This window comes from Dermacentor albipictus, chromosome 4 (genome assembly GCF_038994185.2).
Source record: "Dermacentor albipictus isolate Rhodes 1998 colony chromosome 4, USDA_Dalb.pri_finalv2, whole genome shotgun sequence".
NCBI lineage: Eukaryota > Metazoa > Arthropoda > Arachnida > Ixodida > Ixodidae > Dermacentor > Dermacentor albipictus.
Window position 1 is genome coordinate 30,648,838 of NC_091824.1, and position 144,179 is coordinate 30,793,016.

Here is a 144,179-nt window from a genome sequence, read left to right on the forward strand (position 1 = left end):
CCGTAACAATGTGAAGTAAACATTCATTGCTACTCGTTGAATTGTTGCCGTATCTCCTGCCTGGCCCCCTCGGCACTCATGAGCCGCTGCAAAATGCAGTCAGCGGCACGATCCGACAACCAATGGTAAGCTCCAGACCACCAAGCCCACGCTACTTCCACAGTCTTGGGTTCCCATATTTAATACGGAGCAGCAGCAAAAAAAGAATTGACATCTGTGAATAAGGTATGCGGATGTGGGCTGCTTCCCTTGAACATAGGAGGCAAATGCCTTCAGGAAGTTCAGTTGCACTTTGTTATATGAAAAGGCGTCTCACCAAGATTGGAAGTTGCAAACCGACAAGTGCAGTGCATAGATCACACATTAACAATCCTGTCTCCAAATTATCAAAATGATGCACAGTGGGAAAACAACTGAAATTTTAAACAAAAGCCATCATGGTCTCAACGAAGCCCTGCTTCAGCCAGAGTCAAGGTTACATGCACAAATGTCTCTATGTAAAACGTGCTGCCTGCAATATCACCAACCATGGCACGTGACTTTCGTAAGCCAACCAATGTTAAATGCCATCCCTGAATGTGTGCCCCACAGCAAAAAAGGAAGAGAAGAAAAAAAGGAAAGAAAAGACGGCTCGTCATGCGAGTGTGACGTGAACCCTTGGCTTCGTCATGGGGGAAGATGAAGAAGGAAGATCACTTGGAGGCAAAGGGGTTGAGTGCCGTCACTTTTAGCACTCGCCTCCTGGCAGCGTGAAAATGCAACATTTCAATTTCTTCCATTTCCTTTAATAATGAACTAATTAGAAATATTTGTTTGAGGAAATGCTCCCTTGACGGCATCTTACAACTTCCAATGTACCTATAACTAAAATTTGCCATGGTGCTTAATGAGAGGGGCTTTTCAGCCCAAATTAGATCCTGCAGACTATAGTACTGTATGGAAAATGTGGTGCATGGAACTGTAAAATTTAATTTTCCACAGCAATATCTACCTGTGCAGTTGGAGTTGGCTTTGTCATAGCATAGATATGAAAACCGTGAAACAACCTTTATTCCCTAAAGATCCTGTCCTGTAGTATATTTGAGCATTTACATAAAGGCATGGAGACCCTCAGTGTGTTGCAATCTAAGTGGCAGCATATAGGTGGTGTGTGCTGCCTGTAGAGATGCCACTGTAAGCCATCTGTGTATTGGCGGATTTCTGAATTGTGGATGGGAGAAGGCTCATGGCTGTTCTGCCTTTGCACCAAGCACTGCAGAGCACCTTGCTACAATTTTCTGTTTGTGCAGTTCGAAGAAAATGATTCCTGCAGTGGCAGTGACTACACAGAAAATGCACCCTACGAGAGTGGACAGAGTTCCAATGTGACTGTGGTTTGGAATGGTCCAGCCCCTGTGTATAGAAGCACCGATTTTCCCAGACAAGTGTGACAGTGCCTGGCTTTGAATGCAGTGTGCTGCTTCATAAATATTGCAGTTGCCCAGCACTAAGCTGCCTGGATTATGTGGTTGCCATAATGACTTCTCTGTACCCGTGGGACAAATATTTGCACTCGAAATAGCGATAGCAGCCATGCATTTCCTGCTGACATAGAATTAGGTTCCACAATGTCATCTGATGTATGCACATGCTGTGATGTGGTTGGTGTGGCCATGCTCTTTTTTCCTCCCTTCAAGTATGCTGGTAAACTGCCACTAGTTACAGATGTCTGCAAGGAGTGCACACTGTGTGAGTGCTGCACATGAATTGAAATCACGATCACCACATATAAAGGACACATTGAAAGGTAATCTGACAACACTTATCAAGACTGTCTACAAGTTTTCTGTGAGATATTTCCTCAGGGTTGACAAAAACCATCTTAGGGACCATTTAATGGGGTGTTACCGCCCACATTATGAGATGCAAAAAAAGGAAGCCATTAGGATTTCTCTGGTGGTGCAAGGTGCTCAAATAGATGGCTTTGAATTGCAGTAGACATAAATATTATCATTCTTTCTGTCTGGGCACATAACTTCTTTGCCAACCTCTCTGTCATCTCTGTAGCACATTAATTTAGGATAGTAACTCCACTCTGACGCAGCATGCCAGACATGCTGACCACACTGACTTGGAGAGTGCCACTTTCTTAAATGTGGCAAAAGTCTGTGTTTTGGGCGAAATAAGAGCTCATAGGCAATTTTTATCTGTGATAAACAGAAATATGTGCTGCCAGTGGTCAGACGTCATTGAGGTCGAGCTTCTCAAGCAAGTAGATGCCATCGAGAAGACCAAAGAAGCCAGTGATTAGCCATTGTGCGCAGCAGCTTCAGATGGCAAAGTCCAGCTGGGGTTTCTCTGCACAAGGTCACCAAGTGGCATTCCTAAGTAACAGATATTTTTTACCCTAAACTGCTACCCTAGAGTGACTGGAACATGCACCGTTCGTTCCAAGCATGCAGCTGTTATCAAAGCTTAGTTTAGTCAATTATTGAGGCTTAAGATGGTTTTATTGAATGTACAGTAGGAAACAATTGTAAAAAAATGTAAAAAAAATTTGAACTGTGTTGACTCTTTGGTGGCATACTGTTGCTATTCCTGAAGTTACGTCCTCAAATGACTTATGCTCCAGGTATTTGAGTAAAAACTATGGGTGTGGAAATATCAATTTTTTAATTTCAAAGCTAATTCGAATAATAAAACCTAAGTGCGAAGCGAATATTTTTCGAATATGAATACTATTGGTTTTGCAAAAATCCATTTCTTTTCACCAACCAGAGGTGCAAAATAGTTATACTACATAGACTGCATAGCAAATAATGTACAGGGATATTATGCTTCGTGGTTAACAAAATTCTCTAATACAACACTTTTGTTTGACAATGTCATAATTGTAGTTACTTAATGTCTCACGAAGCAAGGACAACAGCTCAACATGTTCGAAGAGCAGTGACACCTAGTGCATGTTACCATCGATTCAGACATCAAAAAGAGCTGCTTAAGTGTCTGGTATCAGCAGGTCGCTCTTCGCAAGCCGAGCCAACAGTAGGCACCACGCTTACACCATCGCTCAAACGGATCTTCTTTTTGGACCAAAATGTCATCATGCAAATATCTTTGAACCTGCGATTGTGGTAGTGAAAATTTCTGCCACGAGTGAAAATTTCTGCTGGTTGATAAGCTCATCAGAGTCTTTCCGCAGTGCTGATGTGGAAGTGGCCCGTTCAGAAGCTTTTGTTGTTGAATGCATACTTCGGTTCCTTGGTGATGAAATTACCCTTCCTTTCTCTAAATCCAAGGGCGAGATCTCGCATTCTGAATGTTTGCTTGCGCTCTCATTATTCGCCTTCACTGTGCTTTCGTCAGCGGTCATCTGCTTGGTGAAGCGGGAGCGCCAATTGAACACTGCCTACTCACTGATGTAGGAGGTGAAGCAAACATTCAGAAAGTTAGAAGCTGGCGCAATTTCATCCCAGGTTGTTAATCCAGTTTGACATTGAAGCATCCTGGTAGTATTAAAGTACTTTAGAATGAGGTTCCAGAAGCATTGCCAAGTTTGCCACTTGGTGAAATTTGTAGTTTCGAACAATTTAGGCTCTTGGCGAGATTAGCAGTGAACACAGAGGTTTTTACATGGCGATTGGTGTTGTCCAAATGCATGAAGAGGTCACAGTATAAGTACTTAAGCTAGTGTCGGGTAACCATAAGCACCCGCAGGGGCCCTGTGACAGTGTCTCCTTTAACTTCAGATATGCTTCACTGCATGATGATAAATATGCTTCGCCGCATAACACGACTCTGCTGCAGCAAAGGTGACTTAAACCGACAACAGCCGAGAAGGTGCAAATAGCACTGCGCTGCCTGGTTCTTGCTGTTGGCCTTATTTTTCTTCTTTTCACAGTGTCCTTACTGTAAGTGCACTCCAGAGTTACAATGCCGGAATATGCATGTGTGCACAAGCTTTCTTTCAAGAGTAACTCACGATCATAAGTTACGTCATCATGGTTTCGTACTATGTTACGGCATCATAAGCGAGACATAATAAAGGGGGCCTCAAAGGCTGCGGGAGAGACTAATCTTTTGTGCGAGATTTTGCTATCCTTGCTGCACGCAGTGCAATATTATGACTCTCATGTCTATGGTGGCATTGTCGATTATGAATGTTTCCTTACTGCGTTAAAAAAATGTGTAGTGCATCTTTCAGATAATAATGGCATTATAGCTTCAGAGTTGTTCCAAGTTTTGGGGACTTGTTCACTAAAAGTACATTATTAGAAAAGCTTTAGAATGTCTAGGTCATAATTGCATTTGAAGAACTGTAAGTCTTCCTACACATAGCAATTAGTAGCTTACTGTGCGATGTTGAAGGTGGTTTTTATTCATAGGCCCTACGCAGAGAGCAGCAACACAATGTCTGGCATGTGTCAAGGGTTCGTAACAGTGTTTGCATTTCCAGTGCTCGTAACTTATTCAAGTTTTAATGCATAAATTTGCTTTATGAATTATTTGTAGACAGAAGGTGCTTGAATATTGGTTGCATGAAATGCTCCAATGCACACTGTATACGTATAGGGTGTCTTTTATTACCTTACAGATTTTCTTGTTTTCAAGTTATGAGCGTGGAAAATGTGGCATTCTTGCAGAGGAATTCCTCTAATGCACTCTCATTTCTTAAAAATCTTGAAAGTTGCACCTAATTCAAGATATTCATCATTGAATTTCACTGGTAAATCGAGGCAATATTGGAACTGAGTGTGCTGGGAGTGCAGAAAAGAAGGTCCCGCTATCTCATCAGATGGGAACATCTTGGCCAGTCATTGTAGCTGCTGATACGACACACTTTGCCTGGCAAGCATGTGCGTCAGTGTGCCATATCAGGCTATCATTTAAGCTTTGTCCCACACTTCTTGACAGGGCACTGCCGCCTGATGTGGAGGAGGATGCACCAAGTTTTGATTGTACTCAATTGAGCGCGGTAATGAATATCTCAAAATAAGTGCAATTTTCGAGATTTAGAAAAAGAAAGGGTGTGCGTTCACATGCGACTGCCTCCAAATATGCCATTTAGAAGGCTGCCGCCAAGTTACTAATAAAAAAGTGACTGAATTTTTCAAAATTAATTTTCTGAAACTCGCATTATTAGCAGCATAGTGTGTCCACCTCACCTAGAAACTCCTTTGCAAAAACGCCGGGCTCTCCGTGCTCAAAACTTTTTGCTAAATATCTGCATGGTTAAAAAAAAAGTAGATATGCACAATTGTTTATGCATGAAAGTCGTACACTATCACTTTTCAAGATTTTTGCCCTTCTATGCAACACCAGAAAAATTGGAAATAGAAGCTTCAGGTGACCTATCTGATTTGTTGCAAGTTGCATGGCCATATTATTTTAATTTTTCGCTATTACCTTTTACTGTGATGTCGCCACTGCAGCAGCTCGATCTCGATGGGTGTGGCTTTTCATTCCAGGTCACAAAGCTGCACCCAGGTAGAGGCAGATTCCAAAAATGCTTGTGTGCTTAAGTATAGCTGCACATTACAGAATCCGAGGCCCTCAACAATCATCCGTAGCCCTCTTGTAGCCCACGAGTTCCTTATATTTTATTGGGATTGAAGAGCAACGTTTGTGCTATATCCCTCTATTTCAGACAAAATAATGTGCATGCAAAATTATATCTTCATTACTTTACACCATAGTACCAATATCTGTCGTGCGTTGATTTTTGATGTCTTTGCATTTGCTATAGCAAGGATTTTTAAACATCAGCCACAAAAGAAAAAAATAAATGGTCAAAGAACGAAGAAATGGTGTGTAGCAGCTCCCTTCTTTTTTTAATTGGCGGCAAGTTTTGCACTCGTTGTGTACTTCAAAAGAAGTGTTACCTTCCTGCTTTGGAACTTCGTGGTTTTGTTCTGCCAGCTGCTTGACCAAAACAAGCAAAATGTACTTCGGATATTCCACAATTCTGTATGCATTTGGTACAATAAAATTTCTTTCAAGAATGGACAAATGCAGTGATGGTAGTATTGAAAACTGCAACATGCCGATTTTAGTTTCACGCTTCATTAATTTTCTCAGAGCCCCAAAGAAAGCATGCGAGGTTTGAAAATATATCATGCGACGAAGTGCTGGCCTGCCATGACATTAGTGCACTCGGTCTAGAGAACTGATTGATGCTGCACATACATTGAACATGGTGGCCATGACCATCCCTCATGAATTGGCATTCCCTACCTAAACCACCTTACCAACACAGCCTGTTAACAGCAAGAAAGCTGACGAGGATTCCAAGAATTTCTATGCACTATTAGTATCGCCCTACTGAAATTACTCCATTTGTTTGCTGACAATTGTCTTGACAAAAGTGGAAGCCGAATCGGTTGTGTTCGATCAGTTTTATTTACATACAACCTATTATAATGTGGAGCTTTCTTCGCCTCTTCAACTGTTCCACAGCTGCTGCTGCCATCTTGCATGCCACATCGAGGAGGGGGGGGGGGGGGGGGGGGCCAATGTACATTGCAGGTGCATGGGAGGATTTTCCAAGGAACTCTGGCAAGCTGTAATCAAATTGCGGGCAAAGTTTAAAAAGTCTTAAATACAAAAAGGGTGAAGAGTATTGTAACCTTGTACATGTTGATCACACCACATGTTTCAGCTGCAGCTGTAAGTGCCTTGTCTCAACCAAGCTACAGTTCTTGCAATGTTCCACTTTGTGATACTCAGTATGAATTGATAAGACTAGCTGCTATTCTAGTGGTTGTGCAGGCCACAAGGGAACAGTGCCTGGCCTTTGTGCTCGTATGTGTAAATTTCTCTCTTTCGGTCTCGCCCAAGCCACACCAAAATGTTATCCACAAGTGTCGTGCCAAAAAGGCCTGGCAACATCTCATATTAAGCCGTTTGACCCATTTTATTGCACTGATGCACATGGTGCAACCAAATGTAGGAAATGACATCGCCTAGGTGATTAGTAAATTACCCTTCTAAAATACCACAAGAGCAACTTTGCTGTGGCAAGAGCCTTAGCAAAAACATGAGACACAAAAATGAAGGAAAAGAGACCCCTTCAAGTTCCCGCACCAACTCACCGTGACAAGCAAAGATTTTGACAGTGTCTGCTTGAGCTTAGTTATTTGGAGATACATGCAGTTGAATGCTTTTACGAGCATTGAGATGCCCCACTATGCTAGCTTGCCTTTTATGGCTATAGAAAGTTGTATACTGCCACAAGTCTGCCTATTCCGATTAGAATCTATATTGAAGCTGCTTTGAGAAACAGGTGGTATTCTATTTCAGCGCTAATGATAGATTGAGAGTAGTGTGCCTGGAAGGAATAGACAAAAGCATTGCAGAAGCTGCAGTACTTTGTGCTTGCTGAATGATCACACGAGAAGGTAAAGATGCCATCAGAAAGCATCTTTCGTATGGAGTCTCTTTAAAAGAAAAACACTACAACTAGACATGGTGACAGTTGTGGGCAAACTAAAAATATAATGATAGTTCAAGGTGTGGTATGGCATGTTTATGCTATTTCTGAAAAAATAAACACAGCAAGTGTGTCCATGCCAACAATTGACACAGGATGTGCAGATGCAAAACTGCAATACAGCACCACGCCGTCAAAACGACAGTATGCAAGTGGTGGTCCAGCATCAAAACTTCAATGTCCCTACACTGCAACACTGGGAGGCCATGCTGCGTGACAGAAGCCTGGGTGGCCAGCAGGCACTGCTCTGTCGGGCACAGGACGTGGCAGCAACTATTTCTCCTAAGGATTCAATAAACGGATTTCTCTACCTCACCTGCCATGCGATGCGCCATGTGAGGGAATGACAGTGCCACTACTCTCACAGGATATGGATGGTGCACAACACCACCTTGAGCACCGGAGCACACGTCTGCCTGTGAGCTCTGTGTACTACAAACACAAGTGGTGCATGCAAGGTAACATTTAACACATCACTGCCAAATGCCATCAACGAACACTAGCAGCAAAGAAAGCTGCTTACATAATTTTCACAGTGTGTCGGAACTGCATATTTTTTTACATCCTGTCTGCATGCCGCATTGTTCATCACTGCTAAAAAGTGCATAGTTGCATGGTACTTTTTTTCGATTTTGTGCACTTTCTTTTGTCTTGAAAAAATAAAGCAGATGTCTCTCAATGAGCCGTAAGTACTAAAGTTGCTCAAAAGGGTAGTTTACTGAATTGATTGCATCTGAGTACTGCAGGCCTAGTTTCTTTCGGTCTTTCTCTTTTAAAGCCTCGGCACAAGTTAGCTGAAACACCGTGTATACTGGACAGCTTGCCTGGCTGCCCGCACCGAGGCGGAGTATCTTAGGTTTTTGTGGTGCACTTGTCGCCGTCTCGTGGCACCGGTCGTCCATCCTTGTCGCGCACACGCCAGCGTCGTCTGGTGTTCCAATTGGCTGCAGCAAAGCGGACAGCTCTGGCGGGCAGGAAAAAAAGTGGTCCGCGAGCGATCGGGCTTGCTGCCTCGTTTAGCGCCTGCTTTTATCCGCCTGGCCAAGAGCTTTGCCCGGTTTAGCCGCTCCGTCTTCAGTGTGAACGTGCCTTTAGAGTAAAAAATCAACAGCTTACGCTTCCACATTTTTTGCTTGGTAGCTACATTCAATTTGCTTGCTCGTCTTTTAGATGTCTAGGCTCCTCACATTTTAACGTGGCTGAATAGTGCACAAATCAGAAACGAGAGTTTCTGTGGCCTAGCCTTCTCACACTTGCAAGGATACCATCCAAAATTGACCTATTTTTCTTATGGGGTGCCCACTGATTATGAGGATGCTGACATCGAAGGATCTCGAGTGGTTCTCTAGCATTTTGGTGACAAACGGAATACAGTAAATGCCGAGCTACAACTGACTTGATATCTGTCAGCACCAATGAACGCAGTAGTTAGTATTCTCACTAAATTGAGAATCCAGCCCAACAGCAGATGGACACCAGTGGTTTGAATACCCCGTGTTGGCAAATTTAACTGGCTGAAATCAAGCATTTAAAAGACACACTCTTAGTTCCATCCCTTCAATCTGTGAGCATAATGAAGATCAAAGGTCAGGTTATGTGGCTGCAGCACCTTCTGTTCATGCAGCATACCTTGTGTGCAAGCCACATCTATTTACAACAGAAACCGCTTTCCACCCGTGAGCTAATGTTTGGAGTTAAAATATGGTAGAATTTTTTATCCAGCCAACGCGTGCACGCTGAAATCTAAGTGGTACAGCCAATATGTGCCTGTTTAATCACTGCAATGCATTGAGACACTTCCGACAACGCACGGCTGTACCAGAAAAGGTTTTAATTTTTTTCACTAATGCCATCTACTTATGAACTTTTATGAATGTACCTGCAGCTTTCGCAGGCTTTCGAGTAGCTCGAGCGTAAAGTGGCCTGTGTGTTATTGCTATTCAGCCGGAGTGCAATAGGAGCCAGTCAAATGAGAAACATGAAGTCAATGTGCACACACAGACTACATGTGCCCTTGCATGACTTCGTGCCACAGGTAGCCAACAGCTTCCAATTCACAGTTCTTGTAATATGCTTGTGGCAGCCATCTACAGTGATCTATTTGATTTAACGGGGATGTGTATGTTGGCTGAAAAAGAGAAAATATGCTAAGAAATATATTAACACCGATGGATGCAATATATCCTTTCCGGTAGAGTTTTGCACAGAAAAGTTAGCAGATTCCATGCATATGTGAAAATCGGTTATAAGTGAAGCCTTTGTAATGTTCAGTAAAATGCAACCACTCGTTCACTTCTATAACTCTGCACACAATGCATGTCCTGGTCTCGTTTAGTTCATTTTTGTCCATACTCGGTTGCTTTCGATGCTGACTTTCCGACTTCTCTGTGGCTGACTTCTTAAATTTCCTGTTGTATACTTAATTTCTTGCCTCTTGTTCTACGTGTCTACCCAGTGGTACATGTTGAGCTGCACTTAACAGGTAATCCAAGTTGCCATTTAGACACATGCCAAGCAGCACATATCCAGTGCCATACACAGTGACCAATATTGGCAGGACTGCAGCAGCCACCACTCACTGAGCAAGGAAGAGGCAAAGAGGGTTTCGTTTTAAGAACCGCTCATTAAAGTTATTCAATCAATCAATCAAAAATATGTAGCAGCTTGCATATGTAGGAATGCGATTTATTCGCGATGCTAATAATTTGATCACCTGTTTTGGTAGCTGTGGGCACGAGAAATTGAGACACCTAACCGCACCAAAATTCAGCTATTATGAAAACGCGGAATTTCGATCAAAAGAGTCCATTTGCCGCTGTGGTGGTTTGAAGGACGGCGACAGAATAAACCAAACATTGTAGAAAGGGAAGTTAACAATCTGCGCAACCGCTCTATCGCGTGTTTGACAAAGAAATTGACGAAAAAATGTGCTTAACGTGATTCAGAAACATGTCTACACAAGAACGTTCACTGGTAGAAATTACACTTCACCGCTACAGAGTAGCGAAGTTGCCCTGAATAGTGGGACCAATATTTTCCGACCGCCCAACAAAGGGTGAAGTGCGCACAGTATGTACGGCAACACTTGCTTTGTTCACCGCAGTAATGCCACCCTGTAATGGAGACAACTACGACAAACGGTCCGCATTTCTTCAGCAGCGAGCAGCGAGAAAAAGTGAAACATTTTTTTACCGAGTCAGAAATAAGCCAAGCGTGTTCCTGACGGTATGCAACGGCATGCCGCTGGAAAAAAGGGGTCCATACCTCGGGGTTCAAATTCCGCAGACATGGCATGCGCTTCAGCGTAGCCGTCAATTTGCGGTTGAACAAGCGACGTTTTTGCATTTTCTGTTCCGCATCAGCATCTTCTAGCCAGCGAGAGAGCACCTTGAAAACCAGCACGACGGGCGCCGTCTCGCTGAACAATCAAGGCCTAAAATTTAAAAGAAAACACAACTATTAGCGCTTATTGTTTCAAATTTTGTGATTTCAGTAGACTTACCTTGATGTTGCTGCATATTTCTTGTAGATCCATGTTGCTTTTACGGTCATTTCCGCCAACATAAAGAACGGCGAAATCGACACGCTCGAAGCGCATCGTGGAGACAGCCCACACCAGCCACACTGAATTGTAGCCAGCAAAACTGAATGTGCAGTCTTTAATAGACTCAATTAGGCGCAGGCGCGACCTATTAAAGAATTTAACCTGACTCGCCGACAATGACGCCGCGCAAGGACGGCATGACTGAACACGATCCAGCGAGGCGTAACAAGACCACGCGAACGAACCTACGTGAGCCGGCAGAAACCACAGGGATTTAGCAGCAGCACCTAGCAGCGTCTTTCCCTAGGCGTACAAGTACCTATCTGGGGGCAGGGAGTACGGCACCCGGTATGTAACGAACCTCTTTTCGAGTTTTTGTTTGCGTATGAATGATTATTATTTGTGGTGGAATTGAACGAATCATAATCATAATTTTGTTGTTTCGCCGAGATGCCCTGAAAATAAATTACTCAATGCTGTTAATGACAAATTATTTCTATCAACAATTGACATGTCAATTCCAGCAGACACTAGCGCCACAACATGACACATGGTGTAGGCATTGCGCCGCGCGCTTTTCAGTAGGTGATCTGAGCCGCGCTGGCTGGGAGACTGGCACCTGAACATCTCAGCGAACACGTAGAGATTTTAATATCCCTTCTTAGATCACCGCGAGCTATGGCAGCCAGCGTTGTTTGCGTTGCCATACTTGAAAATGGCCAAAGGAAAACGTTGACGCTGCAGTCAGGTCTTCAAGATGAGTTGATCGCACAGCTGTCATCAATTACAAGCATCACTGACAGCACGTTGGTAAGTACCTTGGTGTCTGCACTTTAATACTGCTGTGTCGCACAGGCACTTTCGATCGCGATCGATCCCATTCGGGTTCGAGAAATTTGCACTCTACTCGATCGCGGTCGAAAGAAGCTCTTGTAACCCAACGAGGGTTTACACGCTCTTTGTTATTCGCAACATTCACGGCCTATAGGGGGCGCCACCTTAAATCCAACATGGCTGTCCGAGAGATTAAGAACTAGAGCAGTCGGTGCAGTGCTGCGGTCGTCTTGCTCAGTGGCATGTTGTTTCGCGTCGTCATGCTGAAATGCCTCTTCAATTTACACGCCCGCTGTCGTTAGCTTGCGTAATGGCTCATATTACGCGAGCAGAACCCGGGATTCGAAGCCAGCTTCGCTGATCATCTTGTTTGTTGCGGCATAAAAGCGTGCACGTCGACGTCTGTGACTGTTGAAGGCCTTTGCATAAAAACTTCGCGACTTCGAAGCAAGCCACATGAGCTGTGGTTTCAGTTTTACCGCGACGGTGTTATTAAGAGAAGTGACCGTGCTTTTTATTTGCTATTCTATTAATTTGACCTCTTTGAGTGGGTACCATGAACTTTTATACGGTGTGGTGCTCTCTGCAAGTTGTTACTTAGACCGCTTGAATAAGCCGCCGTGTCGAGAAAAAAAAAAACCTTCCTGGTGTCGCGCGACCGAAGTCATTTACATCGACGGCGTGAAAAGCAGCCCTAAAGCAGCGTTTTGCGTGCGAAAATTTTTTGTCTAGTTATCCCTGCCTGTGTTCACAAAGCTGTATGTTGAACGCCAGAAGTAAACAAAAAACCATATCTGACTGCTTTCGCGAGCTAATACGATAACCGTTCACCCTTGCAATTTGGTTATTGCGTTTTATGCGTGCTGTGCAAGCTACAGTCTTACGGTAGTTTTACAGCCTGCGTGAGTCCTACCGCGTTTTGCCTATAGACAGATCAAGCGATACATTGCCGACATTGACTGGTCCGCGCTAATGCTCGCTTCATTCTTCCAGTTATCTTTATAAAATAATATACACGCAGATCAGCTGAGGGTTCGCTACGCAAACACTGCACAGTAGTTTAACGCTTGTTGGACTAGGATTTGTTACTTTACGAGTGCAGTCATGCGCACCTGTGCACACGTTGCAACCGCGCATCGAAGTGGCAGACGAGGTACGAATTCCAGGTCTCTCTACGCCTGCGTCACTTTGCTTCGATGCACAAATGAGAAACTCGTCTCTCTGTTCGAAAATGGTGGAATGTCAAGCCGGCGTTGCACAGCACGAATGTATGAACGAGAACAAGAAATTTTGAAGCAGGTACAAGGCTTCAGGGAGAATGCTTGCGCTCCAACGTAGCCGCAAGGGCATGAGTGGCAAGAACGCAAGCATCAATCATCCTACAACACATATGAGTTAAAATTGCGCGTTATTTCTTTTTCTGCACATAATATAGTGCTATGCCTGCATCTTTATGGACGTGCGGCTATTCGTGATTTCAAGTGCTCGGAATTGTCACTCATCTGTCGTATTCCAAAAAAAAAGTCCTCCGGCATGAAGTGCGCACTGCAAACCTTCATCGCTTCTGTGAAACCTTTGCCGATCCGCAGCTTAATAATCAATTTCTTCTTCATGGACGCAGCCAGTGGGAATGAGTGAAGGCTCACATCACCAACCGCATAGCTACCGCTCGACACCCATTGCGGCACGCAGCAAATACGGTTACTTCTATGTTTGCTCATTCTGAGCATGTTAAGTGTCCTTCAGGATCCCACGGGAGCTTTGAACGCGTTAAAACATCAACAAAAGGGAAGGAAAAGCGTAGACAACACCAATATGCTACACGAACGGGCGGCAGCCAGCGGCGAGTATAATCTTTCGATTATTTCCGGCCGCCGCCGCATGACGGCGCCACCGTACGTGAAAGTTGCAAATAGTTTCGGATTGGATCGCCTAGTAAAGGCTACACGGCACGATAATTCTTACAACTCTTCCCGGCCTTATGAGGGCCTGCTCAAAAATATGAAGGCACTTGCCGACGACGAAATGATTTGTCAGTGCTGACGCTACGCAGTTCTGGACCGTGCCTGAGGCACGGGCGAGAAACACAGCTCGAGAAAGCGAAGCTTCTGCGAAACACAGATAACGAATATCCAACAGATATTAAGCTTCGAGTTTATGAGTGAAACATCAGTGCATTCTACCGCAGATTTTGAGGCTCCTGCCTCGAAACTGCTGTTATACACAATTCTTGCTGCATGGATAAGACTTCATTATTGTTTAGCCTCGAGTCGGAACATGCGCCCCTCATGAATAATTGCTAAGTTAATTAGTGAAACTTTGTTCATTAACTAACGCCGCACAGCGATTTCGCGTATAAATAGTATCCTTATTTCCAAGTAATCGAGCGGATGTGATAGACTTCTGCTGTCAATTATTTTTAATAAGTCTATTTCCACTAATAAAAAACAGCTTCGTGTCTGTACAGCGCATTTTTTTAAATGCAAAATTAATCTCTCTCGTAAGAAGTAGGAAAGGTGTGTGTGCACTACTGTGCTGCAACTTAAATGTGAAGTATTCATTAGCCATTTTTATTGCATACACATCCAATATTGCGTAGTGAGGAATTGATCAAGGCCACGTGCTTGCCAGCACCCCTGTACATTAGTTTTTATATGTCCGTTCTGGAGTAGCTGCCAGCCAGCTGAGGTATTTAGAGGTGAAATGTTTTTTTCTTTGAATAATGTTTATTCAGTCAGTCACTGTGTACTATCGGGAACTTATTTGTTATTTTTCCACTTACAAATGAAATGTGTGGTTTAGCTTCAGATATACGATGACGAGCTAGAAGACTTTGTGGACCTTGAGCCGGGCACGCCTGTTCATAACAAGGCAAAAATCAAGCTCGCAAGGAAGTTGGTTCGAAAAGCAGATGTGAGTGTTTTGTTTCAAACATTATCAGTGCTTTAGACAGTCACATTGCCATTTTTATTACATACGGTTGAGTGCAAAAGATTTAAGGACCAGTGTAGCCCCTAAATTTCTTTCTTCTTCTTCTGGCCTAGGCCTAAAGGCTGAAGTCAAGTATACTGCCCACATACACCTGCTTGACCAGTGCCATGCTTTTATGCAATGTCATGTTTCACGGCTGAGCTAAAAGAAATTATTATTATTGTTATTTTTTTGCATGAGCCATGGTCTCTAGACTTTTGCACTCGACTGCACGTTTACAGAAATGAGTGCTGTGAGCATGGGAATGGTGTATGTATACATGGAGACAAACAATTTTCCAGAAAGATTGTGATGCAAATACCATATTTACTCTATCCTATTGTACACTTTTCATTTTCAGAAAAAGTTATCGAAGTGTGATATGTATGTTAGAATTGATTACAAAGCCAAAATTGTAATAGTTGGTGCCCAAATGCCCTTTGTAGAAACACACATTGCAAAATCAAAGGGTGAGCTTTGCCACGCAGCTAGTGCCGAAGTCTCCTGAGAGCAACTGAAGCTTGTCGTCCTTGGACACAACCTAGCTACAACGTCACTATTTTAAATAACTATTTCTCTCTCTTGCCATGAAAATTGAAATGCAAGTTACCAGCAGATGTTTTATCATCATTTATTTTTCCTTAAGGACCCCTGTCGGCATATTGCACAAGGTGGGGGGGAGGTTACAGAAGATAATAGAAACAAAGATATGGGAACAATTTTTTACAAAACTCAGCCTGTGGATTCGTATGAGAAAGAAAAAAGGCCCCTAGGCACACTGAAGAAAATACAAAAGCAAATCAGCAGAACAGTCACAATGTGAGGTGGCAATCGCAAAAGAATGAAGGCACAGTACGGTCATTATAAGGTGAGGGTTTGAGGTGATAAATGAGCAGCTGCTTGAAGATAATGGGGTTACGGTCATTGACAACTCTATGTGGTAAATGGTTCTATTCTGCAATGGCGCTAAGCAAAAGTGATTTATTAAAGGAAAATGTGGAACCATGCAAGCGCTGGATGCTGCAAGAGTTAAAAAGGCGACAAGATGTACGGGTTGGTGGGATAAGAAGCCTTCCATGCAGTTCAGGCAAGTTATAATAAAGTCGCTGGAAATGGCACAGTTTTGCAATTTTCCGTATTAGGGCAAACGTAAGCGCAAGGGGACAAGGTCTGGCCGCATGACAGTGCCGTAACGGGATGAGCCGAGATGAGCAGAAGGGCAAATGTGAATGGTCTAAAGCCCCTCAATCTCTCAAAGTAGCGCCGTTCACTTCCATCCTCCTCCGCTCGGCGCGGCCTCGACGGTGGCGCCGCCGGTGGTGGGCCTGCCGTAGCAGACGACGGCTAGCACGCTACGGGAGGAAATCCACGGAAAAGTTCGTTCGAGTCCTGCGGAGCAGTTTTTTCAATCTGGATCTTGCTTTGTCAGTCAGTAACTGGCCTTAAGAATGTCGTGTCGGATTTGCGGAAGAAATAGAGAAAAGCACCATTATTCAAGGCGTATTTAAGGCGTAAAGCGCGCGCACGTTGAAAGTTCGTGTTGCTGAAACACGACACAAGCACGCGGTGTGCTCAGACACGCGAGTTATTACCAGAGTTTCAGGTTTTGACAGCGTGAAAGTATGTGCACGTGGTTTCGTAGGTTAATTTACGTACCTGCAGGATGCTTTTGTTCGGCCGGGGCGTGAGAGATTCCGACTGTCTGTGGTCAGCAATGCCTGGCAGCAGGGCCGTTTCTGTTCCGCGCCTTTTACAGATGTACGTAGCTCATGCACAGGTTGTGGTGGCCATGAGCAACGTTTTCACACATAGGCGGTATAGATAATTTGAACGACGTACCAGCATATGAAATCGTTATTTATTTATTACAGTGCAAATGGTTAGAATTTGATAGAAAAAAGAAGGAACTTAATGGGACAACTGGAAAGAGGTTCAGAAAATAATTATCCCCCTCCCCTCATTGGCACCAGCAACACTTTTGTTGAAGTGCTAATTTTATCTCTGTATACTACGTGCGTCTGTATTCTTTTGCGTTGTAAGTTTTCACAAGGAAGCAGTGTTGCGTTTACTGGAACAGTCAAGGCACACAAGACAGAAAAAATATGATTCTTGGGTTTTACATCCCAACACCACGATATCATAAGGCACGCCATAATGGGGGCTCCGGATTAATTTTTTTCCAGCTGGGGTTCTTTAACGTGCCCCCAATGCACTGGACACGGGCCCGTTTTGACACGGGCGTCAAAAGAAGAGGTTGGAGAAGCCGTGGCACTTACTTCAGAAAGCCGCGCGTTCTTTGCCACTTGCTCGAAGTCAGCCCGCCCGATCTTGTGAATCCACACTTTTCTTCGTTTTGCGTTGCGCCCGGCGGATGGTAAAGCAAAAAGCTTTTTGCCGTCACTGGGTCTGTTGTGGCAACGGTAGGCGCAGCAGCACGGCATCGCAATTGGGCACTCGGCCCTAACACATTGTATAAAACTACCACGCTCTTCAAACCGCCTTCCGTACTTTCGTCGCGCAGGCCCAAGAATGGGGGTCGCAGCGCGCTGGAAAGAAAAGATATACAAAAGCGCGGCACCTGCTCCGCGCCGGAAAGAAAAAAATAAACAAAAGCGCGGGGCATGCTTTCACGTGACACAGATTGACCAATGGGGGAGCGGAGGGGCTGGGGCGACAGGAGGAGTGGAGGAGGAAGCGCCTGGGTGAGCGGGGTGGCGGAAAGATCTAAGAATGGCGCTACTTTTGGAAAATTGAGGGGCGTTAGAATGGTCTGCACGGTGCAGCCATCTGGTGGCATGGAGCTCAACCATACGCAGTAGCACCAACGAAGCGTTTTCTTCTTTGCTGCTGGTGCGTATTTCTCGCAGGAGTGTAATCATCAACACGTTGTTTTTATAAATGTTTAAAATGTTTTACACTTGGTTAGAGCAATATTAGCACTTTGTTTGGCTGGTTAAGCGCTGCGCCAACAAGTGTCTGGACCGTGCAGACCGATCAGGCCGCTCACCTACGTCTATGCGCCAAAGTTCCTTCATCAGCTTGAGTTTATGCCTCCAATCGTTTGCCGAAATGACCAGCTTGCCTGTGGTTAACGGAATACCAAACACGTTCGGAGCTACGACAGAATGCTCGCAACGCACGCTGCTTCGATAGCTCTCGCTTAGGGTCGACAGCCAAGCGGCTAGCAGAGAGGTTTCGCGCGGGCGGGGGTGGGCTCCAAACAACCGGAAGTAGACGATGTGACGTCGCATCGTGACGCAGGACCAGTGAAGGCGGAGCTTAGCCGCGCTCGCTCGGCGCACGAGTTGAGAAGGAGAAGCATGGCTGGGGAGGAGGGTAACTTCTAATCGCTTGTAGTTCCATTAATACGTAACGCTTCACTTAAATTGTGGTGCGAATGTTCTACTTAAGTTGTACCCTACGCGTCTACAAAATTTGCCCGAACCGTTTCAGGGGCCCTTTAACTAAAGAGCATAGAGTTGCGAAACATGTCGGCCCCTATGCATTTTACTCTCGTGTCAAGCTCCAATATGTCTGTCTGCTGTGTCATGGCTCCTCTATGAATGCAAAGATGTAATTTGTAGTGAAAGTTTCTTTCATTGATATAAATGCATTTGAGGTCAAATAAGGCATGCACATTAATGTGTGAGGTCACCTGGTCTGACATAGGGTGTCTCTCCTTGTTCAGTTTCCTTCTCTACTCTTTTGGGCAGTTTTAAAATGCTTCAGATCATTTACGGGACATCATGCTTGTTTTCATTAATGTTAGACATATTCATCTGCTCCGTAGTCTCTCTAGACATTCTTTTTTTATTATTAATATTGGTTGCCGATCCGGTTGAAAACTTGTGGCCACCGTGTTACATAAATCAAGTTAAGTGTAGGGAGAATGTTATACCCTCCACAAATGCAAGTTAAGAGAAAGTAAACTACTGTGTTATACCAGTAGATAAATTGTGATGGGTGAGTTCAGATCCATGTACTAGTGTGATATGTAAGTAGTGTAGAAGCTGAGACAAACACATTATTGTTAATTTAGTTGTTTTTTCTTCCTTCTAATGATAGACATTGGTGCCACGATATATTTGGGCCCACACACACAAACACTGTTCAACTCCAACACGCATGCCAAAAAACTAACGCAGTTGTTCAAAAAACTACCTGTAGCATGAATGGAGTGAAATTGCACAACATTCTTGTATGCGGTTTAGCAATGCTTCAGTGTGAGTGGTACTATTGTGCTCTGTATGAGCTACAATGTGAAAGCGCGTGACAAGGCAGTTGTGCATTAGGTGTTGTATGGTGTAGTACCAGGGGAGAGATCCACATTTGGGTGAATTCATGGACATCCTGACATAGTCCTTCTGTGTGGTTGGTGACTTCTAGGAAGGGGAAAATGAAGAGTCTGCTCAAGTCAACGGTGGCTCCCCTGAGAAGGAAAATGAAGTAGAAGTGGGCGAGGACGGCACAGAGAAGAACATCCACGCAGTAACAGACGTCATCAAGGCTGCCAAAGCCGAACAGCGTCTGCAGCAGCTGAAGCATCGAAAGCAGGGGTCGCCTCCGGATGACACCATTGAGAAGGACCTGGACTGCCCTGTCTGCGGCAAGCAATTCACCAAAAACTACTACTTGCAGCGGCACCTCCAAATGACCGCCTGCTCGAGCGAGCCCCCGCCCTCTCAACTCTGCGAATTGTGCGGAAAGGTCTACTCCCGCAAGGTGAGTAGGGCGTGGCACAGCTGAGTGCATGCACTGTTGTCTTGGCCACTGGAGAAATGTTCCACTGGTCAATGCAGGTTTCCTAAGAGGGGGTTGTGACATTGTGGGAGTGTCAGGATGTGGATACTTTGGCTCGTCTTCGATTAACAAGTGACAAGTGTTCTGGAACATGGGTCCTGTTAGGTGTAAATACAGCTTTCTTAAAGTCATGTCTTAGTGGCAAGTCTGTATTCTCTCGTGGTACACTTTGCAATAATGTTTGCTCACATATGACGTAGAAATTGATGAACACGAAACATTTCACTGCAACTGAGTGCACGGTGATCGCAGGACTTATCTTTTTTCCAGACTTGGCAACCTGTCAGTGATGCTGCACGTACAACATAACTCTAGAGCTGGTGCTTGTGTTTCCATAATAAACGCTTACACACAATTATGTAGCAAAGAAGCCACTGTACTGACCGTCGTAAGCTCGGAGAGGGAGCCATTGAGACGGATCACCCGTCATATCTCTGGGGCGTCCTGGCACCCCAAAAAACAAGCCAATCCAAAGCCCTTTACATCCTAGCATTCCCATGCATGCACAGCACCGAAGTGGTACTTTTAGGTAGTTTTTGTAAAGAACACGAAAAAGCGTAGCCTAAAGGCATAGCATTACAAGTTGCTTTGAGGAGTTCCTTTTATGTTGATGCATGTTGATGCTTGTTAGACGCGATGAACGAAGCTTGATTGCAGGTGTGCTTTACATCAGACCAGCTGCGGTGCCTCACTGGCCGTGGTGTTCTGCTGCCATTGCCAGGTTGTGGGTGTGGTCCCTCGCTGCAGCAATGGCATTTTGACGGGGGCAGGATACAAAAGAATGTGTGCTCAATTTAGGTGAACGTTTAAGAGCCTCGGGTGGTCAAAATTCTTGTACTCCTATCAGTGAGACAATTCGCCGACTGAGCTCGTGAGTAGCAATAACATTCTCTTTTTAGGTAAAGGGAGAGCCACTGCTAGACCAAAATTTGTTTTGACTATACTGAAATCGGTTGAGTATTCAACCTGATGCTTATTTAAAACATTTGAAAGTATTTTGTTGAATTTATTTTCCGCCATGTTAATGTCCTGCGAAATTTATTGCAAGCATTTTTGATTTTGTTTTAAGTGCTTTTAGATCCTGCTCTTGCTCTATGTTCTTAAATTGCGTAGTATGCCCGCTTGCATAGTCTTTGTACTGCTGTTTATTTTATGTTGTTAAATTAATGTGGAGTCCTTTCACTATGGCATCTCTAGTAGGCTCAGTGTTGTTTTGGGGAGTAAAACATCACGGGTCACTCAGTGCCTTTCAATTGCTTTTGATTTCCGGTGTCGCACTTCTCAAGTGCATTGACAGGGTAGTCAACCAGCACATTGTGTCATAACAAGTGGCTGTCAGTATAGTTACATTACTTATTTAATATGCATTGCAGGATTCTGGAAGGGACAATAAGTAAAACAAAGCTGTCAAATCAAGTGCAAGCATAAAAATGCTACTTGTGGTAGTACGAAAACAAAAACATAAATATTTCTGCAATAGTAATTCTACAGGTTAAACGAACTTTACGATATAAAAAAGCACATTTTGACGTAATAGTTTTGTGGAAACCCACAAGGGGGAGAGAAGTAATTAATTAAGGGAAAATAAGACATCCACCCAGTCGTAGCTCTTCCTATGAAGGAAACCCATACGGGTTCCTCGAAAGAAAAGCCCCACAGTTTAAGAAAAATTCGTCCTGGTCCAGGACTCGAACGTAGGATCACTGCCTTTCTGGAGTGTATTTTCCTTCAACTGCGAGGCTTTTCTTTTTAAGAACCCGTATGTGTTTCCTTCGTAGCAATTGCTACGACTGGGTGGATCTCTCATTTTCTCTTAAGGAAGCACAGTGTTCACAGCAAACAAAATACATTATACAATGTAAAACAAGGGGAAGGCGGGAGATGGAAATTCAAGACGATGAGCAAACAAGGTGAAAGCAGGAGCCAATATTTCGACAAGTAGACATATGCTTTTCTCGCCGCAGTATATATAGGTGGGGTTCTTCTAAAGGGGAGGGGGCGTAAGGTGGGTGCAAGCGTCAACGAGCGAAGGTGTGTCAACAGTGAGGGTGTAGGATTGAGAATAAGGAAGTGCTGTGCAGAAGGCCAGTGACACGGCCATCTGTCAATCACAAGTCAACGACCGTGTGTCAGCCGGCGTGTCAACGGCGTGCACAGCAGCTCTCTATTACCCTTTTCGCTGGTAGTCATGGGCTATCGTGTCTCTGAAAGAGATAATAGAAGCAGCAGCAGAAATCAGTGCTCGTGAAAAAAATATATATATATAATATACTGAAATGGAATAAATAAATAAAAGGAAAATAAAAACACTGAGCAACCAAACTGAGTGTTCTTGCCTATAGCTTGAAGTTTAGCATAGCGAATAGACTCTAAAGCTCCCTTTGAAATATTTATGCTATTGGTTCCAATGTCTTGAACTTAAGGGTAAGGTATGATTCTCTGCATTTTCTTTCTCGTTCAGAGCAGAAATTTGACTGTAAGATGTAGAGTTTAAGTTCATCAAGGTAATGACCTGGTTGGCAGAGATGCTTGGTGATGGCTTGGGGAAGGTCTTTAGCTGTGTCCGCAATATCTGTGTTTAATCTAACGTTCATTGATTTTCCCGTTTCGCCAATATATTGTTTCTTACAGAAGGAACATTTAAGCATATAAATCACATCTGAACTTGTACAAGTGAAGCTAGATTTGACTTCGTGTGTGTAACTATTTGACGTGCTTTTAATTTTTATGTCACTTTGAAGGTGCCTGCAGGTTTTGAACCTGGGGCGACAACATGGTTTTATTACAGGGAAAGATGTTGACTGGCATTTGCATGCACTAACATGTCTTTAAAGTTCCTGTTGTGGCAATAGGTAACCCTTGGTACATCCTGAAACGCTTTCCTCTGACGTTCGTTACTAGGTCATATTGGGTAGTATTATTGTAGGATGTTGTTTATGTTTGGGAGTGCATTAGAATATTTTGTTATAAAGGCTCACGGTCTATCGGATTCTGGTGTTGGCTGTTTCTTCGCTAATTCCAACTATCTGTCCAACTTTGATGCGACATCGAAAGCTCTATCGAGAGCAACTCGTGGATAGTTTCTTTCTGCTAGCGTTGTGTTAAGGTCATTTAGGTGGTGGATGTAATTGTGGTCTTCGCTGCAGATTCTTCTTATTCATGTCGCTTGTTGAACAAAGAATCCTTGCTTGCACTATCGCAGGTGATGACTGTTGTAGTCTAAATATTGCTGGCTATCCATAGCCTTCCGGTAAAATGTCGTTCTCAGTTTTCCATTTTCTACGTAGACCGTGGTGTCAAGGAAGTTGATCTGACTAGGTGAGTGGTGAGATATAAATTTAATACTCATTAGATAGCAACTGATATGGCTAATTAAGTCGGTTAATGTGCTTGTGCCATGTTCCCATATTGTAAACATGTCGTCAATGCAACGAAGATAGGTGTGGAGTTTTAAAAGGTAGGATTTCAACAGGTCTGCTTCAAGCTGAGACATCCCATGTATGCACAGCACCGCAGTGGTACTTTTAGGAAGCTGAACAACTTAGGCTCTGCATCTTACAGTGAAATTTCCGTTCTGAACGAGAACGGAAATACAGAGAATCATACCTGATCCATAAATTTCAAAGGGAGCTTTAGAGTCTATTCGTTATGCTAAACTTCAAGCTATAGGCAGCAACACTTAGGTAGTTTGGTTGCTTAGTGTTTTCTCCTCCCCCCTTTTTTTCGTTTTTTTCCCCTTTTATTTATTTATTTATTTATTTATTCTATTTCTGTATTTTCTTTTAATGTTTTCCTTACGAGCACTTTTTTTCTGCTGTTCCTTTTATAATCTCTTTCAGAGACATGATAGCCCACGATGACCAGCGAAACAGGTAATAGAGTGCTGCTCTGCACGCCGCTGATACGCCGGCTGACACATGGCCGTCAACACAGGATTGACAGACGGCCGTGTCACTGGCCCGGTCCTCAGCACTCCTTTATTCTCTATTCTAAACCCTCGCCGCTAACACACCTTCGTTCATTGCCGCACCCACCTGCCTTACGCCCTCACCCCTTTAGAAGAACCCCACCTTTACATACTGTGGCTAGGAAAGCATACGTCGCCTTGAAGACAAGTCTTCTTGTCAAAACATTTGCTCCTGCTTTCACCTTGTTCTCGTTTTGCACATCATTATACAATGTAAGGAAAACAAGCGGGAACGAGAAAATATGCTGAAACAATTCATCACAAAATGCTACAGAATCGAATATAGATACGTTAGCGGCAAGGCTGCTCTGTAAGTGCATGACATAGGCCAATGCAAATGGGCTGAATGACTGCCAATCTAGCGAGCACGCCCCTGAAACTTTGACCGAATGTGCATGACAGCACACTGAAAAGCCAGGTTCTACAATAGTGAAAATGCGGCTGGAAATGTGCAATTAAAGCTACTCGTCAATACCTTAGAATGTGTGGAGAGTTAGTCAGGCACCATCTTTTTTGTCCATCTGTCTGACTTGCAGTGATAACAACCCCTAATATTTCTGGTCTGTTCAGGAACAACACCATGCCCAGTTTGCAAACTCGATTGTTAGCCAGGCTTTGTGTGAGTTCCTCCCATCTTTCTTCTTGACGTTATGTGATGCCTCTCTTAATGAACTTTGTTGTCCGGCGTCTAACTCGAGCATTCTTTGCTTTTAACGCTAAATTAGCTGCTGGTATGTTGATTAATGGTCATTGTGAGAAAGCAGTGCGCATAGAGAAATTGCAAGGCTGCGTTTGTTCTTTGTCTTGTCTTCGCACAGTGATAGCAGTTAAGCACGTTTCACATGGTGCAGTTTTGCTTGTTCTTTTGCACATGCAACATTGCTTTTGTGTCACTCTGTGCATGCGACTTTTCAATGTTTTGAAGTGTTGAACTCTGCTGTTTAAATCACTTGTGTGGTGTGATTGGGGAACCAGCAAGAATACAGCTTGTCACACAAATCGTGAGGTTTTACAGGAACTGTTCCCAATTTTTTCTGCCTTGCTTTCAATCAATGTGTACTTAATCATCATCAGCCTATTTTTAAATCCACTCCAGGATGAAGGCCTCTCCCAATAATTTTCAATTACCCCTGTCTCACTCCACCTGATTCTCTGCCACCCTTGGCTGTACTTACTGCTCTTTCCTTGGCACCCATTTTGTAGCTCTAACAGACCACCGGTTATCTGCCCTACTTAATATATCACCTGCCCACATCCATTTTTTCCTCTTAATGTTAGCTAGAGTATCGTCTACCCGTCTTTGCTCTCTAATCTACACTGCTACCGGTCTCTTAACATTATGCCTAACGTTCTTTGTGCCATTGCTTTTTGTGTGGTCTTAACTTCTCAAGCTTTTTGTTAAACTCTTAACTTTCTACCCCATGTCTTGGTAGTGGTAGAATGCAATGTTTGTACACTTTTCTTCTTATGGATAGCGGTAGTTAATATGGCTACAATAATAAAATAGTGTACTGAATAAACCACACAGTGACTCTTCCACTAGGTGCTCGCAAATGTCAAAACCGTAGTTGGTGCAGTTAGTGCATGCGAAGCTCAAAGGTGAAGTCTGCACGTGCCATTGATGTGGCTCTGAAACCGCTGTGCACCCCGCAGGGGCATCTGCGTCAGTAGGCGTTTGGTCTGTTGCGACACCACGCACCTGAGCACACGAGGGTTGGACCCTTCCGCGCTCAGCCGTGCGCAGCTTAGCCATGTTTGGGGAAAGGGGGATACTGAGTGTTGAGGTGATGCTGGGTGTTTGGACCTTTAAGGCCCCCCGGCGGAGGCAACACACCCCTTTGGCCTCTGCTTCACATAGACGGCACCCCCGGACTGACCCACCCGGGGGAAATCGGTAGTTGCCTTTTCCTGTCTCTCTCTCCTTCCAGCCTTCGTCTTTCTCTCACTTTCCACCTTTCCTGTCTTCTCCTGGCTTCTTTTTACTTCCAATTTTCCAGGCAGCAAGGGTTAACCTTGTTTGAATAGCCGACCTAGGTTATTTCATATTTGGTTATGGTGATGACGTACAGCTGGCGTTTACAGAACCTGTACATACAGTACCTGTAGCGTCCCCTTGTAGGGCTCCATGGTGACTGGCTGGCGTTATGGCCGAAATTTAAATTTGTCTATGGCTAGCTCCTTGCCTTGCCTTCCCAAACGCCCTCAGAAAAGAGGGCGTACCGAAGATGTTTTCCAGTTCTTTGGACGCCAAAGCCCGAACATCCCACGGTACCATGTGATTCATTCAGAAAAATCCGATAAATAAGTACGAAACATTTCCCCTTTTCAAGTTTCCAAGTCCTTAACTGATGTCCTTGGTCCAGGCTACAAGGTATCAAGGCTGGCAAGTGGTGATCTCCTATTAGAGCTGCATGATCAGAAACAATATGAAAAGTTGCCCAGTCTAGTATCATTTGGGGATGTTCCGTTAACAGTAACTCCACACTGCCCTCTGAACACCACCCACGGTGTTGTCTCAGATGATGATTTGCTCCAGCTGACAGAGGCTGAGCTCCTGGAGGGCTTCAGTGAGCAGAATGTTGTCAATGTGAGAAGAATTAAGATGAGAATGGAAAGGAAAAGAAATTCAAACGAAGCACTTAATATTCACATTTGGTTCAAGTATTCTGCCCGAGTCTATAGAGGCCGAGTACATCAAGCTCCCTGTCAGACCATATGTGCCGAATTCCCTAAGATGTTTCAAATGCCAGAGTTTCGGCTACAGTTCGCAGAATTGCCAGGGCCGCCAAACATGTGCGAAATGCAGTGCCCTTGAACACGCAAGCTTGTAAGAACTCTCTCCACTGTGTAAACTGTGACGGGGATCACGCTGCATACTCGCGGTCGCACCCCTCCTGGAAGAAGGAAAAAGAAATTGTAACGATAAAAGTAAAAGTGAATATATCGTTCAAAGAGGCATGAAGGCGGGTAGCATACCTGCCAAAGAAAAGCTTTGCCGAAGTGGCGCGTGAGGGGGCAGCGTCACAACGGCCTCCGGCGGCTGTCCGACCCACAAGCATGAGTCGGCAGTTACGCCATCTGCCCCCACGATGGTCGTTGCAAGCGCTGCTCCACCAGCCGAGCGAGCAGAAGGGACGATCAACCCTGAAGGTTGGCGCAGCCGAGACTGCCCCAACCTCCCCGGCCTCTTCCAGCGCTGGCAACAGCCGGCGCAGCCAAATCCCTCAGGGAGCCCCATCGACCTCCGGGCTGGTTGGCGCAGGGGTCTTGCCCTCCAAAACGGGACTCTCTCGGGAAACTTCTCGCTCACAAGAGCACGTGTCCGGCGCCTCACAAGAGACAATGGACACTACACCTATCCTTCAAGCACACCAAGCGCCTAAGGAGCGGCGAGGCTCCCTCGAACGCTTCAAAAAGGGCAAAACCCCAGTTACAGGGCCTCGAAAGAGCTCTGTAATCTAATCTCTGAAATCTCTGTAATTAATACTTCTGTTTCTGTATAAACAGCACCTATTTACTTCCAATATGGATACACAACTAATTCAATGGAACGTCGGAGGTCCTCTTAGGAACCTTGATTAGGAACCTTAGGAACCTTAGGAACCCACATATTACTCTGTAGTAAACGGAACCTTTTCTTCAATAGATCTTAGTATAGTTTCCCCTTCTATACTGCCCGAACTCGAATGGGAAGTTACGAACAATCCTTGTGGGAGCGACCACTTCCCCATACTGATAAGAACATTTAAAGAAAACGAATATCTTCCACAAGCTCCTGGGTGGAAGATAGACACAGCCGACTGGGAGAAATTTCGTACTCTCCCTAGCATCTCATGGGCTGACATGACATGCAAGAGCTTATCCAAAAACACTATCCAAAAGTGCTGTGTTGACAGGAAACACACCCACAACACGCAAACTTTCTCTGTCCGTATGTCAAGTTTCGCAAAGATCGCGATGATGCTGTCGTATCATCAGGCAGTGTTGCCATTTTTATTCATAAAGGTATTTCCTGTCAGTGTTTACAGCTACAAACGCCCCTTGAAGCAGTGGTGGTTCAAGCTGTTCCTCTAAATAAACTCGTCACCATTTGCTCGTTTTACGTACCCCCACACTACAAATTAAACAAACATGAATTTCAGTCATTTATAGACGAATTGCCAGAACCTTATGTTCTTGGCGATTTCATTGTGCACAGCTGCCTGTGGGGCGACTCTCGGATAGACGCGCGAGGCCGTCTTGTTGAACAGTTCCTTTTTTCTTCAGGTGTGTGCTTACTGAATAAGAAGGAACCCACATATTACTCTGTAGTAAACGGAACCTTTTCTTCAGTAGATCTTAGTATAGTTTCCCCGTCTATACTGCCCGAACTCGAATGGGAAGTTACGAACAATCCTTGTGGGAGCGACCACTTCCCCATACTGATAAGAACATTTAAAGAAAACGAATATCTTCCACAAGCTCCTGGGTGGAAGATAGACACAGCCGACTGGGAGAAATTTCGTACTCTCCCTAGCATCTCATGTGCTGACATGTCTTCTTTAGAAATTGATGCTGCTGTGGAGTATCTTACAGCATTCATAATAGATGCCGCATCAAAATGCATATCCGAAGTGAGTGGTTTGGCATGCAAACGACGTGTATCGTGGTGGAACAGCGAATGTAGGATCGCCCGTAAGAATCAGAACAAGGCGTGGGGGTTGCTACGCACATCTCCCATTGCTGAGAATCTTGTCAAGTTTAAAAAAATAAAGTCTCAAGGCAGGCGAACCCGCCGACTGACCAGAAGAGAAAGTTGGCACAAGTATTTATCGAGTAATAACTCGTTTAGAGATGAGGCCAAAGCCTGGAACAGGGTTAATAGGATTAGAGGGCGGCAAACATATTCACTCCCTCTGGTAAACACACAGGGCGATACACTGCATGACCAGGCAGACTCACTTGGGGAGTATTTTGAGAGCGTGTCAAGTTCAACAAATTATTCACAATCCTTTCTCAAATACAAACAAACAGAAGAACGTAAGCCTTTAACAAGAAAAAGTCGAGAGAATGAGCCTTGAACCTTTTTGTATTGCCGAATTGAGAGCTGCCTTGAGTGCATGCAAGAGCTCCGCACCAGGATCTGATAGAATCATGTATGAAATGCTCAAAAACTTACACAATGATATGTAAGTTACACTACTCACACTTTTCAACACCATCTGGGATGCAGGGTACCTTCCAACCGCATGGAAGGAAGCCATTGTGGTCCCTGTTTTGAAACAAGACACTTCCTCTGTGGCAAATTACCGCCCAATAGCCCTCACAAGTTGCATTTGTAAGGTGTTTGAAAAAATGATAAATCGGCAACTCATTCATTTCCTTGAACAGAGCAAAATGCTTGATCCTTATCAGTGCGGCTTCCGAGAAGAGCGCTCCACAACCGATCATCTCGTACTTCTTGAAGGAAATATCCGGGACGCATTTATACATAAACAGTTCTTCCTATCGATATTTCTCGATATGGAAAAGGCGTATGACACAGCGTGGCGATACGCGATCCTGCAAGACTTATCAGAAATGGGCATTCGTGGAGATATGTTGAATATACTATGAAGCTATTTTTGCAAACGTACCTTCCGCGTTAAAATCGGCAATGCATTGTCGCGAGCTTTTATACAAAAAACTGGTGTACCTTAAGGAGGTGTGCTTAGCTGTACGGTCTTTATCTTGAAAATGAACACGCTTCGTGCTTCATTACCACCGGCCATCTTTTACTCTGTCTACGTGGACGACATTCAAATAGCTTTCAAATCTTGTAACCTCGCAGTCTGCGAGAGACAGGTACAGCATGGCATGAACAAAGTGCCAATGTGGGCAGACAAAAATGGATTTAAGATCAATCCTAACAAAAGTTCTTGTGTTCTTTTTTACAAGAAAGAGAGGCCTGATCCCAGATCCTTGCTTAGAACTATGTGGACAACAGATAGCTGTAAACAAAGAACACAAATTTCTAGGTGCTATACTTGACTGTAAACTCAGTTTCGTCCCCCACATTAAACATCTTAAAGAAAAATGTCTGAAAACAATAAACCTAATGAAACTTCTATCCCAGACTACGTGGGGTAGTGATAGGAAGTGCCTAATGAATTTCAGAATTCTCTATAAGAGCCTGATTCGTTCACGATTAGATTATGGTGCCGTGATCTATCTTTCTACCGCCCCGAGTGCGCTAAAGATGCTAGACCCTGTTCACCATCTAGGTATCCGCTTAGCCACAGGGGCTTTCAGGACAAGTCCCGTTGAAAGTTTATGCGCAGAATCGAATGAGTGGTCACTTCATCTCCAGAGAACATACATCAGCCAAACATATTTTCTGAAAGTCCACTCTAATCCTCAGCATCCATGTTATAATACCATTAACGAGATGACATATGCTACACTCTTTCATAATCGTCCCTCCGTAAGACAGCCTTTCTGGCTGTGTGTGAGGGAGCTTAGTAATAAAATGCATGTTCCACTCCTCGAGCTTCGCCTAATGCATCCAGCCAAGCTGCTACCTCCTTGGGAGTGACAGCTGATACAATGCGATATATCTTTCATGCAAGTTACAAAACACGCTCCAGAGATTGAAATCCAAATGCATTTCTGGGAACTCCAGCACAGACACTCCTGTACGGAGTTCTATACAGACACATCGAAGTCACACGACGGGGTGTCCTATGCAGCCGTCGGTCCATCCTTCTCGGAAACCGATGTACTGCATCCGGAAACTAGTATCTTTACGGCTGAGCCCTACGCACTGCTGTCGGCCGTAAAGTATATAAATAAATCAAAACTCCAGAAATCAGTTATATATACGGACTCCCTTAGTGTTGTGAAGGTCTTGATGTCTTTCTGTTACCACAAAATTCCGGTAAATAATGAACTCTACTCCGTACTGTGTAAAGCATATATATCTAACCAACATGTGATTATATGCTGGGTGCCTGGACATAGGGGCATCGAGGGTAACATTCTAGCGGACCAGATGGCCACATCAATTTCATTGCATGCAGTTAATCCTACTGCTTTGGTCCCTGTGACTGACCTGAAGCCTTTCTTAAGAAGGAAACTGCGAAACCACTGGCAACGTATGTGGGATGCAGAAGTAAACAACAAACTGCATGTGATAAAGCCACAGTTAGGTTCTTGGCCCTCCGTAACAAAATCACGGCGAACAGATGTCCTATTCTGTCGCCTCAGAATAGGACATACATTTGGCACGCATAACTTTTTACTCACTGAAAATGATCCTCCAACCTGCGATAGATGCGGGGAGAGGCTGACCATCCTCCACGTCCTCCTGGAGTGTCGGGCAGCCAAATCTGAGAGAAGGAAACATTTTTCCCTAGCATACCGGCAGCACATCCCCCTACATCCCTTTATACTACTCGGCCCAGAAACTTTATTTGACACCAACGCAGTCCTAAGTTTTCTGAAAGATGTTGTCTTGCATGTTGTTAGCCCCACATGTTCGTAGCGGGTCCTCTCTTCAAAGGATGCCGCTGTCATAGCTCTTTCGTATAGCACATGCCTCTAGGCCCTTGTGTTTCAAGGGCTCTGGCGAGGCAGCAGGGCTCCAAGTAGTTTTACCATCTCATATATTTTCTACTTTGCATCATACTTCTACGATGGATTTTAATGTTCATAGTATTCGTCATTAGTTATCACCATAATTTTATAGCACATAGATTTTACGCGCTTTACAGCAACTATTTTTAGGCCCCTTTACAGCCAAGTCACATCTTCTTCACAGAACTCATCATTCCACAGCGAAATCACTAACACTGTCTTGGCGCTCTTTGGCCATATCTGGCCCTTGCGCCACTAAACCACACACATTCATTCTTTCAAGCCGCTGTGCAAGAAAATTGCCGAGCGCGAAACAGACTTGAAACACGCATGCCTTCTCCCAGGACAATCTTCAGGAGCACCTGCGGGCACATGGCGGTGAGGTGACGCGGTGGAAGAAGTACATGTGCGACCACTGCGGCAAACCCTTCTACAGTATCTCGCTGCTCAAGATCCACATCCGCGTGCACACCGGCGAGCGGCCATTCCCCTGTGACTTCTGCAACAAGGGTTTCTCGTCGGTCTCGGCGCTCAACAAGCACCGGCGCATCCACACGGGTGAGAAGCCGTACGCCTGCGCCGAGTGCGGCATGCAGTTTTCACTCAAGGGGATGCTCAACCGCCACATGCGCGTTCACACAGGAATCCGGCCACATAAGTGTCCGCACTGCGGCAAGGAGTTCATTCAGGCTGCGGGACTCAAGGCGCACCTGTTCCATCACACGGGCATGAACGGCTTCAAGTGCACCGTCTGTGACAAGGTGAGGAGCTTTGCCAGTGTGCGTGTTGTTTCACCTTTTGCCGGTGAAGGCATTGGTCTGTGTCTCGTGTACCATAGTCGGTGACAGGTCGTAGGTGCTCCACTGTACCATGGTCCCCATATCCTATGGGAACGTGCACAGTGCGTTTGATGGATGTGTATACCCAGCCGTGGCGTAGCCAAAAATTTCGTTCGCGGGGGGGGGGGGGGGGGGGGGCTCACAGTGCAGCTCGGCCACCACATAAGAAGAAACATTAGGTCGGGTGCTCCTATCTAAATAGATGTAGAAGGAAAATTCGTTTTTCTCGGCAACCACTTCACTGAATTTGATGAGCTTCATTACGTTTGAAAGCAAAACTTAAATTCTAGTGATTGTTTGTTTCGAATTTTCGATTTAGGTCATCAATATTTTATTAAAAAGTGGCAAACGTCAAAAATTTTCAGAAAACGAAACAACGAAGTTTACAACTCTGCAAATCAGCAATGAATATTGATATCAAAATTCTGTAAATTGCACATAATAGTACATCTACAGTGGACAATATTGATGTTACACATGAGTCTCAAAAAATTAAGTAGTATTATGGAAATAAGGCTTTTGCAGAACCCTTGTACATAACATAACCAATTCAAATCGACATATCGAATTTGTCTGCTATGAATGGTGTAATGGATGCCATTTACAGAACTATGATATCTGTTCTTGATGAAGAGCTATTAATTTGTAAACTTCGTGCTTCTATTTTTTGTCGGAGTTTCGAATTTTTCTAGATATTCTAAACAGAGTTCGGGCCCTAAATCGAAATTCTGCTTACAACAGGGACTACAATTTAACTTACTCTCTCAAATGCAACAAATTTCATTAAAACGATTCAGGAGTCATCTCAGAGAAGCGTTTCTGCGTTTTACATGTATCTGAATAGGCCACGTCGGAGTTGGGCCCGAGCTAAAACAATTTGCCTAGGGATCAAATACATGAATAATAACTGTATTGTCATTGCCAGAGATGCTGCAAACGAATTGTTGAACGCTACGCACTGTCAATAAAAGCAAAATGTGTATTTTTTCATAGAATATTATACTCGTATGTGCCAAAAATTGTGCCCAACATAGCTGTTGTCACTGCTTCCATGTTTTTGTCTATTTACTAAGTAAAGAAAATATGACACGAGCTTTAGAACTACATCAGTTCGAAACCAGCACAGCAGCGCATGCCGCTGATATGATAAATGTAAAGGCCATGAAATGAACAAGTTGAAGACAAATATGCTAATGAAACTTTGTCATTCAAGATCATTATTTACATTATTGTACATATGCAACGGCCAGCGAAAAATTTCAATGACGCTGTCATTTGTTCCAATGTATTACGCAGGAGCAGCTGTCACCGGTCATGTATCGTGAGTAAGTGCACCGAAATTATAGTCACAACACAAAGCACCTATAAAAAGCAGGAGTTCTGCAGAATTTACGAGGGCCAGTCAAATTAAAGTGAACCAATGCGAATATACGGGGTACTTTATTTAAAAGTAGCCTCCATGAGCATTTAGACATTTGTCCCATTGACTAACGAGTCGCGTAATTCCCGTCTCATAAAGCTCCTTGGGTTGTTGCTCCAAGACGTCTGCAACTGACTTTCACGTCATCGTCCGAGACGAATCTGGTTCCCTTGAGCTGTTTTTTTGGTTGCCCTAAAATCTGGAAGTCGCAAGGCGACAGGTCTGAGCTGTATGGCGGATGGTGCAGCGTTTCCCGCTTGAACTTTGCCAGTTTTGTTTTAACCACATCAGCGACGTGTGCACGGGCATTGTCGTGAAACAAGATGACCCCATTCGTCAATTTTTCATGTAGTTTGTTCTTGATTGCAACATGCAGCCGATCCAGCGTTTCACAATATCGGAAAAAATTGACAGTCTCTCAAGATATAGCAAATTCTAGCAGTAATGGCCCCTGATGATCGAAAAATGAAAGTCAAGACCACCTTTCCGGCGGAAATGATGACCTTTGCTTTCTTTGGGGGTGGTGAATTCGAATGTTTTCTTTGTAAGCTTTGCCGTCGTGTTTCAGGCTCGTAGTAGTGGCGTGATGGTTCGTCGTCGATCACAATTGCAGACATAAAATCGTCACCCTTATTGTGATACTGGATCAGGTGAGTAAAGGCAGCGCCGAGCTTCTGCATACTCTGGCGGTGGTTCAAAATCTTGGGCATCCATAGCGCACACAAGAGCTGATAACCAAGATCTTCATGAATTATGGCGTGAACAGTGACGGTGAACCGAACCCTGACTGATGGAATATACAAATGGAATAGAATATACAAATGCCAAGATACAGCTTGATAAAGGGCAAAAAAGTGCCACTCGAAACAAAGTTCACTGCATGTATGCAGAAAACCTTGCAACAAGATGTCTAAACGTACGTATAAGTCTCCAATAAATCTACGTATCTAAGAAAAAGTCACGGTATATAATGGGTCAAACAAGGCAAATAAACATGTTGCGCAATCACAGATTCACAGAATCCTAGATCCTGCCCCCATTCCATCCACTCCCCCCGATGTATCACGCGCGACGGAAGGCAGTGCGCTTGCTCCTGTTTTCTCCCTCGCGCACACAAGACTGAGCCACCATCGTCGTCTCACCCATTCCAGCCCCCCATCCCCCTCCCTACGCTTTCACTCACACATACAGCATACGGCGCGCGGTCATGATGTTATCGCCCTTGGACTTTATATTGAACATGAGGGCGACGGCAACGGCAGGAATGCGCCTAGAGTGTCGATATAATTGCTATCACAATAATATAATAAGAGTACCCGGCAGCTGAAGCGGCTCGTGGCCCATTACTTTCCGCACAAGAAGAAGCAACAAATTCACCATGCGGCAATTCGCTGTGCCACAACGATGTCTTTTTTTTTTTTTTCTCCTTTTGTGGGGTGGGGGCACCGACATGCAAAAACGCAAACGAAAGTATCTCCACAATCGAATTCCTACATTGGGCACCTAATTTGGCTACCGAAAGAATATCGAAGCAATCGTGAGACGTTTGGTCCACCGAGAACCATACACATACTGCTCGGTATCCTACACCGGCTAGACAAGACTTTCTGGAGAGGTCGCGCTCAGGCGAACGCTGTGCAATCCATCGAGTCCCCACAGTGATGGCGGCGAGCGACCATTGTTTCTTTTTCTCGTCTTCTAGCTAGAAAGCATCCAAAACTCTGCCAGGCGAAAATGCACTCGGCCAGAGAAAACCGAACGCGCACCGAAGTGCGCCGCGCGGTGGTCAGGGCAACACGAGAAAAACGCATGCGCTCTGGCTGGCTCTGGCAGCCCGCAGATAGGGGAGCGAGAACAAAAAAATTGAAGAGGCTCAATGTGTCCTCGCGGTTAAAAGTCAAAGTAGAAAAAATAAATAGGAACGTAGTTACCTTGGCTGGCTTTAGTGTCTTCACTGGATGCTTTGGCGCAGGTGAAAAAAAAATGTTAGTATTTTTTATGTGACATGACGGCACGAAAGAACCCCCACAGCACTTCGTCTCATTGGGCCTCGCTGCGGGCTTTGTCAACTTGTCTGATAGTGCGTTGATTTGGCTTGTCTCGTTGTATGGCCCGATGTACGACGTTGGAAAAGTTAGTGAACCTTTGGCATCCAATATTTATGGGAACATTAAACTTGCAAAGTTCCGCAATTGAAAATCTAAAGCACATGTTTGGAAATGTCAATGCACCTTCCACACCAAATGTTTATGACAACTTTATGCCCATAAAGTTTCGGAATTGACATCCACGCGCTCCGTAGATTCCATGATAGAATGTAGATACCGCGGCCTCCGCGAGATGCCCCGACGAGCCCCTTCGCCATCAAAACGTCCTTGAAACTTTTTGCTTGAATGGGGCTGCTTGCGTTGTGTGACTCCCAGTGCATGGGCGGTGCCGCGAAATCCAGCCCTAGTTCACAATTTTTGTGGTGAAATGGCTTTTCGACTGTGAAAAATACGTTCTAGACAAAATCCAGAATGATTTCCGGTGCCGGGGCTTGCTTTGGTCGGCGGTGCATGGACAGCACGAAAAATATCTGGGGGGGGGGGGGAAGGGGGGGCTGAATAACCCCCCCCCCCCTGGCTATACCCCTGATACCCAGTTAAAGAGAGTTGTGAGTTCTGGAACAGACAGACTGCCTTGTCTTTGTCGCCCCGTGTAACTATTAGAGTTAAGGACAGTCCCTCTGGTGCTAGCCTGTTGCGCAAGAGTAGGGCCCTTCGGACTGCACGGACGGCAGACTGTATTGTACCAAGACTGAGAGCCACTTCCCTCCGGTAAAAGCACGTTGTTGTATGCATTCTAGGACAGTCTGTTGCCTGGTGCACTACGGCAACCACTACATTTGTGAATATATAGATAAAACTGGTTTTCTATAGATAAAACTGCCCACTTGTGTTCAGTGGTTGCTGGCGCCTTCCTGTGCCACAGTGCATAGACATGTGGTACATTCGGCCGAGCCGCCCTGGCACTGTGCCGGTGCAGCAGAATTTACATCGAACACTGCCCAAGCTTCGCGTTTTACTACCTGCCAGGCCAACACGAGTTTACTACCAGCCACCAAACACGAGTTTGCGACTGTAGCACCCTCTGCGAAAGACGTGTAGAATTCGAAACTCGGCAGACGACAGCTTAGCTGAGGCCAGTCGTCACTTGCACTTGCCCTGATTCTCAGCAACGTGAACAAGGTCAAGTTGTTTATTGATGAGAATTGTTGAGAATGCGTAATGACGAATGATTCTTAAAGTACGGCAATATTTTAGGCTGCAAACTGCGTTGGCAGCACATTGCATGTACTCCGACTTAGCCAAACTGCCTTCAAGACTGAAAAGAAACGACGGAAATACAAAAGTTGCAGTATCAAATGCAGAACCTAGTAGTGCAGCTTCATGCCTCCTCAACTACCATATTTACTCGTATAATGATCGCACTCGCGCAATGATCGCACCCCAAACTTGTCACAGAGATATGTCGTGTGCCAAGTCTAGCTAATGATGATCGCGCTTACCCTCTGTTGAATGCCATGCGAACGACTCTTGAAGACATACCAAGCGGTCTGCTCGCACTGAATATTCTTAAGCAGATGCTCCATTTCATTCCTTTCATCACTTTCCGCACTTCCATGAAATGAAAGCTACAACCAAACTAACCTTGGCTTTATTATTTGTAGGCTTCCTAATGGTTTTAGTCAACAACAAAAAAAAAGGCGCCTTTCAGTTCTTCTCATGTACACTCGTGGGCACGCAACTAATCGCGAGCGACAATGGTAGTGGCGACGTTTACACTGATACGTTAGCAGTGTGCCCTATTCATACATCGTTGCTTGTAACACAGCTAAGATATTCGCCTGCCCTTACCGGAAACGTGCCATATTACAATAGTAGTGAAGACAAGTGGCCACAGTTTTTGCAGCATGCCTGCCATGTGTTTCTATGCCCACCTCTCTTTCTGTCTCCTAAAAGTAGACATGGCTATGTTATTGTTGCAAACTTGCCAATATTTACGATATTATTCATTACTCACACGGAAGAAACTGTTTCAATGCGTGTTGTGTACTCAGCAGAAGAAAAAAAATAGCATTCGTCGTGTTCGACTTGCTCCGCCGGCCGCCATTTTTGTTTTGGTGTCCCGCTCTGTTCAGCGGCAGCCGCGTGCTTGATGACCGGTTGTCATCCCGCAGCAAATGTGGGATGAAAGAATTCTGGTTTTATGTTCGTGGGCAATTTAACCAGAGTAATGATCGTACTCCTAAAGTTGCGTCAATTTTTTTTTTACAAGAACGTGCGATCATTATGCGAGTAAATACGGTACTTAGAATGCCGAAACCTCGGTGACCTTTGACATTTGCTCTCGTCGGTGCTCTAGGGTAGCGGCGATAATCAATTTCATCCTCTTCGTTGACCGATGAGAGAGAGTAAAACATCTTAATAAATGGAAGCTGAAGAGTCTGTCGAATTCAATAAGACGCTCATATACGGATGCGGGAACCTTATAAATCATGAAGGCAAAATTTGGGGGGGGGATTTTCCACTTAGGAGCGACGCAATCGTCGGTTAAAATTGCGCTGTAGCTCCGCCCCCCAACAAGCGTTGCGCGCTGCTGCTGACACTGACGATGCGAGCGGAGACTGGAAACCGCTGCTTAGTGACGTCAACACTGGTGTTCCGCTCCTTCGCAGTCTCGGCGACCATGCCTGACTGGGCTTATTTCTGCGTGCGTGCTGTCCTTATCTGCTTCGCTCGACCCTACATTCCTTTATTTGTGTGTATATAGGAGTGGTAGTTGACGTGCGCAGCATCAATTGAACTTTTAGGCCGATCATGCCGGTGTTCTGTGCAGCCTACGCTTGCACGAACACCAGCGGCCGCGACAATGTTCCGATGTTCCATTAGTTCCTGCAAGACAAGAAGCTTTCAGCTAAGGGGAGGCTGCTGTGAAGCGAAACAACTTCAAGCGCTCAAGAACAACAGTGTTGTGCTCTAACCACTTCCGTGTTGATTACTACCGGAGTTTATCAATAATGCGTGCTTTGGGTGCTCCTAAAAAAAAATATAGTTAGCACGCTGAACGGAAAGTCCATGTTTATCGCCCACCCTTCACGCAGGTTTCATCACCAAGCGCCGCTAATTTCTATTGGCACATGTGTTGTGAAACAGCCTGCATGCAGCTACAATAACGCAGTGCAAGCGTAAAGTTTGCATGTGTTGGAAAGCCTGCTCACGCCAAGATGCTGCGCTCCCCCTTCTCTCGCACACATAAGAAACCGACCATCTCACGTAGCCGACGGAATTCGCCGGTTACGGCGTATTCGTCAAATTGTCGACAGCTTTGGGGCAGCGCACAAATGCTGAAGATCGCATCGCCGCTTACGTTCTACGAGGAGGCATGCAGGAACATAACACTACAGTTGTTTGCCCGGAAACATACTCACTGGAACGGTGAATGCAGCTTAGCAAAAAACATACTCGCCAAAGGACATTTCCAACACAAGGAGATGCTAACACTTCGCCTTCGTTCGCGTGGAAAGCAGTGCTTGCACCAGCATTTTTTGCTTCTTGGAGAGGCCGGCTCTTCGCAATCGGCTCGTACATGTAGTATGTACAAGTACGTACGTACGTGTAGTATGTACAAGTATAAACCCCTTACAAGTGATCTTGCACGCAACAGCGACAGCACTACAAGCGAGGTGATGGCTGTCGCGTCCACTCGTCGTCTGCTAGCCGAACTGCACGCGAGCGACGGCTTTGAGCAACGACTTCCCGGTATGAGGGCAGCAATATACGTGCCGAAGTTAGCGTGATGCATGCTTTATCAATTTAAGTTGATGTATTTTACTGAAGAAGGAACACAAAATATTTCTGAAGGTCTTGCACTAGGTTCTTATTCTTGCACGTGTAAAATTCAATAGTTTGCCCGTTCCGTGCGACAAACAGTAGTATTTGAGTTATGTGCATCCAGTTTTGGCTTCGCACAATTGGCTAGTCGCTCATAGCCTTTCTGGGTGACGAGCAACGAGTTCTAGATTTCTAGAAACGAGCGATCGAGCGACAACGCTGAGCGATTTGTTCAAGCGACGGCCCGTTTTATCGCTCGAAGCCGGCGCCCGTCACCGTCGCGCGCAAGATCGCCCTCATAGAGTTTGGACTTAACGCCGAACTCCTCAGAGAAATGCAAGCTCTCTAAAATTTCCATCACCATCCCAGCAAAAGACCACCAAACTACTTTGCATTGTGCTTCGTGTGTAGTGGCAGCAGTCGGTCCGGACGAACACCATTGTTGACGTCACGAGGCGCCCAACCAATAACAGGCGGAAACGGGGCGCGCGAGCTGGGCGTGTCTGCTGCTGCACTTTTCGTCAAAATAAAATATGTTTCCGCTTTCTTTCGCTCAATTTCGATGCGATATTCGAATTCAGAGGGTTGAAAACCAGGGCGTACTGCTCTTCACTAATTTTTTCTGAAAAAGCTTTCAGCTTCCCTTTAATAATATTTGAATGGCGAGAGCAGTGTGGGAGGAACCCTCAGTCCAGGGTCCCTAAGATGATTCCGACGATGTTTCGAGCCCGTTGTTTCACAGCTCGGAGGACCTCAGGAGGTCCGTCGCAGAGGGCATCTTGACCGATGAGCTACTGGATTCTAGCAGCAAAAGCGCTTTTGTGCAGGACACACAGAGACATGGCTTCCATCTTAGCCGTCTGCTACGAAATGGAGCCTGAACTGAACGACCCCCTCTTCGTCATCTGCAGGCGTGCTCTGCACGACAGGATCATATCGCGCTTAATCACCGATCTCTGCGGTGTTGTGCGAATGCGTGTCGTGCTCGCCCCAGCCGAATGTGCTCCACCGCAGGCGTGGCACCCAGACGAACATGCGGCCCCACACGAGTGCACTGATAATTCACGAGTGTCGTCAACCAAAGGTACCAATAGCTTCAGCTAATACATGCAGCTAGTAAGTTGCTTATTACAGCGTTCTCTCTAAAAGTGTAGCACAATGCACGTGCACCAGGGGATCCTGTCTCTGTCTGCTTCCCAGTCGTACATGCTACGGAACAGTACTTGCAATGACGAAGAGGCGAGCAGTGAGAAGACGACGACGACGATTAGAGGATAGCGCGGGCTGTTGCCTCTTGGCCAAGTGCGGCGCATTCCCTTGTAAATATACTTGTATATAGCTTTTCGTCTGCATCTTCCTACGTAACAATATTCACGTTCCCACTTTCAGCTTTGCCATGTGCATCGTTGCCATGGGACTTCTCGCAACCTCCGAAGGGAGGAGCTTTCTGTTACTTAGCTGCAAGTCATAGTCATGTCTATTAAGGCAATTCAGCCTTTCCTGTTGTTTGATGCCGGTCGTGGCGGGTGCATTTCAATAGAGGCGAAATGCAAAAATGCTCAAGTACTTAAATGTAGGTGCGGGTTAAAGAATTCCAGGTGGTCAAAATAAATTCATTGTCCCCCTATATGGCATGCCTCATAATCATACTTGAAGGAAAGAGCGCTACTTGTCCGTCGTACATGTTCCTCTTTTAGTCTGCGTCTTCGTAGCGCTCTTTTCTTCAACTATGCAAAACCAACTCGCCCATATCAAGCTTCTGCTGCTTCATAATCATATTATGCTTTTAGCATGTTTAACCGCAGAATGTAACTTTTTTTTTTCAGCATTTTTTTTTGGTCTCATAACATAACATAATAACATAACAACACCCCGCATATTGTGGGGTGTTGTTGAGGGGGTACTTTGTGCAAGAGGTCGTCCAAATTCATCTTCTAATCTCCCATTAATACGGCCAGTTCATGCTGTGCACTATCATTGTTTCTTCCCCCACATTTGGTGATTTTGGCTGTGTGTGCAAGGACACTATATTTTAAAGAATGGAGTGAGGGCAGCTAATAATTCTGCTTTCTTGAAAAGGAGCCTTGACTCCCAAACTTGACATGGCTATAAACACCTTAGAAATAAGTTGAATTGGTGTTGCTGTTCGCACTGTTTTAAAGGTGTAAACACCTACCTTGTGAGCTGGTAGGTTTATTCCTATGCCTCTCCCATTACCTACACTCCACCATGGTAGACTGCAAACACCCCACAACGTAAATCACAGGCATTTGCCTCTGAGGTTGTTGCACCTACTGCCATTGCAAAAGCACCCTGCAATGACGATGTCTGGCCTCGTAAAAGACCTTGAAGTTATGCTGTATTTGTCATGTGCGCTTCATTAGTGCAACGAAAAGACCGCATACACACGATGAATGTCGGCTAACTAGCCTGCTTATCTATCTTGCTGCTTAATGCTACATTCCTCTACGTTTGGGTAAAGAAATAAAAAAATTTAGTTTGAAGCTGAAGCAAAATATATTGCCTTGTCGGTAGCAAACTTAACTTCCAGAGACCATGCGGGAAGTACTGCCAACTGTGAGAGCCATCTGCACAACTCCCCTGAGTTAAAGGCAGAATGAATGTGCTGCTTTGGCAGGATTATCATTACAGCATAGACCACTCATAGTGCAAGTCACCAGAGCCTTGAATATCTACACTCTAAGCGGTATCACACTGCAACCACAAGAACATTTTTCAAAAGCTGCACACGTGCGAGACATTGTAGAACAAGCAACTGCACGTATCTGAGAACTCATAATCAAAGCTTGCAACTGGGATATTTGCATCCGTTTAAATTTGCAAAGGCTTAAAGGTTTTTGTCCAAGTATCTGTGGTTTTTGCATGAAGCAGACAAAGTAACACTGGAAGGGGAAAAAAAACAGAAATAGCAGACTAAATTTTCAGCCCTGGTCGACTGCCACATTTACTCGATTCTAATGTGCCCCCCTCGATTGTAACGTGTACCCATTTTCCATGACCAAAAACAAAAAAGTCCTTTACAGTACTGCGCACATCATGCTGTTATACAGAAATATAACTTTCTCTTGTTTCAAAAAACAAACATTACTCCCAGTGCACTAAAGTTGCGATTAATAAAAAAAGTCGCAGTTTCACTCAAAAGGTGCAGCATCGATTGTGATATCAAATTAGTAGACAGCTTTACGAAATAAGGATAGTAGTTTTATTGGCCGTATAAACTTGTAAACATTTGCTTACTTACTAAACTAACTAGCATGGTGTCAGGCACATAAGCAAGCATGAACATGTCTCGCTCGATGACTGCAAAAAACTCACTATCCGGGCGTTGTAGTAAGGCAGTGCGGGAGCGAATGAATTGACCTTGGTGCTGCCTCTTGCTTCAACACGAAGTGACAAGAACACAGCGCACACGAAGCTATCGGCCCTCGGTGTGCCTCGATGCGTAGGCTGTCCCCGTCGTAGATCGCTTTGAAAATAGGGTCCACATGGCTGTGCCATACGCAGCAGCTGCCGGAGTAAGCCTCTCCTTCTGTTTGCACCAGTCTCGCATACAAGTTTCGGGAACTCAACTCCCATGTTGCTGCCCGGTTTCTGTTCGTCTCCACACACATGATGAGCACTTCCTTTTTTAATGTGGCATCATGATCAACTCGGCATGTCTTTGCAATCGGCACTTCCACACTGATGGAGCGAACGCAGAAGACGGGAAGACGTATGGTAGACTAGTCTAAGCACACGTATGGCAGCAGAAGGAGAAAGCTATGGCAGCTAGGCTCAAAGCGCATACGAGGCAGCCGTTTTGAAATGCTGATGACAATATGGTAACGTAGATTTTGGGTCGTACTCGATCCTAACGGCATGCAATTATTGGACCCGTTTTATGGTGGAAAAAGTGCATGTTAGATTCAAGTAAATGCAGTATTTGAAATTCCCCCAGTGTTGCCATCAACTCCACAGAAATAATGTAGGACAGCGACCAAAACTTTAGACGCTCTACAATGTCTTGTTCGACTTCTCAGACTGAACCACGAGCGCTTGATGTAAAAAATATGGCAACCACAGACTTGCTGGAGGTTGCTCCACCCAAGCACCGTCTGTCAGCTTAGCTCAAGAAACATAAGATACTGTACTAATTCAGTAAATCATCATTCACAAACAAAGCACAAGACGGTATAATGCATAATAATGGCATAAATATGCCATTTAATTTCCGCTCAGATATAGTGGGCTCTTTTGAGAGTATGTTTAGAACATTAAATTCTGTACGTGTTAATTTTAGATATAGCAGTTTTCAAGTGGTAGTTTCAAGTACAGTCAAACCCGGCTATATCGAACTCGCTAAAAGTGCCTATCAGTTCGATATAGACCATAATTCGATATAAGCCTGTTAAAGAATCGCATGTCGTAAAAGCAGATACCATTTATAAAATCACTTTACTGATGAAACTAGCTTAGCTTCCCATGGTATAGTCCTGTATTTTCTTCTGCTTGGGCAATTTAGCTGCCTGAAACACATGCACTTCTTCACATTGTCTAAGGAGTCGGAGCAACTGAGACCACAACCACCTTCCGCTTTTGCGCAGAAGCACCGGACTAGTGTGAGAGCACCAGTCACTTCACAGGGCGTGGGCAGAGGATGGTCGTTGCTTTCCTCATTGTGCCCACTTTCACTTGTGCTTGGTACGATGTCGGCAATGTAGTCTTCATTTTCAGGCTCTCCCATGGTCGTGACTTCGTCATCTGCACTCACAAACTCGTCGACTGTTGATTCGTCAACAGCTTCCGGAAATTCTGACAGCTCACTCCAAACTTTGGCAACACCAGCAACGTTGAAACATCGCATATGCGTTCATCAGAATTTACAGTCATCACCGAGCACGCAGAAGCCGGCATGTCTGAAGCAATTTCAGATAAACCATGTGTATCTAGCCGTGCGTACGTGTTGGGCACCAGGGGCACCGGGTCGAAAGTTTAGCCGCTCTAGCCCTAGTCTCTCCCTTATGCTTCAAGATCATGCCAAGAGTGCTCTCCGGAATCTTGCACACTGCAGGGACGTCCGACTTCTCACATCATTCAATCCGATTTATGATTTCATGCTTCCCGGCAAAAGGTGAATTCTGCCGCTTCACAGCAACACTGCCGGAGCAGTGTTGCCACTGGCTGTCTTAGCAAGCACTGCGGGCGAGGCAGGATCATTTTTGGCAGAGGGGTGCCGACGGCTCACCCGAGGCAGCGCAGTCACTCTAGGGAGAGCAGTTGAATGGAGCCGCGCGGCCGGGTTTGGCCGCCACCATGAGGGAAAGCCAACTTTTGGGGGCACTTTTCCGCTGCTTGACATTCACTATATCGGGAGGCGCTGCTATTTTTGTTCAATGTAAGCATAATTTTTGATGTATTTACTCATATATATGTGTTCAAAAATTGTTCGATATATAGAATAATTCGATTAAACAGGTTCGATATAGTTGGGTTCAAATGTATTACCGTTTCCTCTGGTTAGTTGGAGAAACCTAAGCAATGCCGAACTTAAGATGGGGCTTCCAGAAGCGCAGAGAGGTTTAACATTTCTCCAATTCTGACAAATGCAGGTAATTTGGCCAGATTGCTGGCTGAGTTGTAGCCATAAACATGAGTGGTTGGAGTGGTGACTTCACCTGATGGCACAGAGCCCAACCAGACGAACACAGAGGCATTATTGCAGTTGCCAAGTGCATCCTACTTCGCTGCTGGTGAAGTAGAACATATAAAAAATCAACTTGTCCACAATTACACTGGTGATGAAAATTTACACCAGCAGCAAAGTAGAATACACTTGGTGACTGCAATAAGAGTTCTGTGTTTCGCCAATCTCTGAGCCGCCAGGTAGAGTCACCACTCCAGTCACCTTGGGGAGCCTACATGCAAGCTCTGTTTTATGGTGGTGCCAGCCTTTCTAAAGGTAATTGCCACCGCCAGCTATATTGGCGGGTTAAACTTTCCAACAAGCTGTTAGTTGTGGGAGACAAAATGGCGAAGGACCAGCCAACAGGCCGCGTTCTCCGCAACCCTTGGTGACGTGAAACTAATTTTTTTTTACCACATTTTGGCTTCAGCAGCCAGAGACATACAGCTTGTCTGAGTGCAGTACATGGCACATCTACATTTTGGTTAAACAGGCTAGTAAGCACTGTGTTCATTAAAAAACACTTTGAAAAACACCCTTTATGTGTTACGCACAAGTGAAAGGCAACGACTATGCTTAATGCAGCTCATGTTCATGGCGTGAGATAATACTGCCACGAACACGTCACCCTGCTGTATATCTTGTTGCTTTATACGTGTCGCACGACATGCAATAGAAAAAATATGTTTGATGTTTCAAAATAAAAGAAAAAGGCATTTAGTACATTAAAGATGCATGCAGGTCTCGTGTGCGCATAGGTATAAAGCTAAATTAATGAAATATAAAAGATTGCGTGCCAACATGAGTACATCAGAGCATGACAAAAAAGAGCAGAAATGCGCCGCAACTTCTAGTGAAGTTAGGAACCAAAATGGCTACTCACCAAATTCGGCAGTAAATGACGGTCAAAATTTTGGTGTTGTCACCACATGAAAACAGCACTTGCATCTAGGCTCCCTAGGTCGCTCATTTTCGCGCCTCCGCTCACTTGGCAATTCGCCCGAACGGCCTGTGCTTCCAAGAATACCAGACATGCTAAAACTCCCTATTAAGACCCAACAGTCAGCAGTGAAATGTAAATGGTGGATGTGACGTTACGGGAAGACAAGATGGATTATAGAGAAGCAGTGGATCAGAGAGAAATAAGTGTGCTAGTTGGGCAGGTCACATAAAGGGTATAGTGAGGACCAGAGCAGCAGAATAGGCGCCAAGGAAAAGGAAATTCAGTCAAGTTACAAGTACGTATAAAGGCGGGATCCCATAGCTCGCGTAGATGTCGTGAAAAGGGTCCCTATACTAGACAGTTTTATATACAAAGACATTGAGTACGTGAACGAAAGAAAAGTGAATGTTTGCGACCCTATAAAGCAATTGCTTCTTCATTTATTGAGTAATGCAAGCATGAAAGAGTGAAGAAGAAGAAGAAGATTTATTTTATTCACTCAAGAAAATAAAATCACAGTAACAAGATATACGGAAGGAGGTCCCAAAGCGCAAGGCTGTAGGGGGACCTCCTGTTCTAATTAGAAAAATCAAAACAAATTAGGTTACAGCAAACGCAGCAAAGTATTAAAGTTGTCTACAAATAATTACACATGACAGCAAAAGAACCGAAACATAGTACAAAGAATGGCGTTATGAACAAATAAAAGTAACAAAACAATTCAGGTTAATGCAAATACAGCAAAGAGGTAGAATTGTTAACATGTATTAATGCAAGAAAACAAATCAACTGAAAACATGGCGTAACACTGTACAAAATTTCATCATGTACTGAATTAAAAAGAAAACAAAACAAGGGAAGGGAAATGTAGCCTATGAGACAGTGTTCTAACAATAACTGACACAAGGAAACAAGTGGACAGATATGACGAAATGTTGGTGAAATGGTGAAATGTGAAATGTTAAAGAGATATAATGGTTTACCCATTATGAAGCGAACAGAACATGTGAAATTACATTATAGCATTCATAAGTTAAGTAAATATGAGAATAAATGCTTTTTAAAGCTGCCTATACTGGGAGACAGCTTTATGTCCGTTGGAATACAGTTCCAGTAAGACATCGCTGTGAACGAAGAAGTGAATTTGCCAAAATTAGTTCTGATTTTGGGTAATAAGAAGTTGTTCGCTAATGCAAATCGAGTATTATTATGATTAGCAAGTTGTTCAGTGTTAAAGATTATTTGGGGAATGTTTGAGTGAAGGGAATTATAGACAAGGATTGCCATGTTTAATTGAAATAGTTTATGAATTGTGAGAATGCGATGCTCTTGCAAAAGAGCAGATGCACTACATCGAGGTGACTGGAAAGTAATAATGCGGATGGCCTGGTTCTGGACGTATTGTAAAGGAACAAGGTGAGAGCTATATGTGTTGCCCCAAGTCGCAATGCAGTAAGTGAAGTGACTGTGTATAAATGCATGATAAAGAGATAGCAAGGTTGGTAGTCTAAAGTATGGACGTGCTTTTATAAGAATCCGGATACCGTATCCAATTTTTTGCTTTAGATGTGAAATATGGGTAGTGTACTTTAAGTTGGAATCGAGGACAACCCCCAAAAAACGACAATGACTAGAAGGTTTGATGGGGTAACTATCGATAGTTATGGTTGGAATATTTATTATTTTCTTTTGAGTGAGATGAAATAGCATGAAGACTGTTTTACTAGGGTTAATTTCTAAAGAGTTGCAACGACACCAGCGAATAATGTTTTCCAAATCGGTATTCAGCTTAGAAGTTAGGCCATTAATATAGGTGTCAGCAGTTAGAATCGTAGTGTCGTCCGCATAGAGATAAGGTTCACAATGCGAAAGATGGGCAGTTAAGTCATTAATGTAGATAGTGAAGAGCAATGGGCCTAGTATAGACCCCTGAGGAACTCCCCTATCAATTAATTTGAAGTTAGAAAGATGATTAGAAATACTAACAGCCTGTTGTCTATTAGTTAAATAATCGCGAACAAAAGCCAGCGCCGGTCCTACAACGCCAATTGCGTTTAATTTAGTAATTAAAATATTATAGAGAATTGAGTCAAACGCTTTGGTGAGGTCAATAAACACTGCTCCTGCATATTTACCTTCGTCAATGTGGTGCTTAATTCGATCAGTGAAAGAAAGAAGTGCAAGATTAGTAGAGTAACCTGCACGAAAACCAAACTGCGTGGTGCAGAGAATGTCAAATTTTGTTAGATACTTAGTTAGACGCTTTTCAAAACATTTCTCTATAATTTTGCTGAACACGGATAATATAGCAATAGGGCGATAGTTAGAAATCAACCCTCTATCACCTTTTTTAAATACAGGTATTATTTTGGCTTTCTTAAGTTTAGATGGAAATACACCGCATTTAAATAAAAGGTTAATTACATGAGAAAATGGGTCAGCAATAATATCAGCAACATATTTTAGGTGCACTGGCTGTATTTCATCAAGACCGGCACTTGTTAGCTTTAGTTGTTGTATGACATTATATGTTTCTTCCGGAATGGTAGGATATAAAAAAAAAGATTGTGGTTGTCTCTGGGGTGCTGTTATAGGACTGGTAGGAAGGGGTTTATTATTATCGGAAAAGAAATTATTAAATTCATTTGCGATGTCTGATGGATTTCGATACGTGCCACTAGAGCTTGAAATCTCACTTATTTGCGAATCTTTTAAGTTTCTGTTCAAAAAATAGTTTATGAGCTTCCACTGTTTAGCGATACCTTCAGCTTCATTAATTTTAATTTCATAGTACTTCTTTTTGGCACCTTTTAACAATTTGTTCAGGACATTTTTGTAGCAAGCATATCGCTTCTGCAATTTGAAGTTAAATGGGCAACGTTTAATTTTCTTGTACATATTCTCTTTCTTGCGCATGCACTTTAGCAAAGCATCTGTGAGCCATGGGTTGTGAGGTGCTGGATACTTCTTGTTACATCGAACATAAGTGGTTGCGTCATGGACACATTGCTGAATGACAGAAGAAAAGCGTACAAAAACTAGCTCAGCGTTTGATTCAGATTTTATCGTCGACCAGTCAAAAGAAGAGATGGAATCTATGAATTGATCTTTGTTAAACAAGGACTTTTGGAAAGAACGCTCAGCGCGTGGTGAAGCATGAGACAAGCGACAAAAGATGGGATAGTGGTCTGTAATGTCGAGTGTTATTACGCCACACTCATCACATGATATGTAGTTAGATAAAATATGGTCAATAAGCGTGCTTGAGCCACCTGCGATACATCTTGTTGGTACTGTAAGCAGCTGTTCGTAACCAAAGCCCACAAAGCAATTCGAGTATTCAACCGCGTTCTGATTGGATTCATCCAGAAGGTTAATGTTAATATCTCCCATAATAACAACGTTTTTTCTTTCGCAGGATATCTTATCTAGGCTTTCGTATAGCGCAGAGCAGAACTCTGAGACTGACGATGATGGCGAGCGATATATGCATGCTAAGATGGTTTTTTCAGCATCAGTTTGTGTATGTTCGTCATCAATTTCAATCCAAACAGATTCAGTGTTGTCAGTTAGGAGGGAGAGGTCATTCCGACGTTTATATTTTATAGAAGATGATACAAAAATAGCAGAACCACCATGATGGTTTGATTGTCGGTGACAGTACTCTGGTGAGTATTGTGGTAAACCGCATAAGTTTTTATCGTCAGGTGATAGCCACGTCTCAGACACACAGATGAAGGAAAAGTGGTGGCCAAGGGATGCTAGATAAGCATGAATGTCGTCATAATCTTTTCTGAGACTGCGTGCATTAAAGTGGATAGCTGATAAACCCGAGCCTTGAAGAAAACGTTGAAGACGTTTTGTCGAGTAATACATGTTGAAGTGTTATGAAGTTTAGCCCACAATAGTTGACTACCAGAGACCAATTAGGTTGCCTGGCTAAACACGGAAAGGTCTGCGTCCTTTGAGATGCGATATACTCGGCTGTCAGCCGACTTTCTCGTCTTGATATGGCAATTATCCGTCCACAGATACATCCATCCACGTTCTCGCTTTAACTTCAACGCTTTAGCGAACAGCCTTTTATTTTCCAGCGTCAGGTGGTCGTTTACATAAACAGGGCGACTTTGCAATCCACCAAAGCCGAGGTCATTAGTGTTCAGCCTAGCCTTTCGTGCCTTAGCGACGAAATCTTGCTTCTTGGCTCGTGAGCAGAAGCGGGCAATGATATTTTTCTCAGTTGTTCCAACCTTCCCTGGAACTCGATGAACAACATCAATGTCACTATCCGTGATGGGACAATGAATTTTTGCCCCTACAGCTTTCATAATTGACACGCAGTCCTCTCCCTGTGTACACGGGATGTTCTTCAATTCAACGTTGTTTAACCTAGAGTACTGCTCAAGTTCCGACACTTTGATAGTAATTCTGTGATTGTAGAGTTTCATTAACAGTTCTCAAGCGCTCATTCTCTGACTTTACTTTCTCGACAAGAGAATTCAGCATTTGAACACTTGAGACCAGGCTATTGATTTCGGCCTTCATTGCATGAATTTCAGGCTGAGTTGATGAAATCCTCTGTTTTGTTTTTTCAACCAGTTTATCGACTACTTCTTCGAGTTTGCCTTCAGACCAGGCCTCAAGCAGCTGAATTCGCTTACCTAGTTCAGCAACAGTTGGCATTGTAAGATATACGAGGTATCACTCAGACAGGTCAAAACACTGGCAGCAGCAGTTGCAGCAAAAAAAATAAAAAGAAATTAAAAAAAAAAACACCACCAACCTGCAAAGGTAAGGAAACTTGTTTACGCCCGCATTCCACCAGCCGCAAGTGCTGCTGCCAAATGAAACCGGACAGACGCCAGCACCACTTTTTGAAGCCCTGTCCTATCAGCAGATTATCACAAGGCGATGGTCCGCAGGTGACGTTGGCACGCGCAGTAGCCACGGATAGACCAGCTTCGTTGAACAGGTCAGAAACGCGCGCTCCAGCGGTGCAGGCAGGACGGGTACGTGACGCTGCCTGGGTGAATGGTTGGGTGAACGTTGGATGGTCTGCAAAGGTAAGGAAACTCGTTTACGCCCGCATTCCACCAGCCGCAAGTGCTGCTGCCAAATGAAACCGGACAGACGCCAGCACCACTTTTTGAAGCCCTGTCCTATCAGCAGATTATCACAAGGCGATGGTCCGCAGGTGACGTTGGCACGCGCAGTAGCCACGGATAGACCAGCTTCGTTGAACAGGTCAGAAACGCGCGCTCCAGCGGTGCAGGCAGGACGGGTACGTGACGCTGCCTGGGTGAATGGTTGGGTGAACGTTGGATGGTCTGCAAAGGTAAGGAAACTCGTTTACGCCCGCATTCCACCAGCCGCAAGTGCTGCTGCCAAATGAAACCGGACAGACGCCAGCACCACTTTTTGAAGCCCTGGTTAGTTATGTAACCGACAAATTATTGTTGCACTGTTTGGTCTGTCAGTAATGTCTTGCACAACTTTTCTGCATCATATGAAAAGGAAAATGACCCATAATTGGTGTAGGCATTCGGTACAGCTAGAATGTGTTTAATTGCTGTGGTATAGAACATACCATATTTAGTCAAATCTAGGCCGGCCCCGGTTCTAAGCCAACCACCAGATGTCCGAAGCCTGAAAAAATAAAAAAAGCTCACCTCGAATGTAAGCTGAACAAAACAATGAGGACAGCCGAACTCACTCTACGTCGTCATCGCTGCTAGCCTCATTCGCATGCTCGTACGCTTGCAGATGCACGCAAGCTCGCGTCCGCTCACCCACGCATGCGCAGACAGTGCTCGTACGTGTTGAAATGCGGCGCGATCTTGGTCCTTATTGTCCTTATCACTGTCATCTCCTCGTTTGCAGCTTACGCAAAAAGCGTCTCCCGTTGCCCCCTCCAATGATGAATGTGTTTTTCATCAATGGTGAAGTCCCACCTGGCTTGAACGTTTCACGATGCCTCTGCGGCTAGCACAACTTTTCGTTTGAAAGCAACGCTATAGTGGTATCGCCTGTTTGGCGCCATTACGATAATGCCACGGCGCACGCTCATACAACACAGCTCAAAATGGTGGCATCACTCATGTACTTCAGTTGGCTACTGGCACGGCTAGTAGTGGTTATGATGCTAGATGTCTGTTCTAGATGGCGCTAGATATGCACCATATTTATCATTTTCAATTGCAAACTGGCACGTTTGTTAAAATCTTTGAATCTAAGCCTGCCCTAGAGTTTGGCATATGATTATGATTGGCCTAGATACGAATAAGTATTGTGGCTTCCTTGTGATCGTCTACAAAGCGCAATCAATCTTTCCGAAAATTCCTTGTTGGGGTATTTATAAGTGCAATCAGGGATTTCCAGCAGCCTCCACGGAATAGGCAAAGTGGCGCTTCAGACATGTTTGGATTAAGTATGACAGTGACTGTACATAGATGAGCTATCGATAAAACACAGTGCGTATGCTCATGGCCACATTTTCCTACTTTACGCGCAGGTTTTTAACCGCAAGACTCGGCTAGACCTGCACATGAAGTACCTGCACCTAAAGGAAAAGCCGCACGTCTGCGAGGACTGTGGCAAGGGTTTCACGCGGCGCGACGACCTGAACCGTCACTCAGTCCTGCACACGGGTGAGAAGCCGTTCCAGTGCCCGACGTGCCACAAGCGCTTTGCCTTCAAGCCCTCGCTCAAGACCCACATGGTGACCCACACCAAGGAAGAGCCCCAGTCGTGCCATGAGTGCGGCCGCGCCTTCATTCGCAAGGATTGCCTCATGCGACACATGCGCAAGCGCCACCGTGACCTGCTCGACGAGGAGGATGACCGCTTCGCCCCGACTCCCGTCGCCACTCCGGGAGGCACGGCCAACACGGATAGCGGCATCAAGCTGGGCCCCCAGGCAGGCACTGTGGCCCGGATCCTGTCGGAACAGGTACGAGTGTGTGCCCTCGCTTTGATTCGACTTTTTGTCCGTATTTCAATCACTGTTCTGGATTATTCACTTTGCAGAGAGTCGCACACTCACCAGAAGTCTAAGTGACAGTGGCCATAGAAGTCACTAGAAATCCTCATAGAAATTACTATAGTCGCCGACTGATCATTCGGCCAGCCCATGGCACCGCCACTAGCCTCACAGGCATTAAGGATGACCTAAATTTGACACCTTACAGCGCGTTGTGCAATAATTCGGACTCCGACTGCACAACCGTGTGCTAATTTGGCCACCAAGTTGTCAGAATTACCTATATTTTCATTTTGAGATGTCGCCTGCGCGGTTGTCGGCCATGTCACCAATGGCTCTGCGATACCGAAACTTGCAAAGCCTAGTCAATCTTGTAGACCCCAAAGAGAACTCGGTGCATGCATTGACTGCACTTTCATCTGTCTGTAGCGACATCGTGACAATAGCGGAGATATGGGCCTCAGTTTTGTAGTGATGCCTTCCGCTCAATGATATGTCACTCTTATTATCCACAGTTCATGGCTGGCTGATACTGTTGATAATTCGTGTGGGGCGTCCTCTGATCACTGACGAAGTGTGAAAAGCGTAAAAAGAAATAGCGTGAGAGATATTGCTAGAAAATCATTGCCACGGAATGTCTATGCCAAAGGCAAGTGCTTGTCCGCGCAGCTAAATGTTGTCAAATTTAGGCTGTATTCGATGATCACTTTCAAAGATACTTTCATTTTCACGTGACAGGCAGCAGCACTGTGACAACATAGCGTGCTTGGTACTATGTCAGGCTTGGCGTCGTTCACTCATGTCATTGCGTTTTGTGCCAGTCACATGAAAGATAGCATGCGAGCCACTTTGCCAAAAATGCCGTTGCTTGCTGGTGCCAACAGGTTTCACGCTAGTCACATGAAATTAAAAGTATGTCTGAAAGTGGCAATCCAAAAATATGGCTCGCCTTTTTCTGCTCGCTTATGTGTAGGCAAATCTGGTATTTCAGACTCTTGATTATTTAAACTTTCTTGTGCTCCCTGTCGTGTCCAAATTATTGGTCGGCAGCTGTAGAGGGAACGGTGGTCTCTTTACAAGATTATCTCAAGTATACAGTAGGTGACCGATTTTCCGGTCCTCGGGGACCGAAAAGTAATACAAAAAATCGAACAGTCCGAAAAACTCGTTCACTCAAAAAATAAAACTTATTACACTTAGAGCAGCTTAAAAAGATCTTTAATAATGCCCTACTTCATACTGCGCATGGAGGTGATCAGACTTGCTTGGATTTGTGCAGCAGTGATGTCGTCTCCGTATATATTCTGACAAGAGCGTCACTGCGTTGGCAATCTCTATTGCCGGAGACCACCATGGAGGTAGAAGAAACGAGCCACATTTCTTCACACCACTTGGCTCTCGTGAAGACACACAAGGTGGTGCCAATCACACAAGTGCAAAGCTGCTAAACACACACGAAGATGCAATGTCTTCGAGGCGCATCTGCTCTACAGACAGCACATGTAAAAAGAAACTGAAAGATTTTTAAAAAATTTATCCCGCAATAAAAGGACACTAAACGCAAATACTAAGTCGGCGTAAACTGTTTAAATACCATTCCAGAAACCTCGCAATGCTCGTTTTGTGCCAAGAAAAGACTAAGCTTACGAGAAAATTGTATCTGAAAGGTCGGAATACGTTCTTCGAAATTCAAATCTCCCGCCACCCAACCAGGGGAGTGGTGACGTTGCATACGCCACCACCGACCCGGCGCCCGACAGAAGGCGGCACCGAGCCAAGACAGACCGGCGGATTCACCGCTGCAGCTTCTTTTTGGTCAAGTGCCGGAGACCGTTCGGGCGGTCTTATAATCTCATCTTATAATACAATTTGAGGATTTATTTTGCAATGAGTATACTAGCGGCAGAATTTAACTGAGCAGTGCTTTCATCATCGAACAAGTGCTTGAATGTCCCGAGGGAGTTTCAAATCGTTTCCTGCATTTGCCTCGATTTCGCTATTAATTAAGGTCCTATTCGCGATAATATTGACGCCTTGGAGATTCTTGAGCACTAATATATCATTTTAGTTTGACTTACTATTTCCCTTTAGTATCCCTTTAAGTGAGTATGACAATAGTGCTGACCAGAAAAAAAGCGTTTTTGTCAGCCAAAAGGAAGTGGGCACGGCCTCTGATACCGGAGACTGTCGCGTGCTCTCTATTGAGAGCGAGTGCCTTCCAATCTAGGAGGCTATAGAGCGGGCTGCCGGAAGTCAAGCCTGGCCAAGCCAGCCATGAAATCAAGGTGGCAGCTCCCAAGATCAAGTAGCATGGCTCAAAACGAGCGATTTAGTCAGGAAAATCAAACTTTGCGTCCTAAATTTCTAAAAAAAATCGGTTGCTAAGATGCATTAGCTCTATGGGAACCCTGACAGTGTATTTATGAAGTCCCGAATATGCATCAAGTCCCAATTTTTGGAGTCAGGAAAAATCCATCGACGACTGTGCAGTGCAGGATGGCAGTGCAAAGCACAGGGATGGAAGTGCTATGCCAATCCCACCAAATCGTCGAGCTGCCCCAACCAACAGCAAAACACTGATTTCGAAAGAAGTTGCCAAATTTAGTAGGATGTGCATGTCCAGTGGCAACCACACAGTGATACGCATACACACTGGTTAGTACTTAGCCCTGCAATCCAAGCCTAAGCAATTCTTTCTAGCATTTGCATTTTTGGAGTGTGTTTGGTTTCATAATTGTAACTAGGCTACAAGAAAATTAAAACTGTTTTATGCTATACAGTGCATTACAAATATTTTATAAAAGTTTTACGTGTTTGCATATAGTATGCGGACCAGCTAAACGTGAGTTCAGCTGGCACTCATTTCACGGGGGCAGTCGGGAAGGAAAGCCACAGTGAATGAATATGGGTCATACAGTCTGCTCAGTGTGTAGCTCATCAGTTTCGTTGCGCAGTTTTGCACTTGATCTTGCGCCCTATTTGTACACCTGCGTCGAGTAATGGGCAAACAGTGTGACATTGCAAATCTATTTCACACGTGCGCCACATCGGCTTAACGAGTTTATAGTACTCCACGGGGCCGACAAACAACCTACTTGCTTTCATGAAACTTCTTGGTCACAAATATCCAATGGCAGCCGCTATCGTCACTCAATTTGCGCCCAGGCTACACTACATATTTTCTGCCCAGCCCTAGCACACAATATCAGGCTCTTGCCGCTGCAGAAAGCAAGCCAAAGATGTAAAGTTTCATATTTAGTCAACCTTAGCAGCCAAATTGTGGTCATAATTTAACGTTCAGAGAAACTGCAAACCTCCGAAATTGCGTTCGCAGCAACGATGTTTACAATGTGACTTGTGCAGATTGAGTCCAAAAGCTTTTATGCACTATTATTTCGCAAACAAAAGCTCAAGTGCCGTTTTACGCTGGCTTTATGGTGCCTGTGGCGGAACCGCGAATAAGCCTGAAAAAATTGAGCTTATTCAAAATGTGAAACGCCGCTGCACAACGGAAAGCCAGAAACGTTTTCATCCTTTTATTGTTTTGAAAAATATGTTGTAGCTTTTTCTCGGCGAGCGATGTGAAATGCCAACAAGCGTGCAATCACCAGTATGGCACTTCACGTTTGTTCTACTGTATTCTGCCATCTTAACTGTAGGTCATCAAGAATTCAAAATTACCTGAGGTCACTACATGAACGGTGTTCACTCTACCTTGGTGGGCATTTATGGTGACCCGGTGTTCACTCTACCTTGGTGGGCATTATGGTGACCCGAATTCACCTAATCGATAAGATGCCAATGAAAAAGTCGTGGATGACGTTTACAAACAACCGACACTGGCATTTAAAACAACCTAGGATTTGCAAAGAACCCGCTGTGGTGGTGCGTAGTGGCTTTGGTGTTGCGCAGCTAAGCCCGAGTTTGCGGGATCAAGTCCCGGTGGCGGCGGCATTTCGATGGGGGCAAAATGCAAAAAAACCCGTGTACCTTGCATTGAGTGCACATTAAAGAAACCGAGATGGTCAAAATTAAACCGAAGTCCCCCACTATGGCGTGCCTCATAATCGTATCGTTGTTTTGGCCCAGAGTTTAATTTTAATTTCTGAAGACATTTTTGTAACAAGAAAGAAAGCCCCTGAAATAAATTTTTGTAGAAATTAAAATGAAAAAGTAATGCTGTGACCATGACAACTGTTCTGTGCACTGAAGATTGTATCAATCTTTACGCAAACCTCGTCAAATAGGCCCACTGGGAACGAGCAGCTGCATGTTATTCTCACCGCATCAGCAGTTTTTGGCACGCATCCTCGGTCCCTATCACACGTGAAGTAGGGCGATCTTGTAACAGTTTGCTTTCCAATTCGTTGCAAGACCCTGGCAAGGCCGTTGTCCAGGTTTGCACGATCCTAATATACACAATGCATTGATGAAAATGTTTGCCTCTGTGGCCACTTACATCACTGGTGCGGGGACGAGTTGTCACGTTTTCTTTTTCCCCTCTGTTGTTGGAAAAAAGGAACGAACCGTTATATACGCTGTTATCAGTCGTTTCTCAACATTTTCACAACTTATGCATTAGCACCTTGTTGAAAGAATAAGGTAATGAATGTTAGTTCATGGAAAGCCCTCTGTTATTTTCTTCTTGGCTACATTTAGTTGACACATGCAGCACGCAATTTAATGGTGGTTTCTGCGAAATCTGTACGAGTTTCCTTCGTAGCTTCATGCCACAGTCGGGTGGACGACAATTTTTTCCTGTTCTGAATTTTGCTGACCTTGCAGGCCTCTCCAGAACTGATCTGCCGTAACCTAACAGTATTCTGCAAAGTCAAATAAGGAACACTTTTTCATCGTATGCTTTTATCTCAATCACGACATTTCCCAAGCTCCTCCACATGTGGTATGTTGAATTGAAACTGAGTCCAACTTCGTATAGTTCATTTTAGTTGAGCTTCGTAATATGCAATGTTATATTGCCCAAACATCTATGCCTCGATGAAACTATTGGTCCCCGTTGCAGCAACTGCGATTCCGTAGGAGCGGTCAAACACATTCTGCTACACTGTAGAACTTACAGTGAAGGAAAGGCCATGTACAGTCAACAACCAGTTTTTTCAGACACCCAATAATTTGGATGCCTTCGCGATACCGCCACTTACCCTGTAGAACCAATGTATAAGAATGTCTTACGTTTCAGGTGCAAAGACCCTTCCCCGTCCAATTTTCTGTACTTTCTTGCCGGGACTGAAGCCGCCACCACCGCCGCCATTTTTGTTATCTCGCTTCCTCGAACAGGCACTCTCGCACACGGATCTGTTGGTAACCGTAACCACCAGTGCGGCAATGCTAGGCCGAACTGCTTCGACGCTCGCAGCAAAGTGTCTTCCTGTTAGGTGCCGTATTTTCATTGAAAGAATTCGCCACTGTCAGCAATGGAGCTGACTCCGCCTTTGTAATCCTCGCCAATGGCTTCAAAGCTCGTTTCCATAATGCCAATACCCGAACGTCAGCTTTGCTCCAGTATAGCAGTGTTGCGCAGTGATACATACAAAGATTGGGACGCAAGGGACGCGCTCGCGTCCCTTGATCGCCTGCTTTCGAGCTGTTTATCGCCTAGCGCTATCTTTTAGATTATTTGCTCAGCTTTCTTTTTTTTTCGCTAGTTCTTCGCTGCACGCGATGCCGGCAAAGCCCAAGACAGTGCAGATGTTCGGTGCACGGGAGCGCGATATGCGTCTTGTACGAGCATCGAACTTCCTATCTTCCGCAGAGAGTGCCGACTGCGTAGACGCTTTTCAGCGGCGAAACTGTGCTTTCGACTGTCGCCAGTCGAAAATCCGACTAACTGAGCGTGCCTGGAGCTGCAAGAGCTAATTAGAAGCTCCGCAGGAGCTTTCTAATAAGAACACACGTGTGTTCAACTTTAAGGCCTGTTTTCTCGGAATGTATTTTTTCGCTAGTAGTGGTGCTGGGGAAAGCGATATCTCAAGAACCGCTTGTCAGATTTGTATGCCGTTTTTTTTATTCTGTTCCTGAGTGACTTTGCCAGGGGGTAACAGGCTTGTTTTTTTGAAAGTTGGTGCAGTTAATTTATAATAAGCAATTAATTTTTGATGAATGTGGTCATTACTGGCTACATCAAATTCAAAGTTGTCTTAAAATTTTTTGGAGGGGAAATTAAAGAAAAGGGCTCTTTAGCCCCCTGGGATATCTATCAAGGGATCATCTCAGTGAATTTCAGCTTCCTACGATGTCCTGGCATTTCTCCAGGCTTTTCCTCAGGCATATACATGAATCACCTAGTTAAACCTCAATAACTCTGGAACTAATAAACATATCTTCATGAAACTTTGCAGTTCCTCATAGTTTGGTGGTGTGAACATACCCTGAAAGTTTCATCTGGATATCTTAAAAAATAAGAAAGTTCGGTCTCCAGGGTAGCCTCCCCCCTTAAGAGGAAGCTTTAGCTCGGGCCCAACTCCAATGCCACCTATTCAGGTACATGTAAAACGCAGAAACACTTTTCGGACATAACCACTGGGCCCATTTTAATGAAATTTGTTGATCTTGAGTGAGAAATTTAAATTCTAGTGACTGTTGGAAGTGGCATTGCGATTTAGGGCCTGAACTTTTTTTAAATAGAATTTTTACAAATTGGTAAGTTTGAAAAAAAAATGTAAAAGAACGAAGTGTACAAATCCATAGCTCTGCACCAGGAACAAATATCGCAGGTCTGTAAACTGTGGCCATTAGAGCATTCGAAACAGACAAATTTGATATGTCAATTTATATCTTGGGTGAATTTCTTACTATAAGGGCTTTGCAAAGGTTGCACTAGCGTATTAGTAGTTTATCTGAGAGTCATGTATAACATATTTTGTCTGCTTTAGATGTACTATTAGGTGCAATTTACTGAAGTGCAATAACGTTTTTCATTGTCGAGTTGCAGAGTGAACTTCATAGTTTATTTTTCTGATAATTTGTGATTTTCTCCAATTTTTATTAAAAGTTTGACGGCCCAAATAAAATATTTGCAACCAACAGTCACTAGATTTTAACTCATGCTTTTAAATGCTACAACCGTCATCAAATTTGGTGTGCTGGTTGCCGAGAAAAACGATTGCTCCTTTCCCATGTATTTAGATAGGAGCCCCCGAGCTAGAGATTCTTCTTAATTATGTATGTGTGCACCCACTGTCTCTTGTCACCGTACGGGCACCCGTACGAAGTGTAAAGGCAGACCTTCAGAGCTATTTTGGACATGTCTGCGGCTGTTTCAGCTTTTGGGGTCAGTGAAATGCATGTATCCATTTTTTCTGAGGCTTTTGCAGCTTTTAGGGAGTCTGAAAAATTGGATGTTCACAGTACCAGAAGAATATGTCAACACTCTTGTCTAGGCCCTTTGACCCTCAGGTGGCCAAACAAGCGCAGATCAGGTCCTCGGCACTCTCCATCAGTATAACATTCAGCCCTCAATTTCTTGTGTGCTTACTTTGATTCATTTGGCTCCATTTCAAAACTAGCTCTAATTTGGACTCTTTCATTCTACAGGAAGTGTGTAGTGAAATCACGATGTCAAGACAAACTGAAGGTGACAAAAGTGATGGCAGAAGTTCATGACTCCAAATACCAAAAGTGATATTAAAGATATTATGCTGTCAGCTGGCTCCCACTTTTTACAGCAAAGCTATATACCTCTACCCTCCAAGGAAATTTTCGTGTTGTGAGCAAAAAACTCCCCATACGTGGGCCGATCCCGAAGATAGTGCAATGCCAGGCCGACCCACAGCGGAGGTGAAGCAGGCGTTAAGCACTCCCCATACACAGGCCAATCCCAAATATAGTACAATACCAGCCCGACCTGCGGTGGAGGTGAAGCCGGCGTTAACCCTTTGAGGGTCGAATTATTTTGAAGAAAACTTTCCCAGGTGGTCAAATTACTTTATTGCGGATCTTGAATGTACAAGATGTATAAAGTCGGGAATAAATAGTAAAAAAAAAAATTAGGAACAGTATTTTGGTGTCGGCATCACTCAGAACTGCAAAATGTTCAATAGTATTTCAGAGTGTGGTACTCCTTGAAACATGAGTCTCCGCACAGCCGCTGAGAGCGAGAATACCTCAAAAGCGGCGGTGATAAACGAGCTAAGAGCAGTGCCAATCAAGATAGAAATCAACTTCCGCCGCCCCTGCGATAGCGTGCCGACAAAGATAAAAATCACGTTTCGCGCACCTGCGTTGCAGCGGACCCGAAACCGCGAAAGCGCGTTGCCGCTGAGAGCGAGAATACCTCACGAGCAGCGGTTATAAACAAGCTAAGAGCAGGGCCAATCAAGATAGAAATCAACTTTCACCGCATCTGCAAGAGAGTGCCGACAAAGAGAAAAATGACGTTTCGCGCGCCTCCGTTGTGATCACGCGGCGAAACCGAAACCGCAACAGGGGTGTTGCCGCAGTCTGCGCGACAACGTGCTGAAGCTTGAAGTCAGTTATGTTTATCTCCCCAAGAAGGTAGCACAAATTTCAAGCGCTTCTTGTAAGTCCTAAGAGGTGGCAGCACCTCCCAGTGAGCGTGCATCGTGATTATGGCGCGAAATTTCAAACGGAGGGTCGAAACCGTACCCGTACGGTAAAGACCTTGCGGGACAGAAAACCGCCGCCGTACATGTACGGCGAAAACCGTCAAAGGGTTAAGCACTCCCCATACATGGGCCAATCCCGAAGATAGTGCAGTGCCGGGTCGACATGCGGCAGAGGTGAAACAGGCATTAAGCACACCCCATATGTGGGCCGATCCTGAAGATAGTACAATGCCGGGTTGAAGCGCTGCAGAGGTGACACAGGCATTAAGCACTCCCCATATGTGGGCCGATACCGAAGATAGTGCAATGCCGGGTCGACATGCGGCGGAAGTGAAACAGGCATTAAGCACTCCCCATACGTGGGCCGAACCCGAAGATAGTGCAATGCCGGGCCAACCCACGGCAGAGGTGCAGTTCGTCATTAAGGGGCCTGCATACACAGCTTCGCTGGTCATCCTTCTTCACAGAGTGGAAGGGCACACTGAGGGGATTTTTTTGTTGTTCTCTTTATTTCCGTCTTATAGGCTGTCTTTTCCTCCGCCCTTGCAGAGTAACTTGTAGATGAATACTCCCCTTTCTTTTTTAAATATTGATTGCCGTTCTTCGACATCATACAGAGGGAACAGCTTGGCACACACTTACCTAGCACAAATTCAGATTTTGAGAAATAGGAAAGAGGTCAGTGTTCGTGAACTGTCTACTTAAGATTCTTTTAGCGCTCCAGCGGAATACGGTTGCAATTTTTTTGTATCAATGAAGCGAGACATACTTTCTCGACAATAAATGCAAACAGTCCAAGCGGTCGAAGCTAATACTGCTAAACTGGCAAAGCTCTCTGCGTTTGAATAAAGCACTCTCTGTCATTCAATTACACGTGACACGACGAATGCCTGCACCAGGCGCAGTGCGTCTTCTTCTTTGATTCCTCTGTTCCGGTTGGTGACTCTCCGGATCATGCTGAGGACTTGCTCGGATGTGGTCTTGATTTTGTTGACGGCTGCGTGCGCCTTGCCGTACTCCGTACTCCGCCCCGTACCTCCAGCTTGCGAAGGTGAACCGCGAAACGCTGAACACGACGATAAGGAAAGCAGTAAAACTCGCCATGGGCATCCCAGTCTACTCGTCAACGCAGAAGCTGCTGGAAATGGGTGCCCACAACACGGTGGAAGAGCTGGTGGAAGCACACCTATCCCACCAGAGGGTAAGGCTGAGCCGGACAGAGCACGGTCGGGCCGTCCTACGCAAGATAGGATGGCAAATTGAACAGCTACCGACAACGGAGCCGCTCCCCACAACGTGGAGAGACATTATTAAGACCAAGCCCCTCCCCCGGAACATGCAGCCGGGGAGGAACAACGAGAGACGCTCTGCGCGGGCCAAGGCACTGGCTCGACAGCTGGAAGAGGACCCCGAGGTTCTCTACGCGGACGCCTCACTTCCCAAGCACGGAACCAGAGCAACGGCGGTCGTCACCACCATCGATAAACTTGTCACAGGCGCGTCGATACGGACGACGAGTACAGCCGAAGCAGAAGAGGTGGCCGTGGCCCTCGCACTCGTACAACCGGGAGTGAGGACCGTTGTCACAGACTCCCAGACCGCGTACGCAAGCTACCGCAAGGGGAACATCTCTTCCGTGGCACTAGCGATCCTCAACAAATGCAAATCACCGGGGCGGGCCGTTGAGCTCGTGTGGGTCCCGGCTCACTCGCAAGTGGAAGGCAACGCACTCGCCGACCACTATGCCCGAGAACTATCGATCCGGGCCGAGGACGAGCCAGGGCTACCGCACCCCGTGACAAGCTACAAAGACATCACGCAAATGTACAGAAGCGGCAGATGTAGGCTTCCCCGTCCGCATCCGCAACTCAACCGAATTCAGCAAACGATCGTGCGACGCATGCAAGCGGGGTCGCTAGCGAATCCAGTGCTCTTGCATAAGATGTTCCCAACAGAGCATGACACTTCATGCCCTTTTTGCAGACTGTCAAAAGGCACTCTAGCACACATCCTTGCAGAGTGCACTAAGCTCAAGAACCCCCCACCATCCCTACCCCCCACCCTCCCCAGCCCCAACCCCCCCGAGCGATGGGAGACCTTGTTGTCCAGCCCCGACCTACCGACCCAGCTCGCGCTGGCGGCTAGGGGCCAGGAACTGCTGGACACATATGGGACCCGAGAATAAGGTTCCACCCCATCTGGTGCCAGCGCGCACCACCCGTCACTGAGGGCTCAGCACAAAAGTTGATTCTCTCTCTCTCTCATTCAATTACAATGTTCATACAAAATGACAAATCTAGAGAAAGCATAAGGGAAGGTAATGTTTAGGTTTATTTGAAGTCTGTAAATAATAGAGCAAAGGAAAATGAAAGTGTACAAAAAGATCATTTATTCGACAAAACCCACATTGCTGCATTACGCGTGTGGTAGTCTACCTGTTAAGCTACCGCAGCGCTATCACTCCAGCCGCTATCTTGGGCTTTTGTGCACAAGATTGGCCCTGCAAGTGTTAGCCAGCAAACCCTCGTATACTATCTCAAGTCATCAAAACTGCCAAGGAACCGAGAGTTCTCCCATCCTTTTCGCTCGTTTACCATGTGTAGCCCTGCTTATGCTCTTGTTTTATTTTTTTTTCCGCAGGTTCTTTGCGAGAGCATCCGTGAGCTGCTGGGCCTGCTCATTGATGAGCCAACGTTGAAGGGCTTTGGATACCCGGACAAGCCCGTGGACGAACTGCTCGAAGCGGTCATCCGTCGCTGCGGCCACAGCCCGGCTAGTCCCGACAAATACAACTACATGGATCGGCTGCGTGAGAACTCCAAGCTGCTCTTCACAGGGGTCATCAACGACAATGCTGTCAAGACTCTGCTCAATAACCAGACTGTCGACGAGGTCATTCTACACGTGTTGCGTCTCGCAAAGTCCTAGCTTCTCATTGTCATCTTTCCCACCCTCTCGTTTCGATTAACTGAGGGTGCAGAGAAGCAAACAGATTGTTTTCTAATTGTAATAGGATGGCACTCACATGGGTTGTGCGGGCTTAGCTTGTTTGATTTCCACGTGCTGTCATAACAAAAGGGACCACAATATGTTAGTGCTGTGCGACTTTTAACTATTTAGCTAACTCCTACTGCAGACAGTAGCAGTCAGTTAAGTACGCCCTTGCTAGTGAAAGCCCTTGGAACTTGGAAAAGCGTAATGTCAGCGGTCTTGTTACGCATTGTTGCAAACACATTTCATGGTTCCGAAGATTTTTAAGGGACTGCGCACTTGTAGCTAAACAGAACGGCTTTTCCTGCTTTCACATAAATATGCATGACCAGTGCTGTCAGTGCTGCGGACTGCATTCGCTCTAGCCGTAAACACGTATTATGCCTGTTTATTGGCTCAGTAAATGACAATAGTTCTTGAAGCAAGAAAAAAGAAAAAGACAGATAAAAAACAGGAGCAATGCTTGGTAACAGGTTGGGCCTGGCATTAGCTTTTTTTTTTCTGAACTGGAAAGTGGCAGTTTCTGGCTGCTGGCATAACTAACTTGGCGAGTGCCCATAAGGTCATGAAGTCACAAGAAAGCCGTTGGCAGAAGGTAAACATTGATGTCAAGTTGAACAGAAGGCTCATAGCGCACACTACGGTGCCACAAAGCACATTTGCTTCTTTGCACCCTCACTTAACCTCTCCTGTGCTTTGTACACCATGTATTCTTTGTCTTCACTCTGCATCATTCTTTGTTACTGCATTGCACAATGCCCATGCTTAGCTGGGCATGAACAGAGCAGCAGGCAGTTGGAAATGTGCTGGGTTTTGTCGTGAGTCCTGTAGGTGCGTTTGTGTATTCCATGGGGAGGGAGAATCCAGTCTAACAACATGAAGATTATCACGATGATGGGCACGCACAATCTACACCAGCCTGGTAGCCCAAATCGTACGAAAAAACTTAAATGCATTCTCTCCCATTTGATGTTTTTGACTCTTGTGGCACATTCCCACACCTGTAGCAGAAGTTGTAAGGGAGGGTTACTGGCGAAAGCAAGGCGTCTCCAAGTCTGTCGGTTTTCTGGCCACTTTGCAAGAGGAGTGTGAGTTACATGATGCACCCTTTGTGCGTTTTAAGTGTTTGTAGCAGTTTTGTTGTAAGGCAACTTTTGTACAACATTAAGTATGAGAACATCAGCCCACATAGTATGAGGGCTCTATGTGATGGTTTCTTTGTCGGCAGTGTAGGGAAAGCCCGACTTGACAGGTAATGTGATGTGCCAGCCAGTGAGACATAGAATATTACTCCAAGAAGACAGCGCTAGATGTGCCCATGTTAGTGAAATTAAGATGCCCAAACTTGTGCCTTACCGTTACGGTGCTTCAGTGTTTGTCATGTTTTTCCTCATTCAGACTTTTTTTTTTCACATACGGGGTAGTGAAAGTTGTAAAAGGAAGTCATTCATTGTGTTTCCATACCACAATTGTAGTAGAGTGCACTTTAGCATTCCTTCCTTAAGGCAGGAGGGGGGGGGGGGATGCAGTGCATAGCACTTGTCTTTCCTTGAAGTCGTGAGATTAACAGCATCTTTTCCTTTTGGTAATGGCTAACATTGAAACTGAGGTAGGGTCACAGCTAGTAATGGAAGCTAACAAAAATTTGGAGATTTAAGATTGCTGGTAATGTTGTTGACAGCGTTTGTCCTTGATGACTGCAAGCATATCGCTTACCCTTCGCTTTCAGTCTAGCCAAATGTCACGTGCTCAAGGAAAAGCAGCCCTACTTATTTCTGGGGCAAAGCACTGCTTGAAGACTGGAAGCTGAGCATTGCACAGCCATGACTCAGAGCAGCGAACAAGTGAACCTAAGTGAGCCAATTGTCAACTACTACTAGTGCGAAAACATAAAAAAAGCAAAATTTTTGCATTATGTATGCTACCAATTTCTGGTTCAAAATGTAGTTGTTTAATGGAGTCTTACAATAGCTTCAGTAATTTACTGATTTAGCTTTACACAAGGTCTGCTCTTCATATTGGAGGTTAGTGCAACAAGAACATAGAAACCTGCACAGGCCATTATTTGACTGTAAGTAGCTCTAACATTCTTTTTTTCAACTTTGAAGCGGAAAAGTAGCCAGTGCTACGTGTACCACATACATCTGTTGCTGAAATATTCACCTGCAGGTTCTCATGCAAAATTTAAGTTGCTGTGCGCACTTGAATACTAATGAAGTCTTGCACACAAGGGGCAGTGTTTACTCTTATGGGAAGTTCAAGATTAAAGTTACTTGTTAGATTGTATTTAGATATTTTTGCGGCTTTCACTGTTTTATCGCACTCTTATGATTGGTGCAGCATGCAGCCATTATTGCCTTTGCATCTCATGCCTGTCATACAGTATGATCCACTTGTAGTTTAAGAAATGAGCCATGAAAACTGTAATATTTCTGAAATATCTAAAAAAAATGGCTGGTGTGACATTATAAAGTTGTGTGTGTGTAAAAATGTAATGCACAGACCTTCATGTCAGATACCAGCCGTGGTTAGTTGTGCAATATTAACTAGGTGGTCTGCTTAAAGAGCCCCTCACCAGGTCCCATATCAAATCTTGGTTATATGCTGGAAGTTATTACGTGTCCTCTAGGGAGCGACACCCGCCGTGGTTGCTCAGTGGCTATGGTGTTGGGCTGCTGAGCACGAGGTCGCGGGATCGAATCCCGGCCACGGCGGCCGCATTTCGATGGGGGCGAAATGCGAAAACACCCGTGTGCTTAGATTTAGGTGCACGTTAAAGAACCCCAGGTGGTCAAAATTTCCGGAGTCCTCCACTACGGCGTGCCTCATAATCAGAAAGTGGTTTTGGCACGTAAAACCACAAATATTATTATTATTATTAGGGAGCGTCCTGCCAAAAAAATTTTTCACGTCGGCTCATTAATAGCCAAGATAGAAATTTTCAGTGCAGCGAAACCATGATTTCAGCAGGCAGGCTCCACTGCCAAGCAAGACACTCTCTCCGCTCGCCCCGTCTACCCTTCGCTGCATTCCTTCCCTGCGTTCTCCCATACCAGACCTCAAGGATCGCGTCTTCAGGCCCCGCCTTCATTTTTTTCTCCTACGCTTTTCCTGAGCTACGTGTTTCCGCTGAATGCGCCTCGTGCGAGCTGTTGTCTTGTTTCCGCAGCGCACGATTCTGTGCGCTGTGCACAAGGACACATGACTAGCGGTATAATTCAGTGCAACACGCATACTGAGGCAGAAAAAGCAGATCACAGAGCATGATCAAGCACTGGAACACTGTAGAAAATAGTATAGTTTCAGTACCTGCGTACGTAACTACGCGACCGTGGGAACAAGCAGACAAAGCAGAAGTACATCTCAAGCACTCGGAACACATCCATCTGGTTCATTCAAAACGCAATGTTCCAGCTCAATGCTCGGAAACGTTTTAACTTTCGAACTGGAAGTGAAACTGCAATCTTATACTTGGCTCCTCCGAGTGCTCTGGGAGCGGCTAAACACTCGGCTGGGACAGGCTCTCTCTTGCTCCAATCTCAACACGGCTCCGCATTCGCATCCCACTGAGTTGGAGCACGGTAAGGACCACTTGAATGATATTGTAGATCTTTTTCATGGGTGAGCCAAAAGAGATGTGAAGGTGGGACTTGGAGTAGTTGACTGAACTGAAGATATTCGTAAAATTACAAAATTGTGCAGTGGTCAATGTCGTTACCTCTCAGACACCGTGGCCTTGTGCAGCACAGCACCGACTTAGACATCAGTCAACAAAGTGGTATCCTGTCATCATTTGAAAGGTTTAGATAACAGGACGCAAGATGCATACATTAAAGGGACGCTAAAGGCTAATGTTAAGTCAAGCTAAAGTGATAGATTAGTGCTCAGGAATCTCGAAGGGGTCAATATTGTCATGAACAGAGCCTTAATAATCAAGAAATTGAGGTAAATGCAGGACACAATTAGAGACTCCCCCGGGACATTCGAGTACTTGCCCAATGACGAACGCACTCCTCAGTTAAATTTGGCGCTAGTACTCAACTACTCCTTGCAAAAAACATCCTTCTTTGTATTACAAGACGAAATGAAATGCTACTTGCTTAGTTCTATTTCATTTTCAGAAAAAAAAAACTCGTTGAAACTTCCCTTGGCAACGATTTCAGCGGTCGAAAGGTTTCGTTTTTGCTCAGCTCTGCAGCGCCCACGCTTTCACGTTCCAGTAGTTTCATTACTGCATAGTGCTGCGCTGGTTTTGCTGGCTCGCGAAACTAGCACGAACTTCAAGTGGCAGAGAATTCAACTTCCATGTGATATCGTGGGATGCCCAAAGGGTCTACGTCACTTAACCAAAAATACTTGCAGTGGCATATCTTGGCTCGGTACCGCTGCCTTACTGGTACCCTTTTACTCACCGACGACAGCATAGGGTGGTGATGGCGTATGCAACATCATCACTACTCAGGTTTTGTGGCGGGAGATTTGAATTTCAAAAAAAGTATTCGGACCCTTCAGATGCAAATTTCTTGTAAACTTAGTCTTTGCATGAAATAAGCGTTGCGAGGTCTCTGCAATGGTATTTAAACAGTCCACGTCGACTCAGTATTTGCCTTTAGTGTCCCTTTAACATAAAGTTTCAGACAATAAAGTTGTGACCTTTTCGGTGGATAAACGCACACACATTTCATGAGATTACACACGTTGCGTAGCATGAAAGTAAACAAAATTGTATGCACTGCCCCTATATTTCTTTTCAATCGTAATTCATAACCCTAAACCATTGTGAGCAGGTTCACATGGACTACCATGCAGACTTCAGTGCGATTGTGGGTGCTTGAATGCCACTCAGTGCACTATCCCAGTTGCACCTGCCACACTGCTAACAGATTGCAGTTGTACTTTTTCTGTTTCTTCCAGACATGCTTAACACCGAACACGCTAGCGTTTAGTTGCTTATTTATTTGTTTATTTACCAGAGTACCCATGGTGCATTCAATTGTCATTACAGTGAGGTGGGGGGGGGGCTAATCTCACAAAAGAAGAAAAAGATACATAATACAGGCAACATAGGATAAAACGAAACATGTTCATGTCTATAATAATTAATCATTAAGCAAGTATATGAACATATAATTTGAAGTTATTTTCGCAATATCGCTAAGTAACCGATTCCTGTCTCGAGTTGTCTTGGGGAATAAGGACTCTCTAAACACATTAGTTTTACATAAAGTTTGTGCTAAACTCTCATAGGCATGTAGTGAGGAATATGCAAATAGTTCATGTTATCGATACCTGTTCTTGAATAAAAAGCATGGAACAGTTTTAATCTATGAATTAAACATTTTTTCAGCATGTTCCACCCAATTTTTTGTTTAGCCTTTGTTACACTAAAATTTCGTGTGTACTTTTAAAATGCTTTGTGCACAGCCTTTCTCTGTACTCATTCCAGTTTGTCTATGTTCGTTCACATTCAACGTTCCCAAACTGTGCTGGCATATTCAGGTATTGATGAGACACTGGAAAGATACGAGTAGAGCCTTCGCTTTGATTGGAAATTGTCTTGCATTTCTTGGCATAAAACCTAGAACCCAAGATGCTTTAGCAGTAATGTGATCAATGTGATGTGTCCAAGCTAAATCAGTGGTGAAATACACTCCCAAATATTTAAATTCTGACAGTCAACAGTTGTATACCATTAATATTATAATTAGACTTAAGTTGTCCTTTAGAGAAACACATGTGCACTGCCTTTTTTTTTACGTTAAGGTTCATATGCCATGTTGAACACTACTGTGTGATCCTGTCAATGTTGCCTTGCAATGTTGCACAATCATTCAAATTATTAATAACCCTGTACAATACACAATCATCTGCAAACATGCACACGGAAGAGTTAATATTATCAAGAATGCCATTCATATATAATCGGAAAGAGCAGTGGGCAAAGCACTGACCCTTGTGGTACTCCTGACGCCACGTCAGCCTCACCCAATTTCTCCCCTTTCATAACAGCCCTCAAATGTCTACGCTACAGATAATTTTTTATCCAATTCATTACTGTAGTTTGAATACCATACCGTGGCAGCTTTTCTATTAAGAAATCACGCTTAACAACATCAAAAGCTTTCTTAAAATCAAGAAATATACAATCGATCGTTCAGCCTTTATCCAATGCACTTGCCAGGTAACGCTTGAATGCATGAAATTAAATGACCTTTTTTTTTTTGTCGCACGGGCTAGGTAACTAGTCGTTACATGAAGAGAGAGAGAAAGCTTAGTGACACCTGAAGAGGTTAGCCTAGCAAAAAGCCTGGCGTGCTGCTCCAAGTGAGATGGTGAAGGGTAATAGAGAGGGAGTGAGATAAAAGCCAAACACACTAGCAGAAAACGTATTTACAAAGGTCTTGCTGAGGCCTCGAAGGAATACTGTAAGCGCTTTATTGGGGTGGGTGCAGTTGAGAATCCGCACATTTCCACGGTACAAGAACGTGCCGCTGACCCAAGTCACGTGCCGGGTCTGCATGAACGGCACTCGGGCGAGGCCCCGATTGTCCCCAAATTTTGTCCAAGGTTGAGCGCCTGCAGTGTACAGGCAGGGCATATTTTTTTTGGGGGTACCCATCATCACTTGTACGTCTCAAGTTTGGGTGCAGGCACGTGAATACGTCACTGTTGAAGCAAGCATTCGTGGCCCTGTCAGTGTGGTGCAAAACGATGCCATGAGAGTACGTCAGATCGAACGGAACTGTGCAGACATCTTTCACGCTCCCGGCGCGCGTCCACTTGAGGTGTGAATATCTTTGTCATGCGAGGTAGTAAAGTGTGGGGCAAGCAGGGGAATAGCCGGAAATAAGGGCACGATAAACCGCGCCTCTTCAGGAGCGCGAGCGAATTGTTTTTCGCCCATTCGAGCGCGCTTGTAACGCCTTTTGTTCCCGGATTCGTTCTCCGCGTGAGGCCGGCACGAACCTCACACAATCGCTTTTTACGTCCAATTACATCCGAACGGATAGAATTGAACATGCTCTCAGGAACGGAGGAAGCCTAAAAACAGTGAAGAAGAAACTAGGAATCGGCAAGAATCAGATGTATGCGTTAAGAGACAAAACCGGCAATATCATTACCAATATGGATGAGATAGTTCAAGTGGCTGAGGAGTTCTATAGAGATTTATACAGTACCAGTGGCACCCACGACGATAATGGAAGGGAAAATAGTCTAGAGGAATTCGAAATCCCAAAGGTAACGCCGGAAGAAGTAAAGAAAGCCTTGGGAGATATGCAAAGGGGGAAGGCAGCTGGGGAGGATCAGGTAACAGCAGATTTGTTGAAGGATGGTGGACAGATTGTTCTAGAGAAACTGGCCACCCTGTATACGCAATGCCTCATGACTTCGAGCGTACCGGAATCTTGGAAGAACGCTAACATAATCCTAATTCATAAGAAAGGAGATGCCAAAGACTTGAAAAATTATAGACCGATCAGCTTACTGTCCGTTGCCTACAAACTATTTACTAAGGTAATTGCAAATAGAATCAGGAATACCTTAGACTTCTGTCAAGCAAAGGACCAGGCAGGATTCCGTAAAGGCTACTCAACAATAGATCATATTCACACTATCAATCAGGTGATAGAGAAATGTGCGGAATATAACCAACCCTTATATATAGCTTTCATTGATTACGAGAAAGCGTTTGATTCTGTCGAAACCTCAGCAGTCATGGAGGCATTACGGAATCAGGGTGTAGACGAACCATATGTAAAAATACTGGAAGATATCTATAGCGGCTCCACAGCCACCGTAGTCCTCCACAAAGAAAGCAACAAAATCCCTATAAAGAAAGGCGTCAGGCAGGGAGATACGATATCTCCAATGCTATTCACAGCATGTTTACAGGAGGTATTCAGAGGCCTGGAGTGGGAAGAATTGGGGATAAAAGTTAATGGAGAGTACCTTTATAACTTGCGATTCGCTGAGGATGTTGCCTTGCTTAGTAACTCAGGGGACCAATTGCAATGCATGCTCACTGACCTGGAGAGGCAAAGCAGAAGAGTGGGTCTAAAAATTAATCTGCAGAAAACTAAAGTAATGTTTAACAGTCTCGGAAGAGAACAGCAATTTACAATAGGCAGCGAGGCACTGGAAGTCGTAAGGGAATACACCTACTTGGGGCAGGTAGTGACGGCGGATCCGGATCACGAGACGAAAATAATCAGGAGAATAAGAATGGGCTGGGGTGCGTTTGGCAGGCATTCTCAGATCATGAACAGCAGGTTGCCATTATCCCTCAAAAGAAAAGTGTATAATAGCTCTGTCTTACCAGTACTCACCTACGGGGCAGAAACTTGGAGGCTTACGAAAAGAGTTCTACTCAAATTGAGGACGACGCAACGAGCTATGGAAAGAAGAATGATAGGTGTAACGTTAAGGGATAAGAAAAGAGCAGATTGGGTCAGGGAACAAACGCGAGTTAATGACATCTTAGTTGAAATCAAGAAAAAGAAATGGGCATGGGCAGGGCATGTAATGAGGAGGGAAGATAACCGATGGTCATTAAGGGTTACGGACTGGATCCCAAGGGAAGGGAAGCGTAGCAGGGGGCGGCAGAAAGTTAGGTGGGCGGATGAGATTAAGAAGTTTGCAGGGACGGCGTGGCCACAATTAGTACATGACCGGGGTTGTTGGAGAAATATGGGAGAGGCCTTTGCCCTGCAGTGGGCGTAACCAGGCTGATGATGATGATGATGACATCCGAACGTACCAAGAGTTGCAAGGAGCCCAGGGGGGCCATGGCAGAAAGGGACATGATTGGTAAATGTGTCTGCAGAATACCCGTCCCAGCTTTACTCTAAACGGAAAGCAATATCAAAGTATTAGGTTATCGACACGAAGTAGGGTTAGCAGTTTTATCGGCCGTATGTAACAATCTTTCGCTTAATAACTAAACAAGCATGCTGTCACTCGTGCACAGACAAATGTGAACAGGTCTCGCTCGATGATTTCGAGCACTCGCTTTCGCAATGCTGCCGTGATAACAAGGGTGCGAGGAGTGAGCGATTCGTGTTGTCGCTCACTTCAACACTGAGCGCGCGGTGAGACAGCGCACATCGCAACGGCCATCTCGGCTTCGAACCTTGACCTTGAATGACCTTGAACGCCAGGCGCGCGAGCCGCATCCGCGGAGACGGCGATGCGCATCCACGGTCGAGCAGTGCTGTGTGGTCACTGTTAAGTTTTGCACAACATTTAAAAGTCGCCTGTTGCAGACAACACAATTGTAGTCCTTGAACTAGTCTATTCAGAGAGGCGGACATTTCATCCACGCGAAATCGAAACACCGAGTTTGAACTAATTTTTAAAAATCGCAAATTATTTACTTTACGGCACATATGGCAATTTACGAAATGCAGCCGGTGAGCTTGCAAGGCATATCCGCTTGATATTGATTTACAGACTAACACCAGTTTGGAGATAAGCGGTAAGAATGCACTAGTAGAACTCTTGCTTGGGCTAGTTGGTTCATGCTTGAAGTAGTAAAGGCAAAGCGCAGAAGACCAGGACTTAGGAAGAAGAACACAAACGACAAGACCGGCGCCACTCACAACTAAGTTTATTTTCGCAACAAGCCTGCCTTATATAGGTCATTCACGCCGAGTCACGCACTTTTACTTTTACTTCTAAAGTTTTGTGCGTGACTCGGCGTGAATGACCTACACAAGGCAGGCTTGTTGCGAAAATAAACTTAGTTGTGAGTGGCGCCGGTCTTGTCGTTTGTGTTCTTCTTCCTAAGTCCTGGTCTTCTGCGCCTTGCCTTTACTACTTCAAGAATGCACTGTTGTTCCACATGCCTTTTTAGCATACGGATATTTTATACACTGAAGCACAAATGTCCCACATTTTTGGAAAAAATTCAGAACCCCTCCACTATGTGAAGGTGGAAGACCAGCGGAGCTGTAATGCTCAAATGATATATTCAGCTCTATATGGTGTTTGTGCTGCATTCGTTGAATAAGGGCACAAACACATAGCTTTTTCGTCTTTCTCATGGTTTAATTTTATTTTATTTTTGACTTTTTGTTACTTTATATATATACGTTGACGTTTCGGCACGCATCGTCATAATAAAATGAAGGGTGCGTTACAGGTCCCCGAGCCCACAGGGATATGTGCCATTGAGCTTGGACCCTTTCTGCAGGATCGGCCCACACGATTCGTTTTTTTTTTTTTGTTCAAGGTCCAGCCACAGACAGCTTGGCTGTAATAATTTGTCCGGCAGCACATACTCAAGTTGGCGCGAAAGCTGTTTGTTGATGAGCGGCACGTGCAAATTGGCCCCAGAAAGGAGCGCACACATTCAGGGGCGCATGCGCGCGGGAACGCGTCCGTCATTTTAGGCTGCCCCGCCTTCGGGATCGGCCCACGCATTTTGACTGCACTGTCTTCTGGAACGGCACACGAAAGCGGTCGGCAGATGGTCGTTAGAGAAAAAAAGCCGTTAGTTGAAGCATTGTTGAAATTCGCCAAGAATGCTTCGCGTCGAAATTTGACAGTTCGCGCGAAGCCCCGACAGTGGCGGCATATATTTAGTGCATCACTCGAACTTCTCGGACGGTGTTTTAACATCTAAGCCGCACGCGGGTGCGACGTGTTCTCACGGCGAAGCTGCTGCTGCTTGCCAGAAGGAACGGCGCTCCGCCAGCTGTCGGGCTTGTCGCGACATCAGAGCGACACCAGTGCCGTAATTACCAGCGTCGCTGAATCTTGATGACGTACGAGGTGAGCCGGAAGGGAAACGTTCGGCGTTTTAGTCGGCGCAGTGAAATGGGCAACGTTAGCTTGACGCCAACTGCTCAGACCAAGGCGCACACACAGCAGGTATGCTAGAGTGTGATTGTAGTGTGCGCGTGAGTATGCAACGCTCTTGGCAGACCGGAAGGCAGGACGTCGCCATTGCCTCGCCACAGAGTGCATTGAGCGTAGCGCTGGAGAGACGTCCCACTTCGCTTCGTCTTGTCTGCGACCGAACGCGCTTCGCGTCTCTCGTGATCCTCGTTAAAGGGACACAAAAGCGAAACTATAAATCAGTTTAGACAAATGAAGCATTGACAATAACGCAATGACAATAACGTAGTTAAGACAATAAAGCACAAATAAACATGGGTTGGAGAACTCTTCAGGCAGTCATTTCAAAATAATAGTTTGAATATTATACGAGAAAATGAAGGTCAAAGTATCGGTATTTGAATTTCGTGCCGTAACCCTGATGTCACACTATCCAAACTATGTTTTCGCATTTGGGCCGGGTTGGCTGAGTAAAGGTTCCCGAAACTTGCCATGTTTAATGTTTGGTTCCTTTAGAACACAATGTCGTTAACCTGTACCGACATATACTTAACAAGGCCCTAGAAGATGCCTCAAAATCCATGACGTCACAGCGACCAGGTGCGGGAACATCAAGGAGGCGTCGCCACCCGTCTTTCGTTCTTGTGCTTTTTCTCGCTTACCCAGCGTCTTATCGTGGTAAGAGCAGTGTTCTTAATGTTGTTGTAATCTCAGCGCTGACGCCCGTTGTTGCAATCGGACCGCTGGCACGAGTTGTTGCAAATGGGTCGCAAGCCCCAAGGGTAGCGTTGGCCTGGGGCACAACTGGAAGCATCCGAAGGTCCTGGTAAAGCATGAGTCGACTGCTAACAGAACAACTTGTTTATTCTAGCATCGCAAAAGCGGGCGGTCAGGTCGACCGAAGTGGAGCGACGGGAGAGCACGTTACTCGACAGAAGAAATCGGAGCCTCTCTCCTGGCATCCGGGGGCAGCTGCTTTTATACTCTCGGAGTTGAGGGCAAGAAGGAACGTCACGGGACGAGACCACGTGACGGTGGGGCACCGACACGCTGAGAGACATGTTGAGACGAGTGTAGTGACGCATCCGCCGAGCCAGCACCGGTCAGACCTCCTCGCTTCACACTTGGGGAGCTCCTCTCCCCGGCTGCCGCGCTTTGACAAGCGTGGGCACCAACATGCACACACACGCACACTTGAAGACATGTGGCATTGAAACATGCCTGCACGCGCTTGGCGGGGAGGCGTCGGGGCAGCGCTGAATGGGCCAAAATGTCCGCTGCTTTGAACGAAGCCCCGGCGTCCGTTTCATCCGCGCCGGCAATACCGCGCGTCGTAGGCGAAACGTAACAGACCGCCCCGCCGGGGGAAGGAGATCCCGATGGTCAGGGGACTGCATCCGCTGTCCGGAGGGATGTCGCTCGATGATGCTCATAACCAAAGTCGGTCGACCCTCGGCGTTTCTTGAGCGCAGCGCACAGAGAAGGCCTCGTTCTCACGTTCAGGTTCACACAGGACACTGCAAAGTGACTTCGGGAGAGTTGCTATTTTTCTCTCGTTCCCAGCAAGCGTTAGAACTACGCCGAAACTCAACCGCTCCGTCAGCAAGCACGAAACAACCCTCACTAAGCCCTGCCAGGCTCTTTCCCCTTTTATTACTACTGCCTAGTTCCTTACAGTAGTCTAGCATCTAGCAACACTCAGAACGCGTCCACAAATTGGAAAATTGCACTAGAAAGCACGTCATCACTTTGAAACACTAAACAAAACCAATATGGTAAAAATCCTGCCTCAGGAAGAAAAACATCAATAACAAACAACTCTGAGGCTGATTCCCACGTTAGGGGCTTCGACTTAAGCCATCGGCGTTACCGTTGAGACTCCCCTTTTTGTAACGCACCTCAAAGGAATGTTGTTGCAAAGTGAGGCTCCAGCGCAGGAGGCGGCCATTTGTGAAAGAGATGGTCTGCAGCCATTGGAGAGGGCAGTGATCCGTTTCGAAGCATGCGAAGCGGAGATCGCAGCGAGCGACCGTACACCAGCTCAGCTGGCGAAAACCCCGTAGCCGCAGGCGGCGCGGTCCTCAATGCAAACATCACCCCAGGCAGAAACAGCTCCCAGTCAGTTTGTTGTTCAAACCACAATGCTCTCAACACGCGCTTCATGACGGAGTGGAGCTTCTCAAGGGAATTCGACAGTGGGTGGTACACTGAGTTGTGTAACAGCTTTACCCCGCACCTTTCGAGAAAGGCTGTCGTCAAAGCGCTAGTAAACACTGTGCCCTGATCTGATTGGATTTCCGCAGGAAAACCAACTCGCGCAAATATGGGCAGTAGTGCATTGACTATCTCAACTGAGCTGAGTTCTTTAAGCGGCACTGCTTCAGGGAACTTTGTCGCTGGGCAGATCACAGTCAAAATGTGTCTGTACCCCGTGGTTGTTGCCGGCAGAGGTCCCACTGTATCAATAACGAGCCGTCTAAAAGGCTCCGTAGTGATAGGTACCAACTTCAACGGCGCGCTCGCTTTGTCCCCTGATTTGCCCACCCGCTGACAGGTGTCACATGTCCTCACAAAGTGGTCTGCGTCCCGAAAACACCCTGGCCAATAGTAAAGAGACGGTCCTTAGTTTTCTTAACTCCTAGGTGTCCGGACCTCGAACCCCCATGCGACAAGCGCAACAGATCCTGACGGTAGCACTGAGGCACGATCAGCTGATCGAACTCCACTCCCCTGCGGTCTAGATACTTCCGGTACAGGACCCCACCTCTTTCCACAAAACGAGCATTTTTCTTGGCGATACCTTCCTTGACATTGTAGCGGATGTTTTCTAGGCTGCCATCCTTTTTTTGCTCGGCTATCAAAGCCGACCGGCTGACTTTTAGCAACCTATTGAGTCCATCTGACGTAGGCGCGATGAGCAAATCTGCAGATAGCTCTTCTAACTTTCCCGTGTCGGGCATTTCCTCTCCAGTACCTGGTGCCTTCAACGCTACAGGCTGAATTTTATTCAGTTCGGACGTGCTCTGAATATCAGCTTGCTGCGCCTCTGACCCTTGTTACGAACTTGCACCGCTGCACCACGATTACGGCTTTGTGGTCCCGTAGTGCTCGTCACCCGTTTCGTGACAGAGCGTTGGTAGCGAAGACTCCGAGCCTGGCGTCGATGAGAATAACAAAAGGGACTTTATACATTATATACAGGTTATCATACAGGACATGAACGGGTCGGCACTGGGGCCGAGTGCTCACAACAAACGCGACTGTTCTCGCACGACGACGTCCGGCGAAAACGCGTTACACATCTCACCCCAGTCGGGAGCGACACTCTCTCCCGGTGGGGTCGGCAGATCCTGTTTTCGAGCGGCGTGTCGCTGCTTTTATAATCCCCGAGGCCCATTGTCACTCAAACGGCCCAATACAAAGTCAGCACACGACGGTCGTCCGAGGGGTCCAACCAGTGACCGCGCTGGCCACTCGGTTCAAAGTTCGCGCGCGCGGTGACCTCCAGGCAAGGGAGGTGCGGCGCCGGGCCGTCGGGCACACGCGGACACGTCAAAACACGCTGCTCCGCCGAGGCTTCTCCCGCACGAAGGCGCAGCATCTTGACTTGTGAAGGGAGAATTATGGCGCTCGCAGGATAGATTCTGCATCTTGCAGATTCGGGATCCGGGCTTGTGGTAATGGCACAACAGCATCCCCGCCCTCAGATAAGGCGCCGGGAAGACGAGCTGCCTCCACGTGGCTCGGATGCCAGGCGCGCACGTTCGTCAGGCTCGTCCAAGTTCACGTCCAGTGTCGGGACGCCAGGTAACTTCACGTGCCCAGGTCCGACTCGCCAGGACAGGAGCTCTGCTCACCACGTCGTCGCCAAGGCACCTTGACCAGCTCCGCTCGGGTCGTTCCTAAGACCTTGCTTCTCGCCACTGGTCCCGCTTGGTCGTTCTGCAGCTTGCAAAACCGACCGGCAAAAGGCAACACCCAACACGAACAAGTGCCCTCTGTCTCCCGTCAAACACCAGACAAGGCCATAATTCAAATCAACCTAACTAAATTGTTTTCCCCTTTTTTTTTCTCCCGCTGCAACAAGAGGCAGGTGTACGATCTAGCACACAAGGCTCAAACAATCAGTTTTCAAATCAACAACTCAACAAAATAGAAACAATTATTAATCAGCAATAATAATTACAAATAGAATGGTCCCCTTGAAATCACTTGGACCGAAAACATACTTCTGAGGAAGCAAATGAGGTCATTCATTTTTCCCGGCGATATTTTCGCGGAATCCGAAGCTGCTTATATTTGCGACCCTGCTTATCCGTGTAGCGGCGGTACAATAAGCCAGATTCCTTGCCAAATGAAACCTCCTTTTTTTTCACTCCCCGTTTGACGCTCTTCCTCAGATCGGCTAGTGAACAATCTTCCTGTTGTTCGCGAATCCGAGTTTCCCTTTCAACTGCAGCCTGCTCCTGCCAGCTGGCGGAAACCGGAGCGAGTGTGGAGCCCGCGTCGCCTAATTGCGGCGTCGCGTCTCTATCGCGGCTAGCACTGCACGCGTCACTCCCACTCACCTCCAGGACCCGCTCGCCTAGGCCAGCCTCCGAGCTCTGCCTCTCCCGTGACTGCTCGCCACTCAAGTTACCGTGATCGGTCCGTGTGCCGCACCGCCTTTCGCTCACCGACGCTAAGTCAAGTTCCCTCGACAGCGGGCGCGCTTTGGATCGCGTGGGGGCCCTGTACGCCACGTCGGCAAAGAATGATTTGCCGTGATCCCTTAGCAACTGCTCCGAGCTATTTGAGAAGAGGTAGGAAAACTGCTCCGGGAGGGCGGCTGACACAGCGGCTTCGGTGTTAAGTTTCCCAAATTCTCCTTCAATGCTAACCGTTGCGATCGGTAAACAGACACTCTCCTTCTCGGCCACTTGCCGTATCCTAACGCACTCTCCCGTAAAATCACTAGAGGAGACGAAAGACGGGTGAACAACGTCCATAGTTGCTGCAGAGTCCCGCAGTGCTCGGCACTTCTTGCCGTTTACCTTAATTTCCTGCACATAGGGCTCCAATAGACGTATGTTCTTGTGAGTTTCCTGTATCGTTGCAAAAGCAATTCTCTCTGGGCAGCTTGCAGCGATGTGCCCTTGCTTTTTGCAATTGTAGCAGGTTAAACGGTTTTCGCTTTTCAAAAGAACGCGTCGTATCGTTTCGCTGCTTGGGACCATCGTTAGCATTCTGAGATGCATTCTGTCCTTCCCTTACAGTTTCTTTGGTAAGAGACTCATCTTTCCGAAACTCGCGACGCGTGATTTGCTTCCGTTCATCGGACTTCCCGGAAAACACATCTCTTCTATCAGCTTTTTCTACGCGCACCGCCTTGCTGTGCAAGCTGCGGCGGGTGTAATACTCTTCCGCTAACTCTGCTGCCTTGTTTAGCTTAACCTCCTTTAGCCTATCTTGCAGCCAGAGCCGGACATCCTCATCAATGCAACGGTAGAACTGCTCCAACGCGATGCATTCGACAATTTTGTCGCGGTCGTCGTAAACCTCTTCGCCCTTCAGCCATTCCACCAAGTCGGCTTTTAGACGAAACGCGAAGTCAACATTCGACTCCTTACCCTTTTTTGCATACCGGAACCTCTGCCGGAAAGCTTCGGGCGACAATTTGTACTTCCGCAGTAGCGCTTCCTTCACATCACTGTAGCTCTCAAACGCCTCTTTCGATAAGCAAGTTATTACGTCTGATGCCTCCCCAGGAAGCAACGCTAACAGATTCTGTGCCCAGAGGGATCGCTCAATGCTATTCCGTTCGCACACGTGCTCAAATTTCACGAGGTATTTGGCCATATCCTCTCCGACGACAAAGGGTGGAAGTTGATCGCGTATTCTTGGAACGTTAGAAGTGAGACTAGGCGCTGGCGAGCTATTTCGGGTCTCCAACTCTTTCATTTTAAGCTCGTGCTCACGAATCTCTCTCCTTTCCTCCTTTTCCTCCTCGCGACGTTGCTGTTCTCTCCTTTCCTCCTCCTCGCGACGTTGCTGTTCTCTCCTTTCCTCCTCGCGACGTTGCTGTTCTCTCCTTTCCTGCTCGCAACGTTCCTTCTCCTCCCTTTCCCGACGTTCATTGATACCCGCCAAGGCCTCAGCGGCTTCCTCAGCCGTTACGTCCCCAGTCCTCATGACCTCAAGGATCGCATTCTTTCTTTTGGTTGAGCCCAACTCAATGCCCAACTCCTCACAAATTTCGAGAAGTTCCTTCACCTTGTACTTCTCCATCGTTCACACTGTCCTCCTGCTGTTTACCCTTTTTGAATATACCTGCCGTACGCTACTATAACACTACTAGTAAGACATATGCAAGTATATCACACACTGCCCTGTTTACCCCCTCAGCATCCCCTGGTTTTCAAAACACTCTTACTAGGCTTGAAACACACAAGGTTATCACAATGCAACACCAAATCCTTCCCTAAGCTACTATAACCTGTGTCAGAGAAAGTCTGGTGTTTGAGGTAAACTTCAGGCACTCACCGCGCCGAGGTAGCTGATGCCGGTCAATCCCGTAGCTGCCATCCAGTGTTACGAACTTCCAACCGGTGCCACCAGTATTACGAACTTCCAACCGGTGCCACCAGTATTACGACATCCAACCGGTGCCGCCAGTATTACGGACATCCAACCGGTGCCAGCAGTGTTACGAACTTGCACCGCTGCACCACGATTACGGCTTTGTGGTCCCGTAGTGCTCGTCACCCGTTTCGTGACAGAGCGTTGGTAGCGAAGACTCCGAGCCTGGCGTCGATGAGAATAACAAAAGGGACTTTATACATTATATACAGGTTATCATACAGGACATGAACGGGTCGGCACTGGGGCCGAGTGCTCACAACAAACGCGACTGTTCTCGCACGACGACGTCCGGCGAAAACGCGTTACACATCTCACCCCAGTCGGGAGCGACACTCTCTCCCGGTGGGGTCGGCAGATCCTGTTTTCGAGCGGCGTGTCGCTGCTTTTATAATCCCCGAGGCCCATTGTCACTCAAACGGCCCAATACAAAGTCAGCACACGACGGTCGTCCGAGGGGTCCAACCAGCGACCGCGCTGGCCACTCGGTTCAAAGTTCGCGCGCGCGGTGACCTCCAGGCAAGGGAGGTGCGGCGCCGGGCCGTCGGGCACACGCGGACACGTCAAAACACGCTGCTCCGCCGAGGCTTCTCCCGCACGAAGGCGCAGCATCTTGACTTGTGAAGGGAGAATTATGGCGCTCGCAGGATAGATTCTGCATCTTGCAGATTCGGGATCCGGGCTTGTGGTAATGGCACAACACCCTTTCTCATTGTTCGACAACGTCAGGGAAGGCCTGAACGCTAGCCTCACCAAACAAAAGCCCCTTCTCGCGCAGGAGGTGATCGGACCTGTTTGAAAATAGGCACGGATACTGGGGGGGGGGGGGGGGGGCAGCATAGATGACACTGCGGCCTCCGTCTCAAGTGCTCCGAAAGGTCCTTCAATAAGCACTTTTGCTACGGGCAGACACACGCTATGAGCTTCCACGGCTTGCTTGATCCATGCGCACTCGCCCGTGAACATATCGGGTTCTACGTAAGAGGGGTGAACTACATCCATTGTAGCTGCGGAATCACGAAGCACTCGGCACTCTTTCCCGTTCACGAGGAGGTCTCGCATGTAAGGCTCGAGAAGCTTCATGTTCTCGTCAGTGCTGCATAATGACAAAAACAAGACTTTTGTTTTTGTTTCTGGGCACTGCGCCGAAAAGTGACCCGGCTTCTGGCACGTATAACAAATGCGCGCTTGCCTCGTCTCGAACCGCTTTCTGCGTTCGGCTTCGGTTGCCGCCGTCTCCTTACGTTCGGTCGGACTGCTTTCACTCGCATCCGCACTACGTGTGTCCCCCTTTGCTGTCATAGGCGTGAACTTCGGCCTCTCAAACATGGAGCCAAATTCACCCTTTTGACCGTCCTTAGCTCCGTGAGCCCGACGCGTCACAAACTCTTCGGCTAGCTTAGCGGCTCTCGCCACCGTACTAACGTCTGGCATATCCAAGGCCCTTTACCGCACGTTCTCAGGTAACCAACTATAAGACTGTTCTAGCCCGAAACACTGCAGAACTTTCTCGTGGTCACCAAACGCTTTCTCTTCTTTGAGCCACTCCTGCATGTTTGACATAAGCCTGTAGGCAAACTCTGTATATGCCTCACTTCTGACTCATTTTCCCGAAGCTTCCGACGGAACGCCTCCGCTGACAGCCTGTACTTTTTTAGCAGACTCGATTTCACTTTGTCGAAATCCTCTGCCTCCTCTCTCTTCAAGCGAGTGACTACGTCGGCCGCCTCGCCGGGTAACAAAGTGAGCAAGCGCTGTGGCCACGTTTCCCGAGAGAACCCCTGCTTCTCGCACGTTCGCTCAAAGTTAACCAGGAACAAACCAATGTCCTCTCCAAGCTTAAACGGCCGCATCAAGTCAGTCACTTTGAACAATACTCGTTCTCCTGCACCGTGTGCCTGACTTCCATTACGAGCGCGTTCCATCTCTACCTCGAGACGCTTCATTTCCAAAGCGTGGTTACGCTCTTCTTTTTCTTTTTGCTCTTTAAGTTCGCGTTCCTGTTTCTCTTTTTGCTCTTAAAGTTCGCGATCCTGTCTTTTTGCCCTCTCCTCAATGGTCTCAAGGCATTCCGACAGCTCGTCATCCTCAGCTTCTAACTCAAGAATAGCCCCCAGTAGTTCTGGTTTTCTGAGTTTGTCTGAGACATCCAGACCCAACTCTCTTGCAAGCTCCAGCAATTTCGGTTTGCGCAACGACTTCAAATCCATGGCTGCTCTGAATGCTGCTTTCTCTACTCCCTACTATTGTCTTGCCGCAAACTAACCCGGCAGCAACGACAGCTACAATTACCAGCTCTGTTTCTGACACTAACAAAAGCCTGGCAAAACTCAGAAGAAGAAAGTCCCGCGCTCACCAAACCTCGCAGCCAAGAATTCAGCGCAGTCGTTCCGCTGCAGGCAACCAGTCATCACAAAGGGCTCGTTGATCTGCTCCCGGATGGTCGTTGTGCTGCTCAGCGTACAGTCAACCGCATATCTTCGCTGCTGGCCTCCGTTGTCGCGATCTCACCTCCGACAACCAGTTGTAATCTCAGCGCTGACGCCCGTTGTTGCAATCGGACCGCTGGCACGAGTTGTTGCAAATGGGTCGCAAGCCCCAAGGGTAGCGTTGGCCTGGGGCACAACTGGAAGCATCCGAAGGTCCTGGTAAAGCATGAGTCGACTGCTAACAGAACAACTTGTTTATTCTAGCATCGCAAAAGCGGGCGGTCAGGTCGACCGAAGTGGAGAGACGGGAGAGCACGTTACTCGACAGAAGAAATCGGAGCCTCTCTCCTGGCGTCCGGGGGCAGCTGCTTTTATACTCTCGGAGTTGAGGGCAAGAAGGAACGTCACGGGACGAGGCCACGTGACAGCGGGGCACGGACACGCTGAGAGACATGTTGAGACGAGTGTACTGACGCATCCGCCGAGCCGGCGCCGGTCAGACCTCCTCGCTTCACACTTGGGGAGCTCCTCTCCCCGGCTGCCGCGCTTTGACAAGCATGGGCACCAACATGCACACACACACACACACACACGCACACTTGAAGACACGTGGCATCGAAACATGCCTGGACGCGCTTGGCGGGGAGGCGTGGCGGCAGCGCTGAAAGGGCCAAAATGTCCGCCGCTTTGAACGAAGCCCCGGCGTCCGTTGCATCCGCGCCGGCTATACCGCGCGTCGTAGGCGAAACGTAACAATGTCGTAGGAAAGTAATTTACTGATGCAGAAGAAATCATTTTTCTGTTTAGTGTCCATTTAAAGACCACGCGCGCGAGCCGTGCATTCGCCGTCAATGGGCCAGCGCCACAACTGCATGCGGCGAGCGCCGACGGCACGAATGCGCCCCGAGCGTCCGCACAATTTGCCAACGCAATGCGCAATCCGTGCCAGGGCTAACTATAAGCGGTGCTGCGGTTCTTGCGCAGTATTCGCAGTGGAATACATTGCGCAGTATTTTCTCCGACAAATAAATGCATATATATTTGTATTCTGTCTTTTTCTTTGCATTCAATATTTATACAGTTCGTATCTCACTTGTACAGTATTTCACGCGGACATACGTCGACCTTGTCTTCTTTCGCGCTGACTTTGGTTGACATGTCCTTTTTTTGGCCAAGAGGCCAGCTGCGTTGATCCTGGAGATAGCGAAGTCTATAGTGAAATGTGATTAATTTTTGACAATGCTGGCGCTAATTACGCCTGTACGTTAGCTTGACATATTTTGCGAATAATTCTCGCTTCTTGTGGGTGCCTCCGAAGCCGCTTTCCAGACATCATTGTCTCGCGTGAGCCCTGCTTATTCCAAACTAACTCGCTCAATTTCCAAAAATGTGTCGTACGGCGGCTTTGCCTCAACATGTCTTTATATGCGGTGGTGCACGCTTTACAAAAGTAAAGTGCAATGTGGTTATTTTTACGTATTGGCGCTAATTCGGCTCGCACCGTCCACTTTACCTACTCTGCAATGAATTTTCGTTTCTTGTCTCGTTGAGAGCTACATTTCAAAATTTCTTGCGACTCGCTACGACACTCTGGAGGTGCGAAAAGACGTTCTTTTTTATAGAAGTGGTTACAAGATCCCCAAATCGTACATACGCCAAACCCATGTAAAGTAAGCTAAGTCTTCAATAAAGAGGGAGCACTACGTCATGCAGCCAGCCTTAGCGAGCCAACTCTCCGTGAAGTCGTTCCTTTCGCTTTGCCTTGAAAAGTCGGCCAAACACGTGACCTTCGAGACTCCTCAGGGGGTGCTTGCGTATCGATGCCCAGCCTACTTGAGGCGTGCGCACTACAATAAGCACTCTCTCTGCCTCGGTCTTCGTCTGCGTCTCTCTGCGTCTTCCTTCAGGCCGCCGTCGCGGCGTGCCCGGCGGGGCGTTCATGGCGGCCACGCCGACATAACAATGGAGTCGTCGCGGCAAACAAAAAATTGAAATTCATTATGCCAATATTTTCAGGAGTGTAACTCTCTTCGTCGGGGCAGTTAGACGTATATACGGTTGTCACAAGGTTGTAATTCTAAAGTTGATGCACTTATTTAAAAAAAACTGTTTATTGCGTCCACGTTTCGGTCTGAGACCGACCGACCAACCATTCTCAATACTTAGAACAGCTCTGTAACTGTAAACAACTGTAAAAACAGACTCTGAGCACTTTGTTTTCAAACTTGAGAAAGGTGGGCTTCTGGCCGAAACGTCTACACAATAAAAATATTTTTTTAAAAGAAGTGTATCAACGTTTCAATTTTATACATATATATCGTAAGAAGCCAACAAACAGACAACAAGGATAACATAGGGAAAATTACTTGTACTTGCTAATTGAATTAAAGGCATGATAAATTAATGGAAATCAAAGTGGATGAAAAAACTACTTGCCGCAGGCGGGGAATGACCAATTGAGATAACGCGGCGCCGTTTCCGATTAACTTTCTTAGGTATTGATGTTTTCTTACTACAATTAACCCTGGGAGTTTTGGCCATTGCCACCGTTCGCAAACCTTGGCGGTGGATGTGGAACACCCTTTATGTAGCAGGCGTCGCGAGTACGTGATTTGTTTGGATGAAGGCAATTACCTGGTCAATAAACCCACACATCCTATACTTCAAGGCATCAGTGTCGCCGGGTTCGAGACCCTCCCTATGTAACGAACGAGAAGAAAGAGTGTTAACCGAGGGGCCCGATTTTTATTAATCATATAAGAAGCCAGGGACAATATAGGAGAAAACTTTTAGTTCATTAAATTAAAGAAATTATAAATAAATGGAAATGAAAGTGGACGAAGAAACAAGTGGCCGCAGGTGGCCGGGATATAAACCCACGTCTTCGCATTACGCATGCGATGCTCTTAAATTGGTAACCGCTTCGCACGTTCTAGTAGCTTATTTCTAGTGGATAAATGTAAATACCCAAGAGAGTGGATGTGAAAACGGCTCCGTGATAGCTCACTTGGTGAGAGCATCGCACATGTTGCAGAAAGGCGTTATTCATGGCTCTTACAGTCCTTGGGCAGCTATTACTCGGTCAGCATTATGCTGCCTTTTCCACTCCTTTTAAATGGCGGTAGTTATCGGCATCTCTTGTAATGTGAAGGACAGTTTTCTCATAGATTCCGCACCCGTCTGATTAACTCGACATGCGTTCAGTTGTCACCATCTATTCAACCGTCACGCGCATAGCTGTTGCTTCTGTTAGTTCAAACTTCTTCGTTTAGGCTGATCCTGGGACCAGGAAAGGGACGCGGTTGTTACTGAGCTGGTCTGTACTCTCGTGGAACGAGTTGCGGCCGGAGAAAACGCCAATTGCGTTTAACTTTTCCCTTTGCTTCATTATTTCCTTCAGTTTCGGCTCGCCGCGAGGCTGTCAGACGCCCGCAACCATATACACGTGATGTGGGTTAGATAAGGTGGGAAATAAAATAATGTGAAAGTGCGTCCATCATGATACCCTGCAATAACCCTTAAAACCATAAGCAAGATGACTGTCGCCCGTCACCTCGTCTGTTTTTCCCTAATTGTATAATACTTTTCGTGCAAAATTGGCAACTGGAAACAAAAATCGCAAGGAGTTGTTGGAATCCCACCGATGGCACCGGCTGTTGGAATCTCAGTGCTGCCACCAGCTGTTGGAACCTCAGTGCTGACACCCGTTATTGCAATCGGACCGCTGGCGCCCGTTGTTGCAAATGGGTCGCAAGCCCCAAGGGTAGCGTTGGCCTGGCGGCCTGGGGCACCACTGGAAGCATCCGAAGGTCCTGGCAAAGCATGAGTCGACTGCTAACAGAACAACTTGTTTATTCTAGCATCGCAAAAGAGCGGCCGGTCAGGTCGACCGAAGTGGAGAGACGGGAGAGCACGAGCACGTTACTCAACAGAAGAAATCGGAGCCCCTCTCTTGGCGTCCGGGAGCAGCTGCTTTTATACTCTTGGCGTCGCGGGCAAGAAGGAAGGTCACGGGATGACATCACGGGACGGCGGCCACGGACAGACTCAGAGACATGTAGAGACGAGTGTAGTGACGCATCAGCCGGGCCGGCGCCGGTCAGACCTCCTCGCTTCACACTTGGGGAGCTCCTCTCCCCGGCTGCCGCGCTTTGACAAGCGTGGGCACACACACACACACGCACACACAAAGACACGTGGCACTGAACATGCCGGGACGCGCTCGGCGGGGATGCGTCGCGGCCGCTCCGAACGGGCCAAAATGTCCGCCGCTTTGAACGAAGCCTCGGCGTCCGTTGCATCCGCGCCGCTATAGCGCGCGTCGTAGGCGAAACGTAACAGAGTTGAGAAATGAAGCGATCTACTAAAGGAGAGAGCCAAGGCAACAACCAAACTGCAAGGAAAAGCGAATAATAAAAAAAGTTAACTGTTGTTTATGAGAATATTTATGGATCATCTTTTTATTGAAAAAGGAAGTAGAGAAAACGCTGCCGGAAGTGGAGAACAATTACTTGCTTTGAATGACGCTTTTACAGTTATCGGTCGAACCGCCTCACGTAGCCACTTCTCTGCTGTGCTTATGTGGGTGTTTTTCTAACCTTTCGGGGTGAGCGCAGTACATCTAGAATCGCAGAGTCCTGCGCTCTACGCGGTTGTGTGGGACTGGCGACCGCACGGCGTTACGCAATTCGCGGAGCTGTCAAAACTGATCAACAAGGCGAAAATAACTGATATAAAGAATGAAGAAGCCGTAAAAAATGAACGCAGCCTGAAATCAGTAAATAAGAAACCTTGCTTGGGACAAACCATGATGTATACACTAAAGGATAATATCATCAGCAATTTCGAAGATATAGTAAAAGCAGCGGAAAAATTCTAAGCTGACCTGTATAGAGTACTAAGAGGAGCCACGATACCTCACTAAGAAACAGTAATGAACAGGATACAGAAACTCTCCTATAACTAGCGATGAGGTCAGAAGGGCCCTGCAAGAAATGAAACGATGAAGAGCGGGAGGAGAAGGTGGAATAACAGTCGATTTAATCAAAGATAGAGGAGACACAATGCTTGGAAAACTGCCGGCTCTTTATACGAAGTGTCTATGGACTGCAAGGGTCCCAGAAAACTGGAAGAATGCAGACATTATACTAATCCAAAAAAATGAGACGTTAAAGAATTGAAAAATTATAGGACCATTAGCTTGCTCCCAGTATTATGTAAAATATTTACCAAAATAAACTCCAATAGAATAAGGGCTGGATTTGTCAACCAAGGGAACAGGCTGGCTTCAGGAAGAGATACATTACAATGGATCACATCTATATCATCACTCAGGTTATCGCGAAATCCGCAGAGTACAATAAGCCTCTCTACGTGGCTTACATAGATTACGAAAAGGCATTTGATTCAGTAGAGATACCAGCAGTCACAGAGGCACTACGTAATCAAGGAGTACAGAACGCTCACGTAAAAAGCTTGGAAAATATTGCTACATGCGTGTGGTATTTGTTTGTTTTAACGAGGCGCGTGGGCGCCATCACTCCAGAAAAGAGGAGGAAGAACGAACTGGGCTCGCGCTGTGAATCTAACCGGTCAGCGTGCTGCAACCGTTGTTGTAAATATAAACTGTAAGTAGTTTCTCGTCTTACTGACTTTTCCTTCGCGTAAGAATATCTACAGAGGTTTTACAGCTACCTTAATTCTACATAACAAAAACAGGGAGAACCTATAGAGAAAGGGGTCATACATGGAGATACAATTTCTCCAAAGCTGTTCACTGCGCGCTTAGAAGAATTCAAGCTATTAAACTGGCAAGGCTTAGAAGTAAAGATCGACGGCAAATATCTCAGCAACTTTCGGTTTGCCGATGACATTGTTCTATTCAGCAACAGTGCAGACGAGTTACAACAAATGATTGGAGACCTTAACTGAGAGAGTGTCAGAGTGGGGTTGAATATTATTATGCAGAAGATGAAGATGAAGATAATAAATAGCCGGGCAAAGGAACAAGAGATCAGGATGGCCAGTCGGCCACTAGAGGCTGTGAAGGAGTACGTTTACCTAGGTCAATTAATCAGAGGGAACTCTGATCATGAGAAGGAAATTCACAGAAGAATAAAAATAGGTTGGGTCGCATACGGCAGACATTGCCAGCTCCTGACTGGAAGCTTACCATTATTATTGAAAAGTAAGGTGTGCACTCAGTGCATTTTGCCAGTGCTGACATCTGGGGCAGAGACTTGAGATCAAGTTAAGAACCGTGCAAAGAGCGATCGAACGAAGATTGCTAGGCATAAGGTTAAGAGAGAGGAAGAGAGCGGTTTGGATCAGAGAGCGAACGGGTACAGACGATATTCTAATTGACATCAAGAGGAAAAAATGTAGCTGGGCAGGTCATGTAGTGCGCCGGTTAGATAACCGTTGGACCATTAGGGTTACAGAATGGGTACCAAGAGAAGGGAAGCGCAATAGAAGACGGCAGAAAACTATAGATGGTGCGATGAAATTAGGAAATTCGCGGGTGCTAGTTGGAATCGGTTGGCGGCAGGACAGGGGTAATTGGAGATCGCAGGGAGAGGCCTTCGTCCTGCAGTGGACATAAAACATGATGATGATGATGATGATGATGGAGGTGGTGCCCCCCCCCCCCCCCCCGAAAAAAAATCCTGGGTACGTGCCTGTGCCAGGCTCAGAAGCCTATCGTCGCATGTTCATGCTAGCGTTCGCTGCGACGCACAGCATTCGCCCGTCAGATTCGTCACCGGTGTCTTCGTGTGGCTGTGGACCCCGGTTCGGAAAATGGGAGTTTGCCGAAAGCTTCCTTCCAAGTATTCGGGCCCGTTCGTCGTTCTCAAATGCTTGAGTGAAGTGACCTATGCCATCGCTAAACTGGCGGTTGATAACCGCCGTTCACGCGAGACGCAAGTTGTGCACGTCGCACGATTGAAACCGCACCAACAACGCGCACTCTGACTCGCTCGGTGAGCGTCGTCCGCCCCGGAGGAAAAAAGTAACGCCGCAACGGAGGAGCGTAGAAGAGGAAGTTTTGTTAATCGGCTGTTGCGGACAATCCCATGTCGTTTCTACCCTTTTCACTGCAAACAGATCCATTCTACATCCTTAACAATATACGTATATGTTTTTACTCGTCGCACATTACAAATTATTGTTATTATTTTCCTCTGCCAGCGGAACTGATCGAGGCATGGAGTTTCTACTAGAATTATAGACACTGTGGTAGCTTGGGCAAGTTGGTGTAACATTCTTTTTCAACAGCACGAAGGACGAGACGAGTACGCATACACAGCGCTGTGTAAGTGCACTTCGTCTCGTCTTTGTCCTTCGCGCTGTTGAAAAAAGAATGGTAGAATTACTGAGGGAACCCTGGCGTTTCAGTCTTCCAGTTATACAAGGACCGTGCACGGTCCTTCTATTATAAGATGGCATAACCATGGTTATTATAAGATGTATTATAAGATGGCTTAACCATGGTCATTATAAGATGGCATAACCATGGTTATGCCATCTTATAATGACGGGTACGTAGTGCGTGGACCTGAGTTGTGGTCGTTCTTGCGATTTCAGGCATTCTTGCGGCTTCATATTACTAGCTTCACCTGCCGTTATTCGCGTTAATTTTGAATAAATCCTATTTTTCTGTGCACAAAAGGCAATAAAGACGTAGTCGGCGCACGCGCACAACTGTGTAGAATAGTTGCATTTATACCGCAGTGTTTTGATATATATGATCAATCACTGATGTCTACAAAAAAAAGGAGATGAGTGTGATCAATTTATGAATTCGAGAATTGATCATATATGGCAAAATTGACAGGTTCAGACACAAGCGTACAAGAGCGAACATTCTTTAATCAAGCAGTGACATTTTTAGCCATCTGGTATAGTGACTTCACGACAGCGGAAGGCGCAAAGAACATGCATGGTTGCACAAGTCACGATGCATCAAAGTAATTTCGGCTCAACGACACTACCAAAAAAATCATAAGGTCGCTTCAACTTGTGGGGTTCTCCTCCGGTGCTCTTGGGACAAAGGAACGACAACACAGTAGTGCAAACAATCACAAGGGCATTTATCGCACCTTTCATAGACCAATGCCTGCTAGCCGAGTTGCTATCCACAAAACATGCCGATGGGCGCGCGACAAATCAAGAAGTCCGACTCACCGCGACCGGAAGCGAGCGAAAATGTTCGCCCCATGCTGGATCCCAACGCCTGGTCGTTCGCGTGTGTAGTCACGCGAATCGTGGCGCGTTCGAAGGCGGCCACGCGAGATGGTCTCACCGAAGCATCGGTCGGCGCGCAGCACGGCACGTCCGTCCCGCTTGCTTCCCGAACCCAAAGAGAGCAAGCGCCTTCCTTTCGGCGCTCAGGTAACCTCGCCTGTCGGCGGCGTTAGCAGCGCAACACTCGCGCCATCTCTCGCACTGCGCTTCAACCGCATCGACCGCGCGGGCGTCACGCAGGCCACGCGGCGAAGCGGGAGTACAGGAGACGTGCTATGCGGGAAAAACATCTGGGGACGCGCGAGAGTCGCGCATCCCCACATCCCCCCAACCCAGGGGCGTAGCCAGGTGGGGGGGGGGGGGGGGGGCTTATGGGGCTTCAGCCGCCCCCGAAATGTTTTCGCATTGTCCATGCACCGCCGACCAAAGCAACCCCCGGCGCAGAAAATCATTCTGGATTTTGTCTAGAACGTATTTTTCATGCTCGAAAAGCCATCTCACCGCAAAAATTGCGAACTCGGGCTGGATTTCTCGGCAACGCCCATTCACCGGGAGTCACATAACGCAAGCAGCCCCATCCGAACACTAAGTTTCAAGGACGTTTTGATGGCGAACGGGCTCGCCGCGGCATCTCGCGGAGGCTGCGGAATTTACACACTATCATGGAATCTACGGAGCGCGTGGATGTCAATTCCGAAACTTTATGGGTATAAAGTTCTCATAACCTTTTGATCTGAAAGGTGCATTGACATTTCCAAACGTGTGCTTTAGATATTCAATTGCGTAACTTTGTAAGTTTAATGTTCCCATAAATATTTGACGCCAAAGGTGCATTAACTTTTCCAAAGACGCACATCGGGCCATACAACGAAACTAGCCAAATCAACGCACTATCAGACAAGTTGACAAAGCCCGCAGCGAGGCCAGATGAGACGAAGCGTTGTGGTGGTTCAGTCGTGCCGTCATGTCACATAAAAAAAATTCAATTTTTTTTTCACCTACGCCAAAGCATCCAGTGAAGACACTAAAGCCAGCCAAGGTAACTACGTTCTTATTTATTTTTTCTACTATGACTTTTAATCGCGAAGACCACGTTGAGCCTCTTCAATTTTGTTGTTCTCGCTCCCCTACCCGGGGGCTGCCAGAGCCAGCCAGAGCGCACGCGTTTTCCTCGTGTTGCCCCGACCACCGCGCGGCTCACTTCTGTGCGCCTTCGGCTTTCTCTGGCCGAGTGCATTTTCGCCTGGCAGAGTTTTTGGACGCTTTCTAGCCAGCAGACAAGAAAAAGAAACAATGGTCGCTCGCCGACATCAATGTGGGGACTCGACGGATTGCACCGCGTTCGCTTGAGCGCTACCTCTCCAGAAAGTCTTGTCTCGCCAGTGTAGGATACCGAGCAGTATTCACATGGTTCTTGGTGAACCAAGCGTCTCGTGTTTTCTTCGATATTCCTTTAATAGCCACATTAGTTGCCCAAAGTAGGCATTCGATTGTCACATACATACTTTCCTTTGCCTATTTTTTTTCGTTACGGTTCCCCCGCCCCAAAAAAGAAAAAAAAATGTTGCGGCGCAGCGAATTGTCGCATGGTGAAAGTTCTATTTTGTTACTTCTTTTGCGGAAAGTAATGGACCATGGGACGCTTCAGCTGCCGGATGCTCAATATATTATTGCGATAGCAATTATATGGAGACTCTAGGCGCATTCCTGCCGTCGCCGTCGCCCTCATGTTCCGCATAAAGTCTAAGGGCGATAACATCGTGACCGCGCCCCGCATGCTGTATGTGCGAGTGAAAGCGTGTGTGTGTGTGGGGGGGGGGGGGGGAATGGGTGAGCCGATGATGGTGGCTCAGTCTTGTGTGCGCAAAGAAGAAAAGCGGGGAGCAAGCGCGCCGCGCCTTCCGTCGCGCGTGATACATCGGGGGGGGGGGGGGGGGGAGTGGATGGTATTGGGGCGGGATCTAGGATTCTGTGAATCTGTGATTGCGCAACATGTTTATTTTCCCTGTTTGACCCATTATATACCATGACTTTTTCTTAGATACGTAGATTTATTGGAAACTTATACGTATGTTTAGATATCTTGTTGCGAGGTTTTGTGTATACGTGCAATGAACTTTGTTTCCAGTGGCAATTTTTTGCCCTTTATCAAGCTGTACCTTAGCATTTGTATATTCCATTGTATCTTCGCATTTCTAATGTACGAGGGCGAGTCAAATGAAAGTGAGCCTACCCACCCCGCGCAATGGTGGTTCTGTTCATTATCTGCAAGGCCTGCGCGTAGCACGCAGGCATCTCTCATTTCCAAAGGTGGCACGCAGGTGTGAGCGTAAATGTTCTCTAATGCGCTCATAAACGTGGTTGTACATAGTTGCGTAACGTAATGGACGCTCCAGAAGTTGAGCAGCGTGGTGCCGTGAGCTTTTTGACAGCTGAAGGTGTTTCCCGAAAAGAAATTACTCATCGTATGGCTGCCGTGTAGATTGAACATTGCATTTCATTGGCCACTGTGAAGCGTTAGAACAAACGGTTCAAAGAAGGACGTGAAAGTTGCAAAGACGATCGGAGACTGGGACAAAGCCATCGTGCAACCACGCCTAACAAAATTTCAAAGGTTGATGAGCTGATGAGACAAGAACGGAGGATAAGCATCGATGAACTGGCATAGCGTGTGAACATCAGTCACGGTTCGGTTCGCCGTCACTGTTCACGCCATAATTCATGAACATCTCGGTTATCGGCTCTTGTGTGCGCAATGGATGCCCAAGATTTTGAATCTCCGCCAGAATACGGAGAAGTTCGGCGCTGCCTTTACTCATCTGATCCCGTATTACAATAAGGGTGACGATTTCTTGTCCGCAAGTGTGATCGAGGACGAACCATGGTGCCACTACTACGAGCCTGAAACACGACGGCAAAGCTTACAGTAGAAACACTTGAATTCACCACCCCCCAAAGAAAGCAAAGGCCACCATTCGCCGGAAAGGTGTTGTTGACTTTTACTTTTCGATCGTCAGGGGCCATTACTGATAGAATTTACTGAATCTTGAGAGACTATCACTTGTTTACGATATTGTGAAATGCCGGATCGCCTGCGCATCGCATTCAAGAACAAACTACATGAAAAATTGACGAATGGGTTCATCTTGTTCCACGACAATGACATCTCTAAGTCGCTGATGTGGTTAATATAAAACTGGCGAAGTTCAAGTGGGAAATGCTGCAATATCCGCCATACAACTCAGATCTGTCGCCCTGCGACTTCCACATTTTGGGGCAACCGAAAAAACAGCTCATGGGAACCAGATTCGTCTCGGACGATGACGTGAAAGTCAGTTGCAGACGTTTTGAAGCAGCAACCCAAGGAGCTTTATGAGACGGGAATTACGCGACTCGTTAGTCAATGAGAGAAATGTCTAAATGTCTAAATGCTCATGGTGGCTACTTTAAATGATGTACCCCGTTTGTCATATATTTGCATTGGCTCACTTTCATTTGACTCGCCCTCGTATACTCTGCAGAACTCCTGCTTCTGATACGTGCTCACTGCTGCCAGTATAATTTCGGCGCCATTACTCACGATGCACGACCGGTGATAGATGTTTCTGCGTAATACATTGGAACAAATGACAGCGTCATTGAGAATTTTTACTGGCCGTTGCATATGTACAAGGATGTAAACAAGGACCTTGAATGACAAAGTTTCATTTACATATTTCTCCTCAACTTGTTCATTTCATGGCCTTTACATTTTTCATATCAGCGACATGCACTGCTTTGCTGATTTCGAACTGATGTATATATAGTTCTAAAGTTCATGTGATATTTTCTTTAATATTAAATAGACAAAAACATGGAAGCATTGACATCAGTTACGTTGGGCACGATTTTTGGCACATACGAGTATAATATTTTATGAAAAAATACGTATTTTACTTGCATTGACAGTGCGTAGCGTTCAAGAATTCGTTTGCAGCATCTTTGGCAATGGCAATGAGGTTATTATTCATGTATTTGATCCCAAGGCAAATTATTTAAGAGGAAGCTTAGCTTGGGCGCAACTCCGACGCGGCCTATTCAGATGCATGTAAAACGCAGAAACGCTTTTCTGAGATAACTCCTGAATCGCTTTTAATGAAATTTGTTGCATTTGAGAGAGTAAGTTAAATTCTAGTGTATGTTGGAAGCGGAATTTCGATTTAGGGCCGGAACTTTGTTTAAAATATTTTGAAAAATTCGAAACTTCGAAAAAAAAATAGGACGAAGTTTATAAATCAAGAGCTCTGCATCAAGAACAGATATCGCGGTTCTGTACACGGCACCCACTACACCATTCAAAGCGGACAAATAGGATATGTCTACTTGTATCTTACATGAATTGGTTATGTTATGTACAAGGGTTCTGCAAGAGCCGTATTTCCGTAATACTTAATTTTTTTAGACTCATATGTAACATATCAATTTTGTCCGCTGTAGACGTACTATTATGTGCAATTCACGGAATTGTGATATCAATTTTCATTGCTGATTTACAGATTTATAAACTTAATTGTTTCGTTTTCTGAAACTTTTCGATTTGTGCCACTTTTCAATAATATATTGACGACATAAATCGAAAATTCGAAACAAATAGGCACTAGAATTTAAGATTTTCTTTTAAATGCAACAAATATAATCAAATTTGGTGCAGTGGTTGCCGAGACAAACGAATTTTCCTTCTACGTGTATTTAGATAGGAGCATCCGACCTAATTTTTCCTCTTAGGAGGAGGCCGAGCTGCAATGTGAGCCCCCCCCCCCTCCCCCCCCGAACGAAATTTCTGGCTACGCCACTGCCCAAACCTTAAATCACTTCTTATTCCGGCGAAACATGTGACATGGTCTAACATTAACCCGTGTTTCGCGAACAAGGTAGTACATGTAACAGTGGCCGCGCCGAAGAAATGTCCACACGCTGTCCATAGCATGCGAGCCGACATTGTCCCTGGGTGCACCGCTGGCGTCCGCCGGTCACAGCAGCAGCTTTGTAGACTCGACGGCACGATTCCAGGCAAGGACTCCGGAGACGACGACGCAGTAGTCGGTACGAGCAAGCGTCGCTCGCGCCGACGCGCCCTGCTGGCAAGAGCCGCCGTAGCTGTCGGTGACCGCCGGCTCTTTTGTCCGCCGCCGAGGGTTGTGAGCTGGATACAGGAGGCCGCCGAAGTCGCCGCGCCGAACTGGCCACAGCATCACCATCGCCCGGGGTGGCTCGATCGTAGTCCGGGGCAGCAGCGCAGACGATGTGCAGGTGACGGCAAACCAGGGGTGACTCCAATCACGCTGCGTAAACTCAACACACTCGGCAAACACTAAAGTAGTGCAAGGGAGAGGAATTCTGCATGCGCATCGCCCACGTGGTGCGATGTTCAACTCAGCTAGCAAAAGATCGGGCAGCTACTCAGATGCTAAGTTCACGTGAACGAAGCTCGCTTTCTTGAGTCGAACTAGTAATTTCAATTCGTGCGACGCTAACTAGAATGAGGGACGCAAAGTGCAACACCTCAAGCAGTGCCGTAGCAACAGGGGGGGCCGGGGGGCCGTGGGCCCCGGGTGCAAAGGGCCAGCGGGAGGGGGGGGGGGGCGTGTCATACGCCTGAAGACACCCCTTTTTCCGCTGGCTTGACTGGGCGCAAATGGCAAAGAATGCTCCGGTATCCAGTAGCCCGAGCTCATGTACCCGATGCGTTGCGCCGCAGAATTGTCGGCTGCAGCTCTATCAACACCCCATAAAATAATTGCACGAATGTGCGGGCTAAAAAAAATTTAATTACCAAAATGGTCGCTAAACTATTCGCCTTAGCGGAATTTTTCATGTGGGGTGTGCCGTGCGTTCATGCTGGGAGCAGGAGTCGCTAAACAAACGCTCTTGGGTCCCTCTTCCGTTCAGAACGCGCAGCGAAGACGAACAAAGACAGCACTAAGAGGGCGTTCAATCAGCGCGCCCGGCGCTCTCGTTTACAGCGAAGCGTTCGTTGAGAGCGACGTTGCATAAATGCGGCCGTCAAAAGTCGCGAATGGGATTCTCTGGATCGTCTTCAGATTGGGTGCGGCCGAAAAGTTTGGCGGCGTATGACTCGACAGGCTGTATATAGTCGCGGGCGCCGCGATGTTCAGCTCGCTTTTACTTCCCCTCTCCCGCTCGCTCCGAGAAGCTGCTGCGAAACCTGCCGTTATGTTTCACGCTTTCCTTCTTATCCTCGAAAGTTTCAGAAAACTGTTGTTATTGTGTGACTTCATGTCATAAGTACAGTGTCTGTGTCAGCTGCACAGAATTGAAAAAAAAACGTGAATTTTGTATGGATATCTCCGTATATTCTATGAAGTTATGTGACTGTGATTACTAGGAACTCGGTAGCGTGAAAAATATGGCAGGTAAGTAATAACCATATCCTTAATAATCCCCTAATTAGTACTCATAGAGGAAGCACTTCAATTCCAAAATTGAGGATTCAAATTCATATTATTAACTCAACAAAAACTTCTTAAACAAAATCGTTTTGGGTGCTACAACCTACAGTACTTTGGCACTGCGGGCGGCGCCCAGTATGGCAGTAGCGAAAGAAATATGAAATAGTGGACCAGTGAGGTTGATCCCGCAACCCTCTCCATTGCGAGTGCAGACCAACAGGTTTCGCTGGCACGGGCTTCATCGAGGTTCTTTTCTTTTTATGGTGACGCCAAGAGTCGACACGAAGCGTGCTCTATTCTGTTCCCAATCTTTTGGTGGTACCGCAGCTAGGATAATCACGTTCGTCCGTATAGCAGCAAATAAAAACAAGGCTTTATTGATCACAATAAAGAGAAGTCGTAATTGTCATAACATTGGCGCCCGGCAGTAGGGAGGCAGGTGGCGTTTTTCGTTATCCTAATATAGTGGGGAGATCAGCGTCACTGAAACGCAAGTTAATTTTTGTTTTCGTTCAGGGCTGCCCACAGCCAAAATACTGCGGGCCATAGTACCTACGACGATTTTTGTGAAGTTGTTGTTAGGCAAGATATGAATGTCGGCCTTCAATTTTGCAAATGCAATGTTGCCGCTAAAAAATTGGTAATTAAAGCTTTATAATTTTTTTTTAGTTGTGACGTGAGCCGTATTTGCCACGAAGCCGCATTTGTTTTGGTTGCCAAGCCTTACAGTCTGACAGAAGATGTGCACATGCGCTTATCACAAGTTATCAGTGCAGCACACTGTGTTATTTGGCGCAGACAAAAACAGCGTGTATTGGCCTCGATTTCCACCACTGGAAAAGCTGGCGCCACTGTCGACGTGACGTGTTATTAGGGATCACGTACGTGGACATAGCGGCCGCGTCGGCTGCTTCGGGAGCGCCGAAGCGAGCTGAAAAGGAAAGTTTAAGTTCCCTCGTGCGCTGCGGTCCTCATTTATTGACGGGATTTTCCCGCTTCGAGTGTCTCTTTTACAACGATTGAAAGCACTAGAATAGGTAGTGGCTACCTTTGAAGGTGCTACTACCTTCAAAGGTAGCCACTACTGCTCGGTGCCGCAGTGACGGAGGTATGCAACGGAGCCCGGCGTCAGCCTTATTCATACGTAGCCGCAGGACAAAAAGCTGCGTGAAGCTTCGTTCGCGTAACATAAACTGGCAAACAGTCATCGTCTACAACACGGGTATGCAGCAAGCACAGACGCGAGGAAGATTTCTGCTTCGGCGCCGGGTCTGCAATGTTCGAAAAACGAGCACTGAGATGCTCGCCCGAGTCCGCTGCCCGACTAATGTCATGACGGTTTCGTCCATGAACTTGTCGATGCTATAGATACTGGCAACTTCACTGGAGTGGAAAGGGAGCGGTAAGAAGCACATTAAAAAAAAGCATGGCATATGGTCATGTTTGTGCTATGAATTAATGCACTGGATTACGAAAAAAAAGCAGCGGGAAAGCGCACGCTGAGAACACCGATAAACATATAGTGCGACGCAACTCGGGAAATATTATTGAAACGTCCAAGAATTTAGAAAAAAAAAGATTGAATCGTCGCAACGTCCGGCACATCAGTCCCCGTAGGCGTCGAAGTCTCTACAGTGAAATTATTTTTGAACAGCTCTGATAGCGCCCACGCAACATTGCTTGCTTGTATACTGTCAAATGCTCATATTCTGCAGCTTAAAGCTCATGGCACGGTGCGAAAACGCGCACGCGGCGAAAGCGAAACAGTGCGCGGACAAGCATGCCGACACGCAGTCGGTCGCTGCACTGAGGCTTCATTGTAATGCGCTCCATTTAGATATACAAACACTATGAGAACATATTTCACATAGTCTGGCCTCGGCGTTTGCCTACCTTTCACGCAAGAAGCCAGGTCGGGAGACTAAATCGCGGCGACCGCGCACAGTGGCGTCCAATGTACGTATTCGGTAAAGAGATAAACGATTCTGTGCTTTCAGTTTGCCCGAAATTATTATTTAGGCTGTAAAAAACTTCTCTCGTTTCGAAAGTACTTACATAAATTTTTGGGAGAGCACCCGGGTGGTGTTTTCAGTGAGCGCTGACAGCAAAACCTATGAGGAGCGCACCGCGTTATCCCTCATACTACGCCAGTGAGGCACTTCTGATAGATGGCGACTCCGTAACTCCTCGCCGCCAATACCTGCTGCATTCGCGACCTCTGGGAAAGAAAGCGAAGGAGAGGAGACCTGGGGGACGTGCGTGGTGTCCAAGGCGGCTGTACTGGTGCTGAAACCCGGAAATTGTCGATATCCTCGCCTTCCTCGACTACACCCGAGGGGGGGGGGTGACAGAAGACCTATGGGCCCCGGGTGCCAGACGACCTAGCTACGCCACTGACCTCAAGGCCACGGTCCACCGAGTTATGTCTCTCCACGTGCGACAGGCAGCTTCGTAAAGCCTTAGGCCTAAAGCGTCGCGACTCTGACAACAACCGGCATCCAACAAACAACACTCAAAATGGGCGCAAAACAGGCAGACGCGAGGAGACGTCAGCTCTGTGAGGTGGTCCTACTCCGCTCGGTGCACACAGCATCCGAGTTGACGGCGCCCACCGTCCCAGACGGTGTCGGAGCGCCCGGTGACAGGCCGCAATACCAGTCAGCCCGTAGTGGCACCCGTGGCCCGCGGCCACCCGGCTCCCAGAGCCGCGACTTCATCAGAGTCAAAGAGATAGAAGAAGCTATTTACATAAGAAATTCGGACCACCCACGAGGCTTCCGTACTCACTCGCTTCAGGCTTGCCAATATGCTCCACGGGCGATATGCCTCGCTCTCCCAGGATGCAGACCACGTGGCTCTCGTCCCGACGAATGTCATTAAAAAAACACTTGCGAAAAGGCTTAGCATGTTGACATGTTCAAACACACTACAGCCACCGTCACCTCGCTCAAGAAAGCATGCCGCCGACGCTAGCGATCAAAATTCACGCTAGGCCTACGCTTCGGTTCAAACAAAGGTCTCGAACGAAGCAAAACTGTTAAAATTATCGTCCGATGCCCCAAGAGCCCCACATTGAACGCCAGATGTGGGGTTCTTCTCCAGTGCTCTTGGGACAAAGGAACGACAACACAGTAGTGCAAACAATCACAAGGGCATTTATTGCACCTTTCATAGATCAATGCCTGCTAGCCGAGTTGCTATCCACAAAACATGCCGATGGGCGCGCGACAAATCAAGAAGTCCGACTCACCGCGACCGGAAGCGAGCGAATATGTTCGCCCCATGCTGGATCCCAACGCCTGGTCGTTCGCGTGTATAGTCACGCGAATCGTGGCGCGTTCGAAGGCGGCCACGCGACATTAGGGAGTTTTAGAATAGGGGCCCCAATATTTTGGGGCCCCAAACAGCTTTGCGGGTCTTAGCGTTGGGGCACGCAGGAGTGAAGAGTTTTAGAATAGGGCTTTGCGTTTGCGAATAGCGTCTTGCGCTGACAGCGCCACTACGGCGTCTAAGAAAAACGATTAAAAATAATTAAATAAAATATTCCATTTTATTATATGAATAGTAATTTTGACTTGCGTGTATTTGCGTTTAATTACAATTTAGAGGTTATTCTTCAAGCAGCAAACAATTAGTTGTGCTTAGTTTTGGGCAACAAAACCAACTTTACGTGCCTTCACCAGCCAAGCTTAGCCGTGTTAGGCCTACGAGCCATAAAATCCACACTCGAATTCGGAATCAGCGGCGTCTAATGAATCAGTCTTCATACCATACGCTAGTTGAGAGAAAGCGATAACTGCAGTCACTTCTCCTAGCTTGCGAACTTCACGCGTTACCGCGAATCGAACCCAGTTTGGTGCTAAGTCAGAGCCGTCGCTTCGATGGGTGCCGCCATGTTTGTTGACGCAAAGCTTTTGGGAACGCTATTTGAGCTCCCGCTAAATCGGTGAAATAGCGTTCCCAACGCAAAACCCAAACGCAGTTTGCGTCTCGCGCATGCGCAGTGGCTTCGACGCTATTTCTTTGGGGCCCCAAAACGTTTGGGGCCCCTATTCTAAAACTCTCTATTGTCTCACCGAAGCATCGGTCGGCGCGCAGCACGGCACGTCCGTCCCGCTTGCTTCCCGAACCCAAAGAGAGCAAGCGCCTTCCTTTCGGCGCTCAGGTAACCTCGCCTGTCGGCGGCGTTAGCAGCGCAACACTCGCGCCATCTCTCGCACTGCGCTTCAACCGCATCGACCGCGCGGGCGTCACGCAGGCCACGCGGCGAAGCGGGAGTACAGGAGACGTGCTATGCGGGAAAAACATCGGGGGACGCGCGAGAGTCGCGCATCCCCACAAACGCGAAGCCACAAAGACAAAGTTTAGACAAATCCACGTCAATGCAAAATTCATCTACCGTTCTGCGAGAATTTTATTCATCCACTCCCTAGCATAAAACTGCTTTAGTGTTAGAGAAAACGTTTAGCTGGGGTGGACGTGAACTATCGATGTTCGCTCGATTTAAGCCTCACCCATTTGGTATGGATACCAGGCCCCAGGGCACATGGGAGTAACAGTAAACGAGTCAGCAGACGGACTAGCGGCAGCATCTCTTAAAGGCGCCGGTACTGAGGATCCTACGACCTTCAGTGCATATAGCATCACCGGAGCGAGGTTTTTTAAAAAAATGCGGTCATGAGGAGTTTGCCAAATCATGCCTATTGTATAACAACGATTTTCAGCATCTTGGAATCCCTTGGCACAGCAGATGGTGTTTAAGAAGAAAATTTGAAGTTTTATTTACGAGAACGCATTGCCGAATACCGATGCTTAATTTTTATTCCCCCAGGTCTGGTTTGGATCCTTCCACTAAATGTCATAAATTTTAATGAACCGGAAACTACGGACCGTTTCTTTACAGACTGTCGTAGGTTCGACGTGCAAGAAAAACGACTTCTGGAAGGTTCCGTTCTCCAACTTGGATTGGTCATTACGCTTCTTATAGCTGAGCGGGTTTACGGGTGGGGGGGGGGGGGTCCAACGGGCGAGCGGAGACGCCACTGCGCATGCGCGGAACGCTGGGGCGGCCAGTGTTTTTACGCAGCGGGTCGCTCGCTGGTATCTTCGCCCCAGCGGAGCGTGCACAGCGGACCAGCGTTCTTGCGAAACGCTGGTCCGCTACACCACGACATGCCTGTGCTCTACGACAAGTCTTGTTGCACCAATTGCAGTACGTCCCTTAACGTCTGTCATTTACTCTGGCCGTGATCGCAAGCTCACGTAACCTGCGAACCGGACAAGCGCAAGTTTGAAGAAGCAATCCGGAGCGAGGAACTCGCTCCCCAACTCTGGGCCGTCCAGCAGGTCCACGACGCCGCCAGGAAACTCAATCTCCCGGTTCCGTCGCGGGAGACGCCCACTCCATGAGAGCCCCAAAGCTCTCGTGGCCTGCAGGACCTCGAATAAAGTCGATTTCCTTCCTTCCTTCTTGCGAAACAAACATCGCCACCCACCGCACGAACATCTGTCGTCGGCGTCGTGTTCACACGCGGCGCTGGCTCGACCGCAGGCGAGAAAGCATCGGAGGTGTATCACCACTGAAGCTGGCCTCTCTATCCGGCGAGAGGTGTCGGCGACGAGACCGTTTGGCGACAACTTGAAGTGGATGACCGCGACCGAGGACCTGCAGCGAGCCTACAGATCTTTTCACGCTAACTCCCACCGTGTTCGACTGGTGGCGCAGCAAAGCGCTCCGCTCGGCGGAGCGAGGGATCGCTTTTCGTGTGGTGCCCCGCTGTCCGTCTCCGCTCGCCCGCTGGCCCGTAAACCCGCTCAGCTATAACTCTCCTTTATCTCCTGGGGCGTGGCCACTATAGGACGCTGCAACGGAAACGTATGTGGTGACATGTTTAATTTTGTAAAAAAAAACAAAGAGATCGTTATGTTAATTTTTAAGTGTTTATTTTCTTCTCCACAAAAACAAAAAATAGCTTCAATATATTACAGCCTTCCAATCGATATTAACGATTAGTATTCATTTATATCTCATTCTTAATTTACAAATATCCATTTAGGTTTTCTCCCTTTTTTATCCTTTTACCGCCCGATTCATGGTCGAAACCTCGTAGTGGGTTGGGCCATACCCATGGGCTCCAAACCATGCCAAACCGAACAATATACCTCTAATTTCATTCCTCCATACCCTTTATTCGAGCGTAGGCTAAACAGCCGTGCTTATGGCTCCAGTAGGGTGGATGGTTGGATAGATGGATCGATGCCGTGAGCATCCCCTTTGGAACTGGGCGGTGGGTAGCATCACCAAGCTCTTGTTATTGCCTAATTAATGCCCTACCTATGTTAAAAAGGAAAAAAAAAGACCCGAAGTATTCCCATAATCAAACTTTCAGAACCCCTATGTGAAACTGTTTTTTGTACGCCTCCGTTGTTTGTCGTTTGCCTACTTTGCCACCAATCTTGCAGTCGCCTATTACTTATCTCTACTACGGACATGTTTACTTTCCCCCTGCTCTCGCTGAACCCAAGGGCTTCAATGAGGCCAGAGGTGCCTAAATCGACCGCTGAGCAGATATCTTCACATTCTGAAAGAACGATCTCCGTCGTTGCGCTAGCTTTACCACGGCGACCACATGCTTCTTCTTCCTTAGATCTGTAACGACAGAGCTCCCTCTAGCAGAATTCTTAAAAATTGCTCTTGGTTTATATCTCGTATAGTTCAAACATACATTTTCACCGCCAACCTCACCCGACCCGTCAACCAGCGGTGACAATAGTATAGTGGGGCGGATATCTGTGTCAAAATGAATACGCTCGAACAACGATCCTCAATGGGCACGCTCTTGTTCTTGTAGACAAACGGCTCCTACCAACTACGGGGACTTTAAAGGAACGATATCACAGCCAAATTAAACGTTTGAACAGTGTGGGTGAACAGTGTCGGTGAGTGATTAAAATAATGCACAGAGCATGCGCATCCGGCTGTTGAGGCAATCTTCGTCTTCCTCTACTCTGGTGCCGTAAATGCACGAGGTCACAATTCGCTGGTGCCGTTCCCCGCGCGCTCCACGGGCCCTGCTGCCGCAACCCAGCGTCGGCGCAGCTGTACCGTCCAGCGCACGTTAAGCCCACCGGGCAAACCCCTTTGAGTAACACGCACGCTGGCCATGGATCCTCGCACCGTGTTCCGCCGAGAGACCGGCGCGGCGTCGGCGGCTGCAGGACCGCGCCGGGAAACCGTTCCGACACCGCCGATGCAGCCAACGCTCGCCGGAAAACTCAGACGGGGCAAGTCGCCGGAGGTGACCTTCTACGAGGACGAGCTCCTCAGGCGCGCCGGGATGCAACCTGCGCGCAGGGGTGCTGCCGAGAACCAGAAGAAACCGGAGCAGAAGCGTTCGACCGAGCGGGCGCTTCACACGATGACAGGAACTGCCTCCCACACTGGACATTCCAAGCCGAAACAAGCCGGTAACGAAAGAATTGCAGGCGCTCGAGCCGATGCAGTACCACCGTTTGCGAATTATCTAGGGTGGCAGCCTTACCAGATGGAGTGCCCTCATGAAAAAGGTGAGATAGACAGATGTCACAAGGACTACCGCCACATGTTTCACCCTCCACTGTGGCCAACGTATTACAGCGCAGAGGCTTTCAATCCAGTGGCGCTCGAGGCACAGATGTGGGAACCTTCAGACGCCGAGCCATCGGATTCCGACAAGGAAGACTCCCCTCGTAGTCTCCCACGGCGCCACGTCGAATCATCCAGTAAAAGTACCAATGCAAGCTTCGGTGGAAGTGGTGCTGCCGCAGGTAAACCGACGCAGACCATCAAATCAAAGCACTATCGCCACAAGTCTTCCCGTTCATCGGCTAACCACACGGACTCATCAAACGACGACAGCGACAATCCGGAAGACGACGCTCGTTCGCCGCGCCACTCGGTGGCCCACAAAGGCGTCAGAGAAGCTCGTTCCCGTGCTGCTTGTTTGAGGTCTTCGACAACAACGGGGACGAGACATTCGATCAATGAAGAATCTCCCAGCGATGACAGCGAAAGCGCAGACTCTGAACGCCGAGCGAAGCCCCGTAAGAGTACCTCTGCTAAAGCTCGAGGTACATCGCGTCGCACATCTAAGTCATCCGCGGCAACGGGAACTAAGATCTCGGGAGCACGTGGAATGCAAGAGGACCGCTCCCAGACAAGTTTTCCAAATTCCTCAACGCCAAAAACTACCCAAGGCCATGCTAGCTCGTCTGATGAGAAGGCACCCAAAGGCGACCGTGACACTGTCAAACACAGAGAGAAATCTGGTCACGCCACGTTACCCGACGCACGGGGCGCATCGCGCAATGCGCGGAAGACGTCGGTGCGGAAACCTCGCGTCATCCGTAACGACGAGTCAAAGCCGGCGCAGCACCACTCGTCTGAGACGAGCGGCGGCGATCACGAGGAGTCGTCCAAGGAGGACAGCGAAAACGCCGAAGACACAGCGAAATCTGGCCACTGCACCCTCGCTAAGGGACAAGGTTGCTCCCGGGGGCCGTCAAAGGTGACGGCGCGCGAACCTCGCAGCATCAGTAGCAGCGAGTCAAAATCGGAGCTTTCCTCGTCGTCTGAGAATAGCGGCGGCAATAATCACGAGCCTGATGAGCACCACTCCGTCCTCGAAAAACCGGCAGACATCCGTTCTCGAAGGACATCTGCTAGTCGTAACAGTCAAGATGGCTGCCATGAGCCTCGACCTCCTTTAATCAGTGGTGACGAGACGAAAGGTGACCAACGGCCTGCTGAGACGTCCACGGCGCCCGCGGAGCCAGATAACATCAGCGCAGACTTAGTTAATTTTGCACCTTCGAAGCACTCAGCTTCGGAATGTTCGACCTCCATCGGCGGCGCCGGCAGCATGGATTCTCACCCCAAGTCCCGACCACAGTCCGACGCCAAATCTTCAGTAAATATTGCACCGGGGCCGACCGACACTGGAAAGTGGGCGTGCTCTATCAGTTTGCTGACGCTAGTGAACCAACTCAGCGCAGAGTTTGTGGAGTTGGTGGAGAAGGACGCAGAGATGATGCAGTCAGATAATACCTTTTGCGAAAGCCCCAAATACCGGAACGACGAAGCAGTTGGCGATACTCAAGTGCCTCTCGAACGAAGCGCCATAGACATCGTGAACGTTACGCAACAAGACTGCACACCTCACGTTCGCCAGGTTGGCGGTGGCTTGCCCGCGGCGATTCGTCAAGAACTCTGTCTATATCCCCTCTCACTAATCTTGGTCGCTGCCGCGTTTATGGTGGCACTGTTGTACTTCGCACCGAAAACGAAGCCGCGAGCATTTGACGAGAAGATGCCGGAAACATGCAGTTCGCTGAACTGCCTGCGAGACACTGTCTACTTGAACGAGCTGCTCAACTGGAATTTCGACCCGTGCGAGAACTTCTACATGTTCGTCTGCAGCCGCTGGAGGAACCAGTTTCCCGCCGCAGACCTTCGCGTTTCCGCAGACGATGACTATGCCAGCAGCTTGGAGGGCCAGATTCGCTCGCTCTTCGAAGACGAGCCGCTCGGCTCTTACGCTGCCATCGGGCCTCTGCAAGATCTCTATAACAAATGCGTCAACGCCAAGCTTATTGAGGACTCCGGTTGGGACGGCCTTCTAGAATTCATGTCCGAATTGTACCTCGACGGCTTCCCGCTGACGCCGCCCGTTCGAAGCAGCGTTTCCGTCTGGAAGATCGCAGCCAGGCTTCTGAGGAAGACTGGCGCGGCCACGCTGATCGGTGTGGCCGTAGCTTCCTACCCAAACGCCACGACGAAGGATGTGATCGCCGTCGGAACGCCAGAGCTGTTCACCGCGATCGATGGCGTTGATATCAATGACGCCATCCGCCTCTACACGTCGGTCGTCTTTGCAGCCTTCAAGGCGCTGCGCAAAGATTTCATTCCGCCAGTGCACACGCTGAATGTCATCAAGTTCGCGAGCGAAGTCGAGATGCTTTCCTTGCAGTTCAGCGACAGCGACGCCAGAATCGAAGCGCTCGTCAATGCCTCGGCACTCCAGGTGTTCCTGGCCGAGCTGTTCGACGGCGTCTCCGGGGTTGCCTGCACTGCGCCCGGCTGCGAGGTCTTGAGCCGGTCGCCCGAATTCCTGGCGAAGCTCGCGGCACTCGTGCAGGGGACAGATCTTCACACAGTGATGAACTTCCTCGGCGTCCGGCTAATGGTCCAAGTGGCTCCATTCATCCCGCAGTCAGGCCTTGCCGACGCCCACGCTACCCTGCTATACGGAAAGTGGCGGCAAGCCGACCTGCGCTGGAAGCTGTGCTTGCGCGTCGCGGAGAAGGCGATGCCACCGCTCTTTCATCGGGTCTCCCTCGAAAAGCTCACGGCGCAGGTCCCCGCAGAGCAGTTCGCGGGACTCGTGAAGGACATCGTGGCGGAATTCCTGAGCAGCGTGAGTACCGCTCCGTACCTCGACGGTGCTGCGAGAGGGGCCATTCGAAAGATCGTCTCCGCGACTCGCTTCGAGACCCTGGCCCCGGCTTGGATCTGCAACGGGACTCTGGTCGGCGAATACGCGCAGAGGATCCCTCCCATCTCCAGCGAGATGCCCCTGCAGTCGTACGCCGCAGTCCACGAGTACAGCTTTGTATCGTCGTTGACACGCCGCACCGACGAACGCTGGGCCCGCTCCATCTTCACCACAAACTGCTGGTACGAGCGCGGGCCCAGAAGCATCTACATCCCCGCGCTTCTCTTTAACCTGACTCTCCTGTTCGATAACAGCGTCTACAACTTCCAACTGTCACGCGCCGGCGTCCGCATCAGCCACTGCCTGCTGGACATGCTCTTCGCGGAAGTCAATTCGACAGACCCGGAGGAGCATTGGCTCACCCAGGCGACCGTGGCAAAGATCTCCGAGGCGCAGCGCTGCTTCGGCAGGGACCACGGACCGAGGCCGATGCGCGACGCCATGGCACTGGGCTTCGCGTACGGCCATTTTGTGAGGACGCTGACACCTCGAGGAAGGGCCACGAGCTTTCACCTGGGTCCGCGGCAGAACGTCAGCGCCTCGCAAATGTTTTTCGTCTACCTCATGCTCCAGTCCTGCGAGAAAAAGACTTCGAGGGACGAGGCACCGCCAGAGTCCGGTGTTTCCTGGAACGCGGCGCTTCGATACCAGGGCGCATTTCCCGAGGAGTTCCGCTGCCCGTCGGGCAGTTCGATGAACTCCGACAGACGCTGCAATATTTGAGTGCTGGCTCTGTCGCCGCGCTGCACGTGAGCGCTAGTCGCGGGTGACTTGGTGTCTTGCACAGAATATATATCGAAACAATTCACTATATGCTTAAGAGGGCTTAGCATGTCCAATGAAACGTTTCTTACCTGGGCGCGTTCCGGGAGTTGTTCGGCAGTACTATTGATGCGAAAGCGTCAAATGGCCCACTGAGCAAAAAAAAAAAAAAACGGCGTCTGTAGTCTGAAGCAGCGAAACTGCGCCTGCTAAGTTCCATTAACCGCGTTTACATGAATGCGACAGAATGCGACAGTAGCCCATCACGAGTGAAGCGCCAACGTTTCCATGTAGCGCATCAGCCCTGGTGCGATGGTGTCGGCACACGGTGTCGCACATCGAAGGCTGAGCAGCGCATCAGTCAGCTCGGCGAGTGCAGCAGATCCGTAGCAAATATCAATTCACAGAACTCCAAATGCGATGCGAACGCGCTTACATGCATTGCGAATGTGGACTTGCTCGTCTCAATCCACCCCTGTATGGCTCATTAATGTGACGCGTTTTCCTGGCGCATTATCCCCGTTTACATGGGTATACGACGATGCGCTAGAAAGTTTGCGATGCGATGCGTCAGTTGTTTCACGAGCGGGCCAAAGGGAACACCTGCTGTTAGCGCCAGGCATATCGTTTCTCACTGGAAAATCTGGCGCTGCTCCGCTCTTTTATGTAGGGTTACTGAATGCTTCCTCCGGCGGCGGCAAGGGAGAAACCATTCAGGCACCCTAGTTGTATGAATGGGAATGCTGGCATATGGCGACTGCGGATTGGCATCGTTCACGGAGTGCCAGGACACCTTAAATACGCAGGGTTTGGGTACGGGCTAGTTGGCATTCTATTTTTTTTCAAACATCACTTACAGCGCTTGTCTTTGTCGTTCTTTTGGTCCCTGCCTATGTACGCGCTGTAAGTGATGTTTGAAACTTAAAGACGTGCCTGGCTAGCGCCGTTGCATGTGTCACAATGATTAATTTCCTAATAAAACAGTACGTAAAGAGCTGTATTACACAGAAACGTTCATTTTTGTTTATTCAGACTAGTAAATTGATGTACGATTATATGAAACGTAAAAAAACTCAGTGCCCTTCCACTCTGTGGAGAAGGATGACCTGCGAAGAAGCGTCAAAGAAGCCCGCGAATGCATGCAAACGGCCTCGAGCCGCATCTATTGTTAACAGCGAGCCACTATACTGGCGAAGGTTCACGTTGCGCCAATAAATAAGAGGTGTTATTCCTGTCAAGAGTATTTTAGGCCAGGGGTCTCCACAATTAATGCGGCCCGCGTGGGGCCCCTGACTGGCCTGCGGTCGATGGCGGTTCACATGGCGACGACGTTATTTTCAGCAAAGGCTCCCACCTGCGAGCGGAGCTTCTCCACAAGACCTAGCGCTAATTAATGCGCTTGTTCCAGTGAGGCGGCTTCCGTGCAGTTACTAAATTACGCCACGATGCCACCTCATTCTATGCAGCGTCGACGGATAAGTATACACGACCATTGCGCGACGATTGCGGGCGGGCCCAAGCCACCACGTCAGAACGCGCGCCGAAGCCTCCATCAAATTCACGCAGGCGTGCGGAGCCCAGGAAGCATTCGCCAGCTCTTCCCCCGCGCAACTACAGCATGTAAATAGCCGTACGAAATGTAAAGCTCCTTTCTTCAGCGCACATCAAGCGGCAAGCTTCTGTCCGTTGAACGCATGCATGGTACAATACAATGCACGGGAGGGCGTCTTTGAAGGATCGGAAAAGACCGCGTACGTGTACAGTCTGTGGTGGGGCAAACTAAAATCTGCCACAATTGAGTTAAAGAAACAGATTCCTAGCGCATGTAATAAACGCTGCCCAGAGTCGACGTTTTTGCACTACGTGATTACCCAACAGGCCCTCTGGGGGAAATACGCGGGCATGCCCTTTGTTCTGAAACCTGTTGTTTCAGCTGCTAATGTTGCGAAGTCGCATCGGCTCAATCACTACCAGATCCGTACATTTCTAAAGGCGATAGAATCTGAGTTCGAATACGTATTTTATGATCGCGGCTCGCTGTGAAACGAGACGCAAGGACGCACAGAGAGGGCACAGAGACACTGGACAAGCGTAAGCTAACAATATGTACAACCAGTTAGCCCCCAGCCTAAGCTATTATTTCATACACGTACACGCATCGCATGAAAGTTTGATGGCTGAGCTTCGTATCGTTTCTTCGCCTTAGGGAAGAAATAAATAGTTCTTTGCACTGAAGGATCGCTCCAACCTACTGTACTGTGAGTAGCTCTCAAAATTTTTCCTTTTGCGTCCGTTGAACTGACCACATGAATAAGCTCAACGTGAATCTGCAAGGAGAGGCACACCTACTTCATTCGTGATCGATACATGAACAAAGGGACTTCAGGGCAAAAGTGAAGTTTTTCGAGAAGCAGTGGAAAAAGAAAACGAAAGTGTGAGCGCGTCTGCTGCTCTTCAAGGACTAGTGCGGACACGGCATTTCCTTCTCTCTTCGCGACGAAAATCCTCCGCCATCTGCCAAGTATTCTTGTCACAATTTTGCGAGCGATTCTCTGGCCTCGATGCCAGGAAGAAGGAACTACAAATGTTCTAAAGTCCATTTAGCTGCGATGTAGATGAAATGCCAGGTTGTTTTAAATTGGAAGTCACTGAATTGTAGGCAAACATCATCTTCAAATACAAGTACAAGGAAGAAACTCTAATCACGTTCTCTAAATTACTTGCCTCTGAACTGTTCCTGAACTTAAGAAGAGGCTTTAACTCTGGGCCATCTCTAGTTCCGCCTATTCAAATGCATGTAAAACACAGAAGCGCGTTTTTTAAAGGAGCTCTGAACCAATTTGTTGTTACATTTGAGAGATAAAGTTAAATTCTAATGATTGTAGGAAACAAAATTTTGATTGAGGGTCTGCAATTCATTAGATAAATTGCCTAGAATCGGTATATGTTAAAAAACAAACAGTAACACGAAGTTTTCGAATCCATAATTCTTCACCGAAACAGATATATGCATGCACATATCTCACTTCTGTAAGCTGCATCTGTTAGAGCTTCTAAAGTAGACAAACTTGATATGTTAATTTATACCTTACGTGACTTTGTTAAAGTGTCTACAAAGGTGTTGTAAAGTAATTGTGATATGATTTTTTATTCCTTATAATCGGAGAGTTGTAAGCGTGATAGTCACGTCTTGGGAAATTTTTTCAACAATATATTTATTTAAAAAATACATTGGCGCCTTAAATCAAAATTTCGTTTCCTGTAGAAACTAGATTTTAACTTAGTATTTTAAATGCACCAAATTTCATCAAATTTAGTGCAGTGGTTGCCTAGATAGACGATTTCTTCGTTTTTATTTAGAAAGACGCCCCCGAGCTAAAGCTTCCTCTTAAAACGATTTTGCCGCGGGTACTTGTAAATCCTTGGCACTGCCCGTTTTTGTACACAAACGTTCTAAAAGATGAAAAAAAAATGGGCAGTTAACATACATGAATTATTCATCTGACGAACGCCCGAGATCTCTGCTTATTGCAGAGGTCCACCGCTTACACAGCATCAGGTCAGTCGTTCACATTAGCCCGCTTCCTACGTCTTGGCAACGGGACGAAATCCTCACGCCTTCAAATATAATACATTGTGCTTATTGCCCTGTGCGGCATGCATGATGTTGTCGTCACGTTTTTCCATTTGTGCATAAGTTATTATTGCAAATACGTGAATCTTCAAATGCAACGATGTGAATATTTTCTTCCCTCCCGAAATTTCTTGCTAAGAATTTTTATCGCCATATATTTTTGTATTTGCATCCGTTCAGATTGGCGCCATTCTGACAGTGTGTTGTAGTCGGCGGCCGCCATGGTACTTAGGGTAAAATTTAAAGCCTTCGTAATTACGTAAACTTTCTTTCCGACGACGCGCATATTGTGATTCGTGCTTTATTTCGGTGCTATCACGCACTGTCAGAACCGGATGTGCCATTTCCACTGATATCCTCTCCTCTGTAAATACTGTCCGATTCGCAAGCTCTCTAGAAGGCATTTATTATGTTTGATACGTTCTTGATGTTAGAAAACGCTTGTGCATTTTGATTTAGAAAGAGTTGCGGTAGGAAGGTAGACGAAAAGAGCGCTCTTTTCGTCTACCTCGTCTTTTTTCTGTCTTTCTTCTTTCTTAGGCGCCACTCTTCCTAGAGCACAGCCATTGAACAGATCGCCCAGCAAAAAGTTCTTCTAAACACTTAGGTTAAGGGACACGTTAAAGTCAAAATTAATGCGGAGTACGGCACTGGCATGACTCATAATCCGATTGTGGTTTTTGGCACGTACAGCCCCATAATAGAATTAAAGTCTAACACGTCTGCCACGATGCGATGTGCCGCGTGAGGCAATGAACATGCTCGACAGTCTCAGGGGTTGTGAAGTATGGTGCACCATATCGCCCCAAGCAAACCCGTGTACCTGCGTGTTCTGTGTACTATACGCAGACAAACAGCAGTGGTGCACGCAAGCTAACGTTTTGACATCAACTCACCACTCTCGCATTCGACCAAACGCTGAAAAAATGAAACATTCGCCGCCGTCAACATCACCGCTAATTATCGTCGATCAAGGCAAACAAAAAAATAAAATATATATATATATATATATATATATATATATATATATATATATATATAGTAACTTTGAGTGGCTCAGTCGCAGTTAAGTTTTAAACCAAGCTAATCGGTTGAACCGCGTAAAATCCTTTTCTTTGCCTTAGCGTGCCATCCTGATGCTTGTGCGCACCTGGAAGCATATTTTGAAATAACCCCTTTTTTCATGTAATAAGGTATCCGGCACGGCACTAACCACTGATCATAAATAGCATACTGCAATATATAGTGATTAAGGCAGCGTGGTTCACAGAGTACAGAGAAAACGACGGGAAGGCTTTTCATAAGCGTAGTCGCATCACGTTTGCAAGGCTCATTTTTATTAAAAGTAAGCCTGTAATCTAACCTTCACGAGTCGTCTTTTCTGGCAACTCTTAAAACGTAAACATTGTCGAGGATATAGTAGCGCCTCACACAGGACTGAGAGCAAGACGACACGACACGAGCGCCCTCTTTGCTTTGTATTGGGCCATTTTATTCTCCCCAAATTCTACGCCAACTGGCCTATACTCTTGTACACTACTGAAACGCAGAGACTATGCACAAAAGTCAACACGAATTCGTATAAATACCGGAGTTGGGTGTTAGGGTTGGCGTCTGACACCACGTGGCGACAGGAATTTCGCCCGACCTTCTACCAGGATTCGTCGAAATGAGGGTTGACTTCCCCTGCGATGGTTAACGTCAGGCACCTTGCGCACAAAGAGCCTTCTACCAGAATTCATCGAAATGAGGGTTGACTTCCCCTGCGATGGTTAACGTCAGGCACCTTGCGCACAAAGAGCCTTCTACCAGAATTCATCGAAATGAGGGTTGACTTCCCCTGCGATGGTTAACGTCAGGCACCTTGCGCACAAAGAGCCTTCTACCAGAATTCATCGAAATGAGGGTTGACTTCCCCTGCGATGGTTAACGTCAGGCACCTTGCGCACAAAGAGCCTTCTACCAGAATTCATCGAAATGAGGGTTGACTTCCCCTGCGATGGTTAACGTCAGGCACCTTGCGCACAAAGAGCCTTCTACCAGAATTCATCGAAATGAGGGTTGACTTCCCCTGCGATGGTTAACGTCAGGCACCTTGCGCACAAAGAGCCTTCTACCAGAATTCGTCGAAATGAGGGTTGACTTCCCCTGCGATGGTTAACGTCAGGCACCTTGCGCACAAAGAGCCTTCTACCAGAATTCGTCGAAATGAGGGTTGACTTCCCCTGCGATGGTTAACGTCAGGCACCTTGCGCACAAAGAGCCTTCTACCAGAATTCGTCGAAATGAGGGTTGACTTCCCCTGCGATGGTTAACGTCAGGCACCTTGCGCACAAAGAGCCTTCTACCAGAATTCGTCGAAATGAGGGTTGACTTCCCCTGCGATGGTTAACGTCAGGCACCTTGCGCACAAAGAGCCTTCTACCAGAATTCGTCGAAATGAGGGTTGACTTCCCCTGCGATGGTTAACGTCAGGCACCTTGCGCACAAAGAGCCTTCTACCAGAATTCGTCGAAATGAGGGTTGACTTCCCCTGCGATGGTTAACGTCAGGCACCTTGCGCACAAAGAGCCTTCTACCAGAATTCGTCGAAATGAGGGTTGACTTCCCCTGCGATGGTTAACCTCAGGCACCTTGCGCACAAAGAGCCTTCTACCAGGATTCGTCGAAATGAGGGTTGACTTCCCCTGCGATGGTTAACGTCAGGCACCTTGCGCACAAAGAGCCTTCTACCAGGATTCGTCGAAATGAGGGTTGACTTCCCCTGCGATGGTTAACCTCAGGCACCTTGCGCACAAAGAGCCTTCTACCAGGATTCGTCGAAATGAGGGTTGACTTCCCCTGCGATGGTTAACCTCAGGCACCTTGCGCACAAAGAGCCTTCTACCAGGATTCGTCGAAATGAGGGTTGACTTCCCCTGCGATGGTTAACGTCAGGCACCTTGCGCACAAAGAGCCTTCTACCAGAATTCGTCGAAATGAGGGTTGACTTCCCCTGCGATGGTTAACCTCAGGCACCTTGCGCACAAAGAGCCTTCTACCAGGATTCGTCGAAATGAGGGTTGACTTCCCCTGCGATGGTTAACCTCAGGCACCTTGCGCACAAAGAGCCTTCTACCAGGATTCGTCGAAATGAGGGTTGACTTCCCCTGCGATGGTTAACGTCAGGCACCTTGCGCACAAAGAGCCTTCTACCAGAATTCGTCGAAATGAGGGTTGACTTCCCCTGCGATGGTTAACGTCAGGCACCTTGCGCACAAAGAGCCTTCTACCAGAATTCGTCGAAATGAGGGTTGACTTCCCCTGCGATGGTTAACGTCAGGCACCTTGCGCACAAAGAGCCTTCTACCAGAATTCGTCGAAATGAGGGTTGACTTCCCCTGCGATGGTTAACCTCAGGCACCTTGCGCACAAAGAGCCTTCTACCAGGATTCGTCGAAATGAGGGTTGACTTCCCCTGCGATGGTTAACGTCAGGCACCTTGCGCACAAAGAGCCTTCTACCAGAATTCATCGAAATGAGGGTTGACTTCCCCTGCGATGGTTAACCTCAGGCACCTTGCGCACAAAGAGCCTTCTACCAGAATTCGTCGAAATGAGGGTTGACTTCCCCTGCGATGGTTAACCCCAGGCACCTTGCGCACAAAGAGCCTTCTACCAGAATTCGTCGAAATGAGGGTTGACTTCCCCTGCGATGGTTAACGTCAGGCACCTTGCGCACAAAGAGCCTTCTACCAGAATTCGTCGAAATGAGGGTTGACTTCCCCTGCGATGGTTAACCTCAGGCACCTTGCGCACAAAGAGCCTTCTACCAGGATTGGTCGAAATGAGGGTTGACTTCCCCTGCGATGGTTAACGTCAGGCACCTTGCGCACAAAGAGCCTTCTACCAGAATTCGTCGAAATGAGGGTTGACTTCCCCTGCGATGGTTAACCTCAGGCACCTTGCGCACAAAGAGCCTTCTACCAGAATTCGTCGAAATGAGGGTTGACTTCCCCTGCGATGGTTAACCTCAGGCACCTTGCGCACAAAGAGCCTTCTACCAGAATTCGTCGAAATGAGGGTTGACTTCCCCTGCGATGGTTAACGTCAGGCACCTTGCGCACAAAGAGCCTTCTACCAGAATTCGTCGAAATGAGGGTTGACTTCCCCTGCGATGGTTAACGTCAGGCACCTTGCGCACAAAGAGCCTTCTACCAGAATTCCTCGAAATGAGGGTTGACTTCCCCTGCGATGGTTAACGTCAGGCACCTTGCGCACAAAGAGCCTTCTACCAGAATTCGTCGAAATGAGGGTTGACTTCCCCTGCGATGGTTAACGTCAGGCACCATTTGCGTGCGCTAATGACAGCTCAAAAGAGAGACGCCATGTAAAGAAGAATGGCTGCCTTTTACGTGATCTCCCGCATGAAACCAGGCGATAGATTAATTTTAGCCGTTCATTCTGATTTGCCGAATGTAAACCGGAACACTTTATATACGTGGTTTCGAGATTTTAGTGGCAATTATTGACATCCTTTTTTATTGCTGTTTGTTCTATCTGGAACCAAAAGAATATTGAACGCCATTTCAATCTTAGATTCGATTAGATGCCGTGACTGGTATGCTGAAAAATCACGCCTTGCGTTATGTCAGCCCTGATGAACATGCTGTGGTGTTAACCTTCATGATCACGGCATTAAAAATCGCCAGTTCCCGAACTTTCATTGCGCCGATGATAAACCGATATGCTGAATTCTTATTGTAATAATATTGTTACGGTGAAGTGAAGGAAGACGTTGAATTGGACTAGAGAAAGACGAAGTCTGGCGGTTGCCTGAACGCCATATCCATCATTTGTAAATATAAGTTATTTTACACTCGTGGGCCTGCTTTCTTCCCGCAACATTTTGGTGGAGGTGCGGGGTACCACCACGGAACTTCGCAGCGGACGTCATCTACCTGCTGCCACAATGGCAAATCAACCGACACAAGCGACAACGCCTCGGCAGCCCGTGCCCACGGTCATCCTCACTCACCCACGGGACCCGGGAACATTTTGTGGCACGGACAACGTCGACGTCGAGGACTGGCTTACGATGTACGAGCGAGTGTGCGACAACAACAGGTGGGATCCTACAATGATGCTTGCAAACGTAATATTTTATCTGAAGGGAACTGCGAAGCAATGGTATGACACACATGAAGCTGACCTAACGAGCTGGGATGTTTGCAAAGAAAAAATGCGAGACCTGTTCGGCAGACCTGTCGGTCGTCAGCTGGCAGCTAAAAAAGAACTTGCGTGCCGCGCTCAGACGTCCACAGAATCCTATGTCGTGTACATACAGGATGTGCTGGCCCTCTGTCGCAAGGCTGATGACAACATGACCGAGGCAGACAAGATTGGCCATATATTGAAAGGTATTGCAGACGATGCCTTCAATCTCTTGATGTGTAAGGATTGTGCCACTGTGGATGCAATTATTAAGGAGTGCCGGCGCTTCGAACAAGCGAAGGGCCGCCGCGTCACTCAAACTTTCGACCGGTTGCCCAATACCGCCGCGACATCTTCTTGCGAAGACCCGCCGCGGTTCGTTCAGCCCGCAGGACCGGAAGAAATAACGCGCATCGTTCGCCGTGAGCTTGAGGCCATGGCCCCGGCTCCCGTTCGTTCAGACTGTCGGGAAAGCGTACCCGCTATCTCCCTTATACAAGCGGTCGTTCGGGAGGAAATAGCAAGTTTGGGCATTCCATCTCTCTGCTCAGTCCGCCATACCAACACCTACCAAATTTCTCCGACCGCTCGCTCCCGGACGCAAAGCTTTCCACCACTCCGTCGCAACCCAGCTGAATGGCGCACAGCGGATGATAAACCCATCTGTTTTAATTGTTCCGGTATTGGACACATCGCCCGTCATTGCCGCAACCACTGGTCGTCGCCTCCTCGGTGGTCGTCTCCGAGTCACTACAGCCAAGTACCCGACAATCGCACTTTCTCGCCCTATACGCCGACTAGGAACATCAACGCCGACAGTGCTCCACCAAGATCCAGCCGATCCCCGTCTCCGCAAGGTCGTAGGTCCCGTTCGCCTCTCGTTCACCGCTCTTCGTCCCCTTCTGCAACCGGTCGCTTCGCTTCGGGAAACTAGGCGGTGCAGCTCCCGGAGGTGAAGCTGCAACTCCGACCCGGCCCACAAATCCTCTATTGACCCTGCCTACATGTGGAAACCTGCTGGACATTGAAGTCGATGGCGTTCCTGTTAGATCTCTCGTTGATACAGGAGCGCAGCTTTCAGTTATGAGCGCTGCTCTCCGCCACCGGCTCAAAAAGGTTCTGACCCCCGCCGTACCGTGCACCGTGCGAGTCGCCGATGGGAGTACGTCACCTGTCCTTGGAATGTGCACAGCACGTGTGACCATTGGGGGCCATTATACCGTTGTTCTATTTATCGTCCTTGAACACTGCCCACACGACCTAATTCTCGGCCTCGACTTCCTTTCGAAACACTCTGCCCAAATTGACTGCTCCGCAGGTGTTGTACAGTTGGACCTGCCGCTTCCTGCCGAGGCAACCACTTGTGCTCCACACCGCTTATGTGCTGCTGAATTTGCAAGGCTGTCTCCACAGGCTGCTACAAATGTCCTGCTGACGCCCTGTCCTCCCGTACCTGATGGCGAGTACGTCCTGTCGCCGCTTACTGACGTGGTTTTGTCGCGTAATATTGCCCTACCGAGCACCTTAATTCGGATCCGCGAAAACTGCGCTCGCGTGCCCATCCTCAATTTTGGGTTCTCGTCACATGTTTTGCCACACGGTATCGCCATAGCGCATATCACTCCTTTGGAAGAATTTCAGATTTCTTTTTTGACCTCTGGATCCTTCCTCAGTACGAACGGACCTTTGTCATCCACTCCTTCGTACTCGACGCCTGCGGACGATGTTTCTAAGATGATCGCCCCCGACCTTCCTTCCGAGCAAACAACAGCTCTTCGTCATCTCCTGTCATCTTATCGGGACATCTTTGATTTGGACGACCGTCCACTTGGCCAGACATCTGTTGTCACGCATCGCATCAACACCGGTGACGCCGGCCCCATTCATAGGCGGCCATATCGTGTCTCAGCAACAGAAAGGGCCATCATACAGAAAGAAGTAGACAGGATGATGGACAAGGACATCATTGAACCCTCCAGTAGCCCGTGGGCATCACCGGTTGTCTTAGTAAAGAAAAAAGATAACTCGTGGCGCTTCTGCGTTGACTACCGTCACCTCAACCGGATAACAAAGAAGGATGTTTATCCCTTGCCTCGCATTGATGACGCTCTTGACTGCCTTCACGGATCCCAATACTTTTCATCAATTGACCTCCGCTCCGGCTATTGGCAGATTAGCGTCGATGAGATGGACCGCGAGAAAACCGCCTTTGTCACACCGGACGGTCTGTACCAATTTAAAGTCATGCCCTTTGGATTATGCAATGCGCCAGCTACATTCGAGCGCATGATGGACTCTCTCTTGCGCGGCTTGAAGTGGTCTACATGCCTGTGTTACCTCGACGATGTGATTGTGTTTTCGCCGAACTTTGAGAGCCACCTGCGGCGCCTCACAACCATACTCTCCGTGTTTCGCAGGGCTGGCCTTCAGCTAAACTCCTCCAAGTGCCATTTCGGTCGCCGTGAAATTAACATGCTTGGTCATCTCGTCAACGCCGCCGGAATCCAACCTGATCCACAGAAAGTTCACGCCGTGCGAAATTTTCCTGTACCTTGTTCAACGAACGATGTCCGTAGTTTTCTGGGCTTATGCTCTTATTTTCGGCGATTTGTGAAAAATTTTGCGGACATCGCTCACCCTCTCACTGACCTTCTTAAGAAAGACGCCTCTTTCTCTTGGGGACCGCTACAGGAGAAAGCCTTCTCTACCCTGATTGAGCGGCTTACCACTTCCCCGATTCTCTCCCACTTTGACCCTTCTGCGCCCACTGAAGTACGAACTGACGCGAGTGGTCATGGCATCGGCGCTGTCCTCGCTCAGCGTCAACAGGGCCAAGACCGTGTCATCGCTTACGCTAGCCGCCGCCTTTCCACGCCCGAGCGAAATTACTCCATTACTGAGAGAGAATGTCTCGCGCTCGTATGGGCGGTCGCGAAATTTCGCCCGTACCTTTTCGGTCGGAGCTTCTGCGTTGTCACCGACCATCACGCCCTCTGCTGGCTCTCCTCTTTGAAGGACCCAACTGGACGACTTGCGCGTTGGGCATTGCGCCTACAAGAATATACATTTTCTATTATATATAAGTCAGGACGCCTGCATAAAGACGCTGACTGCCTGTCCCGCAATCCCGTGGATCAACCGGACGATACCGATGCAGACTCGGACATCAGTATTCTGTCCCTCTCCGGCTTCCTCCACATTGGCGACGAGCAGCGCAAGGATCCTGTCCTTCGAACACTTATGGAACGCCTAAGCTCCTCGCCCAATGACCCGTCCCTTCGGATGTTCACCTTGCGCGATGGAACTTTATACCGTCGTAGCGTTCGTCCTGACGGCCCGGAGCTCCTCCTAGTCGTCCCCAAGCACCTTCGACTCACCGTGCTCCAGCAACTTCATGACGCTCCTACTGCTGGACATCTGGGCGTCACTCGTACTTACGACCACCTGCGGCGCCGCTTCTTCTGGCCTGGCATTTATCGCTCTGTGCGCCGTTATGTCGCTTCTTGCGACCTGTGTCAGCGCCGGAAGACGCCTGCTATGCCTCCCGCTGGTTTGCTTCAACCCATTGATATACCTACAGAGCCCTTCTTCCGTGTGGGCCTCGACCTCCTTGGTCCGTTTCCAATTTCCATCAAAGGAAACAAATGGATTGCTGTAGCAACCGATTATGCCACTAGATATGCCATCGCACGAGCCCTGCCAACCAGCTGCGCTACAGATGTCGCCGACTTCTTACTAAAAGACGTCATCCTGCACCACGGCGCCCCTCGCCAGTTGCTGACGGATCGCGGCCGCTACTTTCTATCGAAGGTCGTTGATGATCTGCTCCGCTCCTGTTCTACAGAACATCGGATTGCTACCGCGTACCACCCTCAAACGAACGGCCTCACCGAGCGACTCAACCGCACACTCACTGAAATGCTCGCCATGTACGTTTCCAACGATCACCGCGACTGGGACGTCGCTTTACCATACGTCACTTTCGCATACAACTCGTCCCGTCACGACACTGCCGGATTTTCACCATTTTTCCTTTTGTACGGCCGCGACCCCACCTTGCCTTTTGACACGTTGCTACCTTCCGCAGTACAGTCACCCAGCACTGCTTACGCTCGCGATGCTATTGACTTAGCCGCCCAGGCCCGAGATGTCGCCCGTCATCGCCTCACAGTCTCGCAAGCTTCTCAAAAGCGACGCTACGACCTTCGGCACCGAGACCACCATTTTTCACCTGGTTCCCTTGTCCTTCTCTGGACGCCTTCACGTCGTGTCGGCTTGTCGGAAAAATTACTGTCCCGTTTTTCTGGTCCGTACCAGATCTTACGCCAACTGTCCGACGTGACCTACGAGATCGCCCCACTCGGTCAGCCTTCCGTGCCTCCCAACTTAACCAGTGATGTTGTTCACGTCACCAGGCTCAAGCCCTATGTCCCCCCAATAAGTGAGGCTGTTTAACTTGCACCGGGACGGAGCTCCCCCACCGGGAGGGTGATGTTACGGTGAAGTGAAGGAAGACGTTGAATTGGACTAGAGAAAGACGAAGTCTGGCGGTTGCCTGAACGCCATATCCATCATTTGTAAATATAAGTTATTTTACACTCGTGGGCCTGCTTTCTTCCCGCAACAATATTATAGAAAGCGCTTGTTCTATGGCTAGCTTAAGGAAAAGAAAAACATAATTCAGGAATGTATATCTCAAAACAACTAAAAAATCTGCAGGCAACTCCTACTACAATGAGAATACTAAGAATACTGAAAAAGATTAAATTTAAACGTGCTGCAAGGAGCCAACAAATGCAATGCAGCCAACGAACTGAACTGAAATTATTTCATCAAGACATGCCCCGAAAAATGTGGCCACTATCAATGCTCATTTCAAATCTGTTTTCATTTTTTTATGACGGATAATAATTATCTTCCTAATGGGGGATGTGAAAATTTCAGAGCACGGCATTTTCGAAATCTCAAGGCCGCAGATGCTTCCTCTCTAAGTATTTTGGTGGTGGCGGATGGAGAAAATTTTCGCGCACATAATTAATAATCCTGTAGTTGGTTTTCTTGAAGAACACAAAGTGCTGACAAATGACCAACCAGGACACAATAAAATTGGTATTACGCACGTTGATTTCGCAGCCGCAGTAACAAAAGGGTAACAAACAGACGTTCATTTCATATTGTGTACTTCACGTCTCTCACAAAAAAAAAACCATTGCATAAATTAGGTTTTCCCAAACTGGATGGTTTTAATCAGCTTTTGAACAGCTCTTCCTTGAATTGAGTTGGCATTGATTGAGTAGGTGTGGGCCTCTGTTGTTTAGGCTTTTTGTAAATGACATCATTACTGGATAGATGCGGATGTGACGTATGAAAAATTCTGTTCACTTGAGATCAAGGGAGAACCCAAAAAGAAATCATATCGTGGTGATAGAAGTGGCAGATGAGTACTATTATCGAGAGAAAAAAAAACGAAAACCGGCTCGTACTAAGGAGCCACTCCTCTTACATGTGAAGTTCCAAACAAATTGTTTTTCTTGAGACGCTCTATAGAGGTCCCTAAATGGAGCACCCGTACACGAAGACAAAAGTCCAAACTGGAAAGAAAGCATGAAATTCGCGGCGCCCATTTGCTTTGAAACAACAGCCAACATTACGTGTTCCGCAACCACGTCAGCCGGGGCGGCGGGTAAAAAAAAAGCAGCCCCCTTGTTTCAGCGTGCGCAAAGCAGCAGTCAATGCCGGACTCGCTGTTATAACCCCAGGAGGAACACAGGGTCCCCTCTGGAGTCTGTCTTTACTCTCGTTCGATCAGATGCCACACGACTGGAACAGGAAATTCCCACTCGGGTTACGAAGTCCTCGTGTATAGCGAGCGCATCGCGTCAACACACATCGCCCCGAAAATCGGCCGGTTCGAAACGAAACCGCACCATTCATGTTTAGGGAGCGCGGCTTTCGACGATGCCACTTTTTATGCACGTCACTAATAGGATGACCAGGCACTTTGTTGACCAGAAGAAACGCGTGCGACACCACGCATGCAGCACGGCTCCCTGTGGCTGCTTCACGACAATCAAGATCGGCAACACCCTCCAACTGTGACGCAGGTGCTACAACACCCTCTCGTCGCCGGTGCTAGCAGCAATGGTCTATGCCATTGTACTTGAGCAGAACTTGTCTGCAAAGCACCCTCTTGCATCAGCAAGACAAGCCAATCGTTTGAAGCGGCGCCATACTGCGACAACAGTCCCCTTCCGTTTCGCCTTTTTCTGCACGGAGTTGCGACGAAGCGAAAAAAAAAACGTTGCGCTTAACGGCAACCGTTTCGTGCGAGTCTTGCCGCCGGCAAAGAGCTCGCTCCTCCTGTGTGGTCCGTCTCTAACGAGAGGACCCAACACTCTTCCCACCTGTCGGTACTGCGATCGCTTGCTCGGGAAGGATGTATGTTTCATTTGTGTACCGCGGACAAACCTTCGGGTAAGAGGCTAAGCCTCAATAGATTGCAGTGTGGCGGCTGCTCTACTACGTCGACCCCACGACAGGTACCCAAGCCGTAAGTAGCGTGTGTAGCGTAGCGTAGGTAGCGTAGGTAACGTAGCGTGTGTGTGTTGCGTGTGCTGTGCATTGCATGTGCTGTGCATTGCGTGTTCTGTGCATTGCATGTGTTGTGTGTGCTGTGCATTCCATGTGCTCTGCATTGGGTGTGCTGTGCGTTGCATGTGCTGTAGGTTGCGTGTGCTGTGTGTTGCATGTGCTGTGGGTGGGGTGAGCTGTGCGTTGCGTTGCGTGTGCTGTGAGTTGCATTAGCTGTGCATAGTATTTGCTACGCATTGCGTGTGTGTGTTGCGTGTGCGCGAATGTGTTGCTTGTGCTGTGCTATGCATGAGCTGTGCATCGCATGTGCTATGTGTTATCTGTACTGCGCGTTGCATGTGTGCGTTGCCTGTGCTATGCATTGCATGTGCTATCCGTTGCATGAGCTGTGTGTTGCGTGTGCTCTGTGTTGTCGGTGCTGTGCGCTGCGTGTGCTATGCGTTGCGTGTGCTGTGCATTGCGTCTGCTGTGCATTCCCTGTGCTGTGCGTTGCTTGTGCTTTGCGTTGCAGGTACTGTGCATTGCGAGAGATTTGTTTTGCGTGTGCTGTGAGTGGCGTGTGTTGCATGTGCTGTGCGTCTCGCGTGTTCTGCATTGCGTGTACTGTGTGTTGCGCGTGCTGTGCGTTTCATGTGATGTGCATTGCGTGTGTGAGTTTTGTGTACTGTGCATTGCGTGTGCGCACGTTTGTGTTGCGTGAGCTATGCGTTACGTGTGCTGTGTGTGGTGTTTGCTATACATTGCGTGTGTGTGTTGCGTGTGCGTGCATGTGTTGCCTGTGCTGTGCGTTGCATAAGCTGTGCGTTGCGTGTACTGTGCATTGCCTGTGCTATGCGCTTCGTGTGTGTGTTGCATGTGCGCGCGTGTGTTGCGTGTGCTGTGGGTTGCATGTGCTGTGCATTGCATGATCTCTGTGATGCGTGTGGTGTGCATTGCGTGTGTTCTGCGTTGCGTGTGCTGTGCGTTATATTATCTGTGCGTTGCGTGTGTTCTGTATTGGCTGTGCTGTGCGTTGCGTGGGCTGTGACTTGCGTGTGTTTTTCGTTTGCGCGCGTGCCTTGCGTGTGCTGTGCGTAGCACGTCCTGTGCGTTGCGTGTGCTGTGCGTTGCTTGTACTGTGCATTGCGTGAGCTCTGCATTGCGTGGTCTGTGCGTTGCATTGTGTGTGCTCTGCGTTGCGTGTGCAGTGCGTTGCGTGTGTTTTGCGTGTGCGCGCGTGTGTTGTGCGTTGCATGTGCTGTGCGTTGTGTGTGCTGTGCATTGCATGTGCTGTGCGTTGATTGAGTGTGTTACATGTGCGCGCGTGTGTTGTGTGTGCTGTGCGCTGCATGTGCTGTGCATTGCGTGTGCTGTGCGTTGCATGTGCTATGCATTGCGTGTACTGTGCGTTGCGTGTGCTGTGCGATGCTTGTGCTGTGCGTTGCATGGGCTGTGCGTTGCTTGTGCTGTGCATTGTGTGAGCTCTGCATTGCGTGTGCTGTGCGTAGCGTGTGTGTGTTGCATGTGCGCGCGCGTGTTGCGTGTGCTGTGCGTTTCGCGTGTTCTGCATTTCGTGTGCTGTGCGTTTCATGTGCTGTACATTGCGTGTGTGTGTTGCATGCGCGCGCGTGTTGCGTGTGCTGTGCGTTTCGTGTGTTCTGCATTTCGTGTGCCGTGCGTTTCATGTGCTGTACATTGCGTGTGTGTGTTGCTTGTCCTGTGCGTTGCATGTGCTGAGTGTAGCATTTGCTATGCATTGCGTGTGCTGTGTACTGCCTGTGCTGCACGTTGCGTGTGCTGTGCGTTACGTGTGCTGTGCGTTGCATGTGCTGTGTATTGCGTGTGCTGTGCTTTGCGTATATTGTGCATTGCATGTGCTGTGCATTACATGTGCTGTGGGTTTCCTGTGCTGTGCATTGCATGTGCTGTGCAGTGCGTGAGCTCTGCATTGCGTGTGCGGTGTGTTGCGTGTGCTGTGCGTTGCGTGTGTGTGTTGCGTGTGCTGTGTGTCTCATGTGCTGTGCGTTGCGTGTGTGTGGTGCATGTGCACACGTGTGATGTGTGTCCTGTGCATTGTGTGTGCTGTGTGTTGTGCATGCTGTGTGTTGCATGTGCTGAGCGTTGCGTGTGTGGCGCGTGTGCATCCGTGTGTTGCGTGTGTTGTGCGTTGCGTGTGCTGTGTTTGCATGTGCTCTCCATTGCATGAGTTGTGCATTGCGTGTGCTGTGCGCTGCGTGTTCTGTGCGTTGTGTGTGCTGTGCATTGCGTCTCCTGTGTATTGCCTGGGCGGTGCGTTGCGTGTACTGTGCGTTGCGTGTGCGCGCGTGTATGTTGCATGTGGTGTGCGTTGCACGAGCTGTGTATCGCATGTGATGTGCGTTACCTGTGCGTTGCATGTGTGTGTTGCGTGTGCTGTGTATTGCGTGTGCTGTGCATTGCATGTGCTCTGCATTGGATGAGCTGTGTGTTGCGTGTGCTCTGCATTGTGTGTGCTTCGCATTGCATGTGCTTGCGATGCCTGTGTGCATTGCGTGTGCGCGCGTGTGTTGACTGTTCTGTGTGTTGCATGTGCCGTGTGTTGTGTGTGCTGTGCGTTGCGTATACTTTGTGTTGAGTGTGCTGTGCAATGTGCATGCTGTGCGTTGTATGTTCTGTCCGTTGCATGTGCTGTGCATTGTGTGTGCTACGCATTGCGTGTGCTGTGCGTTGCATGTGCTTTGCATCTCATTTTCTGTGCGTGGCGTGTGCTGTGCATTGCGTGTGCTCTAGATATCATCCCAGGCAGCACACCAGCATTGGTCCAACCATGGCCCAATGCTGGCAGAAATTGGTACCAATGTTGGACCAATGTTGCCATATTGGCAAAGTGCAACCCAATCCAATGCTGGCCCAGCGTTAAAGCCAAGATTGGACCAATGTTATGCCAATGCAGCAGCCATCGTTGGACCAGCGTTAAAGCCAAGATTGGGCCAATGTTATGCCAATGCAGCAGCCATCGTGCTGCCAGCGTAGGACCAGCGTTAAAGCCAAGATTGGACCAATGTTATGCCAATGCAGCAGCCATCGTAGGACCAGCGTTAAAGCCAAGATAGGGCCAATGTTATGCCAATGCAGCAGCCATCGTGCGGCCAGCGTAGGACCAGTGTTGAGCCATATCGTTGCCATCATTAATGCCAGCTTTGAGCCAATGCCCTTTGCATGACGAATATTCTAGATATGCTGGCTTTAGAGCACGCACATATTCTTACCGCAAACATTTTGCTAGCGGCATTTTTTGTAGCAATTGTCCCCTTACTGTCATCCTCAATAGTAGCTAGGAAAGCTCGGCAAAAAGATGTTAAGAAGCAGAAGTCATATATGATTGCAAATAATAATAAAAGAATACTGAAATTGACGTTTATGACAGTTTATTTGCGAATAAATTTTCACAAACAGGCATTTTCCGTGGACCTAGATGGGTGACGTTCGGTTATCTTCAAACAGTTTATTTACAGGCACTGCCCTCAGGAAAGGAATTGGGCTAGGCGCCGAGGACGGCCAGGGGTTTCAGGGCTGGGAGCTGACGTCGGTAGGCAGGTTTGTCAGTGCTTGGATGACAGCGGGCTTATCAGGCCCCCGAGGACCACGATAACGCGGTGGTTTCGTTGATATTGCCACCATATCCGATAGCGACTTCACCATTACTTGGAGGAAATGTTTGCACTGTAAAATGAAAAGAAACAATGTCAGAGATGTTGGTATGACAAATGTATGATGGAGGGTTTTCATTTGAAAAATCGCCATACTGCAACAATATTATAAGTCGGAGCAGAGAGTTCGAAGGGGTGAATCAAGAAACTTTCTTGCAAGAGATTTGTCAAGTAACACTTCTTAATATTTCGACATATATGGCATACCTTGTACAAGATGTAACGTAATATTTAGAACAGACATAAAATGCGCAGGATCCGTCCGCTTTGTTTACAGCTCACACCTAGTCAGCGTAGCACTTTAAAATTAAAAATTGCAGCAAAACCTGCTGCAGGACAAAAAGCCTAGTTTCAGACTGTGTAGACACAATGCGGCCTTCCTGCGAAATTTTTAATGTGGAAACCGAGAAGTTCCGTCAAGAAACACTAGTAAAAGAAGCATTTATTATACGAAAAGAAAGAAATACTGTCAGCTGGAAATTATGCTTGACCTATACCAGTGAGAAGAAGCGTGGTTTCTCGGTATCACTAACAGGATCAGGCCGCACGCGTGGCTTGATAAAATCATATTCCTGGAATTTGGGTAAAATTCACAGAGATTTACACGTGGTTCTACTCCAGGCACTATTCAAAGGCTGCAAATAAAAAGAGCTATTTAATTACAGGCATTCTACATTAGCCAGGCCTGTTTCAGTAATATATATACCGCGTGTTATTGCTTGGGTGATATAGCTTGGGTGATATTGCTTCTGATAAAACTTATAACATGCGCAAAACAAATGCACTCACCATTGTATGATCCATGCTTCTTTGTATCCGAGTTCATCCCACATCGAAGACGGTGCCCACGAGCGCCGACTTTTTTTCTAATTGTTGTTTCGCCTATATTAATTCTAACACTCACAAAAATTCGTGGCCACATTGCTGCGTATTTCAAGATGTAGGCTTCTCAGTAGGAATGACGACCGCAAGCAAGCATTTTTCACGAGAGGAGTGCGCTGGCAAGAACGGACGGCAAGCACTCAGCCGGTGTTGCACCCAGTCGGCGTGCTAGCGACGCATAGAAGGAAAGAGTGAAAGGAAAGGGTGAACGAAGAATACGGCGTAAACGCCACTTTCCCCCGCTGGACCTAGCCCGACCGGGTTTTGGGGTGGCAGCGATGGAGGGCGACAAGGAGGACAATAGTGACCCCGCCGCTTTCCCCCATGCTTCCCAGAGCACCCAATTCGACACAGCAGCTTATGGCTGTCTGAACGCTTGACTGATAGCATTGGCCAGGCTCACCTGGGTGCGTGAAGGAGAGGCAAGGGGGGGCTGAAGGACGGAAAGCTAGGCCGAAAAAAAAAATCCGGAATGCGCCGTAAAGGCAACGACAAGAGGTTGTTGACACGCAAATGCCAAAGCGTGCAATTAATTTTTTTTCTGTCAGGGGCATTCATACAAGGAGCTTACTACACATGCACGAACAAACAAATATATTAGAATAGGAGCATGATGTCGCCGCAACATGCCATGCATGCTAAACAAACAAACAATAGTTTCACTAATGCATATGCGCTCCATCTCGATGCAATATAAAACGGTTCCATCAGCTCTGAGGCACTGTAATTCTCGATTCTCCTCAGAATCCTGACCCACTAAAGCCGCGGAGCGTACATGCAAAAAATACAATGCGCAGGCAAATTCGCAATACAGTTGCTTCTTATGGAAAGCTCAAGTTCTTATTCACGATCAATAAAGCAGCGGCTAAATTTATGCGACTTCCCCTGCTTGCTACGTGGTACACTGGCTTTTCTCTTTAGGGGACACATTTCGGTAAAGGAGAAGTGCAATAATGGCGGTGTACCATTCATGGAGTTGACATGGGAGAACATATTTTTGGTTCCTGCGCAGTGTGCCTGTGATCAGTGCGTTTGTTTTCAAAACACGTTGTTCAATCTCAGCAAGTCGTAGAGCACTAAAAGCCGACAAGGCGAAAATTAGCTTATTACAGGCCAATGTCCTCCAAAGAAAGCCAACTAGTAACCCATATTGGCAAATCCATACGAAAGTCGGTCCAATAATTCCCGCCTTGTTGAACGGCAGTGCCAATATTGTTTACTGACTGTGTAAAGTGGGCCAACATTGGATCTCTATCAGAATGGCACAGCCAATATTGTTTACTTACTGTGTAAAGTGGGCCAACATTGGATCTCTATCAGAATGGCACAGCCAATATTGTTTACTGACTGTGTAAAGTGGGCCAACATTCGATCTCTATCAGAATGGCACAGCCAATATTGTTTACTGACTGTGTAATGTGGGCCAACGTTGGATCTCTATCAGAATGGCACAGCCAATATTGGCGCCACGCTGTTAACCTTAGGCCAACATTGGGCCAGGAACCAGAATGGCACTGCCAATATTGGAACCACGCTGTTAATCTTAGGCCGTCATTGGGCCAAGAAGTGCCAATATGTTTCCAACGTTGGCCCGACCTGACGTGCCGCCTGGGATGTGCTGTGCGTGTTGCTTGTGTGCGTGTTGCTTGCGTGCGTGTGTGTTGCCTGTGTGCGTTGCGTGTGCTGTGCACAGCGTGTGTGTGTTGCGTGTGTGGCATGTGCTGTGCATTGCATGTGCTCTGCATTGTGTGTGCTGTGTGTTTCGTGTGGTGTGCGTTTCATGTGCTGTGTGTTGTGTGTGTGTGTTGAATGTGAACGCGTGTGTTGCGTGTGCAGTGCGTTGCATGTGATCTGCATTGTGAGCTCTGCATTGCGTTGCGTTGCGTGTTCTCTGCGTTGCGTGTGCTGTGCGTTGCATGTGCTGTACGTTGCTTGTGTGTGTTGCATGTCCTGTGCGTTGTGTGTTCTGTGTGTCTCATTTTCTGTACATTGCGTGTGCTGTGCGTTGTGTGAGCTCTGCATTGCGTGTGCTGTGCGTTGCGTGTGCTCTATATTGAGTGTGTGCTGCTTGTCCTTTGCGTCGCATGTGCTGTGCGTTGCATGTACCGTGTATTGCGTGTGAGCGCATTGCATGTACAGTGCATTGCGTGTGCGCGCCTTTGTGTTGCGTGTGCTGTGTGTTGCATTACGGTGTGTAGCGTTTTCTATGCATTGCGTGTGTTGTGTATTGCCTGTGCTGTGCATTGTGTGTGTGTTTTTAGTGTGCTGTGCGTTGCGTGTGCTGTGCTAGCGTATGTTGGGCGTTGCGTGTGCTGTGGGTTGGCTGTGCTGTGCATTGCATGTGCTGTGCATCGCGTGAGCTCTGCATTGCGTGTGTGGTACGTTGTGTGCGCTGTGCGTTGTATGAGCTGTGTGTTGATGTGATGTGCGTTACCTGTGCATATCATGTGCGTGCTGCGTGTGCTGTGTATGGCGTGTGCTGTGTGTTGCGTGTGCCGTGTGTTGCATGTGCTGTGCATTGCGTGAGCTCTGCACTGCGGGTGCAGTGGGTTGCTTGTGCTGAGCTTTGCGTGTGCTGTGCGTTGCCTGTGCTGTGCATTGCGTGTTCTGTGCGTTTCGTGTGTTTAGCGTTGCATGTGCTGTGTGTTGCGTGTGCTGTGCATTGCGTGTGCTGTGTGTTGCATGTGCCGTGCTTTGCATGTGCTGTGTATTGCGTGTGGGCGTGCTGTGTACTGCATGTGTTGTCCTTTGCATGTGCTGTGCGTTTCGTGTGCTGTGCATTGCATGTGCTGTGACTTGCCTGTGTGTTGCGTGTGCTGTGCGTTGCCTGTGCTGTGCGTTGCTTTTGCTGTGCGGTGCGTATGCTGCGCGTTGCATGTGTTGGTTGCCTTTGCGCGCGCGTGTTGCGTGTGTTGTGCGTTGCATGGCAGTGCGTTGTGTGTGCTGTGCGTTGCATGGGCTGTGCGTTCCGTATGCTGTGCGTTGCTTTTGCTGTGCATGGCGTGTGCTGTGCGTAGCGTGTGTGTGTTGCATGTGCGCGCTCGTGTTGCGTGTGCTGTGCGTTTCGTGTGTTCTGCATTTCGTGTGCTGTGCATTTCATGTGCTGTACATTGCGTGTGTGTGTTGCTTGTCCTGTTCATTGCATGTGTTGTGCGTTGCGTGTGGTGTGTGTAGCATTTGCTATGCATTGCGTGTGCTGTCTATTGCCTGTGCTGGGCGTTGCGTGTGTGTGTTGCGTGTGCTGTGCCTTACGTGTGCTGTGTGTTGCATGTGCTGCGCATTGCGTGTGCTGTGCTTTGCGTATATTGTGCGTTGCGTGTGCTGTGCATTGCATGTGCTGTGGGTTTCCTGTGCTGTGCGATGCATGTGCTGTGCAGTGCGTGAGCTCTGCATTGCGTGTGCTGTGCGTTTCATGTGCTTTGCGTTGCGTGTGCTGTGTGCTGCGTGTGCTGTGTGTTGTGTGTGCTGTGCGTTGTGTGTGCTGCGCATTGCATGTGTGTATTGCGTGTGTGTGATGCGTGCGTGCGCGTGTTGCGTGTGTTCTGCGTTGCGTGTGTGTATTGTCTGTGCGCCCCTGTTTTGCGTGTGCTGTGTATTGTGTGTGTGTTGCTTGTTCGTGCGTGTTGCGTGTGCTGTGGGTTTCGTGTGCTGTGCGTTGCATGTGCTGTGCAGTGCATGTGCTGTGCCTTGCTTGTGTGTGTTGCGTGTCTTGCCTGTGTTGGGTGCTGTGCATTGCATATCATTGCGTGGGCTCTGCATTGCGTGTGCTGCGTGTTGCATATGTTTTGCTTGTGCGCACTTGTGTTGCGTGTGCTGTGCGTTGCGTGTGTGTGGTGCATGTGCACACGTGTGTTGCGTGTCCTGTGCATTGCGTGTTCTGTGCGTTGTGTGTGCTGTGTGTTGCATGTGCTGAGCGTTGTGTGTGCATGGTGCATGTGCATCCGTGTGTTGCGTGTGTTGTGCATTGCGTGTGTGGTGCTTTGCATGTGCTGTGCGTCTCATGTGCTGTGCGTCTCATGTGCTGTGTGTTGCGTGTGCTGTGCGTTGCGTGTTCTGTGTTTGCATGTGCTCTCCATTGCACAAGTTCTGCATTGCATGTGCTGTGCGCTGCCTGTGCTGTGCGTTGAGTCTCCTGTGTATTGCCTGGGTGGTGCGTTGCGTGTGCTGTGCGTTGCGTGTGCGCGCGCGCATGTTGCGTTTGCTGTGCGTTGCGTGTGCTGTGCATTGCATGAGCTATGTATTCCATGTGATGTGCGTTACCTGTGCGTTGCATGTGTGTGTTGCGTGTGCTGTGTATTGCATGTGCTCTGCATTGCATGAGCTGTGTGTTGCGTGTGCTCTGCATTGTGTGTGCTGTGCATTGCATGTGATTGCGCTGCCTGTGTGTGTTGCGTGTGCGCACGTGTGTTGAGTGTTCTGTGCATTACATGTGCTGTGCATTGCATGTTCTGTCCGTTGCATGTGCTGTGCTTTGTGTGTGTTATGCACTGCGTGTGCTGTGCGTTGCATGTGCTTTGCGTCTCATTTTCTGTGCATGGCGTGTGCTCTACATTGCATGTGCATTGCGTGTTGCCTGTGTGCGTGTTGCTTGCGTGCGTGTGTGTTGCCTGTGTGCGTTGCATGTGCGCGCATCTGTTCCGTGAGCTGTGCGCAGCGTGTGTGTGTTGCGTGTGTTGCATGTGGTGTGCATTGCATGTGCTCTGTGTTGTGTGTGCTGTTTGTTGCGTGTGCTGTGCGTTGCGTGTGCTGTGTTTGCGTATGTTGGGCGTTGTGTGTGCTGTGCGTTCGATGTTCTGTGGGTTGCCTGTGCTGTGCATTGCATGTGCTGTGCATCGCGTGAGCTCTGCATTGCGTGTGTGGTACGTTGCGTGCGCTGTGCGTTGCATGAGCTGTGTGTTGCAGGTGATGTGCGTTACCTGTGCATATCATGTGCGTGCTTCGTGTGCTGTGTATTTCGTGTGCTGTGTGTTGTGTGTGCCGTGCATTGCGTGAGCTCTGCACTGCGGGTGCAGTGGGTTGCTTGTGCTGAGATTTGCGTGTGCTGTGCATTGCCTGTGCTGTGCATTGCGTGTTCTGTGCGTTTCGTGTGTTTTGCGTTGCATGTGCTGTGTGTTGCGTGTGCTGTGTGTTGCATATGCCGTGCTTTGCATGTGCTGTATATTGCGTGTGTGTGTGCTGTGCACTGCATGTGTTGTCCGTTGCATGTGCTGTGCGTTTCGTGTGCTGTGTGTATTGCATGTGCTGTGCGTTTCGTGTGCTGTGTATTGCATGTGCTGTGACTTGCCTGTGTGCTGTGTGTTCTATGTGTTGCCTGTGCTGTGCAGTGCCTATGCTGCGCGTTGCATGTGTTGGTTGCCTTTGCGCGCGCGTGTTGCTTGTGTTGTGCGTTGCATGGCAGTGCGTTGTGTGTGCTGTGCGTTACATGTGCTGTGCGTTGCATGAGCTCTGCATTGCGTGTACTGTGCGATGCGTGTGCTGTGCGTTGCATGGGTTGTGCGTTGCTTTGCTGTGCATTGCGTGTGCTGTGCGTAGCGTGTGTGTGTTGCATGTGCGCGCTCGTGTTGCGTGTGCTGTGCGTTTCGTGTGTTCTGCATTTCGTGTGCTGTGCATTTCATGTGCTGTACATTGCGTGTGCTGTGCGTTGCGTGTGGTGTGTGCAACGTTTGCTATGCATTGCGTGTGCTGTCTATTGCCTGTTCTGGGCGTTGCGTGTGTGTGTTGCGTGTGCTGTGCGTTACGTGTGCTGTGTATTGCATGTGCTGTGCATTGCGTGTGCTGTGCTTTGCGTATATTGTGCGTTGCTTGTGCTGTGCATTGCATGTGCTGTTGGTTTCCTGTGCTGTGCATTGCATGTGCTGTGCAGTGCGTGAGCTCTGCATTGCGTGTGATGTGCGTTGCGTGTGTATGTTGCGTTTGCTGTGCGTTGCGTGTGCTGTGCGTTGCATGAGCTGTGTATTGCATGTGATGTGCGTTACCTGTGCATTGCATGTGTGTGTTGCGTGTGTTGTGTATTGCCTGTGCTGTGTATTGCATGTGCTCTGCATTGCATGAGCTGTCTGTTGCGTGTGCTCTGCATTGTGTGTGCTGTGCATTGCATGTGCTTGCGATGCCTGTGTGTGTTGCGTGTGCGCACGTGTGTTGAGTGTTCTGTGTGTTGCATGTGCTGTGCATTGCGTATGCTTTGTGTTGAGTGTGCTGTGCGATGTGCATGCTGTGCGTTGCATGTTCTGTCCGTTGCAGTGCTGTGCTTTGTGTGTCTATGCATTGGGTGTGCTGTGCGTTGCATGTGCTTTGCGTCTCATTTTCTGTGCGTGGCGTGTGCTGTGCATTGCGTGTGCTCTACATTACATGTGCATTGCGTGTTGCTTGTGTGCATGTTGCTTGCGTGCGTGTGTGGTGCCTGTGTGCGTTGCATGTGCGCGCATCTGTTCCGTGAGCTGTGCGCAGCATGTGTGTGTTGCGTGTGTTGCATGTGCTGTGCATTGCATGTGCTCTGTGTTGTGTGTGCTGTTTGTTGCGTGTGCTGTGCGTTGCGTGTGCTGTGCTAGCGTATGTTGGGCGTTGCGTGTGCTGTGCGTTTGATGTGCTGTGGGTTGCCTGTGCTGTGCATTGCATGTGCTGTGCATCGCGTGAGCTCTGTATTGCGTGTGTGGTACGTTGTTTGCGCTGTGCGTTGTATGAGCTGTGTGTTGCATGTGATGTGCGTTACCCGTGCATATCATGTGCGTGCTGCGTGTGCTGTGTATGGCATGTGCTGTGTGTTGCGTGTGCCGTGTGTTGCATGTGCTGTGCATTGCGTGAGCTCTGCACTGCGGGTGCAGTGGGTTGCTTGTGCTGAGCTTTGCGTGTGCTGTGCGTTGCCAGTGCTGTGCATTGCGTGTTCTGTGCGTTTCGTGTGTTTTGCGTTGCATGTGCTGTGTGTTGCGTGTGCTGTGCATTGCGTGTGCTGTGTGTTGTATGTGCCGTGCTTTGCATGTGCTGTGTATTGCGTGTGGGTGTGCTGTGCACTGCATGTGTTGTCCGTTGCATGTGCTGTGCGTTTCGTGTGCTGTGCATTGCATGTGCTGTGACTTGCCTGTGTGTTGCGTGTGCTATGCGTTGCCTGTGCTGTGCGTTGCTTTTGCTGTGCGGTGCGTATGCTGCGCGTTGCATGTGTTGGTTGCCTTTGCGCGCGCGTGTTGCGTGTGTTGTGCGTTGCATGGCAGTGCGTTGTGTGTGCTGTGCTGTCATGTGCTGTGCGTTGCATGGGCTGTGCGTTCTGTATGCTGTGCGTTGCTTTTGCTGTGCATTGCGTGTGCTGTGCGTAGCGTGTGTGTGTTGCATGTGCGCGCTCGTGTTGCGTGTGCTGTGCGTTTCGTGTGTTCTGCATTTCGTGTGCTGTGCATTTCATGTGCTGTACATTGCGTGTGTGTGTTGCTTGTCCTGTTCATTGCATGTGTTGTGCGTTGCGTGTGGTGTGTGTAGCATTTGCTATGCATTGCGTGTGCTGTCTATTGCCTGTGTTGGGCGTTGCGTGTGCTGTGCGTTACGTGTGCTGTGTGTTGCATGTGCTGTGCATTGCGTGTGCTGTGCTTTGCGTATATTGTGCGTTGCGTGTGCTGTGCATTGCATGTGCTGTGGGTTTTCTGTGCTGTGCATTGCATGTGCTGTGCAGTGCATGAGCTCTGCATTGCGTGTGCTGTGCGTTTCATGTGCTTTGCGTTGCGTGTGCTGTGTGCTGCGTGTGCTGTGTGTTGTGTGTGCTGCGCATTGCATGTGTGTATTGCGTGTGTGGGATGCGTGCGTGTGCGTGTTGCGTGTGTTCTGAGTTGCGTGTGTGTATTGTCTGTGCGCCCCTGTTTTGCGTGTGCTGTGTATTGTGTGTGTGTTGCGTGTTCGTGCGTGTTGCGTGTGCTGTGGGTTTCGTGTGCTGTGCGTTGCATGTGCTGTGCAGTGCATGTGCTGTGCCTTGCTTGTGTGTGTTGCGTGTGTTGCCTGTGTTGGGTGCTGTGCATTGATGTCATTGCGTGGGCTCTGCGTTGCGTGTGCTGCGTGTTGCATATGTTTTGCTTGTGCGCACTTGTGTTGCGTGTGCTGTGCGTTGCGTGTGTGTGGTGCATGTGCACACGTGTGTTGCGTGTCCTGTGCATTGCGTGTTCTGTGCGTTGTGTGTGCTGTGTGTTGCATGTGCTGAGGGTTGCGTGTGCATGGTGCATGTGCATCCGTGTGTTGCGTGTGTTGTGCATTGCGTGTGTGGTGCTTTGCATGTGCTGTGCGTCTCATGTGCTGTGTGTTGCGTGTTCTGTGCGTTGCGTGTTCTGTGTTTGCATGTGCTCTCCATTGCACAAGTTCTGCATTGCGTGTGCTGTGCGCTGCGTGTTCTCTGCGTTGCGTGTGCTGTGCGTTGAGTCTCCTGTGTATTGCCTGGGCGGTGCGTTGCGTGTGCGCGCGTATGTTGCGTTTGCTGTGCGTTGCGTGTGCTGTGCGTTGCATGAGCTGTGTATTCCATGTGATGTGCGTTACCTGTGCGTTGCATGTGTGTGTTGCGTGTGCTGTGTGTTGCATGTGATCTGCATTGCATGAGCTGTGTGTTGCGTGTGCTCTGCATTGTGTGTGCTGTGCATTGCATGTGATTGCGCTGCCTGTGTGTGTTGCGTGTGCGCACGTGTGTTGAGTGTTCTGTGCGTTACATGTGCTGTGCATTGCGTATGCTTTGTGTTGAGTGTGCTGTGCGATGTGCATACTGTGCGTTGCATGTTCTGTCCGTTGCATGTGCTGTGCTTTGTGTGTGTTATGCATTGCGTGTGCTGTGCGTTGCATGTGCTTTGCGTCTCATTTTCTGTGCATGGCCTGTGCTGTGCATTGCGTGTGCTCTACATTGCATGTGCATTGCGTGTTGCTTGTGTGCGTGTTGCTTGCGTGCGTGTGTGTTGCCTGTGTGCGTTGCATGTGCGCGCATCTCTTCCGTGAGCTGTGCGCAGCGTGTGTGTGTTGCAACACAGCACATGTGTTGCATGTGCTGTGCATTGCATGTGCTCTGTGTTGTGTGTGCTGTTTGTTGCGTGTGCTGTGCATTGCGTGTGCTGTGCATCGCGTGAGCTCTGCATTGCGTGTGTGGTACGTTGCGTGCGCTGTGCGTTGCATGAGCTGTGTCTTGCATGTGATGTGCGTTACCTGTGCATATCATGTGCGTGCTTCGTGTGCTGTGTATTTCGTGTGCTGTGTGTTGTGTGTGCCGTGCATTGCGTGTTCTGTGCGTTTCGTGTGTTTTGCGTTGCATGTGCTGTGTGTTGCGTGTGCTGTGCATTGCGTGTGCTGTGTGTTGCATGTGCCGTGCTTTGCATGTGCTGTATATTGCGTGTGTGTGTGCTGTGCACTGCATGTGTTGTCCGTTGCATGTGCTGTGCGTTTCGTGTGCTGTGCATTGCATGTGCTGTGACTTGCCTGTGTGTTGCGTGTGCTATGCGTTGCCTGTGCTGTGCAGTGCGTATGCTGCGCGTTGCATGTGTTGGTTGCCTTTGCGCGCGCGTGTTGCGTGTGTTGTGCGTTGCATGGCAGTGCGTTGTGTGTGCCTTGCATTACATGTGCTGTGCATTGCATGAGCTCTGCATTGCGTGTACTTTGCGTTGCATGTGCTGTGCGATGCGTGTGCTGTGCGTTGCATGGGCTGTGCGTTCCGTACGCTGTGCGTTGCTTTGCTGTGCATTGCGTGTGCTGCGCGTAGCGTGTGTGTGTTGCATGTGCGCGCTCGTGTTGCGTGTGCTGTGCATTTCATGTGCTGTACATTGCGTGTGTTGTGCGTTGCGTGTGGTGTGTGCAACGTTTGCTATGCATTGAGTGTGCTGTCTATTGCCTGTTCTGGGCGTTGCGTGTGTGTTGCGTGTGCTGTGCGTTACGTGTGCTGTGTGTTGCATGTGCTGTGCATTGCGTGTGCTGTGCTTTGCGTATATTGTGCGTTGCTTGTGCTGTGCATTGCATGTGCTGTGGGTTTCCTGTGCTGTGTGTTGCATGTGCAATGCGTGAGCTCTGCATTGCATGTGCGGTGCTTTGCGTGTGCTGTGCTTTGCGTGTGCTGCGCGTTGCCTGTGCTGTGCGTTGCGTGTGTTCTTGCATGTGCTGTGCGTTACGTGTGGTGTGCGTTGCATGTGCTGTGGGTTGCGTGTGATGTGCGTTGCATGTGCTGTGCATTGCGTGAGCTCTGCCATGCAAGTGCTGTGCGGTGCTTGTGCTGTGCGTTGCCTGTGCTCTCCATTGCATGTGTGTGTTGTGTGTGCTGTGCATTGCATGAGTTGTGCATTGAATGAGCTGTGTGTTGCATGCGTTCTGCATTGCGTGTGTTGTGCGTTGCGTGTGTTCTGCGTTGCGTGTGCTCTGCGTTGCGTGTGTTGTGCGTTTCATGGGCTGTGCGTTGCTTGTTGTGTGTTGCATGTGCCCGCGTGTGTTGCGTGTCATGTGCTACGCATTGCATTTGCTCTGCGTTGCGTCTGCTGTGCGTTGCATGTGCTGTGTGTAGTGTGAGTTGTGCGTTGCATGTGCTCTGGGTTGCGGGTGCTGTGCGTTGCGTGTGCTGCGCATTGTATCTGCTGCGGGTTGCATGTACTGTGCGTTGCATGTGCAGTGCATTGTGTGTACTGTGCATTGCGTGTGCGCGTTTTTGTTGCATTAGCTTTGTGTTGCGTGTGCTGTGCGTTGCATTACTGTGCAAGCGTTTGCTATGCATTGCGTGTGCTGTGTGTTGCCTGTGCTGTGCATTGCGTGTGTGTGTTGCATGTGCTGTGCGTTTCGTGTGCTTTGCATTGAGTGTGTGTGTTGCGTGTGCGCGCATGTGTTAGTTGTGCTGTGCTTTGCATGAGCTGCGCATTGATTGTGCTATGTGTTACCTGTGCTGTGCGTTGCATGTGTGCATTGCGTGTGCTGTGCATTGCATGTGCTGTCCGTTGCATGAGCTGTGTTGCGTGTTTTCTGTATCGCGGGTGCTGTGCGCTGCACGTGCTGTGCGTTGCATCTGCTCTGCGTTGCGTGTGCTGCGCGTTGCGTCTGCTGTGCATTGCCTGTGCTGTGCGTTGCATGTACTGTGCATTGCGAGAGCTCTGTCTTGCGTGTGCTCTGTCTTGCGTGTGTTTCATGTGCTGTGCGTCTCATGTGTTCTGCATTGCGAGTGCTGTGTGTTGCGTGTGCTGGGCATTGCATGTGCTGTGCGTTTCATGTGCTGTGCATTCCGTGTGTGAGTTGCGTGTCCTGTGCATTGCATGTGCTGTGCATTGCGTGTAGTGTGCATTGCTTGTGTGCACGTTTGTGTTGCGTGAGCTGTGCATAACGTGTGCTGTGCGTTGCATAAGCTGTGCGTTGCATGTGCTGTGCATTGCCTGTGCTATGCGTGTGTGTGTTGCATGTGCGCGCGTCTCTTACGTGTGCTTTGCGTTGCATGTGCTCTGCGTTGCGTGTGCTGTGCATTGTATGAGTTGTGCGTTGCGCGTGTTCTGCATTGCGCGTGCTGTGTGCTGCGTGTGCTGTGTGGTGATTGTGCTGTGCATTGCGTGTGCTTTGCGTTGCGTATGCTGTGCGTTTCGTGTGTATGTTGCGTGTGCGCGCGTGTGTTGCCTGTACTGTGCTTTGCATGTGCTGTGCATTGCATGTGCGTACGATGCCTGTGTGTGTTGCGTGTACGCTCATGTGTTGCGTGTGCATTGCATGTGCTGTGCGTTGCGTGTGCTGTGCATTGTGTATGCTGTGTGTTGAGTCTTCTGTGCATTGCACGTGCTGTGCGTTGCATATTCTGCGCATTGCATGTGTTTGTTGCGTGTGGTGTGCGTTGCTTGTGGTGTGTGTTGCGTGTGCGGTGTGATGAATGTGCTGTGCGTTTCATGTGCTGTGTGTTGAATGTGCGAGCGTGTGTTGCGTGTGCTGTGCGTTGCGTGTGTTTTGCGTGTGCACGCTTGTGTTGTGCGTGCTGTGCGTTACGTGTGCTGTGCGTTGCATGTACTGTCCGTTGCATGTGCTGTACATTGTGTGTGCTGTGCATCGCATGTGCTCTGCGTTGCGTGTGTGTGTTGCGTGCATGCGTGTGTCGCTTGTGTGCGTGTGTGCTGCGTGCGTGCGTTTCGTGCGCGCGCGTGTGTTGCGTGTTGTGTGCGTACCGTGAATGTGTTGCGTGTGTTGCATGTGCTGTGCATTGTGTGTGCTCTGTGTTGTGTGGGCAGTGCGATGCGTGTGTGAGTTCAATGTGCGCGCGTGTGTTGCGTGTGCTGAGCATTGCATTTGCTCTGCGTTGCGTGTGCCTTGTGTGGCATGTGTTGTCCATTGCGTGAGCTCTCCATAGTGTGTGCTGTGCATTGCGCCTGTGTAATGCGTGTGCTGGGCGTTGACAGTGCTGTGCGCTGCATGTGTTTTGTGTTGCGTGAGCTGTGTGTTGTGTGCGCTGTGCGTTGCATTACCTGTGCGTAGTGTTTGCTATGTATTGCGTGTGTTGTGTGTGCTGTTCATTGCGTGAGGTCTGCATTGTGTGTGCTGTGCGTTGCGTGTGCTCTGCATTGCATGTGATGTGCATTACCTGTTCCGTGTGTTGCATGTGTGTGTTGCTTGTGCTGTGCATTGCATGAGCTGTGCATTGTGTGTGCTCTGCATTGTGTGTGCTGGGCGTTGCATGTCTCTCCATTTCATGAGCTGTGCGTTGCGTCTGCTGTGTGCCGCGTGGGCTGTGCGTTGCGTATGTTCTGCGTTACTTGTGCTGTGTGTTGCCTCTCTTGTGCAATGCCTGTGCTGTGCACTGCATATGCTGTGCATTGCCTGTGCCGTGTATTGCAGGTGCTGTGCGTTGCGTGCGCTGTGCGTTGCGTGTGCTGTGCGTTGCATGTCCTATGCGTTCGTGTAATATGCATTGCGTGTGCGCGCGTGTGTGTTGCGTGAGCTGTACGTTGTCTGTGCTGTGCGTTGCATGTGCTGTGCATTTCGTGTGTGTGGTGCGTGTGCACACGTGTGTTGCATCTGCTATGCGTTGCATGTGCTGTGCGTTGCCTGTGCTGTGCATTGCAAGTGCTGTGCGTTGCGTATACTTTGTGGTGAGTGTGCTGTGCGTTGCATGTGCTGTGCATTGTCTGTGCTGGGCATAGAATGTGCTGTGCGTTGCGTGGGTGTGGTGCGTGTGCGCACGTGTGTTGCGTGTGATTGCATTGCTCGTGCTTTGCGTTGCGTGTGCTGTGCGTTGCGTGTGCTCTGCATTGCATGTAGTGCGCATTGCGTGTGTGTGTTGCGTGCGTGCGTGCGCGTGTTGTTTGTGTGCGTGTGCGCGCATGTGTTGCGTGTGCTGTGTGTAGCGTGTGCTTTGTGTTTCGTCTGCTGTGCGTTGCGTGTGGTGTGCGTTTCATGTGCTGTGCGTTGCGTGTGTGTGTTTAAAGTGAGCGCGTGTGTTGCGTGCGCTGTGCATTGTATGTGCTGTGCGTTGCGCGTGCTGTTTGTTGTGTATGCTGTGTGTTGAGTGTGCTGTGCACAGTGCGTGCTGCACATTGCATGTGCTGTCCGTTTCATGTCCTGTGCATTGTGTGGGCTGTGCGTTGCGTGGGTGTGGTGCGTGTACAGTGCATTGCTTGCGCTTTGCGTTGCGTGTGTTCCGCATTGCATGTAGTGTGCGTTGCTTGCGTGTGTGCGCGTGTTGTTTGTGTGCGTGTGTTGCCTGTGTGCGTTGCGTGTGCGCGCATGTGTTGCGTGTGCTGTGCGTAGCGCGTGTGTGTTGCGTGTGGTTTGTGTTTCATCTGCTGTGCATTGTTTGTGGTGTGCGTTTCATGTGCTGTGCGTTGCATGTGTGTGTTTGATGTGAGCGCATGTGTTGCGTGTGCTGTGCGTTGCGTGTGCTGTTCATTGCACGAGCCCTG

General features: G+C 47.8%; 1 protein-coding gene and 1 long non-coding RNA gene across 5 annotated transcripts; one reads left to right on the top strand and one right to left on the bottom strand.

Annotated features, from left to right (window-relative positions):
• Positions 1–6,279: 6,279 nt before the first annotated feature.
• Positions 6,280–11,351, bottom strand: LOC139059050 (uncharacterized). Of its 2 annotated transcripts, none has more exons than XR_011513841.1 (3): positions 10,971–11,351; positions 10,733–10,901; positions 6,280–8,557 (listed from the first exon to the last, which is right to left on the bottom strand). It is a non-coding gene; the product is annotated as an uncharacterized lncRNA (long non-coding RNA). The 2 variants fall into 2 exon arrangements; XR_011513840.1 differs by having other exon boundaries at positions 6,337–6,539.
• A 219-nt stretch (positions 11,352–11,570) lies between these two features.
• On the top strand, positions 11,571–66,786 carry LOC135907544 (gastrula zinc finger protein XlCGF57.1-like). 3 transcript variants are annotated; one of them, XM_065439226.1, is made up of 7 exons: positions 11,571–11,822; positions 14,649–14,759; positions 19,203–19,538; positions 31,521–31,734; positions 31,819–31,937; positions 52,449–52,886; positions 64,142–66,786. In XM_065439226.1, exons 1-7 carry the CDS (start codon positions 11,691–11,693, stop codon positions 64,427–64,429), a joined length of 1,638 nt encoding a protein of 545 aa, XP_065295298.1. In that variant the 5' UTR covers positions 11,571–11,690; the 3' UTR covers positions 64,430–66,786. The 3 variants fall into 3 exon arrangements, with proteins under 3 accessions (XP_065295298.1, XP_070392975.1, XP_070392977.1); XM_070536874.1 differs by having other exon boundaries at positions 31,521–31,937; XM_070536876.1 differs by lacking the exon at positions 11,571–11,822 and adding an exon at positions 12,028–12,347 and having other exon boundaries at positions 31,521–31,937.
• Positions 66,787–144,179: the final 77,393 nt, after the last annotated feature.

What these genes read in the sequence shown, in the direction of transcription:
- LOC135907544 (XM_070536874.1), top strand. Translation starts at nt 11,691, where the DNA reads ATGGCAGCCAGCGTTGTTTGCGTTGCCATACTTGAAAATGGCCAAAGG. An exon ending in GAAAGGTCTACTCCCGCAAG is followed by an intron (nt 19,539 to 31,520) that starts GTGAGTAGGGCG and finishes GCCTTCTCCCAG; the next exon opens with GACAATCTTCAGGAGCACCT. An exon ending in CCCGGATCCTGTCGGAACAG is followed by an intron (nt 52,887 to 64,141) that starts GTACGAGTGTGT and finishes TTTTTTCCGCAG; the next exon opens with GTTCTTTGCGAGAGCATCCG.